The sequence below is a fragment of the Chrysemys picta genome, chromosome 2 (assembly GCF_011386835.1).
Source record: "Chrysemys picta bellii isolate R12L10 chromosome 2, ASM1138683v2, whole genome shotgun sequence".
Classification (NCBI taxonomy): domain Eukaryota; kingdom Metazoa; phylum Chordata; order Testudines; family Emydidae; genus Chrysemys; species Chrysemys picta.
The window spans coordinates 236,318,443-236,462,621 of NC_088792.1; the positions used below are offsets into that span (position 1 = coordinate 236,318,443).

Here is a 144,179-nt window from a genome sequence, read left to right on the forward strand (position 1 = left end):
GCCGCATACTTCTCATTGAACAAAATATAATCAAATCTTACTACTCCAGGGTTTTTCTAGTTATTGTGCAATGCCCTTCGGGGTGTTTAAGAGCCCAGACTGAGGTAAAAATCAGTCCCGTCCAGGTGGCTGATCCGAAACTCCTTGGAGTCAATGGAAAGATTCCCATTGCCTTTACTGAGTATTTCATAAGACTCTAGCGCCAGAAACCTTTCCTCCTCCATTACTGCTGAATGGGATTGAGCTACTAGAAGATGACCTGACACATGAGAAGGAGCGGGCAGTGGGGTTCCTTGGCAGTCTGTTGAAAACAGCATATGAGGAAGAGACCAGCCTCTTGTGCTGTTCCTAAAAATCACCTAGAGTGAGGCATTATGGCTGCTCTCTCCACAGTGACCCCAAAACAAAAATAAGGTGAGGGTATCTGGGGGCGTAGTGGTGGAGATGGAGACTCATAAGAGGAATGTGGTGGTAAATACACTGTTTTTATAATAAAACTGGTGAGGTTTTTGGCATGGTACAAACTGGAAACATCAAGTGCTTGTATCAGAAGCCTGGTATAAGGCCTGAGACCTGGGCTAAAGTAGGGGTCAAAACTTTGCTGATATAAAGCAAAGTAAAGTTGTGAGCAAGAGGCAGGCCCTGCTCACAGAATCTGGCAAGAACATGGCTGATATTGCAATAACACACACTCTTAAGAGGTTGTAGCTTGATCTATAGATTATGAATAAAAATTCCCGGTTATCACTTTGAGGGTTGACAGGTTCTTGTCCCAAGATCAGGCCCAGTATTATTAAAATGATTATATAGTGGAAACCCCGATGTGCACAGGTGCAACACTCACACTATAGGAACTCTTTTATAGTTACAAAGAAATAATTTATTAATACAATTAGCAAAGTCACACACACTCTAACTCAGTAAGGTACATAGAGATACTATGGAAAGTACATCTGAACATCCATACTCACACCATCCCTTGCAGAACCTGAAATGTTAGCCGTCATCTTCCTCAACACCCGTCACCTTCCTCATCTTCACTAGTGACCATCATCCTGGCCTCTCACAAGGGCTACCTCTCTCTCCACCTACTGCCCACAAGCTGGGATACCAATTTTATAATATGTTATGCTGATGTTACCATGTCTAATGCATATTCAATAGGGGTTTCTCCCCTCTTCCTTATTTGTATTTCCTCCCCTTACCAATGTTGAGGTGTCCTTCTTCTATAGATTAGTGTATTTATGATTTCACCCCATTATCATATACGTCAATTTGTTGCCATGGAACTCTTGTGGTCGGATGTTCCATCCAAAACCTTCCAGAAGCTGGTGTCAGTTCATGTTCTGTGGGTGGCTGATGTCATTATGGACAAAATTCCCTCCTACACTCCACTTCCAGTTCCCCAAAACTTATGAGTTACCTAAGTTTATCTATGCCAAAGTTCATAGGACTCAAGCCTCATGCTAACTGCTGAAGCTAATGTCTTCCAGGATACAAACCTGTAGGTTCCTTGCATTACTACTGAATATAATAAAGCAGAATATAATACAAAGCAGAGAATAGAATAGAGGTAAGCAAACCCACTGGGCTACAAGTTGCTAGGCACAAAGCACTCACCCAAACACGTTCCAGATGGGTGGTACCAGAACACCTCAATACCAACACATCCCCCAAAGATAACAGGAACATGCTGGCCCATACTAAAGATAAGGTCAGCATGACAGCATGATCGATAAAGATGTTTTGATCAAACCAACGTGTACAAGGTAATGGGGCACCTAGATATGTCAGAGGGGCAATACGTAACTTGTTTGTATCATTGTATAAAAAGTAGGGCTGTCAATGAATCGCAGTTAACTCACGCGATTAACTCACAAAAATTAATCGTGATTAATTGCAGTTTTATTTGCACTGTTAAACTATAGAATACTAATTGCAATTTATTAAATATTTTAGATTTTTTTTTACAGTTTCAAATATTTTATTTCAATTAACAGCACAGAATACACAGTGTATAGTGTTCACTTTATATTGTTATTTTGTATTACAAATATTTGCACTGTAAAAATGATAAACAAAAGAAATAGTATTTTTCAATTCACCTCATACAATACTGTAATGCAATCTCTATCGTGAAAATGCAACTTACAAATTTAGATTTTTTTGTTACATAACTGCACTACAGTACTTGTATTAGGTGAACTGAAAAATACTATTTCTTTTTTCTTTTTTAAAGAGAAAATATTTGTAATAAAAAATAAATATCAAGTGAGCACTGTACACTTTGTATTCTGTGTTGTAATTGAAATCAATGTATTTGAAAATGTAGAAAACATCCACAAATATTTAAATAAATGGTATTCGATTATTGTTTAACAGCATGATTAATCACATGATTAATTGGGATTAATTTTTTTTAATTGCACACTTAATCACGATTAATTTTTTTAATTGCTTGACAGCCCTAATAAAAAGATATCTCAGAGGAAGTGTCTTTGGCTGGTGTAGGTGATAATGGAAAGTCCAACCATTAACTGAGCTAGTCCATTGCAACAGGTATACATGTGTCGTGTCCCTGTAACTGTTGACAATGATGACAATAAACCTGACCAAGTGCCTTCGCTACGAACCAAGTCTGTGGTTATTGGGAGGGTCGACTGATGTCTGCTATGTCAACTATCTGCACAGAGCTGGAACATCACACAGAGAACACACACATGCAGCCAACATCTAACAACATCTATCAACACTACTAAGAGGTAGAAGCAATGCAAACCAAAACCATTAGGTTTTGCAAAGCTGTAGTCAGGCACCATTGACTAATTGATCAAGAAAGGAAATAAACAAAGAGGATGGAAACAATAACACAAAGAAGTGTAGTGATATTGGGCAATCACATTTCTTGGGTGGCTCAAGTCACTTGACCTTGGCCTCATCTTTCACAGTGGGCCCAAAGTAGATGAATATTTGGTATCACCAGACACCTGGTCATGTGGTTTTACACATGGAAAGAGCAGTCCTTATTCTTTGTTGTGGTGCATCTTGTGCAGACATTTACACAACTGCAAAGTAAGTGTCACACTGATTTAGTAGCATTTTACACTCATTTTGCATCCACTTTGCACTGGTGTAAGTGATCACACAAAGTGGAGGGCAATGGAAAATTGGGCTCAAAGAGATTAGGCAGAAGTAACTATTTTAGCAGCAAGCACTCCAAAACTGTGTACAGACAAGAAAACATTTATTAAAATAATGAGTCACAGTCATAAACTAGGGAAAGCAGAGCAACAGAACATATATACATATAGAGTAAAATGCCTCCTCCCCCCCCCCCCTTCTGGTAACTTTGGTTGTAGTCAGTCTATTTTCCCACTGTGGGTGGGAATGTTCCACAGGTAATATACCCTTAGCTGGACACCTCACTCATCCGCCAACCCCACAGTGAGTAGGAGTAGTCCAAGGGTCAGATTCACAAAGGCATTTAGGTGCCTAACTGTCTCTTTATGCACCTAAATCCATCATTTAGGCATCATTGACATTCTCAAAAACACCATTCAGCTGCCATCTCACCCCAGGCAAAAGCTGCCTAAGTCCTGATGTTACCCCACAAATAATGAGCTACTAGGATCCCTAGAACAAGCCCTGGCAGCCCTGTAACAGGTGGCCTCAAAGAAACAGTTTTGGCAGCTGTGATGTGTATTCCCCTGTTAGTCTTTGCTGTGAGGCCCAATGCCTGGTGGTTAAGCTGCTCATGTAGGAGATCTAGGTTTAAATCTCCATTCTGCCTGAATTAGAGCAGGAATTTACACCCAGTGGTGTATCTTAAACACCTGGGTATTCTGAGGTGGCTCTTGCTTGGCTTATCTTATTGGAGCTGTTCATCTTGTATACATAATTAAGTATTCCTTGGGTGGGAGAGAGATTGGCTGTATAACTCAGTGTTTAGGGCAGTCACCTGGGATACCTGGGTTCAAGTCTCTGTTTCAAATGAGGCAGAACAGAGATTTGAATCTGGGTCTCTCATTTACCACAGAAGCGCTCTAACTGCTGGGCTGTTGGCATGGGTCTCTCCACAAGAGTGGGCTGGCCTGGCTTAGGTTCAAATTTCAAGCTAGGTGCCTCCGTCCCAACAATCACGTGCTTGAGGCCCTGTTCAATGGGAGTTAGGTACCTAAATATTTTGTGAATCTGGGCCTAAGCTCCACCCCTTTTCTCTGCATTTCACTCCTGGCTAGTGTAGGTGCGTCTCTGCTTAGCTAGCTAGCTAGCTAGCTTCTGAGTCCCTTTCTTAGGACCCTAACTCTCCCCATACAATGCATGGGGAGCCGGAGCACCTAACTTTAGGCTGAGTATTTCAATAGGCATCCAGGTTGCAATGCCTAAATACCTTTGTGAATCGAGCCCTTGCCCACTCTGGGCCTCAGTTTCCCCATTTGCAAAGTGAGAACCGTAATATTTACCCATTTTGTAGTGCACATTCAGAGAGCTGGATAGAAAACACTGTTTGAGTGCAAAAGAGTATTAATAATTATAGTTGTTAGAACTAGGTTGTAGACACTGCATGGACTGGCTCCAAAAACATGTTTGGGCACAGAATGAGATTTGTAGAGACAGAATTGGCACAGAGAGGCCAGACAGTCACAGCAGGACCCAACTGTTTATTATTGTTATTCATGTTATTTTTCTGCTTTTATAGCTTTGTTTTTTATTTCAAGCACTAGGCATTGGATGCAAAGGCAATTATTGCCCCTGCATGGAAGTTGTGCTTTTTCATTTCCATCTCTTTTATTCTGGCAATTGAATTCTCATAGCTGACCCATCTTCCTTCTTATCCCTATAGGATATAGGCTTTTTCACTTCTCTCTCTTGCTCCACTCTATTGATCAGGTAATTTGCAACCCTCCTCTTACTGCCATTTCCAAACTTCCCTCTGTCTAGCCTCCCATCTCTGCCAGGCAAACATTTGGTGGATACAGTCTTCTCCCAAAGAGTATGGCATCATTTCTGTATTTAAATACTGTGTTATATTAATAAATAGATGCGTGATATGCAGAATTTGTGAAAAAAATCCCAATAGGTTATGATTTCAGATGTAATATGAAGCTGGTTCTTATTATAAAAGTACATGGATAAAAGCAGGGTTTGAGAAGTAGAAAATACACAAATATGATAAACTGAGGGATGTACATAGGCCAACTCCTAACAATTAAGAAATCAGACCAATAATAAAAGCATCCTGGAAAAAATACCTGCCCTTTTATATAAGAAGACAAGTTAATTGAAATCGCTCTTTCAGAGTCCTAGGAGTCTGATTCTGACCTCACTTGCACCAGCTTCACACTGATGTAACTCAATTGATTTTAGTAGAGTTAGTCTTGATTTGAACCAGTGATCTGAGACCAGAGCCCAACCCCTAAAGCCCTAGAGCATTTCCCCTGTGTTCATTTTTACTTTAGTACTTCCTCCAATCAGGTACAAGCTGCTGTCTACTTAAACCAAGCCATCTGGTTACAGGAAGGAGTCACGCAAGGAAGCTACAGAGAAAGCCAAACCTCCTAAACAAGTGAGTAGATTCAGGTCCTACAAATAAGAAGTCTCATAAATATTCAAAGAGAATTTAAAACTGCAAAAAGAAGAATTAAAATCCTGAGGAGGAATAAAAAGAATGTTTGCTAAAAAGAATGAGTCCAAATTCTGGCAAACTAATGAATCCCTGGTTCCCACTGTAGAAAGCACCAAACTCTTAGTGAAAAGTGGCTGCCTAGCCTTCAGAAAGGAAAGCAAAAAACAGAAGTTGCTCTTAATCAAAAGATTAGAATAAAAGAGGTTAGTGGCTTCACCTATGTCACTGTTAAATTCCAACAAACAAAATATTTACCTGTTTTACATAGGGCTATTGTCTCAGAAAACAAGAGGAGTGTTTGACCTCTGTTTGTTTTGGTATTAGTCCTTCAATTGGTCCCAATCCTACAACTGGATCATACAAATAGACCACAAACTTCAGTAGGGCTCCCTGGAGGCATAGGTCCACCTGCAGAGATACATTTGTAGGATTGGGACATTCAATGAGCTGCTGCAAAGTTAACGGGAGCAAAAGAGCTTGCTGATTATTGCTTTGTTGGCCAAAGCTGCTGTTCTGATCAGAGACTAGCATTGTACCATAAATTCCCATCATGCTACCCAGTCTTGAGTCTAAGGATTTGGCATATGGTGTTGAAATAAAATCTGTCCTTAGGCCTTTAAAAGCAGTCATACAGCACTTTGCACCCTTTTTAAATTTGCACCAGAACCAGATTAGTGAAAATACACTGAGTAGTGCCCTATTTCCATATGATGTGGTAGATCACTGGTAAGGTATTCTCATAAACAAAGAGCTGCAGGCCATGCCATTGTCCCTTTTTTCCTCCCTATCCTCAGCTCAGTTAAGAAGTAACATGTTTTTTCTTCACTCTGTCCTTTTATTTTCTATACGTTTCATGTGCGTAAGCATGCTTCCCCCCCCCCCCCCCCCATCTCCGTGCTATTATATGGGTGCTGAATGTTGATGACACAATACCTAGTCTGGTCCTATAAAGTTATTTTTCTGATAGCTTCAACTATGGGAATACCTGATCCATACATTTAGAAGTACTAGGTAGCTTAGATTACTAGAATACTAGTGGGTATTTTGGTGGTGTTCTATAAAGCAGTACAAAACAAGGAAGTAGTTTAAGTGAAACTATTGAAAGGGTGTATCTTGTTGTGTCCTGCAAATGTACAAAACAATCTGTCTTTTTGCACAGTGTCCTTTTGTGAGCAAAGAAATCACAGCAGTGCGTCAAAAGGAGTGGTGAGAAGGTAAAAGTTCAAAGCTGGTTTTCAGTGCAGGAGTGTTTCATTTGCAAAGAGTGAAGCTGAGTGCAGGTTAAGTTGAATGAGTGGAACTTTATTAAACCCTGTGCACTGCTCTGTCCACATGGCTGCCTTGCTTTCACCTTAAGTGCCTGAGTTCCCTGTTTTCCTGATGTCTTGTCAATAACAGACCCTCTAGGGAAACTGGGCTCTCTGACTACACTGATCATGATACAAGTAGGCCCCAAAATGTATACTTGATTTTACATCTGGAGCTCTGATTCCTAACACAGAGGTAGTGGTGGTGGTGGGGTGTTATTGTCTGTTCTTCTTTCCCTGCAATTGAATACTGCTTTCTCCCTGAGCTCCCATGATATCTATCTCACCCAATCACTTTCTCTCTAATAAACCAAAGAAAAAGAGGTACATGGCTTCCTCTGTTGTGTTCGTTATAAGTTTGCCTGAATAGAATGTGACAAACAGCCCTATTTAAGAATTGCAAAGTATGTGTTAGAAATACACAGAAATCGCCCATCTCTTTGCTTCTCCATAGTGGTTTGTTTAGTGTAGGGCTTTAACGAAAAATGAAAGGCACAGACTATTTCCTCCATGTTGTGACTGTGGGTGATTAGGTTGGTGCGTGAATGAGAGTTTTTAATCATCATGTGTGCAGCAGAGGGGAAAATATTAAAATAAACCCTGTAAAATGAGGGGCAAACAGGGTGCAGCTTGCCAAAAAACCGCTGGGAGAAAATAATGCTTAGATCAAGGAATGGGGAGGAACCCAGCCCTCCCGCAGCAGGAGGTGGGATTTGGTTACCTTGGGTCTTGCACTCCCCTTGTTTGCTCACGTTTTTATTTCTCTGACCTTCTAGCACTACAAGTGAACACTACATTCACACCAACAGGGTTTGTCCATTTTTTGTGCCAGTGTAACCACACTGATGCAGTTGCACAATGCAGACCCCTAATGTGGACACACTGTAATCATGAGAAAAATGCCTTGCACAAGTGAGATTTTCCTGAAGCTGGTATGAGCCACACTGGTGCAAACCATCTACACTAGGAATTTTCACTGTAGATACATTGGTGTTGCTTCACTGGTGCAAACAATCTAATCCAGTGATGGGCAACCTGTGGCCCATCAGGGTAATCCGTTGGCGGGCCGCCAGACTGTTTGTTTACATTTGCATGGCTGCCCACAGCTCTCAGGCGGTGGTTCGCCATTCCCGGCCAATGGGAGCTGCGGGAAGCGGGGAAGACTACTGATCTAAAGTTAGGTACATGCTGTAGGCTCCACTTCAGGAAGGTACTCAACTCCCTGTATACTTCCAACCCAAGCACCTCTGGCCTGTCAGCCCAATACGAAAGCAAAATATTTCTTATAGTTTTTGTTGATTTTGATAGAATTTGGGAAATCTAATCGTTTTGTGGAAAAATAAAAAATCCAAGTTTGGTGAAAGCATTTTAAAAAATATAAAGCAGACAGTTCCCACAATTCTAGAGGGCAAGATCCTGTTGCAAACTTGTATGTCCCCCTAGAACTCATTCAGATAGATGTCTCATTCACTTGAAATCAATGGGACTGCTTTGCTGAAGGATTATTTGTCGGACATAGGGAATTTCAGGATTGGGGCCAATCTTCTCAGGCAAGTTGGCTAATGCAATAGTATAGAGAATCATCTCTATGCCTTAGCAATGGTAGCTTATAGTTTCTTGGTAAATAAGTTTCATGGTCATATTCAATATTTCAACCATCTGTATTCTACAGTAATATGTGACAGGAGACAATAAGCATGTTTCTCAGTAGAAGAATGAAAACATAGTGATCTATTTTACCATTAAAATCCCCACTATTCCTCAGTCACATTCCTAAAGATCTTGATAGGGCAATAAATGTAACAATATTTTAAAAGCAAGTGAAAAGCCTACAAATGTTTTACATCCGTAGACTTAAGCAAACATTTTTTAGTAAGTGGCAAACACATATTTGCATTGTTTTCTAAGGTCTGAGTGTGTGTTTAATTAAATTCTCCTTTTTGGTATCCATGCTTCAGATTTCATTTTATCTGTGAGAAATGTGAAGCTAGGAATTAATAATTCTTTTACCTGGAAAGGTATGAAGTGAATTCCAGTGCCTCTTGTCGGATTAAAATTTTCCCTGCTCGTTTCATTAAAAATGTCTATGTGACGAGAAAATAAAGTTTTGTGGGTTTGGGGGGAGGGAGGGGGCATACTGTATTTTCCTGGAAACAGTGAATCCTGAAGCTTCCTAGCTGTAAAATGTAAATGCTTCATGCAAATGAAAAATGCAGACTCAGGTCAGCTATAGACAAATGTCAGTAGACTGGATGCAAAATGCACTGCAGGCAGCAAAGATGACATTTATCAGTCATCCATACATCAGTAACTAAAACAATTTTAGGGTTGTCTAGACAGGCATCTATTATTTCTTAAATTTAAAAGCTTTAGTAGAAAGACAAGTGAATGCTCTCTTTATATTTAGGTTTTTGTTTTGTTTTTCAGAAGAGACAAGACAGGGAAAGGAAAAATGGTAGTTTTCGAAATGAAAAGTTCAAACTTGCTGATTTTTAGAAATATTTTCAGAGCACTGCATGTGTAAAGGAGATTTTGCTGATATATGCTTAAGGCAGTTTAACTGAATTATCAGAGTGTGCATGCAATATTGGCTGTAATTATTACAGTACAGCCCTGTAACAGTGAGCTTAATTATTGTGTACAGTATTTAGTCTTTGTTTTCTGCTTAATTTACTGTGTATAGTTAACACAAATTTAGTTGCAACCATTATGTCCTTTCATATCTTTTCCTTGTGAAATATGTTTACAAGTCAATAAGAAATAAACTCAAATATATATATGTATAAACAAAATATCACAATTGATCATTCCAACAGGCTTCCCCTTGCCAGTTTTATCCACCACGCCTGGCTCCTGGTAACATTTATGCACAATTTGTAAGCATGTGTGTTGTCTCATTGACGGCAACAGGACTGCTCACATCCTTAAATTTAAGCACATTAGTAAATGTTTGCAGAATTGGGCCTTTATGGTAAATTCCTTGTGGCAGGGCCTTTTGTCACAATATTGAGCTCATTGTTGGTACTTACACTATATACAGAATTTAAATTATTGATGTAAGGTTTAGTGCTATCAGAAATATATATATATCTCACAGCCAGCCTTAAGAAGAAGCAGTGTAAGAAGCAGCCCTGCTCTTTCAGGGGGTCTGTCATCCCATAAAATCTTTACCTGTCTTTCATATCTCCTCCACCAGGAGGTGGAAACAATTCAGTGTCAGACTACTTATCTGGCAGCGGGAAGATAAGTGCTGGAACTAGTGGTGCTGGGGGTGCTGCAGCACCCCCTGGCTTGAAGTGGTTTCCATCATATACGGGGTTTCCAGTTTAGTTCAATGGCTCTCAGCACCTCCACTATAAAAATTATTCCAGCACCCCTGAGCAGGACTGGAGGGTAGGTAATTCAAGGCCTGTTTTTTAGCTCCAGAAGCTTAGAGCCTTTCAAAATGTGAGTTCAGCCAGGCTCTTACATGAATAGCAGACAGTTGGGTACTGGAGAAACACACTGAAAACAGATAGCAAGGGAAATTATGCAGTTTCTTCTACTATGGGTTTTTAAAGATTGTTCTAAATTAAAAAAGGGAAGGAGGAGAGGCCAAGATGGAATATTGTTTTTGAACTAAGCATTTTTGGTTGTGTTTAAAATGCAAAAGCAAATCAAATAAAGTCAAGGTAAAGGCATCAGCTCAGACTGTTCCATTTTGTTTTCTTCCATTTAGCAGTAGCAAAACTACTGTACAATACACAATGCCAAATCTACACGCTAAGGATTCCTTCTGTCAATAGCCCATCTCATCCCCAAAGTTCACCATGCCACCATCAGGAGATCAAGGTTCTGTTCCCATTCTCTCACTGACATCTTGTGTCACCTTGGGAAATTGCTGAGCTCGTTCTGTGCCTCGGTTTCCCCATCTGTAAAATGGGGATGGTACAGAGGCTAAATCAATAAATATTAAGAACTCCTGGGCCCTTATATATGCAATAGATTTGCAAATTACTGTTAATATTATGCTTTAACTTGGTCTGAAGTCATAGAAAAAATTCACAATTTTATTTTAAAAAATAAAACCAAACATACTTTTTTGAGTACAAATGTTTAACAGTTTTTACCTTTCGCAAAGTTGTCTCCCAAGATTTTGGCAAACATTCATGGCTGTTAATTTCTTTCAGCAAATATTGTATGCACAATAAAAAAAATCTATTTCCGTTTCACAGAGCGTTACAAAAGACAAATCTATGATTCATACTGATGAGAAAAGTGCTTGAGGGTTGGAGGGTGGAATTCAGTAGTATGTATAACATTAGGTACTGAATATAAACATGAGGTTGAGGGTTCACCTCTGTCGTCCCTTTGGAGCTGTAAACAAAGTAGAGTTCATTTCCAAGATTTACAAAGTCTGGGCCCCTCTTCACTGATATTTATCAGAAAGGGCTGAGTTCCTGAGACTTTAATTTCATGTTGTAATTCTCCCAATTTTCCACTAGGTGGAGCTGCAACAATATTTTTTCTATGCTTATGATAACATGAAAATAGTTATGAGCCAATCTGAAAGGCAATGTTCATCTTAACAATTCAAATGTATTCCTATTAATTTGTATTTGATAAAGGTTCAGAAGTCTTTTGTTGTATGCCTAGTTAGCCTGCATGTTACATTTAGAACACTTTCAAATTTCCTGTTTGATTGTGTCTTACTGTGAATTTTTATGTGGATATATGTACGTGTTTGTGTTTATATGTGTGCATCTCTCTGAATGTATACATAAAAAACAGAGGATCAGCTATCATCTTTGCATTTGCTGTTCTCCTGAATGGATTGAAATGGTACCATGCAGTGCTATGCCTAGTGCATGTGCAATACCATGCATTATTTAGCAACCGACTGGGTACTTGACTGATTTCCTACGTAAAGCCCGGTGTTCAGTATCCAAAACAGAGACATTGGGGACAGTGCTAACTATTAAGGAAGCTCCTATTCCATGGGTATACCTCCTATATAGCTTACTTTCAGTGGGAACTCCGCAATGCCCATGTGTCACTGTATAGTTCCTAGTTAACATTTCTCATTTATGATCTTTAACGGGGTAAGATGTTCCCGATGGTAGATGTTTCTAACACTGTGAGAAAAAAATAGGGTAGATATACAAGTGTGCTTTCACACTCAGGGTTGAGTGTATTATAAACTCAGAATGGCCATTATCTAAGTGAGAGTGTCTGTGTTTTATTTAAATTCTCAACCTGAAGGTCCTGTAGATCTTTGGCTGCTTCTGGATGGTCAGTAGACAAGAGCATTTCTTCCGGTCTGTGCTTGGCAAGGAGGTTGCAAAACTTTCTGTCAGACTCTGGACCTTGTCACAGTTACCTAAGCCTTTGTCATCTCTGGATTGCATGGCTGCAGAGTGCTCTGCTTGGGCAATGCCTGTAGACCTCTTGGAGTTCAGCCAATGCAGCATGTGGTGTCATGTTTACTTAGTGGTGGGAGCAATTTATACCTGTTCTCCAAAGATTGTGCTGGCCTCAGACTTGCTTCCAGATTAAAGTTAATATGTTGGTTTGATTTATAAAGCGTTTGTTAGTTAGATCCTTTGTAAATTAGATTACCTCTCTCTTGATGCTGAATGGAGGCTCAAACTTGTAGTCCTTATGGTTGAGATTTTCAAAGCTGTCTAGGAAAATCTCAACCTGTATGCATACATCTAAGGCAGGAACCATCTCCATCTGTCTTGTAAAGGTCCCAGCACAATGGATTCTGCCATCCTGCCTGGGACCTTTGTGTGTTACTGTATATAACAATAACAACCTGGGTGCAAAGTGTTCTCGGTGGAGATCCCTCCAGGCTGGAATTCGCTTCTTCCTCAGTCTGATGTAGCCAAGTTTGACTTTCAGGGCAGAGCTCAAAGTGTTTCTGATAAGCTGTTTATCTGAGTGGTTGTGTATGTATGTGTGGAAGGTTGGGTGAAAGGCATGGAGAGAGGAAAGGAGGATTGGCTAATGATGGTTGTCCGTCATGGTGTCTTGTCACTTTTCTTGCAGAGTCTGACGGGTGCATCCTGTATAAATGGAATAAATAATTTGTCTCCCCCAATTACATATCTTCTCACCTACATAGGACCCAAGCCTGCTTTTTTTCGGCCCAAGACAAAGCTCAGTAAGGACTGTGAGATTTTATTATCAGAGATGCCCTGTCTCTGTCTTATATGTGCACCATATCCCCCCAGAATTGCAAGAAGAATGCAACACCATTGACTGTAAGCACAAAACCTTCTTCTGAGATTCACTAATTCTTCCTAGTAAAATGCAAATCTCAAATGTTTCAGAGATTTCATTGACAGATAAGTATCCAACATTGGGCTTGAAATCCTGCAAGATCATGTTTCTCTCCTGGCACTGCCAGAGTGTCCTTGTTTCAGAAATACTGCATCTCAGGGTGTTCAGACGCCTCCACTTCTAGAGATAACCAGAACCAAGAAATGTTCTTTTGTATGTTTACCTACATCTACGAGTGTGGTCAAAGTTTGGGCCTGAGTTTTTGGTGAAGGTTTCAGGTTTCCTTCATAAGAACCAAATGGCAAGCCCCAGTGTACTTACCACACTGCAAATGGGAGTCTGCATTGTACCTTTGTCCCAGTGTATGGCAATTATAGCAAGAACTGGGGCTTAAAATGTCTTTGTGCTGATCCCCTATGAAAATTCCTAGTGATCCATTTAGACCTTTCTCTCCATGTTTATTTTAAACTCGAGGCTCAAGGCAGATAAACTGATGCACATGGGGCTGGTTCCAGGGGTGGGTGAGCAGGACAGTTGCCTGTGCCAGTCACCTCTTTTTGGCTGAACTGTTTAGGGCGGGGGGAGTGGGAAAAGACACCAAAAGAGTTTTCTGCCCTAGGCTGCTTCTGGTTGCATATTCAAAAGTGAAACAGGTTTCTAAGTTGCTGCTGGTATCATGATGACAGAAAATGGGAGGAAAATCTCAAAAATATCAACTGAACCCACAAAAAAATGACAAAGATAAATAGAAATCTGTTTGTGAACCTTAGACTGCAACTAAGTACATTACCAATAAGACTGGTACAGGCCATATGAACAGCTTAAAATATGATTGTCGTGGGTACTGTATACATAATATCCAATGTGTATATAGATTAACTATTAACTTTAGAGATATTCAAGCAGGTGAGCATCTGTACATAAAACATAATAAAAGGGAAAAAGTTAGCAATGAGATAGTGTGAGATGGCACAACACGAATGATGAGAAACACTAATTCTGATTAATAGTAGTGAACATTGTAGGATGTATATAAATGTAACGCTAGCGCGTGGTGGTTTTGTTTGTTTGTTTTTTTAAGGTAGGGCTAGCCCTAGGCAAGGACAACTGCTTCTAGCACCATACATTAGAGGTTTCCTGTGATATCAGGTACTTGCAACTGAACAACCCCGTAGAGTCCCTTGGGGCTTCTGAAGACCTTGCTTTGCATCTGGAGAACTGCTTGATAGATTGGAGATCTGGCCCCATTTTAAGGCCTCAATCCTGCAAGTTACTTTTCTCATGTGCAGGGGTCTGATCCTGTGGAAACTCCTTGCAGAACTGGAGCCTAAATTCTCTGACAGACTGGAGTGGATTGGGAATGGACAGCAGACTGACAGGAGAGAGAGACTGATAGGGCCCCACATATTACTTCACACAGAGTCCTGTAAAATCTATATTCGGGACTATTTGAAAGTTAGCAAGTTTGTATTAATGGCTTTATCCATAACATAGGGAGATGTAAGGAATTTAGATTCACAGAATAATCATTATTATTAATAATAATAAATTATTACTAAATATTATTACTCCAAAATTATTAATTGAGTTTAATAGTTAAAATAGAGATTTTTTTAATTGGAATGACAATTAGATAAGTTAAAATCACCCATTTAAAGTAAGAACTAGTAGTACTGACCATCTTTCAAATGTTTAGTCTCACAGAGAATACTCTGTGTGTATTATCTACTTTGGGTAGAATACTGCAGAGGATAATACAGTATGGTATCTACAAGGCCATCACAATTCATGATAGTTCAGATGTGCAGCTTATACAAAACTGTATTGATGTAATACAATTCTGTGGTACGCCCACAAATGCAGGACAACCCAGCATTAAGACTCTAGTGCATCATATACATAACTTATGCTTATAACTGTTTTGGGTACAGCGCCAAAGAACAATGCATTATCTTGCAGACTGTAAGTGCTGCAATGCATCTTGGGGGCACAAGTGGGAAGGTGAAGGATGGAAGAACAGCTTTGGCTCTTAACATACTTTATTTCTGAAGTCACAAGTAAACAATGCCTCTTAATATATATCCATGCATAATGTCATATTTTCCTTTTAATAAATAATCTAAAGTAATTTGGAAAGGCAATACAGTACACCGTGGGTCTGATTTCCTGCACCCTTTACACAATGTGAATCAGGAGGGACTCCCCGACAGTGAATAAAATTACACCATTGTAGGTAAGAAGAGATTCAGGCCCAATATGCTGGAATGACTTAATAGAGTATGAATATAAAAGGGAGCTGTTGATCCTCCGATCATTGCTATGATATATTGTAATGGTGCCTTTGACACCTTTGTCTTTTATTTCATGTGTGTGTAGTACATGACATTTTTTTGTGCCTGTGAAAGGTACTGAACTGACAGGCCTGGAGACCGACGTCTTCTGTTTAAATACCTAACAGATAACACATAGAAAGACATAGTGAAAGCTTCATCACTTCCCCCACCACTGTCTCTCAAACTCCTTTCCACCAAGCACCTGCAGGGTTCATAGGTTGTTTCAGTCTCCATTGCCATTCGCTACGTGGCCACACAGCTAACATTACCAGAAAGGACACCAGTTTGGTGGAGGTTTTGTTATGTGGACTCCTGCTTACTATGAATTTAGATAACAGTAGCTCATTTAATGTAGGTCACAAAACAGCCATTAGACATTAATGTCTTTAGGTTACCAAGTGACCTGAACCAGACTTGACCTGGTGATCTATAGCGGAGGTAAAAGGCTGCATATCCTATATCCATTCCTGCTAATATATGAATTTGTTCACTGTATGGTTAATGATGCATACAGGAAGAAAATTTTGTTCTCAGAGACACAGCAGGACCTGCGCTCCCTCGTATGTGTGGAACACACAGTTGAAGTTAGGAATAAGTAGAGGGGAGAACACAGTACTAACACAGAGTGGGTGCATGGTAAAAATTATTGTTGCATAGTAGCTCTTGATTCACATACCACAGAATTCCCACTGGGAATATTGGAGTCAAGATCCACCAGGCAGATCAGAGAGCAGAATTTAGCTTGTAGTATGGAGTTTTAATAGGTTTACCACTCTTAATTTGAAAGCAGACAATTTTTTTTCCAAGTAGAATAATGTGACCATTTACAAAGACACGGATTACCAAAACAGACCACTTTCTGGGCATATGGCTTGCAAAATTTCATTTTTAAAAATGTCTAGCTATTCTGAGGTTAGAGCACAAAACTCCCCCTAAAGGTGGTCAGATTCATTTTAACATTCCTGATCGCAAAATAATCCATTCCTGATTGCAAAATAATAGTCAAACCAATTTAAATAAATTTTTGCTATCTAACTTCTAATCCCCATTCCCCGCAAAACCTTGAGGGCTGGCTATTCTGTGTCAAGCTTCAAAGTGAAAAATAATGTTATGGTTAAGTTACTTGGCCCTGAAAAGGGAACCTGCTGAGAAAAATTTTGGGCAGAAACTGTGCCTACATATGTTTTATATGTTACCTAGTAAAATGAGGCCCCAATCTTGACTGGAACCTATGGATGCTATGGTAATATAAATATTAAATAATAATACAGCATCATATGAATTGTGCAGCTGTACTATGCAAATTCTTCACAATTTTTATCTTTGCACCTTTTCAAAGATTTACATTCATCTATGCTAGTCATGGTTGAACTATTTTATTAAAGATAAAGAATGCTATAAACTTAGATTTCCTATGTCTTCCACCAAATGTTACTAACAATTTTATTTTTTCAGATGCGAAGTGTCGAAGTGCCACTCTCACTGTACAGTTTATGTATACAAGCTATATTCTTGTAATTTAAATAATATTTTAAAGCAAAAATATGAATGTTTGTTTAGCAGAGATAAGAGTAATTAGCTTTTGGTAATCTCTAAATCTACAATAAAATATTCTGATGAGATTAATATACTTAGTAGTAGCATCATATTTCCCCTCTACCTCATGGAAGGTATTATAAGAACATAGACTTAGAATAAATTATTTCTGTCATGACTGTGTTCAGCTTAAGAATCTGTTTTGTGATTAAGGCCAAAAACTGCCCCCTATCATTTTTCACACTTGCATTTATTCATACTTTCAGACTTGTCTCAGCTAGATCAACTAAATTTCCCCTGAAAGATTGCAAACGAATCCGGCCACAGTCAGTCACAGTCCAGAAGGAATTCAGTTATTTCAAGAAGTCTCATTACGCGAGATCCTTCTATTGCCTCTTGTTATTTATCTTTCAGTACTATCACCTTTTACTACCCCTTCTTCTTTCTTAATTCAAATTAATAAAGTCCTGCAGTGAATGATTCTCCAGTTCCTTTGAAAATTCTTTTGAAAGAGTGAGAAGTCCTCAAAAATCACAATACTCATAAAATGGTTGAGGGGAAAAAAAACCCTTTATTCTTTCCCATAGACTCAGTGACACTATGAAGTTTCACATAATTTGCAGACTGCATCTCATAAAATACTGGCAAAATTTATTCAATTCAAATTAAATAGATGTAGCACAGAGTAATCTTTCTCTATTAAATATGTCACTTTTTGCAATTGTTTCTTAATATCCCTCACAGCTTCCATCTAAGATTAGCACTTTCTTTGCTGCCACAGTTTCACTAACCTACTGAATTATTCACTGAAGCATAACCTTCAGATATCAGGTTAGAAAGACCTTGATTATGGCAGGAAGTGAACTGTATAAACCATTTTTCTTTAAAAGAAAATTTCTCACTATAGAAAAGTCTGAAATGAGATAAGTATTAAATGTGTGTAAAAATTAAGTTCATAATTGATAGGAATTTAGTCAACTGTGACATTCCTGTTATTTTGTTTATAATAAATTACAATAATATTATAGATACCCTAAAACAGTATAAAAACATGGATTTCATGGTGCTTATTTAAACTTAAGAAAGTACATGCTAGGGTATGCATTTTGGTTTTAGCTTTAACATAGAACTTCATTGTGTATATTGTAGATTGACATGGCTTTAATATATACAGGCCAAAGATTATTTACATCCACCCTCTGATTTTTGCCCCATTTGCTGCAATTTATTTTTATGGGCTTCTCAGCACTGGAAACTATGGTGACAGAGTGGAAGGCTTCCCTACAGCAAACCACTGTTATTGACCATTATTTTGTGACAGCCCAGTGCTGAAAGGTCATTTGAACACCTATCAAGGAGACAACAGTTTCAAGAACACTTCCTTTTCTAGTGTTGAAATCCAGAAACTCACCACTCACAAGTCTATTTCATGACCTGCCCAATGGCACCCAGGAGTTGAAATGTCCTGAAGTTTAGCAGGCTACAGGCTCTAGCCCTTAAAATGGTAGCTAGTAAAATGCCAGGAGAAACAACATTCTATACTTATCCTGCTAGTCATGAGTAGAAATTTTCAGGGCTTTACCTAAAATAAAAATGAAATATTTTTCTTACATAGGTGCTAATTGTACAATTAAGCAACTGATGCTAGTAATAACATTGCCCTTGTGTTCCTTTTGCAGATGTGGGAGACATGTTACACAAGGAAACTGAAGAAAATCAATGGTAAGACTTTGGACTATCAAATATCAGTAAGCTTGATTTAGGATTTTCTACATAGATTTGTTGACCACGGTTTGAAGAAACAGAATATAAAACATGTTCTTCAAGGAATCAACTGCTTAGGTTTAGATGGGGCATGAGCAAATTTTCCTCTTTGCAAGGAAATATTTAGTTCATATGATGTTTAAACCTCTTTCTCTCTTCCCCCAGCCTCTCTTTTTCAAAGTTAATTCTTGTGGTTTGTAGAGCTTTTCATAGTATTTAAAAGTGCCAGACATCGGTAGCTAAAGCTGTTAGTTGCAACAAATAACTAAGTACAATGACAAGATGTGCAGAGGATTCTATACAATAAAGAAAATAACATACAGACAATTAAGCAGATACTTGTGAAGATGCCTTTTCTTTCAGAAATGGATATTTATATATTGTTTTCCAAAGAAATATGAAAGAAAAGAATATTTGTGAACAGCTTGAGATTTTGTTTAGCAGAAAATAGAAGTGAATCCAATCTAAGTTCATTTATTAAATATCAACGTGTAAATGCTTTTTGTCCTCATGCTTTTACATGAAGTATTTGTCTTATTAACGAACATTTTTAGCCACTGAATTCATCCTGTATTCATGTATCTTCACATACAGTTATTTAGTATTTCACCTCTATATTTCTCCTGTGTTTATGATCACTTTACAAATAGCATTAGCAAGTCTGGTGTTGAATTGTGGATAAAATATAAATGTGATGAAATTGAGATTCCTGTGTGAGAGAGGAGGGTAAAATGTGTACTTACAGAAACTGAGCATACTATTTATAGAACTATAGGGCTAAAATCACCATTGGCATGATCTAATGAACATTGTTCACTTCAATTTAGCTGTACCTGCTGAAGCTATTGGTGAATTAGACCCAGAGTGTTAACAACGACTTAATTTTGCATTACTGACACTTGTTGGAAATCTAACAGGGTTTAGAGTAATTTGAAGCAAATTAGAAGATTGTTATTTAAAAAAACAAATTGTCATAAATTAGTGTTGGTTGTTCATCCAATAAATTGAACACAAATATTATTTTACTGTGTGCCTTAGAGTGATGATATAATCCTGAGGCCTGATCAGAAGGAATAGGTCTTTTCCATTTAACTGGAATTTCTTCAGAGATTTATTGTTTTTTGCCATCAAACTTGCAAGATTTTCTTAGGGAGGCCATGTGGTCTGGGGCAAACCATTTTAACTGCTTTTGTTTACCCATCTGTAAAATGGAAGTAATACTTTCCTATCTGAGAGGGATGTTGTAAAACTTAATTGTTCATTAACATTTGGAGAGCCTCAGGCTAATGGAGTGATGGAGTGCCAATATTATATGAAGGAACATATAGACTTACACAGTTGTATCTGGATGATAAATGTATTGGGAGTTTTCAGCTTTGAGTCAAAATATTTACCATTATACAATGGTTTTAGATTTAGAGTTAATGGGGAATCTTCATCTAGTAAGAAATGAAAATGCAGGGGATACATATCATATTTATTATATAAAGGAATTTGGAGTTAATCATTGTAGGACTTTTGGGCAATTGATGGATAAATATGGAATTTAGAGAGTTGTGCTTTTTCAGATTTGTAGGCATTTGGAAGGTTAATAGCAGATATATATTATAGTGGCCACCAATAGCAACTGCTGTAGTTAAAGTAGAATTCAAACATCCATTCTAGCCACAATTCATTAGCTTAGAAGATGCTCAAGCAAATTCTTTTGTGATGAAATTTTACATGCTTGCATAACAATCCTATATGTATTTATCTAGACACTTGTATTGCTCCAATCACCACAGTATCCAAGCTCTTCACAAACATTAATGTACGTAGCCTCAAAACATAGCTGTGAGCTAAGGGAGTGTTATTTTCCCTATTTAACAGATGGGGAGAGATTAAGACTTGTCAAAAGTCACACAGAAGGTATTTTTACACCAAGGAGCTCTTTACACCAATATTCCACACGAGGGTGGACTACAAGCTGTCAGGAACAGTATCCCTGATGTGGCCAAGGCACACCTGGTGGCTGAGCTTTGTGACTTTGTCCTCACCCACAACCATTTCAGATTTGGGGACAACTTATACCTTCAGCGGCACTGCTATGGGTATCCGCATGGCCCCACAGAATGCCAACTTTTTTTATGGCTGACTTAGAACAATGCTTCCTCAGGTTGTCCCCTAGTGCCTCTCCTCTAGTTGCGCTACATTGATGACATCTTCATCATAAGGACCCACGGGAAAGAGGCCCTTGAAGAATTCCACCTGGATTTCAGCAATTTCCATCCCACCATCAACCTCAGCCTGGACCAGTCCACACAAGAGATCCACTTCCTGGACACTACAGTGCAAATAAGTGATGGTCACATAAACACCACCCTATACCGGAAACCTACTGACTGCTATAGGTTAATAGCAGATATATATTATAGTGGCCTGCATGCCTCCAGCTTCTATCACACGATCCATTGTCTACAGCCTAGCCCTAAGATACAACCACATTTGCTCCAATCCCTCAAACAGAGACAAACACCTACAAGATCTTTATCAAGCATTCTTAAAACTACAGTACCCACCTGTGGAAGTGAGGAAACAGATTGACAGAGCGAGACAGGTACCCAGAAGTCACTTACTATAGGACAGGCCCAACAAGGAAAATAACAGAACACCACTGGCCATAACATACAGCCCCCAGCTAAAACCTCTCCAGCACATCATCAACGATCTACAACCTATCCTGGAAAACAATCCCTCACTCACAGACCTTAGGAGGCAGGCCAGTCCTCGCTTACAGACAGCCCCCCAACCTGAAGCAAAAATTCACCAGCAACTACACACCACATCACAAAAACACTAACCCAGGAACCAATCCCTGTAGCAAATCTCATTGCCTACTCTGTCCCCATATCTATTCTAGCGACACCATCATAGGACCCAACCACATCAACCACACCATCAGGGGCTCATTCACCTGCACATCTACTAATGTGATATATGCCATCATGTGCCAGCAAAGCCCCCTGCTATGTACATTGGCCAAACCTGACAGTCTCTATGTAAAAGAATAAATGGACACAAATCAAACATCAGGAATGGTAACATACAAAAGTCAGTAGGAGAACACTTCAATCTCCCTGGATTTTCAGTAACAGATTTAAAAGTCGCCATCCTTCAACAAAAAAACTTGAAAAACAGACTTCAAAGAGAAACCGCAGAGCTACAATTCATTTGCACATTTAACACCATTAATTTGGGCTTGAATAGGGACTGGGAGTGGCTGGCTCACTACAAAAGCAATTTCCCCTCTCTTGGTATTGACACCTCCTCACTAATTATTGGGAGTGGACCACATCCACCCTGACTGAATTGGCCTTGTCAACACTGATTCTCCACTTGTAAGGTAACTCCCTTCTCTTCATGTGCCATATTTATGCCTGTATCTGTAACTTTCATGCCATGCATCTGAAGAAGTGTTTTTTTTTACCCACGAAAGCTTATGCCCAAATAAATCTGTTAGTGTTTAAGGTGCCACCAGACTCCTCATATATATATATTTTTTTGACAGAAGGCATGTGTCAGTGCTGGGTATTGGAGATAGATTGCCTGAATTCCTGTCCAGTGTCTTGCCCGCAAGACCATTGTTTTTATCTTGTAAAGAGATGTGTATACCTTCACTGACAGATCCCTTTGGCTTGATACAACTGTACCCATGCAGTGGGGACAATGGGGTTTCATGGGTGTAAGTGGGAGAAGGATTTGGAATCTTAACCGCTCAGAAGTCAGGTAATATCCAATGGTAACTTCTCTATATTAAATTAATGCTTGTTTTTTTATAGTTGTCACTGCTGTACTATCATTGAGTTCCACTCAAGAAATTAGAGTTGCCAGGTATCAGGTTTTTGACCGGAATGCCCGGTCGAAAAGGGATCCTGGCAGCTCCGGTTAACACCGCTGACAGGGCCATTAAAAGTCTGGTCAGCGCCAGAGCGGGGCTAAGGAAGGCTTCCTGCTTGTCGTGGCTCTGCGTGACTCCCGTAAGCAGCAGCATGTCCCCCATCCTCCAGCTTCTAGGTGTAGGGGCAGCCAGGGGGCTATGCACGCTGTCCCTGCCACAAGCGCTGGCTCGGCAGCTCCCATTGGCAAAGAACTGCGGCCAATGAGAGCTGCAGGGCGGCACCTGTGGACAGGGCAGCATGCAGAGCCACCTGCCTGCGCCTCCATGTACGAGCCGGGGTGGGGGGGATATGCCGCTGTTTCCAGGAGCTGCTTGAGGTAAGCACCGCCCAGAGCCTTCATCCTGACCCCTCCCTGCACCCCAACCTCCTGCCCCAGCCCTGATCCCCCTCCTGCCCTCCAAACCCCTCGATCCCAGTCCGGAGCACCCACCTACACCCTAAACCCCTCATCCCCAGCTTCACCCCAGAGTATGCACCCCCAGCCAGACTCCTCACACCCCCCAACGCTCTGCGCCAGCCAGTATCCCCTTCCCACACTCTGAAGCCCTCATCCCCAACTCGAAGCCGCCTCCTGCACCGCAAATCCCTCATCCCTGGCCCTACACCAGAGCTTGCAGCCCCAGCCAGAGTCCTCCCCCACCCCACCCCCGACCCATCCCGGAGCCCCCTCCTGCATCCCAAACCCCTCATCCCTGACCTCATCCTGGAGCCCGCACCCCCAACCAGAGCCCTCATGCCCCTCCCACATCCCAAGCCCCTGAGCTAGGCCGGTGAAAATGAGCGAGTGAGGATGGGCAGAGTGAGCGACAGGGAGGGGGAATGGAGTGAGCGGGGATGGGGCCTCAGGGCAGGGGTGAGGCTTCATAGGAGGGGCGGGTCAAGGTTCGGTTTTGTGCGAGTAGAAAGTTGGCAACCCTATACAAAATTGTTTTTAATACTATGCATATAGTTTTGTTTTATTATCTGATGATGTGAACACTGCCTTGAAATCCTGAAAGACTATGGCTATATAGCACAAACTGTTCCAATATGTGTATTTGCATACAGTACTATGTTCAGGAAGAAACAATACATAAATTACATCAATCAGAAATACATGGGATGCACGAAGGCTTAGAGAATAAACCACTGAACATGTTTTAAGTCCACTCTTACACAAGTTCAGTGTTTTGGACCTAATGTACGTACACAGGTCTTCCTCTCCCCTTGTGCCTCACCTGCCCTCTCTGAATGTTGAGTGTGTTGATAAATTGTACGGTGGCCAACGAGCAAGGAAATATGAAGGTACATGAGACTGCATTTTGCTAATTTTTTTTAATGTGTTTACACACTAAAGCTTAAGCTTGGTGGAATGTAGTTCTTAGTGAGAACCGACATTTTACTCCCCGCCCCAATTGGACTGAGGCATATGGGTGGTCAATTTGAAATTAATGGAGATATCCCATCTCCTAGAACTGGAAGGGACCTTGAAAGGTCATCGAGTCCAGCCCCCTGCCTTCACTAGCAGAACCAAGTACTGATTTTGCCCCAGATGCCCAAGTGGCCCCCTCAAGGATTAAACTCACAACCCTGCGTTTAGCAGGCCAGTGCTCAAACCACTGAGCTATCCCTCCCCCCCAATGATTTGCCCCATTGCCACTCACATTTCACTCCATTCAATGGAGCAGCAAAAGTCATTTTATACAATCAACATGCTGCATAGTACTCTGCCATGTAGAGGAGAGGCACATGCTCCAGCAAGAGGCAATACACGGTAACTGTTCAAGTTTCTAGAAATGGGTGGTGCACCACTGATTTGTGGCATACCCTTTCAGAGACTCCTAATACAGCCTCTTCCAATGCCCCAGATTTACTGCTATTCACAGCCCATCATGCGCTCTACTTAGCGCAAGATGTCCGAAGTAACAGGGAGGGAGCTTTTCTACCTCCCTGAGACTTAGGGGCAGCCCCAAACTTGATGCGAGCACAGTCAGCTTTCAGTTCCACCACTGATGCAGTACCCTTTTCCCAGTGGAGGATAAGTGTCACAGAGCTCTGTCACAGTCCCTACTCCAGGTGGGATGGGGAGAGAGAAGGAGCTGAAACACAGACTTAGAGCTGGCCCACTTTTGTCCGGCAGATATTTCCCCCACACCAGGAGAATTTCTTTGCTGCGTACTTGTGACTAAGTTAAGATCTATTTACCTCCTATCTGAGCAACATGAAAAGCACCATAAAATCACTAGAGAATCTAGCTCAAGATCCAAAATCACTGAAGGGAATAAAGGGATCTCGAACATTAATTATTAAGTTAACATTTACCATGCAAAGGCCACTAATAAACTGTAGTTCAAGAAACAACATAGTGGAAATAGAACATGCATGTCTCAGGTAAAGAAAAATCTCTTTGTACATCAAAGAACCAAGAAAAGTAGTTCCTACTTTGGAGATGTGATGCTAGCAAAGTCAGAGGGGACCTGCTGATAATTACAGAAAACAAAATTTGCCTGTACATTTGACCCAAACTAACACCTATTTTTTAAATGAAGGGAATGCTTTGTGGCAGGAATAGTTGAGATATTGCTTCTCATTTCTCTACTTTGTTGGCCAGGGTCTCCTGCAACTTCTTTCCCAGTGCCACATATAATTCCTTTTTAGGTGATGCAAAGTTAGTCATTTTTATTGACCTGTTGTAATCTTACATATATAGGAACCAATGTCAAGTGCCATTTGACAGAAAAGGAAAACAAACATATTCCCATGGGATTTGTTTGGTGCCAAAAATACACTTCAAGGCTGTTATAAGTGGGATTGCTTTCTCTGCAATGCAGTTCAGTTATAATTCCATTATAATTTTGGATGCTTCTTCAAACTGGTGTGCAGTATTGCCCCTGGACCACTATTGAAGGAATCAAGCCTGACTTTGTTACCTGACCTTAGACATTATAGGAGGTCGATCTCTCCCTCACCCCATCCATGACTCTGCTGGTCAGAGTCTGAGTAGGGGTTGAGCTCTGTAGTCATTGTGTGGCTGCTCTTGGGCACTGGCTGCTATTCAGCCATCATCTGTACAATGAGAATGGAATTCAGCAGGAGTGGGATGCCCAAGACACAGCAGAGTACTGCTATTAGACAGGCTGCAGTCAGGACCAGTGACCTGCTCTACATGCATTCCACTGAATCCTGTCCAGGGCGGAGAGAGTCAGTGGAGGTCTGTGTCTGCCTGTGGAAACACCACAGGAAGAGATACTTGAGAGAATGGGGAGGGGGAGATAGGAAGGGAGGCGGATGGCCACAAAGGCACATGAGAGGAGAGAGCAGAGGTGACCTTGAAAAAGGAAAGAGGGTCTACTGGTTAGAGTGCTAGCCTATGACTTAGAAGACCTAGGTTCAAGTCCTTGCTCCACCACAAGTTTCCTCTGTGACCTTGGGCATGTCAGCCTCTCTGTGCCTCAATTCCCCCATCTGTAAAATGAGGATAATAATGCTTCCCTACCTCAGAGGAGTGAGGATGTAGATAAATACATTACAGAGTGTGAGGTGCTGGGATACTGCAGTGATGAGAGTCATATAATTATAGCAGATAGATGGCAAGAAGAAGTGTGTGATTGAATAAGAAAGGGAAGCACATTGAGATAGTTTCTGGGGTTATTTTTGGGGTGGGGTGGGGAAACAAGAAAAGGTAATTTGAAGAGAAAACACACCAAAGGGACTGTGAAAACAAAACTGCTAGATAGGAGAGAGGAAAAAAAGTAGATTGGAGGGAAAATAGAAAAGAGTGAACAAAAAATAAGGGAGACAATGGGCTTAGTTAATTGCCCCTCAACACGGTCTCCCTTTCACACTTGGTTCTAGTGGTAATTCCCCATTTGAATTATGCAGAATATCTCTTAGAACAGTAGAATGTTTCAAAACAGATGAAACTTTTTAAGTCTGACCACTCTAAATACAACTGCTATGTTACAGACTCAGTGTATGCATTCATTTTAACGGTATTTTATGAATTATGAACAATACTATGAGGCATGTCCATCTGGCATCTTATTGTATTTGCTTATATTTGTTGTCTCTCTGAAAGGTTAAAATTACAGAACAAGCTTTCTTTGTCTGAGCTTCACAAAAGGGGTTTGGGTCTGTTGCTCTTTTTTCCCATTAATGTAATAAAATTCATTTTGGTTTTACTTGCTGCCATTTTCAATAAATCATGTCCTGTACCTGTTATCTCATCATAGGTGGTTCCCCTCCCTCCATTTTCATGTGTGTTGTGATAATTACCTCTTTGAGGTCTATGGTGAAATCCTGGCCCTATTTAAATCAATGGCAAAAAAACCATTGACTTCAACGGGGCAAAGTTTTTCACCCTTTATACCTAAATACATTAGAATTCCTGGATCTATTTTCCTTTTCTGGGTTTTCCATAGAACCCCCCGCAAAAATGTGTCTGAGAGTGTGTGCCTCTAAATCCTTCGATGACTTACAATATGATCTTTACTCCTTATGTTAGGCTCTAAGTACAGCAGAATCAGTTTCACCTACCGACTTTCAATTGGCATCAGTCATCATTATCTTGCTGTACCATGTTTTCTGGGAGTGGCTCCAACATCTTGTTTGGGGCCTTGTAAGTCTTGGCAGCAGCTCTGCCTACACAGTAAGGAGCTAGTGACAAACTGTAAAAATGACAGAGACAGATCAGTTTAGAGGGTCACAGTTTTATGGGTCACATGGAAAGATGTAGTTTATGTATTGTTTCTTCCTGAACATAGTACTGTATTTCAAGCACAAAACAATATTTCATGCCACAAACTACAAAGTTTTGGGGTCTGATTCAGAAAACCCTTACTGACATGAGGTTTAATTCTGTCACATTTACGCCTCCATTTTGCATCCCCGATCAGACCTTGGCATAGCCTCATTGACTTAAACGAGTCTCCAGCACTGCACAGGCACCGCGGTCCTCCTCCAGGAATTTGATTGCAGAATTGAGCCATGAATCCCACAGAGTAGTACATTACTCATGTGAGTCGCCCACAGGTACGGTATTACTCAGCGTGAGGAAGGGTGGATGAGTGGGGTCCGTTGACTTCAATGGGATTACTCACTTGAGGGAAGGTTTGCAGGATAAGGGTCTTAGATTTTAAAAGAAGTCATTATTTTTTTTCTAAAATTACACAATAAAAGTATACTGGGCTTCTCAAATGCTAAATTACTCACAAACTCACCCCCTCCCCTCAAATCATACACACACACACAGAGGCACATTTAGTGTGTAGGATTTTTTTGTTCAAAATGGCATTAAAAAGAGGGAATGGCAGTGTGAGAATAGGTGGACTTAATGGGTTAAAAACTGTGTAAATGTTACTCTAGTTAAATTACAGCTTGTTGTTCAGATGAATACTCTCCACTTCTCATATAGCTTTAAATTATGGACAAATGCTTGCAATTGTGAACTACCTACATTGTGGCTGCCTGTTCCCAGGCTTCATCAACCCTAGCTGTCCAATGGGATTACTGTAAGCTTTCACGGCAGTCTGCCAGCCACTGATCAGAAATTCATATCCCTGGATGTTAGATTGCTCTCTTTATTCCATCCTTGTGATGGCTGTGATTGCTGTCATGGTGTTAGGTTAGAAATTAGCATTTTGTGGCCCAAATTTTGCCATCCAGAACATAATCAGAAAAGAGAGAGAGAGAGAGAGAGAGAGACAGAGAGAGAGAAATCAAAGAATAGTAATTTCATCTGTCAAAGAAGGGAAATGCAGTGCTACCATGATACAGATGTCTACGAAACTTAGGTCAGGAAATGTTGTGGTATTTATGGTCCTATTTGGCAAATGCTGAGGCAGGTGGTGCTTTTCTGTTACCGCAGACCTCAGTTCATAGATTAATGGTTTTCCTCTGATAAAAAAATAAATAAAAATATCCATCGGTGAAACTATAGGTGGGCTTCAGAAACTCTTAAATTAAAACAAAAAAAAAAACAACACAAGGATCTCTAGCAGATACTTTCAAGGACATGCTGAATTAATCACAAGAGGCTGGTTAGCAGGAGGTCAGAGAGAGACTTCTTAGCATCATTTTGGGTCATATGTCTAGAGGCGATGGCAGTATGTATGTGCTGTATTGTAATATCCCCTTTCTAGTTTACTTGTCTGAGTCAAAAAAGGATGAACGCATATTGCATAGGGCTGTTGAAAGGAAAGACACACTGGTAAATATCAATAGTTTTTTTTGCTGTTCTTTTAAAACTGAGTCATATCTGACAAAGAAATAAAAATATTACATTGTTTTTCACCAATTTTATGCTATACTTACTAGTCCTTTTATTCCTTACATTTTTGTCTCTAAATGTGTTAGATTTGGTGATACAAACGTGCTTATTAAACAGCAGAGTAATATTCACTGATCAAATGTCTTTAGATGAACATATCTTATTGTTCTGAACAAAGATCTTGTCTGTTTACAAAACAATCAGGGCTTAATTACAGAAAATTATTGCAAGTATTTAAAATTTAGGGTAGATATATGGTAGGTCCTTTAAAGATAACTTGTTATTCTTTTTAGGCGATTCACAGACATGCTAATTTTTCCTGTCATTAACACTGAGCAAGCTGGAAGGATTCTGACATGCGAGGTGCACAGATTCTGTTAGTAGCCTTGATTTTTATCCACCCAAGCTTATCCGTCATCTTTAATCATGCAAAAAGCAGGATTACTTAATCATTTCATTTTATTGAAAAGAAAAAGAAAGATTTACATTAAAATGATGACATGCAGGAAAAAAATAAATTGAAAATGATTATGAAGAAAATGTAATGTGGAGACTAAAGCTCCATTGGTTTTGTGATGCTCATTTAAAACAATGATCTAGCAAAGCCAAGATATAAAAGTAATGATGATGTTAGCTGTTGAAATATAACCATCTTATCTTTGCATTTTAACATGCATCCTAACATGGTGTATGTAGCCAATTATAGAGAATAACCAAGAAAAAGACTTCCTATTTTTTTCACCTACAAAGTACTGTTTTAGTGTATTAAATTCTACCTTTGTCTGGTGTATGTGTATTTTAACATGCAAAATGTTCATGAGCATTTAATATACATACATGTATTATTCGTTAATCTTGTAGACTAGGCCAAAGTGCACTGGACTACTGAAAATCTGTTATTCTAAATATATGTGTTTCAGTTTTAGAAATTAGGAAAATTAAGAAATTATTCATGCACTGTATTATATATCTTTGATTTTTCATGTATTGTATCCCAAGTCTATTTTGGATTTTATGCTCTTTAAATTATTGTTTAATAAGTATGCTTCATATTATGCTGTGTTCTCACTACTCATTTGTTTATTTTCAGATTAGTTTGGCATTTGAATGTATGCATTTTCAAAGATCTTAAATGGCTACCATGATTATGTATATTATAATTTAAATAATTTACAGGAGTAGTAAAGAGTGACATCAGACGTTTGTAGCTACAAATCATTTGAGAAGGATTATAGGTTCCTGAAGAAAGTTTGTTTCTTAAACTAGCAAACGATGAGACTTTTCTTTCTGTATCTCTAACAAGTGACTTTTTCATCAAAGAATATTTTATTCCACTGTGGTTCTCCATTTACAAAACCCTAGATTTTTAGGTCCTGGTCTGATATTTACATAAGCTGGTGCATTAAACAAATAATTACATTACAAATCAGTGTTTACCAATTAGGTCATTAATAATGTATCCTACTGTACTAAGCTGAGTGAATTTAAGGTTGAACACACTAATGCCAAATTGTTTTAAATACATTAATGTTTAGTGTACTCTGAAAAATATCCTTCTTTCTTCTAGTATTTAATACTGTATGTTTTTAGGCATCAGGTATTCCATTCATTTAAAAAATATTCAATGTATCGTCAATTTCTCTACCTACACAATATAAACCTATATGTTATAATGCAGAAAAAGGAGAGAGTTAAAAATAGTATATATCTATTGCTTTTCTAACACCAGTAGTTGTGGCGCTTACCACAATACATTGCTGCATTGTATCTGTACAATACTTGGCTTTGATAGGTGACTGCCTTTGATAAGTAACCTTGTAGCAGTGAAACAGTTAAAGCCACAGAATAAATACGTACAAATTAAAGATATTTTTGAGTGATCCCTAAACTTCCAGGGTTATCCTGTAATAACTGAATATTACTTGCAGTAATTTTAATTTTGGAGAAGGGTATACATACTAGATAGGTTATGACATCTCAAAACCTATGGATTTCTTGTGCCTGCCTTACCAAAACTGCTTTATAAACTCAGTTTCCTTGTGCTATTTTAAAGGTTTTAATTACTTTTTGAAAGTAACTTTTATAGCATTGTATGTACTAAAAAAGCTATTTTAAACTGTTTCTTTTAAATAAATCCTATTTGTATTCATCGGGTTGGATGCTTTGATCTGCCTATTGTGCCACCAATCTTTGAAATACAATTAGAATCATAAATTGAAAAATTAAAGAAAAATATGATTTAACATTCCACACTTAGATGACCTTGAACTTTTTTAGGCACACCCACCATTATTTTGTAGACTTTAACATAACAGTAGTAAGAGAACTGCACAGCATACTGTACTATGTCTAGTTACTATCCCTGTAGTGCAGTGGTTCTTAACCTTTACTGCAGCCTGCACCCCTTTGGTTCTCAAAATATGTTCTCGCACCCCTTAAACCTAAAAAATATGTTCTCGCATCCCTTAAGCCTAGATATATTTTTTGTTTGTATATTACAGTAATCGTTAAAAAGTGTATAATGCTAATAATTACATAGGTTTGATGAAACAAAGTAGTTGTACTTACGTGCCTGTGCTTAATTTGTGTTTTCGATGATTTACCTTCTAAAAAAATCTGGCATGTCTCACACCCCCGGAAAGGGCATCTCGCACCCCCAGGGGATGCGTGCACCCCAGATTAAGAACCAATGCTGTAGTGGGTGAGGTAAAGTAAACTTATTTTACATCTAGACTCTTAGAAATATAAAAGTGATCTGTAGATTTCTCTGGACACTATAAAATTTCAGTACATTTTGTTTTTAAGGTATTGCACGCGTTTCTATACAGCTGGCAATGAATTTAGATGGTACTTTGTAGTACATAAATACATATAACACATTTGATACATATTTGATATTAAAGAAATTATGTACTGATACCTCAGCATAATATTTAAGGAAGGTAAGATTATGTAATTTTCTACCTTTTTTAAAATAAATCAATGGAAATATTTCTTACTTTCTCTTTTTATGCCAGCTGAAGTTATGGTGTTGGTGTAATTTTTTGCTTAGATGTAGAACTGGTGATTTGCTGCAGGCTGTCTTGAAAACATTACCATTATTTACTAAAAAGAGTTGGCCCCAGTCCTGCAATGACTGACTTAAATGGCATTATTTGTGCCTGTGAAATAGTTGCAGGGGTGGGTCCCTAGTTTGAACATTTAAGTTAGCACCTGAAAAACTGAAATAAAAAAGTCTCCTAATGTCTGGATAGCATAGGGTGTTTTTAGTTTAGCTATTTGCTATTTTAAAATGTACACTTCTGATTTGATGTGTTATATTCTGATGTATCTTTTATAATTTTTCTGAAAAGATGATGTTTTAAATAAAAAAAAGTAGTACTCATTCAAATAATGTTACTTTTAGACTTCACAGGTCATTGACATCATCAAGTGTTAGGTAAATTATGGCTTGGCTACTTCAAAGTAAATATTTACATCTTTACACATCTTTGAAGATGGAAAACAGAGATGATGATCAGAAATCATACAAGTATAGTCAGAGCAGCAAGGATGAGGGACAAAAATAGCAACAAATGTAGGTACTATAATATTTAAGCAATAGGTGGCAGTGTTACCTTAATGCTCTTTTCTTTGAATTTAAAAAGGATGGGAGTACTTAAGAGGAACATGACATGTGTTTTACTTGTGCATAATTGCAGATATGTATAAACAAATTTAACACAGTACAGGATGTTTTAGAAAACTTTTCCTAACAAAGTTTAATTTAAGTATCCATCCTTTACATTACCTTAATTTTTTTGTTCTACAGTGATTATTAATTAAAATATTATATTGGAGTCCAAAATATTTATCTTATAGCTGGAAAATAAGTGAACAACATTTTCTATAGCATTTTAAAAAGTGACATCATTTTCAACTTCATTAACTATGGTAGTGAAAAACAACAATATTATAAAGTATGTGAAATACATTATTTTTCTGGACATTTCCAATTTAAAAATGTAGGCTCTACTTAATATAAGATCTAGAGTATAGCACTTCCATAGAACTTACTATATACACCTTAAGAGTTTGTTTAGTATGTTCAGAACAGTATCACCGGTATATGCTTAAACGAGTCTACAAATCTTATTTCCCCTCTCCATACAAAAATGCTTCCTATGCACATCTTCCAGAAAGGGATACATAAACCAAAATAGGAGTGGCATCACTTAGAAAAACAGATATATAAGCAGACATTTTCAAATATACCAATATGCTTATTAATTTGAAACATAAAAGATTTCAGAAAAGGTAAAAATGTATAGCACAAATTAAGAATATTTGTAATTAGTTACAATTGTTTTGGTTATTTGAATGTTTATTCATATGCCCATTTCATCATATAATAATTAAAATACCATACTGACCAATGCAGCTGACATATTCCATACCATGTGCTCTACTTCTAGGATACAGCTTTCATATAGTACTGCTCCAAGAAACACGTTCGTCAATGTGTGCTAGCAACACCGTGCTGTACTTTTGCAGTTTTGTTAAAGACGATGGATTTTCTATAGGATTTATATCTGTTTGATAATTAACCATTAACTATTTCTTATTTTGTACCCCTTTTTAATCTAAACAATAGCATGTTACTTGTAAGAAGAAGAAAGGTAAATGATAATCATGCTGGGGAAAGAAGATAGTGATGGATAGAAGCAATGATGAAATGTGTCTGATAGGGTAGTTTTCTTCTGTACCACCATTTCGTTGCTGCTCTGGGACTACTGCAAAATGGTGGATACTTATATTTTATGGAAAATGTAAATTTTATAGTAACCTTTCTATAGAATCTAAATTGCTACCTCCCTACACCCCTTTTATATTTCCTTGTAGAAATGAGTGTGTCAGGTTTTCCTTCTGAAACTAGCAATAATACGAATAAAGGTAAAAGCTCAGTAGCAAAATTATATGAGAATTCCCATGTACATGGACAATAATAAAACAAAAATGAATCACATTGGAAGATGTTTTCTTATTATTGAAAGTAAAGCAGAAGATTTTCATTAAGTGAATAAACTAAATTTCAGAGTTCTTTTCTCATCTTGCACAGCAGAAACCTGTAGTAGCTGGTTGCAAACATTTGTGGTATTTTGCTAAAAACCTAAAGTCTTTATTTTCAAGAAAGTCTAATTAGTGGTAAAACTCAAGAAGAATTTGAGAGAGAGAGTTCCCAAACTTAGCTTTCTCCTTTACTGTTCCTACTGTCCCAGGGTTGACAGGTACATAGAGTGACAACAGCATGGTTCCCTTATCTATCTTCCTGGCTAGAGGGTATGGTGCTGTGGCATTATGAGCATAGTAACCACTCACCTTGTCATGGCTTGTGGTAATACTAATTGTTTTTCATAGAACTACTTTATAAAATGGAAGGGAGCTAGAATGTGTGACTAATAAAACTGATTTAGTAACCACATATATTAAAAAAAGAATACTGGTAAACAAAAAGTAAAGGAGAAAGGAATAAATCAAGAGGTGACATGTTCTGGACACTCTGAAGGGTAATATACAGAATGTTTTATTTTTGTAATTAAAATGAAATAGGTAGCTGGTATTGTCAAATATTGATAAAATATGTTTTAAATTAAGCTTAATTTCATCTATAATTTTGATGTAATTGACATTTAAAAAAAATATATATATACAAATATCTAAAATATTTCTGCACAAATTTTATGTTCATATATATTACCAATTTTATATTAAGTTAGAATAAATGCCATTTTAAATTCTAGACAATGAAAATTAAAATGCAATTTCTAGGAATTCTACTGATACTTTATTGTACAAATGTCAGGAAGATTTCAATGGAAAATATGTAAGCTTTGATATGGTATTTTGATCTAAAGCAGGATAATAGGATAGTATATATATTAATACTACTTAGTCTTAGAAAATGGAAGTTTTCAACTTTAGGTAACAGGTACCTAATGTTTATATATTGTATAGAATTTGGTATTCTGATGACATAAGCAGCAAAATACATAAAATAACTGTTTAATCTCCAGAGGTGGTGATAACAATATTCAGAAAGAGTAAAGATGGATATTGAAATTTCCTTGCATGCATGCACTTGCATGCATGCACTCATGCATGCACAGGATATGTTGGTTAGCAAACTGTGCCAGCTGGAGACCGAAGTGGTACTATGTTTCAAGGATCCCCTTAACTTCCACTTCACCCTAAATACTTTTACACAAGTGAATCAATTGACTTTCCTCTCAGTAAATGTTGACTGATAGCAATATGTAAAAACAACATTGCACTGGCTCATCACAAATGATTGGCTAAATTGAGATTATTTCATTAATTGTGTTTGGTTTATTCTAAAATGTTCAAGCAGCAGTGAGGAAGCATATAATGGATTATTTCTTTGTTGTAGTACCTTAAAGTATTTTACACGTGAGACAACCATAACCTTATATGTACTATAGGAATATATATATATATTCTGGGGTGGGTATTTTTTGTAGTTTTTATATTACAGCTGTGCAACTGGCAGGTGTATTGGTGATGACCCTGTAAGAAAAAAAATCTATTTAATAACGAGCATAACAATGTACTGATGTTAAACTATGCAATCTGTTTTAAATATACATTGGTCTTTTTAATAATTTCAATTCCTTTGGTTATTATATCAGCATATTTATATATCGTGCTCCTGAATACTTCACAATTCCATGTTACACATAATATAGTCATAAGATGTAAAAAGCATTGTAGTTATTTTGTTTTCAATGTAAAAAAGGAAATTAATGCACATCACAATATTGTTTCAGAAAGGAAATCATGGTTTTGTAAAAATCTGTAGCCAGTAAATTAATCCTCTCAGGAAAGGTATCAAAATCTTAAATGTAAGAATTGTATATGTTAAAATTATATTTAGAATAGTCATACTAATGGCCCTGCTTTTCACAACATAATACATGTTGTTGTAGTACCAGAGTCTGATTATACTTCATTTGCTAGGAATTTTACTATCATGTCACTTATAAAGTTGACTATTATGGCATACAAACATACCTTTAGCTTCAGCACATATCACAATATCCTAAACATTTATAATACGCAGCAAGGAAAATTTTGCACAACATCAGCCTATCAAACCTGCAATGTAGTCATGTCAAGCCAAAAGTTACACGGCTTTGGCAAAACAATGTAAACTGAATCATATTAAATCCTATAAATTTACAGTGATGCATGATACTGCTACTATAGACAGGGCCTGTCAGAGTTACCATTGGAAACCCTTTTTTTCGGAGGTTTGTAACTTTGCTGTTTCAGTTCGGATCAGGCTGAAATTTGACACAGAGATCATCAGCATAGGTACAGTTTAGAAACAAAATAAAAATCAAATCAGTTCAGCCTTTTTTTTTTAAACAGATTTGCAAAAAGAATTATTTGTGGAGTTTTGTATACTTGTGCATCTATTGGTGAAAAATAACTTAATTTTTAAAATGGAAAGAGAGAATTAGTATAACTCCAGAATGTAGTATGAACTATTTTTAAAAGCAAACCAATGGCTAAAAGATTTTTAAAACTACTTCTGACAATGTTTTAGCATGTACACACATTGGAAATAATTTTTGCTGTATAATACTATATTTCTTACTTTGGAAATTCACACTGATTTTAACAAGTATGAGAGGGGTAGCTGTGTTAGTCTATATCCACAAAAACAACAAGGAGTCCGGTGGTACCTTAAAGACAACCAGATTTATTTGGGCATAAGCTTTCGTGGGTAAAATACCCACTTCTTCAGATGCATGGAGTGGACCATGCATCTGAAGAAGTGAGTTTTTTACCCACGAAAGCTTATGCCCAAATAAATCGGGTAGTCTTTAAGGTGCCATCAGACTCCTTACTGATTTTAACACAAGTCTGTGTGCTATGCAGAGGACTGATTTTTTGTTTTAACTATGTTTTAGTGAATAAAGTTTCTAGTTGCTGTGGTAGCCAACTTTTTATTCTACGTGTTCAATGAAACCTGCATGACAGACTACCTCCAATAAGCTATCCACTGTATTAAACAGTCATTAAATATTCCTAAGTTTCTTGTATGGTTTTATTTAACCCTTAGTTAAAGGCCCCCCCTAAGGTAGATGACTCTGGTCCCTTTTGATGAGCAAGTTTTGGTATCTCATAGCGGATGCTTTGTGTTTGATATTTGTGAACTAGCTTTAACTTGAACATAGAGTATATAAAACAGATAAAAATCCTACTTACAAAAATGCAAAACTAATAAGTTAAGGATGCTAGCTCTTCCTAAGTTACTTTATTTTGGTACCAATATTTTAGTTCAGTTTCCTATTAACTGGGTAGCCTTATATCAAATTTGACAGGGTGCAAGTCTTGGTTCTGAACATGCGTAGTATTTTTTTTTGTCATGTGCTTAATGTTGTTTACACTTAAGAGCACTTTAATTTCCCTTTTCTTTATTTTATCAAGTTGTACGTCTGATATTGCATTTGAAAAGCTTTAATAGGGCTCATTGTTCAATATTTTTAAACTTTGTTTAGATGCTGCAACTTTTTTGTCATATTATTAACTTTGCTGAGTTTTCTGAGAGTGAACAGATTATTATTAAACACTTTTAAATATAATTAATCATCCAGAGCAACAAAATAATTGTAAGTGGAAAAAAGGAATACTTTCTTGATGATACTGGCAAAGAGAAAAGCAGCACAATCTCCTCAGAGCAGCCATCATTCTGAATTTCACCACATTTGTCGATCAAGAAGCTCAATCTACTTGTTCACTTCCATAAAATCTAGAGGTGGAAAAGACTGAAAGGTCATCTAGTCCCCACTCTCTGCTAATGCAGAATTGTTTCCCCACTGTATATTTGCTAATGTTTTGTTCCAGCTTTTAAATGTGCCTAGCAATGTGCCATTCTCTTATTCCCAAGGGAGCTTATTCTACTGCCTAATAGATCTCACTGTCACGGATTTGTTTCCCCCACTGATATTTAGCCCAAATATTCCCTTTATTAATTTTGTCCCATTACTCCTAGTTATACCCTTTTTTATTATGCTAAATAATTCCTTTTTTCTATTTATGAATTATCAAAATGTAACGTTGCTGTTTTGCTTTTTATGGAAATGGTCTCAAACTGGCAAGACCTAAAATATGCTGAGTTAAATCTGCTATAAAAGACTTTAAAGACAATCACTATAACTTAAACATAGCACTGTACTAGTAAGCTAAAATAAAACTGAAGTTTGAATAATTTTTGTTAGTTGAACTAAGGCATCCCTTAAAAGTAACATTGCCTTTCTGAGCTAGACCCACAGTGATGTTATAGGGCCAGACTGTCCAACATGGAAGCCTAAACTGAGCTTCTGAAACTGTGCACCTTGAACTGAGCATAACCAGTGCATTTGTTGTAGGTACACTTTAGGGCCAACCTTTGGAAATCCGGTAATCAGATACTACAGTAGTGAGCCCCATAGAAAAACTTGCAAAATCTATAAAAAGTATAACTTGCCAATATCCTCTGAACCAAATCAGCAGAGGTGAAAGTAAGCTAGTACCGGCTGGTACGATGTACCGGCAGCCACTTTCTTACTGGTACGGGCTGGGACACAGTTGATGGTAAAGCGCTGCCTGGGCTCCTCCACATTATAGGCTGCTGTGGAGACTGAAACAATATCTGGCCTAGTTAGAGCAGCCCCAAGGGTTGCTTTAACTAACAGCAGCCTCCCCAGGGCTGCCTATGGGTTTCACTGTATCACAGAATCTCTGTAGTGCTGAATGCTATGGACAGCCCCTCCCCAGCCTGCTTCCTCCTCTGACACCTGCAATGGCATTGGGCTGTTTACATCAGCCTTGTGCTTGTCCTGCACAGGAGCAATGCTCCCCTGGTACCTTTTGACCTTATAGACACCCTGAGCACCATATAGGTGTTGGAATGGTGGTCAGAATCAGCCCCTCCCTGTGAACACGTCTTGTGTTCATAAAAAATATTTTTTTCAGGGTTTCAACTATCCCATCTGCAGGGGTCAGGAAAGGATTCCCCTCCTCTTCTCCCCTCCCTCCCCCTGACAGTGTATTCTATTTTTGTTGTTGTTGTTGTTTTTAATCTCCTTTCTCTGAAGTACCGGGGATGGTCAGGCCTGCAGATGGGAAGGGGCAGAGCTCTGAGGTGGCACCCAGCATTCTCTCTCAGGTGCTTGGCTGACTGGTTCTTGCTCCCGTGCTCATGGTCTACCTATTTGCCATATGTGGGGTCTGGAAGGAATTTTCCCCAAAGTCAGATCAGTAGGGATCATGGGGTTTTTTCACCTTCTTCTGCAGCATGTGAGTGTGTCTCATTTTTCCAGGATTATCTGGGTATATCTGATTTAATCATCTCCATGCCATGGCAGGGGCCTCAGACACTGGTGCACCGTGGTCTCTCTATTCATTGCCTGTGGCACATAATTTTCAAGTCTTCTTTGGGCTGTAATGCTTTGGTCTAATTTTGGTTGTTAAGCATAGTGTGAGGGCCCTGGGTGGTGCTGGTGGTCTGTGATGTACAGGAAGTCAGAGAAGATGATCTGGTGGTTCCTTCTGGCCTTAAACTCTATGACTCTAACATTCTGAGATCAGAGCTCTCATAAAGTTTGGGTGGGACATCAAGGAGAGAGCTCATTATCACAGGGTATATTATTTCCTAAGAAGTCCACACTGAGATTGGCAGGTTTTGAATCTGAAGGTGATGCTATTAGAGCAGCAGCAACTTCAAATCCATATCAGGTATGGCACAGCCATGGACAGGGGCGCCAATTACAGCACAGCTCCTGAAACAGTTATGCTGCCTGGAGACTGGTCAGTTATGAATTTGAATAGGTGTACAGAAGCTCTTAGATCTATGGGAAAGGAACCAGATTTCTCTCTGAATCTCAGAGCATCTGCAAGAGACCAAATCCCTCCCACCAAATGGTAAATCAGATGAACTGTGTACAATTTTCAAAGTTGTTTTTTTTCTACTCTGATTTTTCCAGAGTTCTCTATATTTTTATTGAAACAACTGCTGTGAGCGTCATCAGCTTGAGGTTGAAAACTGCTACTGATAGTGTTACATTGCTGCACGTTACCTTCACTGTTACCTTCTGAATATTAGCTATTGTTTAAAACATGATGTTCACAACATTGGTAATTACTATTTGCATCAGGTCTGATTCTGCAAGGTATTGAGTAACCTAAACTCCCAGTGAAGTTAATAGAAACGGTGACTGCTCAGAATCCTTAAAAATCATGCCATATCTTGTTTTAAAATTTACCAGTAAATGTGTCTATAGAGATTTAGGCATATCACATTAGTCACTCATGTTTGAAGAATTGTAATTGTACTACCATTTTATTTAAACTATATAAACTGATGGGAAAGCCATACAAAGCTTTTGCTATATAGTTTTTTATACTAAGTTATATGTACTGTCTAAGTCATACAAGTATGAAAAAAATTAAGGCTAAGGGGAATTGTTATTTTACAGAATTAAAAATTACTTTTCTGGCTTATATATTATTTTATTTTATTTATTATGTCCCTTTGGGGATATGTGCTTAAAAAGAACAGATAATGTAAACAAAATCTTAGAGGCAGTGCTACCTGCTTTACTTCACAATATTGTGTTTGTAGAACCCTTTCAGGGAATATTCTTTTTTACAAAATATACTTAAAACTCTTCTGTGAGCCCTTCAAACACATAAAAGGTGCTGCTTGTAAACAGGTCCCACTGCCCTTGTTCTTTAGACTGGAGTGAGGCTGCTGAAAGGTTTCTGAGTGATGGTGCAATGTTTTAAATTAAATATAGATTTGGGGTTCTGAGCCTGCTGAGATGAGTGCTGTAAACATTGTAGGACCAATCAAAACAAACACGAGTGACACAAGTGATCTTCACTGAATCATTTGGCGTTGCTCTTGACTCTTTTATGGATGAACACCTTTTGTTTCCTGTCACAGAACATTGTTTATAAATTAAAAAGCTGACTAAATACAAAGAGAGTTTATCACAGGATAAATAGCAGACTTTTAGCTCAAGCAGCTTTTGTACAAGTTAAAAGGTAAGCTGTACATAGCATGTAAGCAAGGAAGCCTTAGTATTTGGTACCATTGGGTTTTCCTTGTGTGATTAACCATTTGCCATACTTACTCAACCATATATTCTTTCTATTTACAGTACACCATTTCCATCACATGCAGTCAAGTGTAACTTCCAAAATAAGTTTGCTGCAGTTGAAAAGTAGTACTAAGTATCTCAGTTGTGTGTGTGTGTGTGTGTGTGTGTGTTCATTAGCATTTGTAGTGGCAGGTGTTAGAGCTCTTTTTGCGTGGTGTGAATACATTTTGCATTGGTAGATAGCATTGGTAAATCTTACACTGTAATCTTTTGGAAACAGTAACTTAACATTATTCATGTTACTTAGCAAGAGAAGTTTAAAAGGATCACGCAGGCCAAAGCACCTTTCCCTTCCTAACAGTTGCAAAATGTTGCTCAGATAGGTTATGGAACCATTAGCTAAAATGATTTGCAGCATTCTTTGACCAGAAAACATTTGCTTTGCTGGAGGAGGGGGACAGGATGGGAAGAATCCTTTCCTTACTTCCTCAGCTCATCTTACCTGTCAGGTCTGGGGTGGAAGAGAACTTTTCCATATGACTCCAGATGGGAGATAAGACTGGCCATGCACTACTGATTCCCAGGCAACTCGAAGGGTATGATCATCTCGCTGGTGTGGTTTCAAAAGGGGTTGTGGCAAGATTGGATTCAGCATAAGGGAGTCACAGTGCAGACAGGGCAAAGAGCTCCTGTAAAAGACTTCCGTAACTTCATGCCATATAGTGATTTTTTTTTCTTATTGCTGTTGCATAACGGCTGGACTTCTCTCCTGGATGCGTTAGTCTGGTCATACTCTTCCTAGTCCTCTTTGACTTTATTTCATCCTGAGTCATTTTCCTTATTTAAAAATATATTTATGTACAGAGAATTGTCTCCTTTGGTGGAAAAGATTGTGTTCCTTTGTAATAAGGGATACTGTTGTAGGCAAAACAAATCTTAGGCCTGCTTATGTGTGCATAGTATAAACCCAAAGTGCATGATAGAAACACATAGTGATAATGAGCAATCCATATAGATGTGACTTTAATCCAAAGAAACAGAGGGAAGAGATCTTAAAAACCAAACAAAATAAATAATACTTTGTTTTCTATTAATCAAAACTCACATCAATATGTATCTTCCCCTTTAAGGGGCAACATAGCACATCCAGAATGTCTTATTCTGGATAAGAGAAAACAGAATAGTTAGTTAGTGGCCAAGAACACCCTGATGTTCTGTATTACAAATTGAAAGTGAAGGTTACTTTCTTGTAGACTTTATCTTAAAGCAGTAAAACAGGTAGCTGCAGCTACAACTGAAAGTATTGATTTTGTAATTTCAGCAAATTAAGAACAAGACAGGAAACCTATTAAACCTTTCCACTGATTGCCAGGGCAGTTTTTGGAGATGCTAGTGTTGACATTAAAATTGCATACGCCTGTCTCTTTAAAGCTAAACATATACATTTTACGGAAGATAGTGCCAGTTAACATGCTGAAACAGAATCTTTATAAATCTGTGTAATTTCACATTTCAGATGTGAAACTTTTGAAGCCCAGTGACATGAATGTCAAGCAGCACATCTAAAATTTTCATAAATTATGGTTCATGTTAGATGTGCTTTTATTACATTTTGATAAATTAAAATTTTTACAAAGCCAGAAGATTTTTGTAATAATAGCAAAGATAGTAACACTAGTAATAGCATTATCTGTCAGAACATTATGAGTAATGATTATGTAAAAATCTATATAACAAAGGCTAACAGAAGAAATGATCAAATTATATTCTTCTATAGCCATGTATAAAACAAGTTATTTTATTACTATAGAGAAACCCAAACTTCTCTTAAAGCAAATTTAAAATTAGTTTTAAAAAATCAGTGTAATTACATTCGCATGAATCACAATATTTAGGATCACCTATTTCATAAAGATTAATTTTAATGCTTTTTTTTTCATTATTGAATATAAATTAAAATGTAGCCCTTTTTGCACATAGGATATTTCTCATAACATAAAAATGGCCATACTGGGTCAGAGCAATGGTACATTTAGCCCACTACTCTCTCTTCTGACAGTAGCTGATGCCAGATGCTTCAAAGGGAATGAACAGAGCAGGGCAATCATCAAGTAATCCATCCAGTCTCAGGTTTAGGAACACCCAGAGCGTGGGATTGCATCCCTGACCATCTTGGCTAATAGCCATTGATGAACCTATCCTCCATTAATTTATCTAAACTCTTTTTTTAAATCCAGTTATAGTTTTGGCCTTCGCAACAAACCCGGCAACAAATTCCACAGGTTAACTGTGCATTGTGTGAAGAAGTTCCTTTTGCTTGTTTTAAACGTGCTGCCTATTTTTTTCATTGTGTGACCCCTGGTTCTTGTGTTATGTGGAGGGGAAAATAACACTTCTTCCTTATTCACTTTTTCCACACCACTCATGATTTTATAGACCTCTATCATATCTCCCTTTAGCTGTCCTTTTCCCAAGCTGAATAGTCAGTCTTTTTAATCTCGCCTTACGTGGAAGTTGTTCCATATTCTTAATCATTTGTAACAGATGTATTGGAGCATAAGCTTTCGTGGGTGAATACCCACTTCGTTGTCTTGCGTCTGACGAAGTGGGAATTCACCCACGAAAGCTTATGCTACAATACATCTGTTAGTCTTAAAGGTGCCACAGGACTCTGTTGCTTTTTACAGATCCAGACTAACACGGCTACCCCTCTGATACTTAATCATTTTTGTTGCCCTTCTCTGTACCTGTTCCATTTCTAATATATATATTTTTGAGGTAGTCCTTAATAAGAAAATTTGCTCCCCCCCAAAAAAAAGACCTGTGGAATTATATCTGGATTCCATAGTGAACACATCCTATGTTGGTGAGGATGTGAATTCTACAGTTTGTCTAATTTATAAACATTTAGTTTCATTGGAGCGGGCATTTGGCATCATTCCAGAGTGTAAATAAGCATGGGTTTTACACACCCAAATCTAATTTACAGGCAAGTCATCATGTACATTTACTGCAGTAGCCAACGATTTGCCAGGTGCCCAAAATAGAAACAAACAGCAATAGAGAAGGCATCAGCGCATATGCAAACTTTAAAAGAGAGTTTGGATTTGAAGCACCAAAGGCAATCGCACAGAGCAGAAAGAGGAAAACTTCAGAGAGAATATGTGAGTGAACACCGTTTTCCTGCGTGAACTTCAGGAATTTGGAGCAGGTTCACATTCATTCTTAAACATGTGTATGAGAATGTGATGATAGTGTTAAGTAGCAGAGCCATGCTTGGAAATGGGTTGGGACAATTCTAAAGATAAGGGCCTAGTGGACAGATGAACTGTGAAGGCCCACCATGAGTTTGATGGTAAGGGAGATCTGGAACAACCAGAGAGTCAGATTGGAACCAGCTGCAGTTCTGTGGATTAAGAAATCCCTTTTCTCTCTCAGTTGGGGGTTCCTTCAGTTGATATGACCATACTACCCAATTAGCTCAGGGCTATATTGCCTATTTACAAGTAGTTTGGTCAGCCAATATTCAAGCATAAGTCTCCCCAGCTTACCAGAAGTGTGTGTGTATTACAGGATTGCAGCCTTGAGCACTATAGCTCTTTGTTTACCCAGTGGAAGCCTGGGCTAGTTATCTCCCACCCTGGCTGCTCATTATATGATTGTTGTTGTTATAGCTATGTATTATTTCTATTGAGGTAATACCTATGGACCCCCAAAGAAGGATTAGGGCCTTCTTGTGCTAAGCACTGTACATACAAAACCCACAAACGTGTCCCACCCCAGAGAGCTCACAATCTAGGATTTTAGACAATGCACATTAGGTGTGGAGAGGAGGAGTTAACAAGAGTCAGGTGCATGTGCATAATGGTCATAATGGTCTAAGTGGTAAGATATGGCGGCTAGTCTAACCAATGCCAGATGGTAGTCATTTGTAGGACTAGAGGCAAAATGTAGGTTTTAAGAAGAAATTTAAGGAGATAAAGATCAGCCCTGTTTGTGAGTGCATACTTTATTTGGCTGATATGGCTTCAGTCATTTGAGCAAAAGAACTTTAACTTACCCTGCTGGAGTTTTTTGGGTCATTTGACAATGCTGAGATTTCATTAAATCTAGTATGAACTTGAGGTTTTTAGATTTCCTTATCCTTTTCTTCCTATTAAATCTTTATTTCATTCCTTTCCTTCCTCCTTACACACACTCATTTGCCAGTCTCTTCCATATCTGTAATCTTGCCAGGATAAACTTGGGAACTGTATAGCAGTCTCCACCCCTTGGGAGAATGAAGCATCACTTTTGTGATACCCACACCCACCCTGAAAGGTATTAATCGTAATTGGAGTGTGACCTTTGCCTTGAAGCAGGTTCTCAAGTGCACCATGGTTATCCACCTGGTTGACCAAAGAGGCTTTTAAACATTAATGCCAAGCTGAATCAACAAGTGGAAAAAAGGTTTGCAGTAAGGCAGTAACATGCTGATTTGCAGAAGTGCAATTTTGGACATGAGTGGTTCTGCATTTGCTGGACTGTAAATGGCCTCAAATAAATCTGCACCAAAGTTATTTGAATAATCTAGATAAGAAGTGATGTACTACTATGAAAATTATGAATTAGATAGAAGATTTGAGCCTACTGGTGTTCTTGAGATATTAACATTAAGTTCTCAAGAGGCACTTTAGGTGATTATCAGTAGGCATATAGTGAAAATAACTCCTAGGTATCTGATGGGAGAAGAAAGTTAACAAGAGTCCTTGATAAAAGGATTGTGGCAAATGAAACATTGCCAAGTACTGTAGGTGCTTGTACTAAGTAGCACCATTTTAGATTTATTTGAGTCACAAGCAAGTGTAAGCCTGAACCTCACAAGTATATTATGGAGGGAAAAAAATAGCTGAATGCCAATGAGTGTAAACTTAGAAAGGAGTAACAAATTTAAGCATCATCATAGCTAAATGGTTAAAGGAGTAAAGCATTGGTTTCAGAAGGTATCATCAAGCCGATCCAGATAAATACAGAGCAGTACAAGGCCTAATGTCATTACCTAACAAGTTCTTTACCAGAGGGGACAGTAATATTTTGAGGCAATGAAATAGAATTTTATTGCAAATGGTGATGAAGGTGGGAAATAATAATAATAACTGATAAAGTTTCTTATAGTCAAACAAGGCGAGTCAATCAATGCTTATTCTAATCAGTGTGTGTGCAATAGATAAATGTGCAATAGATAAATCTTTCTGAGAGAATCTTCTTATGGAAGTAAACTGAGCTGGTAGGAAGCAAGCATTCCTTTAAGATGAATTGACATTTTGAGACAAAAGTGGGCCACCTGAGAAATTACTAAAGATTGTGTTTTTTTGTTCTTATGTTTGTTTGGTGCTTTTTGTTTTGTTTTTTTGATGGCGTGACTTAAGAAAAGTGGTTCTGGGGGCAAAGGGAGAGAAATCTTATGGTGCTAAAAGGATATCCTCCCCTACACCCCAACATAATTCTGCAAGTATTTGCTGTATTTGAAGTTCAGTGGTTTCAAATTCATAAGAGGAATGTTTGTTTATCTTATATCCATTTGCTTTTCTATGCACCTACCAAGTGTATGCTTATAGTACGTATTCAAAGTTTCCAATGGGACAAATTCATGAAAATAATGATTTGTCTTGTGATGACTGATTACTAAAGCTGTGTTTAAAGGCAGAAACAGTAAGGTGTTGCCTTGAATCAAAATGGGAAATACTAAAAAAAAAAAAAAAAAAAAAAAAAGAAAGAAAAAGATTAGTTTTGCATGTCAATCCTTTATTATTTTCCCTTCTCTGCACCATACTGTAAGTAATAGGAAATAGGTCTGAACTTTGAATTTGGATCTATTTCCTATCTCAGAATGTTTGGATGCTTTTCTGAACTCACTGTGTTCTTTCCATCTCTAGCATCTTCTAACTTTTTCATGTTGCTTCCTCCCAGACAGATACATGCCTAGTAAGAGATGGTCCTTGCCACAAGGCACTTAGTCTAAGAAGTTAGACTGAAGGGATGGGAGCGAAACTGAATGATGTACAATTTTATATCCACATACACATTTTCTTAGTTTGTTATAATAGATGAAGCAACTGTTATTCCACCTGGCTTTCATTAAGGAGTCAGTTTATTTAAGGCATGACCACAGAGGTGGGTCTTGATGAGTGATTTGAAGAAAGAGAGAGTAATAAACTTAAAAATCATGTGCAGAAAGGCATTCGGTGTGTAAGTAATAGTCATGGAAAATGAAAGCATGAGCCAAGACAGCATGGAGAGGACTATGCAACCACACAAAACATTGGGTTGGGACCCGGAAGTTGCAAGGGATAAAGGGCTGGCTCCACCGATGACCACAGTTCCCCTCCTCCCCCAAACCTTCCACTAACACCATTTATATGTAAAATTGTAAATGTGCATGGATGACTGTGCCTGTGTATACTGCTCTGTGTTCCTTCAGTATTGTGTCCCACAGCTCTGTCTCCCCTCCCAAACCAACACTGTGTTCCTCTGTGATTTTCCACTGCCACTGCCCCTACATACTGTATCCTTTTCCCCCCGTCACCTGGGGTCCAGCCTCCCTATTTGGGGGTTTCTGGCTTCCTCCCAGCAATACTCTTTTTCTCCATTGGAAGGGAAGGCTGCACATGAGAGATCTAGGCTGTAGAATTTTCTCCAAAGGGAAGTGTTAGAAACTCCATAGCCTGGAACACTTAAAATTAGACTCTTTGAAGCCTTAGGAAACTTATTCTAAGGAACTATCCTCACAAGCTGGGGGGATGGACTAAATGATATAGAAAGTCACTTCTATGAGTCATTGAAGTTCTGTTTATTCTCGAGATGGGAGTAAATTCATCTCCCTTCCAAAGCAAGGAGGGTGCAATAAGGGAGAGATTGTCACAGAAAGTATGGGGACCTGCCCCTATTTCTTGACAAAAGAAAGATGCCTTTGGTGCATTTTTCAGTGATCCCAGCCTGAAGCATTCAAAACTCATGAGTCGGGCTACAAAAATTACAAGATTTGCTTTAAAATAATGAGATTTTAAAAAAATAAAATAAATAAATGCGGGGGTTCTTTTTATTTGCCCTCTGGTTTTGAGTCTTTAAGGTACAATAACTTCACCTTTTCTAGCCTTTTGTTGCAACTATGAGGACTAAAAACTTACATTTTAAAAAAGTAAACTTCTGCACCTTTTGATTCCAGTAGCTTGGACTCTAAGGAAAACATCAAGTATTGCAAGACTCATAATAAAATCGCAAGAGTTGGCAGACCAGGTTTGACCAAGTTGTCTGACTGAAAAAGGGCACAGCTAGCCACCGTGGTTTGTGAAAGGCAGTATTCTGAGGTCATTAAGTCTTTGAAAGATGGCCATTATTCATCATTAAGGGTTTTCTTTTCCTCTCTCAGAAGGTGGAGAATGAAAATGTTTTACCAACCCCTATTGTGTCCGTTTCTTCAGAAAGCTCTTTGGGGAAACTGGCTGAGGGGATTTGATGTGCATGTCTTAGGGGAGGACAAGGGAGGAGCTGGTATGTGGACAGCAAGGGGGGCTGCCAGTCTACCAGAGGGGGGATAGAGGGGATAACTTTCAAGAGAGACAAGCTGTTCATCTTTCCCTTTTTCCCGTTTCTCTGTATTTAAGCTGAGAATGCCTTACCTAGTTTTGTTTCAGAAATGCAGATCTCGATAAGTTGAGCAAAACATTTCTTTTGATTTAGTTCCACTTTCTCTGTATTTTTAATGCATCTTATTTTTATTAAGATTATTGTTGAATGGGTAATTTTATGCAGACATCCCCAAAGAGAAAAGAACACTTTCACTTCTAGGGAGAGATGCTGGAAGGTAAAAACTTCCTGGAAACTACACACCTCCCGTCCCCCTGCCAATCTCAGTCAAGGGACACAGTCAGAGGTGTCCGCTCTAAGCAAGTTGTATTATCATCTGGCTGCAGTGAGCAAACAGAGTTTGGAAAAGTCAAAAGACCAAGTAAATGAGATATGGAAGAGCATGCAGGTCACAGAGTCCCAGTACAGCTCTGCTGAATGGGGGTGGTGGGTGGGTGGATGTGCTTTTATGGGGGACTTTGTGGAGGGCGAAGAGGGAGTGGGTACGTCTGAATCCTGCAGAGCAGTGTTCTGTGAGGGCTTTATCATGCACCAAAAAAGGGATGAAGCAACGCTGATGGATCTGAAGCTAGACAGGTACACCCGCAAAAAATCCCCTTTTACTCCTCATGAGGTGCATATGCATCAGCTGCAGAAGATTACTGCAGCCTTGAGTTCTCTGTGTCCCACAGTAAACTTCCACCAATCTCTGTTGTTTATGGTCCAGGATTTAGTTTTAGACCGTAGAGCTCCACTCACTGGGGGCTGAGACAACTGAGGCTGCAGGTTTCTGCGGGCAGTTATACCCTTGGAATGGGATTGCTGCTGGCCAGAAGGGAGCAGACACAGGTGCCCTCAAATGTGCTGATTCAGCACATCTACAAGTATGGCTTACTTGAGGATTGTAGCCCCCTGCAGAGCTCCTCTGATGGAGCCCCAGGCATAAAATGAAGGTCCCCTCTCCCAGCAGAATGAGACAGGAGGGTTCCCGTACTGTCATCTGCCTTCCCCCGAGCCTCAGTGGATATAGAGGGGCATAAGTTGCAGCCTCATAAGGTTAGAACTGGCTCGGTATAAGGAATACTACAGTTTTCTTTTCAATACATCCAATTTGGTGAGACTTCATGGACTCATGGACTTTAAGGCCAGAAGGGGCCATCATGATCATCTAGTCTGACCTCCTGCCCATTGCAGGCCAAAGAACCTCGCCCACCCACTCCTGTAACAGACCCATAACCTCTGGCTGAGTTACTGAAGTCCTTAAATCATGTTTTAAAGACGTTTGATGTGACTTTAACAGCAGTGAGTCTTACTGCCTGCACTGGAGGGAAGGCTTTTTACTCTGTCTTCTAGCAGCTCAGCAGCAGAAGCAGGGAGGTTCAGTTACTGAGGAAAAAGGTCAGACTGTCCACTAACAGATACAGCACAGGTGAAGAAAGCTGGAATTTCCCTTGCTGAGGCTGCAAGTTTCCCTCTTAGTATGTGAGTTTCCATTCTCATTGAATCCTTGGCCTCTCTGCTGAGACGGCCAACAAAGTGACAATTCCCATAGTGGTTTTTGTGAGGTCCAATAAGAGCTGAAATATGGCAACCACCATTTCACACAGGTTAGAGAGCAATCACTGGACACGACTTGTGGTCATTATTGACCCTGGTCAAATGTGAACCAATCATCTGAAGGCAAAAAACTTTCTAAAGCATGCTGCCTCCCTCTGCAATACTTAGGAGATATACGGTGCATTATTTCTCCACTCTCTTTTCACTGACTGCCCTGTTTCAGGAGCCATAATTTAGTACTACATTTCTCATGTGCTTCCCACACCACCTAACATACAGTACTGGAGGTGTAGGAGTCACATAATATGCCTGCGTTAAGTATTTAATGGGTATTTTTTCCTGTAACTAAAGAACCAAAACTAAACAGCGTAGTGTTTGATTCACAATTTTTTTTCACTGCATAAACAACAGTGATGCTGCTAGAATTTTGATTAAGTCTAACAAGGGAAGGTCTAATGTATTCATTCATTCTGCCCTGGCTTCTTGAACAGATTAGCTTCAAAATTTCCCCTTCTTCATGCTTGCAAAACATAAACATAGCTAAAAGAAATTCATAACGATACTTGATGTAAAACCAGTGCCTAATTCTCTTTATTTGTTAAAGAATAAAATTTAATAAATCAATAACAGATTAAGCATACTGAAGCTCAGTCCATTGACATTAATGGTTAAGCAACCACAGAGTAAAACTTACACATAGCAAGAGCTACTTTGTATCTGGACAGTAGGAGGTGATAACATTCTATTCAATCAAGCCACATTTGCGTCTATCATAGGATTATGTGACCAAGTGTCAGGTGGTTCTCAAAGAAACTAGCAGACGGAAACCCTAGCTTGGATAAGATTTGAGTTAATAACTTAATAAAGAAAAGGAGAAAAAGAAACCTGGAAAAAATTCTTGAAGAACATTCAAGTTTAGGATTACACATCATTCACCTATATGATGTGTGTTTGTAAATACACACATTTACTTGCATAAACATAGAGATAGGCTGTAGATAGCTATTATCACTTGTTAGGATAACTTAATTAAACTTGCTTATTAAAACCCTTTAATATGATAGTGATAAAATCTTGATTAGTACGTTTTCCTGCTAGGTGACCTTCTAATTTAATAGAAAATGAATTTTTAAATGGAGAAAAATGCCTGTGGCAGAGATTTTGTGCAAGTGAATAGAGTTTGTAATACACATAGGGATATAATCGAGCCTAATTAGTGAGGGTGCAAATGAATTTTTATTTCATACACCAGAAGTGTCATTGATGAACCATGGTGCAGAGTTTGAAATGCATTCAGATTGGCAGTGTGGGACTGAAGTCTGTGGGAAAATCACAAGCTAATTCATTGATTGCCCCTTGGAAATTACTGCTGTTAATTGTTAGGTAATTAACATGGAGCTACAATTATATTGGCCTTAGGGGGTGATTAATGTTTCAACATGTCACATTAGCAGCGGCTAGATTTTAAAAGCTTTTCTTTTCACATAGAGACAGATGGTATATTGTCAGTGGAAATAGTTTTTTTTTTTTTTTTTTTTTTGGTAACTAAAGTTTATACTGAGCCTACGTGTTTGTGTGTATCTATCTATCTCTCTATAATTTGCTCCACCTTATTTTATATGGCTGAATTTTAAGCATCTTGGTCTGATGCCTTTTTAAGAAAAAAATGTTTTATTTGCTAAAAATAATCTCCATTGTATCTACCATGAGTGCATAAAATATGTATTTTTAAAAGGAAATATTTATAGTTCTTATTTTGCATGTACAATTAAAATTGTCTTGGATTTTAAGAGCTGGCCTTTTCTTTATGTCAGCCCTTACATTATTTAGTGATAATATGAAGAAAGGGATTGCACAATTACACACTTCTGCATTACACTTTATCCCGAGTCAAGAACCATGTTTTTGCCATTGTTCAAAGATTCAAGTTAATGTCAATCATATAAGCATGGACTTGTTGGAATTGTATCGTGAGCCTCACTACAACACTAGTTAATCAACAGGATGTAATTGGTAATATTCTTAAAATGTTGTCTCAGAAAGGCAGCTGCTATTGTTTATGAAGATTATGTTAAGATGATGCTGTGATAACTAAGTTTTTGTTTCTTTGCAATGCTGTATGGTTAGGTTTCAAACTAGTGGATTCTTAATTGTCACTGGGGTTGCGTAAAGATATCCTTAATGCCACTTTACAGATGTATCCCACCTGTTCCTATTTGCAAACCATTTGCTGCAGAAGTCAAAAGTTTTGGACGTGTTCTAATTCTTTTTATCACAATTCAATATGGTATTAAATCCTATGAAAATATACATTTAAATGTTAAACCTGAAATTATTTTGAAAAAAATCTTAAGGGTTGTAAGATTTCCCCCTCCTGTATCCAATTAAGGCATATTCCAAGAGGTGTAATGGACTCCTAGCAGTTCAAAGGATCAGTTTCTATTATAGAACATTTTTTTGTGATAATTCAAGATATCATCTTCTTGATAGCCCCATACTGTGGTCTTTGTTATGGCTCTAGTCACTTGCTTTTATATTGATTGTTCCACTTCAACAAATGACTGAAATCTTTATTATCTGCAGTCATGCCAGGTATTAACTTTTAATTTCCATTAAAACAGCTAAATTTGGGAGGGAGGTTAGTGCCTTAAATTTAGCTTTTTAGAATAAAAAGCAAAGGCATTTAGCTGTATGGCTTGAAATCTGAATCTATAATATTTCTTCACTTATGCTTTTGTACTTTTTTCTGTATAAAACAGTGTGGACAGCACTATGAATTAAAGCTTCCTCGTGAACCCAAAGTTACACTCTTAACTGAATTTCCTTGCTTTTTGTGGTTTTACATTAGACATTTAACATTACCTAAATACTGTATAGTTTTTTTGAGGGGGTAGGGAGAAGTCCATTTCCATATAAAATTTAATGAAGTTTGGTGATGAAATAATGAGGATACTTGGCATAAGAGAGATTATTTGATCATACACCATCCTCCAGGATTCCCTATTGTTCTTTTTTGAATGATTAGGGCCTGAGATGATCTACATTTGGAAGGTTTAATCAACTATTTTGACCACCTCCTTTAAAAAATAGCAGTAATGAGTTGATGTAAGCCCTGATCCAGCAGATCCCTTAAGCACATGCTTACCCTTAATATTGACAACAAAATTAAGCGTATGCTTAAGTGTGTTCTTAGATTGGGATCTTAGCGCTGAAAGCATCTACAGAGAAGAACATGCCAAAGTGTCTAATTGACCATTTTGTGTCACAAATGTTGTGTTGAGATGTAGCTCGGAGCATATTTTTCTGTTAAAAAATAAAATGTTCCTTACCAAAAAAAACCCCTAACATAACACATTGATAAATCTAAGATCTGATTCTCATTTATGCTAAGGTCACTTTACACTTCTCTAGTGATCTAAAAGGGCTTAAATATTATTTACTCCCACTTTAGGGCCTCTTTACATTTTCCGAGCTGTGTAAGTGGCCTTAATGTGAATGAGAATCAGGCCCTATGGGTTTGACTTATCTCTAGCAAGGACTTGCCTCAGTAACAGTGTTCAAGGAGTATTTTTGTGCATTTACGTTTGTTGATTTCTTGGATACCTTGTTTTGATTTTTTTTTATTTCCATTTAAGGAGGCTGTACCAGTTCCTGTATTTTATTAAACTGTACCTGCTGTATGGCCATTGGCTCTTAGGTGAGTGCTCAGGGAATAGGAGAAGGACAGAAGGAGCCTGCCTCCCTATGTAAGGGGATTAAATATTTTTTCCCTCAAGAGACAGGGTTTTAGCTGTGGCTATGCTATAAGAAGCTCCGTGTGGGGTAGTCTCTGCACCACATCCAGCTCTCAGTGAATTTGTGATTTGCTGCCTGCCCCACATGCCAGCCTCCTGAGGCTGAGCAACCAATCAGAGCTGCTACAGGAAGAGCACATGCTTTCTCTCTCCCTCCTCCCTCTCCCCGCAGCAACTCCGAGCCATTCTCACAGAAGGGAAGTAGGAAGAAGGGTGCTGAAGAGTCTAACAGCTCAGGACGGCTTCACTCCCCCCCCCACCTCTCCTGTGAGCAACAGAAAGAGAGTCTCTGATCCTTCCCCTATACCCTCTGCATCCACCAGGCCGGGATGAGGGATGGAGAGCCTCTAGAAGTACCCATCCAGCCTGGAAAGGGGAGAGGGGACCACTCAGCAGCAGCCTGGAAGAAGGGGCGAAGAATCACTGGCAGAGCAGACGTGAGGCTGAGGAGCTGAACTGAAGAGAGGTGGGGCACTGAATAGAGGAGCAGGGGCTGAACTGATGGTGAACTAGGAGCAGGATTTATTTGGAGGTTGGGGAAACAATTAATTGCTGGGCAGGGGATGGGTAAATGTGGAGGAGAAAGCTTCTGCAGCAGGGTCAAAATAACCTTACTCACTACATTTGGAAGAGTGGGAAATGCTAATCATCACCCACACACACTAGGGATGGACAGGGGAAGTTCAAAAATCAACAAACTAAAAAAATCACAATATAATCTGGCCCCAAAAATCATAAGATTCATGATTTTGGGGGTCTGCCTCATGATTTGAGATCTCTTGAGGAGGACCAACTTGTTGCTTTTGAATTCTTGAGCCTGGCAATATTTTGTCCGGATGTGTCTTTTTTTGCTGTCCCCATGTAAATCCTCTCAAATCTGATACAGTTACAAGTGTCTGAAAAATCTGAGTTTGCACACGTTCAGTAGAGTTTGGCAGATAAATTCTGAGGATTCCATGTGCACTGAGCATGTTCAGTCTGGCTCTGCAGGGGCTGTACAGGATTTTCCCTGTGATTGCTCCTCCTAGCAGGGAGGGGCCACTGTGGATACTCTCTCCTGCTCCTCCCATGCAGTGAGGAGGAGGAGGAAGGCAGCTTGACTTGAATGCGGAGGGGTAAGGGCTGGAAGTGTGATGGGTGAAGAGACAGGGAAAGGTGCATGGGATGAAGACTGGGACAAGGAGTAGGAGTGGTTGAAGGGGATGATGGAAAGCTTGCATCCCTAGGGAGCAGAGCAGAGGCATCTGCGTGTGTAGCATCCTGAACTGCCTCAGGGTGAAGTTCTTTGTGTCTTAATTTCCAAGGATTTTGTGGTGCTTAGCTGGGGGTGGGCACTGGATGAAGAGAAATGGAAATTGACTTGTGTGTGTAGAAGTTCAGGGGGGAAAATATTTCCTCGCTCAGCAGCTGAGAGTAAACATGTCTCTGTTTTAACAGAAGATCATGATTCATGACAAAGAAGGTTTTAGGTGTGCCCAATCCCCTGAATCAAGTTTGTAGCCAGCCCCCACCTTTCTTCCTATCAATCAAGCTTCTGTGTTCTCTGTCCCCCTTCCCCCTCTCCCTCACCCCCCAATCAGCCAGTCAAGCTTCTAAGCAGCCATTTACTTTCTCTCCATCAACCAAATCAGGCTTTCTCTCCTCCCTCACTGAATTGTTCAGATTTGTGTGCACAGCACATACACTTCTAGTTAAAGCATGAAAAATGCCTAAAAATGACCCTAAATCTACCATCAAAAACAAAACAACACTCCCCATTCTACCAGTTCTTCTCAGGGTTCACCTTTACACTAAGTTTTATGTAGACAGACAATCTTTTTAAAGAGATATCAGTTAACAGCGATAAGTAGGACTGCCAAAGACAAATGTCAGCAAGAGCCCAAATTCAAAGACTTCCTATTAAAAATGTACGAAGGAAAACCAAGCCAAAACTATATGGAATATTCAGAGGACATAAAAACTGCTGCTGTGTGAAACTGCAAACCCAATGGGCAACTTAGTTGGACAGAAAGGCAGGCATTTATACCCTGTTTTTTAAGCCCATCTTAGAATGCAGTCCCAATGATGGAGTCCCTACTAGGTACCTGCATAATGATGTGTGTGCTTGAGGATCGTTTTCTCAATCCAATCACTTTTGGGAAAAAAATTCAAGGGATCATCAAACTAAAAACTTTGAAATGAAAAACTATTAAGGTAGGTAAAGTTTTAGGAATACCAACTTTGAGAGAGTCCTTTTAAATCCCTCATTTTGGCCTCTCTTTGTATTAACTCCCCTCTGATTTATTAGCAATCATCTCTCCTAAATAAGTCTTTCTTTGCTAGACAGCCTTCCAAAAATGAACTATTCCTTTTTTAGCTCTAACATTTTAACCATTTCTTTCAACCTTGTACTTAATTTTCCTGCTCCTCTAATTGACAATATACCTGTACCTCTTACTATTGAGCCTCAGTGTCTATTCTAGAAATCTCCTCTTCAAAGTAAATCCTCTGACCTTCTCTTTCTAATGTCTAATGACCACAACAGGCTCCTCGCCAGCTCTCCCTAGTAATCTTATATTTTCTGTCATCAACTGTATAAATCTACTTCTGCCACAGGCAAACTGACTTCAGTCTTGTTCTTTGAATACTTGCTACAGAACTCTCTGGCTTTGTATCTGTCAATAGAATTTCCAGTACAATATAGCCCAGCTTCTTCACTCTGCTCTTCAAACAACATGCTTTACACTATATTGGACTTTTCCACAGGTTGAAGCTGTTCATGTCTTTACTTAGTCAGTGATAGACTAATCTTGGAATTTTGCTTACTCATTGTCATCAATATAACTCTGCATATTTCTGGCTGTGCCTTTCTTCTGCTCATTAAAATGAGGAGTTAACATATATTCATAATTTCATTCTGTATACTGAGTTTTTTTATTTGTTCATTTCTAATTTAAGATTGGTCATTTTTCTTGCCCTAGTTTACTAATTTGTATATACTATGAGAGATTAGCCAAAGTTTTGGTTCTTGGTTCGACCCACAACCTCCAGGGGCCAGTTGTCTTGCTTTGTAGCTGAAAAGCAGCTCCTCCTCCGACTCTTCGTATGTGTCTTTGCTTTCAGATACTTGTGTGCTTGGGTAGAAAACTCCTCAACCCAAAGTCATTGTTCTAAATGCTGAGCACAGGCTAGTTCAGGTGAGCCAGAGCATTAAACACCACTTGAGTTCTTTCCACTAAATTCTAGAGCCTTATGAAAGCAGAACTCTGAGGAATTGGGGAAAGTGGGTGAGTCCCAGGGAAATAAGATGTATGAAAACTTTTTTATTCACTGAAGCAAGACAATATTACATATACTGCATATACTCAGAAAATGTTTACTATGTATAAACTAACTCTACTGCAGTCTTCAGAGATTTAATTTAATTTCAGTCCTTCCAGTTAATGGCATCAGAGCACATTTTACTTTTAAATTTGCATTTTTGTGTTAAGTATAACAGCTGGCATTTCCCAGAATCTTTGTCACAATTCCATGTACATTTAAAATGTTGTTTTTCTAATCATTTTAGTTTTTAAAAAGGATTTTAATGTGGTCCTGTTCTACAAAAAAATTAAGAATAAATCAAAATATGTAGTAGGGATTAATACAAATGTGTATTAGAAGAGCAAAGAAATCACTGAGACAAGACTAATCATCATTTAGATTATCAGTAGAAGATGATTAAAAAACAAAGGATTGTATGACAAGTTATGTTGATGCCATGTTTGTGTGGCCAAATGTTTTAGCTTTATAAATGAAAAAGCCTAAGCAGCTTACAGTGAGACAAAGTAATCATTCAAATTACAAATTTAAGAATTCCAAATTACATACTTCATCAAGTTGAGTCTATTTTAACTTAAAATACACAAGTGAATGATTTGGTTCAGTTGAAAAGCAGTGTCTAATGTTTCTGCAAAAAGGAAACCACTGTTTAGTTTTCAAAGTTGCAAAAATGTTAAAATATATAAACATAAGTATCTTTCTCTGAGTATTGAATATACAGCACTGTTTATAATCAAATAGCTAGTAAAATATTTTTTCATACATACATGAAAATTATTTTGTTTTTTAAAAACATCATAGCCATACTTGATCTTTTTGGCAGTTTGTTTTTATGTTAAAATGAGCACATGTTTTGAATTAAGGGCACAGTGGTGCTAATTACGAGCGACCATAGTTCTTGCTACCGTTAGTGCATCCATTGGCGTCAATGGGAATACTTATGATAGTAAGTACCATGCTCAATTGGAAGCATTGGTGGGTCTGCCCTCAACAGTGGAGTTTGTTTTCTGGAGAGGTACATATTCAGCCAATGCTATGATTGTGTTGTTGAAGAGCAGAACTTGGCTAATAATTCATAATTAATTGTTTGACAATTGTTACCTTACCTCATTTTCTCTTTGAAAATTTTCCATGAAGAGATTGTAGTTGTCTTTGTGTGTACTTTGTGTGCACTTGCTCACAAGCAGCTCTGCGTAAGTGCTGAGATGTTCAACTGCTAAGCTTTTATTTTGTGTTCCTATCCTCTATTTACTCTGCATCATTTCAATTGAATTCTATCAGATATTGACTAAAATGGCTGTCTTCCTAATAACTCTCAGTTCCTCACTGGAAAATCAGCAAAACCCAAAAATGATTCTGTAATGCTGCCTTCCCAAACTCCTAACTTTTGTTCTCAAATTTGACACACACAGTTCTGCATTTTGGTATCTGGGGACCACATCTCTGTAATCTGTTTCTCTATTTGTTTCATCCAGCATTAATCACAGTTGCCTCCACTACTACTGAACTGTGCATACATCACTATTGACACTGGTGTGATACCCTGAATGCCTTGACAATTGTTTCCAATCTGCTCCAGCAGTTTTCACTCAGTTCTTACAAGCACTTTCTTTGGCAAATAGTGCAACTCTGCCCTGCAGGGATGGTTTGAACTGAAGATTGCCACATGTGTTGAGATCATGCCTCTTGTTCTTGGGCCATAAACATTTTCTAAGCTAAGCATATTCATCTTTAAGGCTATTCAATTCTACAAATGACTAAGGTTTTCTAACAGTGCTTCAGTTTGCTTGTTTCAGATAGGTTTTCTTTGTGTTTTGCTTGTCTAAGGGTATGTCTACACTATGAAATTAGGTCGAATTTATAGAAGCTGTTTTTTTAGAAATCATTTTTATGCAGTCGATTGTGTGTGTCCCCACATAAAGTGCTCTAAGTGCATTAAGTCGGTGGACCGCGTCCACAGTACCGAGGCTAGCATCAACTTCCGGAGCGTTGCACTGTGGCTAGCTATCCCACAGTTCTTGCAGTCTCCGCCGCCCATTGGAATTCTGGGTTGAGATCTCAATGCCTGATGAGGCAAAAACAGTGTCATGGGGGATTCTGGGTACATGTCGTCAGCCCCCCCCCCCCATGAGAGCAACTGCAGACAATCGTTTCACGCCTTTTTTCCTGGGTTACCTGTGCAGACGACATACCACGGCAAGCATGGAGCCCGCTCAGCTCAGCTCACCGTCACCATATGTCATCTGGGTGCCGGCAGACGTGGTACTGCATTGCTACACAGCAGCAGCTAATTGCCTTTTGGCAGTAGATGGTGCAGTATGACTGGTAGCCGTCATCGACTATCTGGGTGCTGGCAGACGTGGGACTGCATTGCTATACAGGAGCAGCTCCTTGCCTTTTGGCAGTAGATGGTGTATTACGATTGGTATCCATCGTCGTCGTACTTCTCAGTGAGTTCAGTCAGAGGCGCCTGGGCAGACATGTTTTGTCTCCTGGAGACTCAGTCCTGCAGGCAGTCCTATTGCACTGTCTTGATGATGATGGCTAGCAATCGTAATGCAGCATCTTCTGCCAAGCACCCAGAAGATGCCGATGGCTATCAGTCATGCTGCACCGTCTGCTGCTAGCCTAAAATGTAAAAGATAGATGGACCAGATTTGTTCTGTATTTATTTGCTTCCCCCTCCCTCTGTGAAATCAATGGCCTGCTAAACCCAGGGTTTTGAGTTCAATCTTTGAGGGGGGGCATTCTGTGTGACAGCTGTTTGTGTTTCTCCCTGATGCACAGCCACCTTTGTTGATTTTAATTCCCTGTAAGCCATGTCGTCACTCGCCCCTCCCTCCCTCCGTCAGACAATAGTTTCGCGCCTTTTTTCAGCCCAGATGCCATAGCACTGGGATCATGGAGCCCGCTCAGATCACCGTGGCAATTATGAGCACTATGAACACCACACGCATTGTCCTGGAGTATATGCAGAGCTAGAACATGCCAAAGCAAAACCAGGCGAGGAGGCGATTTCAGCGCGGCAATGAGATTGATGAAGAAATTGACATGGACATAGACCTCTCACAAAGTACGGGCCCCAGCAATGGTGTTAATGGGGCAGGTTCATGCCATGGAACGCTGATTCTGGGCCTGGGAAATGAGCACAGACTGGTGGGACCGCATAGTGTTGCAGGTGTGGGACGATTCCCAGTGGCTGCGAAACTTTTGCATATGTAAGGGCACTTTCATGGAACTTTGTGAGTTGCTTTCCCCTGCCCTGAAGCGCCAGAATACCAAGATGAGAGCAGCCCTCACAGTTGAGAAGCGAGTGGCAATAGCCCTGTGGAAGCTTGCAATGCCAGACAGCTACCGGTCAGTCGGGAATCAATTTGGAGTGGGCAAATCTACTGTGGGGGCTGCTGTGATCCAAGTAGCTAATGCAATCAAAGACCTGCTGGTATCAAGGGTAGTGACTCTGGGAAATGTGCAGGTCATAGTGGATGGCTTTGCTGCAATGGGATTCCCTAACTGTGGTGGGGCGATAGACGGAACCCATATCCCTATCTTGTCACCAGAGCACCAAGCCAGCACCAAAGCACCAAGGGTACTTTTCAATGCTGCTGCAAGCCCTGGTGGATCACAAGGAACATTTCACTAACATCAACGTGGGATGGCCGGGAAAGGTACATGATGCTCGCGTCTTCAGGAACTCTGGTCTGTTTCAAAAGCTGGAGGAAGGGACTTTCTTCCCGGCCCAGAAAATAACCGTTGGGGATGTTGAAATGCCTATAGTTATCCTTGGGGACCCAGCCTACCCCTTAATGCCAGGGCTCATGAAGCCGTACACAGGCAGCCTGGACAGTAGTCAGGACCTGTTCAACTATAGGCTGAGCAAGTGCAGAATGGTGGTAGAATGTGCATTTCGATGTTTAAAAGCGCGCTGGCGCAGTTTACTGACTTGGATAGACCTCAGCAAAACCAATATCCCCATTGTTACTGCTGCTTGCTGTGTGCTCCACAATATCTGTGAGAGTAAGGGGGAGACATTTATGGTGGGGTGGGAGGTTGAGGCAAATCGCCTGGCCACTGATTACGCGCAGCCAGATACCAGGTCGGTTAGAAGAGTACAGCAGGGCACGGTGCGCATCAGAGAAGCTTTGAAAACCAGTTTTGTGACTGGCCAGGCTACGGTGTGAAACTTTTTTGTTTCTCCTTGATGACCCCCCCCCCCCCGGTTCACTCTACTTCCCTGTAAGCTAACCACCATCCCCTCCCCCCTTCGAGCACCGCTTGCAGAGGCAATAAAGTCATTGTTACTTCACAGAACTTGGGGAGGAGGGCTGTTGGTTACACAGGGGCTGTAGCGGCGGTCTCTTCTCCTGCTGCCTTTCCTGCAGCTCAACCATACTCTGGAGCATATCAGTTTGATGCTCCAGCAGCCGGAGCATTGACTCTTGCCTTCTGTCAGCAAGCTGACGCCACCTATCCTCTTAAGTCTGCCACTTGCTCTCTTCAGCCCGCGATTCAGCCCACCACCTCTCCTCTCATTCATATTGTGCTTTTCTGCACTCTGACATTGTCTGCCTCCATGCATTCTGCTGTGCTCTGTCAGCGTGGGAGGACATCTGGAGCTCCGAGAACATATCCCGAGTCCGCCGTTTTCTCCTTCTAATCTTCACTAGCCTCTGCGAAGGAGAAACATTTGCAGCTGGTGGCGGAAAAGGGAGAGGTGGTTAAAAAGACACATTTTAGAGAACAACGGGTACACTCTTCCATGTTAAATTTTGCTGTTCACATTACACAGCACGTGCTTTTGTTACAAGGTCGCATTTTTCCTCTTATATTGAGGGCCTGCTGGTTTGGTGTGAGAGATCACTCACGCAGTGCCAGGCAACAGAATTTGGCTTGCAGGCAGCCATGGTAAGCCACAGTCTTTTGGCTTTTTAGCCTTCATAACATGTGGGAATGGTTTCAAACAGCAGTGCCCTCATTTCCCATACCAAGCACCCACTGGGTTGGCCATTTAAAATGGGTTTGCAGTGTAAAAGGAGGGGATGCACAAACCCAACTAACCCCCCCTTACCCCTACACCCAATTCTCTGGGATGATCACTTCACCCCTCCCCCCCACCGCGTGGCTAACAGTGGGGAATATTTCTGTTCAGCCGAGCAGGAACGGGCACCTCTGAATGTCCCCTTAATAAAATCACTCTATTTCAACCAAGTGACCGTGAATGATATCACTCTCCTGAGGATAACAAAGAGAGATAAGGAATGGATGTTGTCTGCATGCCAGCAAACACTGGGACCATACGCTGCCATGCTTTGTTATGCAATGATTCCAGACTATGTGCTACTGGCCTGGCGTGGTAAAGTGTCCTACCATGGCGGATGGGATAAGGCAGCCCTCCCCAGAAACCTTTTGCAAAGGCTTTGGGAGTACATGAAGGAGAGCTTTCTGGAGATGTCCCTGGAGGATTTCCACTCCATCCCCATACACGTTAACAGACTTTTCCAGTAGCTGTACTGGCTGCGATTGCCAGGGCAAATTAATCATTAAACAGGCTTGCTTTTAAACCATTTACAAAGGTACACTCACCAAAGGTCCCTTGTGTGCCCTCAGGGTCTGGGAGCACGCCTTGGGTGAGTTGGGGGTTACTGGTTCCAGGTCCAGGGTGATAAATGTATCCTGGCTGTTGGGGAAACCGGTTTCTCTGCTTCCTTGCTGTGAGCTATCTTCATTGACTTAATCATCATCATCTTGCTTGTCCCCCAAACACGCTCCATGTTGCGTGATTCTCCATTGATGGAGTCAAAGCACAGGGTTGGGGTAGTGGTGGCTGCACCCCCTAGCATGGCATGCAGCTCCGCGTAGAAGCGGCATGTTTGCGGCTCTGCCCTGGACCTTCCATTTGCCTCTCTGGATTTGTGGTAGGCTTGCTTTAGCTCCTTAATTTTCAAGCGGCACTGCTGTGCGTCCCTGTTATGGCCTCTGTCCTTCATGCCCTTTGAGACTTTTTCTAATGTTTTGGCATTTCGTTTACTGCTACGGAGTTCAGCTAGCACTGATTCATCTCCCCATATGGTGAGCCGATCCCGTACCTCCCGTTCGGTCCATGCTGGAGCTCTTTTGCAGTCCTGGGAATCCATCATGGTTACCTGTGCTGATGAGCTCTGCATGGTCACCTGTGCTCTCCACGCTGGGCAAACAGGAAATGAAATTCAAAAGTTCACGGGGCTTTTCCTGTCTACCTGGTCAGTGCATCTGAGTTGAGAGTGCTGTCCAGAGTGGTCACAATGAAGCACTCTGGGATAGCTCCCGGAAGCCAATACTGTCTGTCATAACTATAAAGGGAAGGGTAATAGCTGTCCTGTGTACAGTACTATAAAATCCCTTCTGACCAGAGACTCCAAAATCCTTTTCCCTGTAAAGGGTTAAGAAGCTCAGGTAACCTGGCTGGCATCTGACCTAAAGGACCAATAAGGGGACAAGATACTTTCAAATCTTGGGGGGGGGGAAGGCTTTTGTTTGTGTTCTTTGTTTTGGGAGTGTGTTCGTTCTCGGGACTGAGAGGGACCAGACATCAATCCAGGTTCTCCACATCTTTCTAAACAAGTCTCTCCTATTTCAAACTTGTAAGTAAATAGCCAAGCAAGGCGTGTTAGTTTTCCTTTGTTTTCTCAACTTGTAAATGTACCTTTTACCAGAGTGTTTATCTTTGTTTGCTGTACTTTGAACCTGAGACTAGAGGGGAGTCCTCTGAGCTCTTTAAGTTTGATTACCCTGTAAGGTTAATTTCCATACTGATTTTACAGAGATGATTTTTACCTTTTTCTTTAATTAAAAACCTTCTTTTTAAGAACCTGATTGATTTTTCCTTGTTTTAAGATCCAAGGGGTTTGGATCTTGATTCACCAGGAGTTGGTGGGAGGAAGGAGGGGGGGTGGTTAATTTCTCCCTGTTGTAGATCCCAGGGGGGTTGGAACTGAATTCACCAGGAGTTGGTGGGAGGAAGGAGGGGAATGGTTAATTTCCCCTTGTTTTAAGATCCAAGGGGTTTGGATCTGTTTTCACCAGGGATTTGGTGAAGGTTTTTCAAGGTTTCCCAGGAATGGAATCCATTGAAATGGTGGCAGCAGAACCAGAGCTAAGCTGGTAGTTAAGCTTAGAAGTTTTCATGCAGGCCCCTACATTTGTACCCTAAAGTTCAAAGTGGGGATCCAGCCTTGACACTGTCGAATTCCATCCACACTACCCCAAATCCAACCCAGAAAGGCCGATTTCAGCGCTAATCCCCTCGTCGGAAGTGGAGTAAAGAAATCTGTTTAAAGGGCCCTTTAAGTCGAAAAAAGGGCTTCGTCGTGTGGACGTGTCCAGGCTTAATTCGATTTAACGCTGCTAAATTCGACCTAAACTCGTCGTGTAGACCAGGCCTAAGATATGTAGACATAAAATACATACCATTGGGTGTAACTGGTCATTACAGCCTGCCTTCTGTAATGAGTGACATGCTGCCAGTCATCGTTTACTTATAACAGCATGAACCTTATCATTTATGTAATGTTAATGAGACCTAAGCTTGTGGCCTGCTACTGACTCATAAACATTGCGGTATAGCCTCAATGTCTATTTTTTTTTTTTAGAAGCAGCACACCAACACTGGGTCAGAAACTCTGATTCCATTAACACTTTTTCCATTACATATTTATTAAATTACAGATTGCCTATAACAGTTTAACTGTTAAAAACATACAAATATTAAAAATAGCCCTAATAAAATACTGACCCAATAATATCTAGCAAAGTCATTCCCTCTCCACTAATATCTGTGTGCTGAAACAATAACTACATTAAAAATTCAATCAAAAGCCTGTCCCACTCAAAAAGCTCAGAGTCTCACCTGAAGCTCTCAGTTGCACTTGGAATCAAATATATTGCCGGTGTATATTGCAGAGCCACAGGTGTTATGTGCTTTTAATGACACTTCACCCGGAAGATGGGCCACTGCTTTCTGTACCAGCTGAAGTTTCTCTGTGCTCCTTTGAAGCAGCCCCAGTGTATTGCAGTCATAAATTCAGGTATGATAAAGGGGAGCCCTCGCGAGCAGCCCACCTTGCTTTCTAATATCTCTCAGCTGCCTTGTATATACATTGAGTGGCAGCGGGTAATGATATCAAACCCTGTGGCATCCAAGGGCGCTCTCAGAATTCAGGCATGCCCCTTCGTGAGCAATACCACTAGTCAAGACTCAAGTATGCTGTGATGGCGTTCTGTAATCTTTTGGCTTCCGTCACAGATATGGCATTGGAACATAAGACTTTTCTCTGCTGTATCTGATCTGAGTGCTGGGCCTGATTCTCTCATCTACCTGACTCCCTCCTCACTGGAGAGGTAGCTTCCAATTTATAACAAAATTTAAAAATATAATCCTGAGGGAGTTTTAAAACAGTCTCAGCATAACAATGCTATTGCCATAAAACTGAAGAAAGAGCAATGAGACATGAGCATCAGAGGATTCATACATTATTAAAGAATTGTTTACTTGCATTTATGTCAATTAATTTAATTCTTTTTAATTTAAGATGCTGTCATTTTGTGCAATGTAAGTGTGTGCAGTAATTTGGTAGCTAATTACTCCATTAAGGAAAAGTGTGCCTTCTGATTAGTTCAGAGATGGGATTTTTTTCTGTTCTTTAGCAAATCAGAAACCATGATGGTAAACAGCACTGTTTTTCTGACAGTTGGGTGGTGGGGTGCTTTCTGTATTTTTTTTTTAATAAGCTATTTTATGATTGGTTAATTCTGCTTTTTCTGCCAGCTTTACTAGGGGATATTTATCAGCTATCCAGGAAGCTGATTGCCTAATAGAACCTCCTTAAACACAAAATTATTAATATCATCGCTATTCTATTTGGGCTATCTTTGCAATTACACTCGTGAGCATTATGAAGCTGAAAGTGGTGATGGGTTTGTACCTGCTTTTACTCTTCCTTTTCCGAAATACTATTTAAGAAAATAAAATATTAGTAAAAGGGAGTCATGTATCTCTAGCTTTTTTTTTTCAAAGCTTCCCAGAAAGATATCTCATATGTTTGATTTTTTTCCTTCCTGGCAGCCATTACAAAACTACACATAAACATAATATTAGACTCATTTCAAGTCAAGCTAGCCAATACTTTTAAATAATAATTTCATTATATTCTACAAATGAAAATTAAACAAAAAAGTCTGACATAATACAAATAATATATACATATGTTGTAGTATATAAACATACATGCCTCATTGGGATCTTAAGAAACAATGTTTTTAGTAGGAAGTTGAGGAAACCAAAGCAACTGAGCAAGAGGGAAGGTGTGCAATAAGTAATCCTAGAGGTATTAAACTTACCAAGCCAATAAGTTAGCATGTGTCTGCATCTTATTAAATAGTGATATCTGGATATTGTCTTGAAAAACACAATAAAGGCATTTCATAGCTTAGTCAACTGGCCAGACATCTAAATAGTTTCAGTGTGAATACTTGTATCATGGTAGTATTCCAAACTTCCATCTTGAGACTATCTGTAAACTTTGCAGCAACTCAAACTCAGGCAATTCAGCATTTCAGAGAGACGTTGCTGATATTTCTGTACAAATTCATCTATTGGATTGTTTAATTTTAGGGGTTTTGAGACTTCGTATTCTGATGATATCAAAATAATGAATCTTTTTTCACTCATTGAAAGCCTCAAGTTGTTCTTGATCAGTTCAGTTCCAAAATCTATGTTCTACAAAGGCACAGTAATAGGGACAGTCAAGAAAATATACTTACAACACACTAATCTTCGCAACAAAATTAAGGTTTTCTAGTTCTGATGAAGGTGTAGTTTGTACAATTGCTGCAAGATTTTGTGATCCCTCCATCTAGTTCTATTTAGCAAATTCATAATGATTGTTTTGTTTGTTAGTATAATGCTTTGAAGGTTGCACACCAAAACCTGCAGAACTTGACCAAAGTCACAAAGGGAACTTGTGTCAGAGTGATGCGTCACTTTCATAGTCCATTAGACCATGCCGCCCCTCCAGGTGGCCAATGTACACACTGGTTGCTTAGTAGAGGAACTGGCTCAGTCATAGGCAGCCAGCTGGTAGGAATCTTGCAATTAATAGTGGCCTGATTGGAAGCTTAGCACTCCCTTCAGCTGTGAACTGATTTGGAGTCTTCCCACAAGTGAAGGCTGCTATGCCTATGGGCATGGCTACACTTGCAGATGTAGAGCGCTTTGAGTTAAACCAGACTTTGGAGAGCACAGTAGGGAAAGCGCTGCAGTCTGTCCACACTTACAGCTGCAAGCGCACTGGTGTGGCCACATTTGCGGCATTTGCAGCAGCATTGGCAGCGGTGCATTATGGGCAGCTATCCCACAGAGCACCTCTTCCCATTCTGGTGCTGTGGCTTGTGGGAAGGGGGCGGAGGGAGCGGGGCATTCTGGGTCTTGTCCCAATGCCCCGTGATGCATTGGTTCGCATCCCAGCAATCCCTGTGTTTCCGTTCACATTTGGCACCATCTTTCAGCATTTTTTGTACTGTGCGCTCTGTCTTCCCTTTCAGTCTGCGGGAATGGAGCCCAAACTGCTGAGGAATATGTTGACGAGTCTCGCCAGCACATCTTGGCAGTCGAGTTACTCCTTAAGATCCAAACTGACAGTGAGAACTCCGACGATGATATCGACTGGAGTAATGCATACGACACGAGATTGCTTGTGGCATTCACGGACATGCTCATCACCGTGGAACGCTGCTTTTGGGCTCAGGAAACAAGCACTGAGTGGTGAGATTACATCGTCATGCAAGTCTGGGATGACGAGCAGTGGCTGCAGAACTTTTGGATGAGAAAAGCCACTTTCATGGGACTGTGTGATGAGCTCGCCCCCACCCTGCGGCGTAAGGACACGAGATTGAGAGCTGCCCTGATGGTGGAGAAGTGGGTGGCTATTGCAATCTGGAAGCTGGCAACTCCAGACAGCTACCTATCGGTTGCTAACCAGTTTGGAGTGGGGAAGTTGACCATTGGAATTGTGTTGATGCAAGTTTGCAGGGCCATTAATCACATCCTGCTCAGAAGAACCATGACTCTGGGTAACATGCATGACATTGTGGCTGGCTTTGCACAAATGGGTTTCCCTAACTGCTGAGGGGCAATAGATGGGACGCATATTCCAATTCTGGCACCAGCCCACCTAGCCTCCGAGTACGTTAATCAGAAGGGGTATTTCTTTATGGTTCTCCAGGTGCTTGTGGATCACCATGGCCATTTCATTGACATTAATGCAGGCTGGACCGGAAAGGTGCATGACATACGCATCTTTCGGAACACTGGCCTGTTCAGGAAGCTGCAAGCTGGGACTTTTTCCCCAGACCATGAGATCACAGCAGGGGAAGTCGAAATGCCCATTGTGATCCTTGGAGACCCCACTTACCCTTCAATACTGTGGCTCATGAAACCCTACACAGGGAGCCTTGGCAGCAGCAAGGAACGGTTCAACAACAGGCTGAGCTGGTGCAGAATGACTGTGGAGTGTGCTTTTGGGCATTTAAAGGGCCGCTGGCACTCTCTGTATGGGAAGCTGGACCTGGCTGATGACAGCATCCCTGCTGTTATATCCGCATGCTGTACCCTCCATAACATTTGTGAAGGGAAGGGTGAAAGATTCACTCAGGCATGGACCTCCAAGGTTCAACACCTGGAGGCTGAATTTTAACAGCCAGAGAGCAGGGCTATTAAAGGGGCCCAGGACGGGACTGCAAGGATTAGGGATGCCTTGAGGGAGAAATTTGAGGCTGAAAGCCACCAGTAATGTTTGGTGCCCTGCATGGGAGTGAAGTGCAGTGGTTCCAATGTTAGTAGGAATCTGTGTTTACTACGCTGACTTGCAGTTCCTGTTGCTTTCCTGGGATACGGTATCTTTTACTTTATGCAATAATAAAGAATGTTTTCAAAGCCAAAAAATCAATTTATTGAAAAGAAAATTCATGTATTGAAAAGAAACACAACTGCTTGAGAAACAGAAAGGGCAAGGAGATGGGGGAGGGGGAAATGGTACAATCACAGATTTGCGTATGTCCTGTTATCATACTCAGCCTTCCTGTCTGGAGTGCTGTTGCAATGAGTGCTGCACTTCAGGATGACTATACTGCATGGTGATGGAGGTTGAGTGCAGTGGGTAAGGGTCGTAGTTTTCAGGGCTGGATGGTGAAGCTACAGATGTTGGAGGCAGCTGGTGACTATAAGAACCTGGATGATGGGGAAAGTGGGTTGGAGGTGACATGGGGGCACAAGAGAGAGAGTTTTGGACAAGGGCTGTGGGGGGGGGGGGCACGGTAATGCCCCGCCTGCATGGCTACGAGCACCTGGATCAAGTCCGCTTGGCACTCCATGATGCTTATCAGCCAATCTGTGCTTTGCTGCCAGAGCGCCACACTTTTGTGCCGGCGCTCCTCATTCTGCTGGCGGATCCTCCTTTCACTCTCCCTCCACTCCTGCGCTCTTAGATTCTCATTAAGTGACTGCTACATTACTTCATGCAGCATGTCTTCTTTTCTCCTATGTGGCCTCTTCCTAATTCTTTGCAGTCTTTCAGCCGGTGATAACACGGACGGCTGAGATCTCAAGGTTGCATTTGTAAAGGCAAAATGCAACACTTAACAGAGGCAGCATTGTTCACACCAGACAGAACAATGATTCCCCAGTATTTAAGGGCAAGCATAGTCTACACAATAGCATAATTTGCCCGTCCCAACGCAAGCACACATAACCCATGGGAGCCCCAAAATGGTGAGTAAGCACAGGGTCAAGGGGGACTGATTGTTTCATGGCTGTACTGTCCTCTGGGTTTCTGTGCCTTGGGGAGAGCCAACAGCTTCAGCTTTCTGTGCCTTGGGGAGAGCCAACTGATCACTGTCCCCACATTTTCCATAGGAGTTCGTCCTGGAAGATATCTCGCTGCTGAGGGTGACCTGGGAAGCAAGGGAGGGTCTTCTACTACAATGCGGCTTCCGCCCTGGCCCATATGCAGCTTGCTTGTGTGCAGCAATGGCCCCCCTGCCCCTCATGGCATAGTGGCGCGGACATGTTAGTCTGACTAGGACAAGGACCACAGTGGATCTCCCAAGAAACCTGCGCAAGCGCATTGCCCAAGTTCTGGATGAGATCTTTGAAGAGATCACTGAGGTCAATTACCGCGATGTGAGAGAGCACATCAACGCCCTATTCCGCATGTAGGCATGCATGCAGCCCTAACCCTCCTCACCCCAAGAGCCCACACTGAATAACTTCCTTCCCAAAATAAAAGCCGCTTACCGGGCACATCCTCTGGTGTTTGTCCTTCCCCAAGCACCGGCCACCATGACTGGCTACCTTCCTCCTGGCTTGAAAACAGCTCCTGGCTGCATGCACCTAGGGATGCCGGGGTGTCTTCCTCCTCCTCAGCACCCTCTCTCCCACTTTCCTCCTCCTCCTCCTCCTCCTGCCTTGTTGAACTGGGCTCTGAAGTGTCCATGGTGGTACTTGGAGTGAAGGCGGGGTCGCCACCAAGTATTGTGTCCAGCTCTTTGTAGAAATGGCAGATCACGGGGGCAGCACCGGAGCGGTGGTTTGCCTTGCGGGCTTTGCGGTAGGCATTCCGCAGCTCCTTCACTTTAACCCTGCACTGCAGTGCATCCAGGTCACTCCTTTCCATCATGTCTCTTGATATCTGCCCAAAGGTATCGTGTGGCTGGACAGCCTCCTCCCCCCAAACACTGATAAGGTCCAGCACCTCGCCATTGCTGGGGATCGCCTGGCGCTTGGAGGCATGATCACCTGGAAAGATTTGTTGAGAGCACTCCATGCCTGGCTGAGCAAACAGGAAGGGAATTTTCAAAATTCCCAGAGAATTTAAAGGGGATCTGATGGGTTGGTCACCTGGGGGCAGGGCAGTAGAGTTCAAAGTGATGACCAGAGTGGCTAGAACAGGCATTGTGGGACACTTTTGGAGGCCAATCAGAACGCATTAACAGATCAGGGCCTCCACACTGGCGCCGCGGCGCTCCAGTGGGGGGTGCATCAAACATCATTCCACTCGCCAAGGTGGATTATCAGGAGCGCTCTAGCCGCGGAGTCGGAGCGCTCTATGTGCCTTGCCAGTGTGGACGTGTTGTGAGTTAGAGCACACTGGGTTGCTTTAATGCACTCTAACTCGCAAGCGTAGCCATGCCCTATGTGTTTGGTTACTTCAGTGTTGTGTGGCAGTGGTGGGGCTGTGAATAACCTGTGACTTTAGTAAAAGTGTCAAACTTTCAACCTAAGTGATTGGTTTGCACCAGTTTACATTTTCAAAGCTATCTTCACAAAGAGGAGGACTAGAAGCTTAAAAAATGATTATCTTTTACAGTCTGTCCTCCGTATTGGTTTTTTGGTGCCAACAAAGACAGGATTGTATCTTGTAACATCTATAGTATTAACTACTAAATAATTCTTGATTAGGATCCTACCCAATTCTACAGATGCCATGAGGAAAACCAAACTCTAGTGAGACAATATCACATATAGTGTCTTCAAAAATGCTCGTAGGCTATAACATTGCAGTTCAACATCTTTTGCATTACTTGGGCTATCTTGCAGTGTAAATCTCGTCTTAAGCTTTATTGGTTTTCAAAGGAGTTAGGCCACACTATTTGTTACTTCTTGTTCTCTGGATACATGAAATCATTGTTGTCTGATCCATGCCGGCTACTTCAGGAAAGCATATGGGGAAGGAACGTTGCATTTCTCATTGTGAATGAGGCAGCTGATCAGTGTTCATTCTTAATCACTGTTCAGTGAGTGGACTCCTGCCTCATTCACTACACATCATCCACCCTGTATACTGAAAGAGGGTGGGGGTGGAGGGGAGAGTTCTACTTATTTGATATTCAGTCTGACTTTTCCATTGGTTTTGAAAGTAATAGAAAATAATAGAAGAAATAGAAAAGAAAAGGAAATCTTCCACAAATTTTGGAAAAACTTCAGCAGCTACAATATCTATACACTTTGATAGAAAATCCTACATATTTGTGTCAAGCTGTCCGCATTAGTATTTTTAGTCTCATTTCTGCTGATGCATAACTTGGTACATTAAATTCCCACAGTTCCTGGATCATCCAAGATCCTTTCTTAAATATACTGTAAGTTATGTAAAATAACTTTCTTGTTTCCAAAGAGGTTAAAAATATTGTGCCTAAAGAGGTTTTAAATAATTGCAAAAGTTTCCTTTGTTTGTTTTGGCACTTTCTCCACAATCTCATCTGGCCCCCGAGTTTGATTTAATCTTCCAACTTGATGACTTATTTATTGTAGACCATTATTGTGCTCAGTGCTGTACAAACATGGATTCTGCTCCAAGGACCTTTCATTCTAAATCAGACACAGACAATATAATTTAACACAATAGTGTACAATTGCCTAATCATCTGGCTTTGTGTGATCAAGATTTCTTTCATTATTTTTTCTTTCTCCCTCAGGAAATGCAAAATGTGTGTCTGTTTTCTAGTACTCATTCCGTATCCTATTTTCGGAACACTGATATGAAGATTTGTTTAAACTGATAGCAATAACTACCTCTTCTGTGAATAAATTACACTTCCCATTTCTTAGAGGTCCTACTCTATTCCTTCTTGCTGACCTCCTCTTCTCCGTGTACTTGAAAAAAATTACGATTTATCTCAAACTCTTGTGCAATCTGCTTTTCATTTTCTACCCTTAATTTTCTTATCATTTTTTGCACTCTTTCTTAACGTCATTCTGTAATCTTCTGAATACTGCTCTGTAGCTGATGTTTCATGCCATGTATTTCCTTCCTTACCTTTGATTACATTTTGGACTTTCCTGCTCATCCCCATTGACTCTTCTACTCCTCATATATGTATTGCTAGATTGCACACACAACCTATGGCTGTACATTAATTTACACTTTGCTTTTTCTCTTTTCTCAATTTTGTCCCTTTTTTTTACTCTTTTCGTCACATTAATTTTCATCTAACATGTTTCATTTCTCTTAAAAAAATAATTTCTTTAATTTGTCACCAGCTTGATTTTTTTCTGTAACCTTAGTCACAAGTAAACTTTTTCTTCAGTGGATCCATCTACCTTCACACACATTATTTGCTTCTCAAAACCTGTTAAAATTATTCCTTTATTTGTTCTCTTATATATGTTGTGAAAGGATTGTAAGCTTCTCTTGGGGCAGGGACAATCTTCATTTTGTGTCTTGTATGGCACCAAACACATTGCTGGTGCTTAACCAGTTGATCTTTAATGGCAACAATGATTTAGCAACTATGCTGGTTCCATGCCAGCCAGGGATTCTCTTATGCTAGAGGAATCCTCAAATACTTGTTGTAGCAGCTCTATGTCCCCTATCTACTGTGTCTCTTTCAGAACTTATGGATATGCTTTGTGCCTAGCAGGCAGGCTGTCAGTGGGTTCGTGAGAGGATGAGGTTGACAACCATGGGGATAAGGATATTGGAGGAGATATATGGTAGTAAGAATGTTAAATTGATAGATACCCATGAGTCAGGATATATTAGGAGGTATCCACAGTAAGAGCACTGGAAGAGCAGGAACAAATGACTTAATACTCTACACAGGTAATGGGCATCCTTCAAGAGTGCCCATTTTCCTTTTTAGAAGGGGTTGGTGATATATGTTTGGTCTTGGACAGAGAGAATTCCATTGGCTTAGGTGGACTCATGAGGCTTTATCAACTAAATATGCAATGATTAACCACTGGGTAGGCAGGTACCACCATTAATCAGTCTGAATTCATGGGTGTTTTTTAAACTGGTTTAAAATGAAATTGTGGCCAGAGGCCTTTGGCTTTTACCATACATCAGTGTCAGTATATTTATCTCAGGGCAGTGAGAGAGGAGTGGAGGTGGCAGTTGGCAATGAATATCTGTACTGATTGCAACAGAATACAATGCCAGGCCAATAATTTATCGGGCAGGCTTCTGTCAGATGGAAGACAACCCAAATTTGCTCTCTTGTGTGAGATGCACATTCTGAATAGATTTTAGTCCTAATGAGGGAGGCAACCTAGTAACAGAGGATGTGGAAAAAGCTAATGTACTCAATGATTTTTTTGCCTCTGTCTTCACGAACAAGGTCAGCTCCCAGACTGCTGCACTGGGCAGCACAGTATGGGGAGAAGGTGACCAGCCCTCTGTGGAGAAAGAAGTGGTTCAGGACTATTTAGAAAAACTGGACGAGCACAAGTCCATGGGGCCGGATGCGCTGCATCCAAGGGTGCTAAAGGAGTTAGCGGATGTGATTGCAGAGCCATTGGCCATTATCTTTGAAAACTCGTGGTGATCGGGGGAGGTCCTGGACAACTGGAAAAAGGCTAATGTAGTGCCCATCTTTAAAAAAGGGAGAAGGAGGATCCGAGGAACTACAGGCCAGTCAGCCTCATCTCAGTCCCTGGAAAAATCATGGAGCAGGTCCTCAAGGAATCAATTCTGAAGCACTTAGAGGAGAGGAAAGTGATCAGGAACAGTCAGCATGGATTCACCAAGGGCAAGTCATGCCTGACTAACCTAATTGCCTTCTATGAGGAGATAACTGATTCTGTGGATGAGGGGAAAGCAGTGGATGTGTTATTCCTTGACTTTAGCAAAGCTTTTGATACAGTCTCCCACAGTATTCTTGCCAGCAAGTTAAAGAAGAATGGGCTGGATGAATGGACTATAAGGTGGATAGAAAGCTGGCTAGATCGTCGGGCTCAATGGGTAGTGATCAATGGCTCCATGTCTAGTTGGCAGCCGGTTTCAAGTGCAGTGCCCCAGGGGTCGGTCCTGGGGCCTGTTTTGTTCAATAGCTTCATTAATGATCTGGAGGATGGCGTGGACTGCACTCTCAGCAAGTTTGCAGATGACACTAAACTGGGAGGAGTGGTAGATACGCTGGAGGGCAGGGATAGGATACAGAGGGACCTAGACAAATTAGAGGATTCGGCCAAAACAAACCTGATGAGGTTCAACAAGGACAAGTGCAGAGTCCTGCACTTAGAACGGAAGAATCCCATGCACTGTTACAGACTAGGGACCGAATGGCTAGGAAGCAGTTCTGCAGAAAAGGACCTAGGGGTTACAGTGGACAAGAAGCTGGATATGAGTCAACAGCGTGCTCTTGCTGCCAAGAAGGCTAATGGCATTTTGGGCTGTATAAGTAGGGGCATTGCCAGCAGATCGAGGGACGTGATCATTCCCCTCTATTTGACATTGGTGAGGCCTCATCTGGAGTACTGTGTCCAGTTTTGGGCCCCACACTACAAGAAGGATGTGGAATTTTGGAAAGAGTCCAGTGGAGGGCAACACAAATGATTAGGGGGCTGGAGCACACGATTTATGAGGAGAGGCTGAGGGAACTGGGATTGTTTAGTCCGCAGAAGAGAAGAATGAGGGGGGATTTGATAGCTGCTTTCAACTACCTGAAAGAGGGTTCCAAAGAGGATGGATCTAGGCTGTTCTCAGTGGTACCTGATGACAGAACAAGGAGTAATGGTCTCAAATTGCAGTTGGGGAGGTTTAGGTTGGATATTAGGAAAAACTTTTTCACTAGGAGGGTGGTCAAGCACTGGAATGGGTTACCTAGGGAGGTGGTGGAATCTCCTTCCTTAGAGGTTTTTAAGGTCAGGCTTGACAAAGCCCTGGCTAGGATGATTTAGTTGGGAATTAGTCCTGCTTTGAGCAGGAGGTTTGGACTAGATGACCTCCTGAGGTCCCTTCCAACCCTGATATTCTATGATTCTAAGTACTAACCAGATTTTCAGCACATTGATTTGAGTGATTTTGAACTGTACAAATAAATGAGGGTTATGAGTTTTGGATCATATTTGTACTTGTATTATAGCTTCAAATGGCTTCAGTATGCAAAACTGTAATTTTACAGGTGGTTAATTTATAACAAGGTGTGATGGTCCTCATTCAGGGGTTGGCTGGTAGGGTAGCATTGCTAGTAGTGGTAAGGACTGAGGCTTGTGACCTGCAGGAGGGTGATGGGGAGCCCAGGCCCTCCCACTCCATTGAGCTCTGACCCAGGGCCCTTTGTGTGCTATCAGCGATCTGACAGCCGAGGATGCTTAAGGCTGCCCTCCCTGGGCCATTTCCTATCCCTCCCCCAACCCGTAAGTGTCCCAGTGTCTCTGTCTGGGTTAAGGTGGTGTGAATGGTGTTTGCTCACCACTAGGCACCTTCTGGAGGCTGCACGTAGACAGGTCACTCTCTTTCTCAGGCGACAGTTGCCTCCTCCTGAGGTATGGCACACCCTCTTGGGTGTTTTCCCCTGCCAGGTGAGTCCAAACAAAATAAATGGGATTCAGAAAGTCAGGAGCTCATATGAGAGGGAGAGGGGACTGCTTCCCTCTCAGGCTGTCTCTGTAGTAGGTCCTCCCTTCCCTCAGGGAAGGACCTTTAAGCAGTTGTCATAGGGAAAGATTCTGCCTTTCCCCTCAGCTCTCTTCTGCTGGAGCTTGCAGGTCTGCTCTCCTCTCTTTCCTATAAGGGTGGAGGAGCAGGGTGGGTGGGGCTGGCTGAGCCCAGAGCAGTTCTATAAAACCTCGTTCCCAAGTGTGGGGGTTGTATACATACAGATGGACTAAGATTTTATTGCATGAAAATTAAAACCTAAGGATATCAAATACTGAAGTTGATGTCACATATTAATTATAGCTAGTTATAAATAAAGATTACATGTTGATCTCATCTATTTCTGTTTTAAAATCGCTTAGGATTTTATTTTATACTATATTTTACACTTCCTCCCCCTCAAAATGTACAAGTTAGGTAACATCATCGGTATGACTTTCCACCTGAAAGAAATACTGAGCAATCAACAATATTACCCAAACTAAGACAATGGCAAGAAAACTACTTCTGAAATGTAGCATTCCAAAAAAATGGAATACAAAATTGTCGAGCTAGAAACACACCAAAATGAGGAAAGGAACAAAATGGACCCCATAGTGCCAAACAGCACAAATTGGAGACTTAGGATGAATAAGAAGAAACCAAAAGCTATTAATCGAAGCTCAACACCTCCAGGGACAAATTATTCTTACGCTTGAAATAGATTTAACTCTCCCCAAACAGTAATCTCACTCTTGCACAGGAAATGAAAATAAAAGCAAGCTACCTACCAGGCAGGAACAGTTCCCACTTTCTGAGTACTGCAGTTACTCAAGAGCTGGAAAATGTGTAACTCTGTACGTCCCATGCAACTATAAAAACATCCAAATGTGAATGGTTGCATAATAATTTTTAAATCTATAATGATTTAAAAGAGAGTCTTTCTGAATTCTATTTTTTTCTTGTATTTTTGTCATTGATGCTTCACTGGAAATTACCATTTAAATGTGACATAGTTTTCTGTGGTGGGTTGTGCTTAGAATAATTTTTAATATGTACATGCTACCACTTAAAAATTGCCATCCCAAAGACCAGTGAGAGGCATCATTTCAGTTTTGAAATTACAATCTGCAACCATATTATTTTAAAAGTTTCAGATCTTTTAGAAAATATCTCTAAGAATCAGATTGAAGAAACCTGTGATATGGCTCCCTGGTTTTGGAATTTAGTAAAACAGAATAAATCCTACATTTAAAAGAAATAATATTCCTCTTTTTTGAGGTTTTTAGAAGCAATCGCATTGGCCTAAATCTGTTTCCCTTGAAGTCAATGGGAAAACTTACATTGGTTTCAATGAGAGAAGTTAGGTCAATGCTGAGAGCTTCAAAAAGGCCCACCCGAACCACCATCCTTCCTTAAGACCTTAGATGGGGTTTCTCCTAATATTAGGTTTCTCTTCTCCAGACTTGACTTTTGGCAGCCCCCATCAACAGCTTTCCCTCAAATAGTTAATCTACCATCCATACTCCCAGATAGCTTTGCATTTTTCTGGCAAAACTCCTATTGACTTCACTGCGGGCAGGATTTCACTCATTATTTCATGCTCCTAAAGTCAGGATGTATCTTCTTTGGCTGAAGCTACTGTACTCAAGGACCAGCCTGGTTTTCCTCTTTCTTTTCTTCCATTTACTCAATTGAATATGTAAAAACATTTAATGACGTCTACCACTCTGTATAATAGTGATAGGCTCAGACTAGCACACCAGTTCTGAATACCTGAGAACTTTGGGAGGGTTGTGTTGAGTCTCCATTTCTAGTTGTTTTAATGAATATGCCATAGACTAGGACTGCATGGAAATTGAGCAAGCCATCTAATTAAAGGGAAAATTCTCCATGGGGGAAGCCAAGTGCCTGGTGAACAGCAGAGTCTAGTACTTCTAAGACATGCTCTTGCTTGTTGAAGAACTTCCTCAGATAGTGGTCCACAAGAATCAGGAATGCCATTTCCACATCTTTGGAATGTTTTGGAATAGCAGGCTTCATGGAAGGTCTTAAAGTCTGTGCTTTCCTGATTGATTCCCCTGCTTCTATTTTGGCTCCCGTTCCTATGTTAAAAGACTCTTTTGTTCTGTTATTGCAGACTATTGCAGTAGAATTTATCTCTTGTTTTGAAGGTGCCTTCTTGGAGCTGTCTTTTGAGCCCTTCAAAACAGTTGAAAAGTTTCTTCTTTTCTCCCCTCTGAAGGATGCTGTCTTGTACTCTTCTGTCTTTCTCAGTTCCCTCTTTCCTGATCATTCTTGAAAGACTCTTAGTGGAGGTGAAGGTATGTGTTTAGGAGTATACAATATATAAAGGCTGGAGCTCACAATTTGTTCATCTCCTTGCTGCTCGATAGGTGGCACCATTATGCTGATGTTCTTTTACTGTGTCCCTGTTAGGGTGGAGGAACAAAAGACTTCAATAAACAGAATACTGGTGAGTTCTATTCCCTTTTCACTCAAGAATTAACATGAGTATGTGTCTCATCCATAATCAGCTAAATTACTTTCAATGCTGATGGTACGTGTCAACTTCAGTTTTCTTCCTTTGGTTATTTGAAGATAGCTTTCTCAGTGGGACAAAGAAGGGTTAGTCTCTTCTTCAGTTTTTTTCTCAACTTTAGCTATTGTTTGACCTAATGTTTTCTATGCTCACACATTGTTTGCATGTTCTGTAACATTAAGGGGAAGAGCATTAATGTCTTAATTTGTGCTGGTTTCTTGGCCTTTCTTTTGTTCTGCTCACCTTTAGACCTTTTGTACAGATATTGTCAAACATCCTCTCATGCACAGAGTTTTAGTTCGTATGTCTATATTCAGAAAAGGTGCGTTTAGTATTTACACATATGTGCTGCTATTCTTTCTGTGTGTGTGCTATTGTCACTGTTTTTTTTACTGTCATTATTACATCAAAGGGGTTCTAATTCTCTGTTTAATACATTACTAGGCCCTGAGCCTATGAATAAACACCTGCTTAACTTTAGTGTTGGGCATAGCCCCATTTATTTCAGTGGAACTGCTCATAGTAGTTAAGTTAAGCACATGTATATGTGTTTGCAGGATTGGGGCCCTAGTGTTTATGATGTCAAGAATCATAATAACCAAAGCTAGTAAAACCTAAAGTCTGAGTCAGAGAGATGGATGAGGATGCAGAATCAGTTGGGACAACTTGGAGAAGATGGAACTGGGGAGATTGATCGATACTGAAGAGAAGGAAAGAGGGGCCAGCAGAGAGAAGAGTGGGGGTAAGAAGAGAAGGGTTGGAAAGGGATAAAAGAACACTTAGAATGCTTTGGATTGCATAGTTTCAGGTATGCATCCAAACTCCTTCAGGTCTTGTGTGAACTCAAGCAAACCTTATAATCCACCATAAAAGTCGCCCTCTTATATTGAGTCCCAGGTGCACTCACCTGCCACCTGTCAAAAAGGCACTAATACTACAGATAGGAGACCCATACATTCTCATATTTTGAAAAGTGACATGTCACAAGGTGGTCTTACTTAAGAGGAGAAATTTTATATCCTCTGCTATACAATAATACCAGAGCAGCACTCCTATGATACTATATGATTGTTGAATAATAATCTTGGCAATAGGTGGTATGAAAGTGTAGTTCGGCACTATGATGTCCTTTGAAGCAAAACCGCATGCAACCTTTGGCATCTTGTGAGGTTTGAAAGCATGTAAAGATTCACAAATCTTACATAATCCTTGCAGCAGTTTTAAGGGAATTAAAATATACATTTAATTTAATTCAACTACAATGCATAAAACCTGTTAGATTATGGTAGTAGTTTAAAAGTCCAGAAAAAAGTAATGTAAATCTATGTAAAACATATTGCTGCTTAATCCATGATGTGGTATCGGAATTCAGACATTTTCTGCTTTGAATAAATGTGATGTTCTTGTTGCATTAAGCTGCAAGCACATGTGAATTTTAATTTAAACATAAAACCATTTGCATGACACTGATGGCAAAGACAGAAAGTCTTAGCTGTCAGAAAATGAAATAGCAAAGGCTACTAGAGAATGTGCAGCAAACTCTTCAAGTTTGTATTAGGAGGTCAGAATTTTTCTGGACAGTCTGGTGTAAGAGTAGTGTGCTTACAATAATTAGTATCCTGAACAACTCAGAGATGATTGTAGACACAGCTGTTGTTGTTTAAGGTAGCAGACACATCAATGGCAAGGCAGTAGGTATTGATTTGTGCAGTGACATCCTTCTAGCTATGTCATCTGAGTGAAAGAAACCCCCAAATTAACCAATAATAAAGTGTTAGAAGTTGTAGTAGCTGCCTCTTGGGACTTGTTCCAGTTGAGGATAGATACCCCTCCTCTTCCCACAGCATCAATCTTCCTTGGAGGACTGTGTGTGGCTCTAAATTGGCCAAAAACACATTATCTGGCTATTCTGAAAAAGGACAGGAGACACTTGATATGGATTTTAATTAGGTTGCAACTTTATTATATAGATGTCTGGGACTACCCAGCAGATAAAGTGTATGGTGCAGGCAAATCCATGTTTATTCAAATAATTACCCGGGGCCTCCCCAAGCCCCCCTTCATTTTCCATCCAGGTCCTCCTGCCAACCCATGGCTTGGACCTTACCCTGCACCCGCCTCGTAGGAAGGTGGAGGTGGGCTATAAGAACAGGGAGGGGTTGGCTCCCTACTGTACAAATTAGAGGAATCCCCACCTCCCCTTTCCTGTTCTGTTCCTTTATCCAGCACCTCCTTTTAAGTCCTTTACCAGGCCATTTATCTGGTCACTGGATGCCTTCCCTATGGAGTACCTGCACTGGACATCCGCCACAAGGAGGTGCCAGAAATTAGCTTGGGTACCTCCCTCACCACCACCTGCCCATCTCCTGCCTCCCAAACTTGAGCCCATACTGGATCCCTCACCCAGATGCCTGAATTTGTTGCAACAACTGCAAATTAGCTTGCAGCAGCTATGTAACACCATTAGTGTCCACACTAGGAGACGGGTCTGCTGTGGATTCTGAGACTCCCACTCCTAGGCCTGGTCTATTTCTTACCCCGCCAGGCCCACTCCCGTCCCCACCAAGTAAACTCAGATGGACGATTTGAGCCTAGACCCCGCACCTCGCTGAGGCCCCTGCAAGTGGTCCACTTGCCACACAGCACTGCTGACTCTCCCACTAGCAAACATAGCCTGCCCACCTGCTTCTCCATGAGCATCCCCATCCCTCAGCCCATGAGGTGCCTTGGATTATCCGACACACCCTGGGCTCCACCAAACCCCATCCTGGTAACAACCCATTGTCCCTGCTGCAATGATTCTACCGTTGGGTCCCCCTCTAGCCCTTGAACTCCATTTGGACTGCCCCATGTGCAGCATTTGCTTCTGTCCCTCCCAGTGAAGGTACATTCCCCCCAGCCCTAACCTGCTCATAGCAGGAAAAAAGTGAAACCCGATCCCCATACCTCTACTCACAGCATGGCTGCCACCTGAGAGAGTTGCTCTCTTGCTTCCCCCTTCCCCCTCAATGCTTGGCGACTCTATCAGATGCTGAGCAATTTCACTTGCTGACTCATCCTCCCTGCTTGCTGCTTGTACTTTGACTCTGCCTGTTCTTACATGTACCTGGGGTAGAGGGATGTTAGCCCCTTTCTCCCCGCTCTTACCCTCCTGCGTGCACCTAGAGCCATGCTGCCTAACCAGCCTGGATCCTCTGCCCTCTTGCAGCTGCTGCTGCCTTGCCTGCTTTGTGGGAAAAGGGCTTCCAAAGCTCAGGCCTTGCAACTTTATAGCCTTCTGATATCACATTCCCGGGGAATGAGTCAGCGCCGCAAAGCTGACGCTCACCTTTTGCAGCCGTTTCTGACCTCCTTTCCTCTCCTGCCTCCCACCCCCGGCCATAAAGCACCGCTGCGTACCTTCAGCAAGCCCAGACAACGTTTTCCCTGCTTCAGGTGTGGTGTGGTCAATGTAAAGTCCAAGAGGACGTAAAGTAGCACTCTCAAATTTTATTATTTATTACATAGAATTCCTCTACAAAATATAGAATAAACTATAACTATAAATATTAAAAATACAAGCTATAAATGGTGAAATAATTTCTTTCTGTATTTTTAAAACAGAATTTTTAAGAGTATATTCACCTCTCCATCAAAATCAGATATGTCAGAAATTGTTAGCTGTATCCAGTTGATTTTCTTACTGTTCTGATTGTATAGTCCATTTTTGTCATGGACCACTGGCTATATAGTGCATCAGTTGACTGTATGTAATAAAGAGTAATGAGACTGGATGATGATGATGTTACAACACTAAAAAACAGTAACCATAAATACTTAATCCACAGTAAACATCAATGAGCATGTGTGCATGTATTTTAAGTAATAATCATATAACATGTAAAATGTTAATCAAAGGACTTTCGCTCTAATTTAGACTTAAACCTTCCAGCATTGTGGTGGGATTTTTTGTTTTGTTTGTTTGGCAATATAAAACCTGCTTGTAATCAAAAATTTTACAATTCTTGGATTACCTTTTTATGTTGATTGTATATTTACAGAACACAACATGACTGAATTTGTTCTCTCATTCTGCTTTCAAGCAGATGCTCTGAAAATATGTTATTGATACATAAATTAAATTTTACACAAGCAAGCAGTTGAATTAAATTTGAAAAGGCAGATTTATATTGCTGGAACATTTGAGCTGCACATATCATTGTGGAATGAACTTTAATTAAAAAAATCGAAGGTCCTTTTCATATTTCACTGCAGCATTTTTTGTTTGTAAGCAAATATGTTTCAGTATGATATAGATTACAGACTTGTTTCCAAAAACATATAACTTTACAAATATGGTTCATATAAAACAGGTGTCAGACAAATATCTTTCTTCTTGCTCATACAATTCTGATGAGTTAATATTTGCATTTGCTTTTCTTTACAGCACATCTAGATTGACACTACAAAAGAAATGAGTTTATTTTTTCCCACTAATATTTTAAAGCAAAGGTATAAATAATAGAGAATATCAGAATTTATTAACTAGAATTTTCAACTAAACTTTCTGTTTGCTACTACATGGTGGTGTTAGACTCTGAGAGCCAATGAAGGTAAAATGTGGACAAGTATAGAGGAAGTGGAGCTCTATTAAGATGAGGTTCCCTTTTCACCTGACATGTAGCTTAAGGAGCCTTCAGCAAGTGTGATCTTGCTTTGCAATTGGTTCACCTATTTCCTGCATCCAGTAGGCATCCTTGTTTGACCATGCAATAGCACGACCATTGGGAACACAGGGAGCAAAGCTATTACAAATCATAGTATTCTTGAGTTCCTCTGAGTGGATGAAAGAGCAGAGATCACTGCCTGATACAAGTTTGTAGTAGGTTATCTCTCTCTTGGACTAGAGAATATTTAGCATCCATCCTATTGCATGCTTTCAATTCCAGAAAATCCAGATGAGTAGAAGGAGTTAGAAAAAAGTATTTTATATTCATTAAAAAACCCCAGTGTTTTTACTAGATGTATTGAGGCTGAGATATGCAGTTTTAGGATCTCTTTGTGGTAATCAAGTATACTAAATAAGTATTTTCATGTCAAGAGACCTTAGTGGATGAAACTGGTCCTTGTTAACATAGTAAAAAAAATTAATGGAGATATCCCATCTCCTAGAACTGGAAGGGACCTTGAAAGGTCATCAAGTCCAGCCCCCTGCCTTCACTAGCAGGACCAAGTACTGATTTTTCCCCAGATCCCTAAATGGCCCCTCAAGGATTGAACTCACAACCCTGGGTTTAGCAGGCTAATGCTCAAACCACTGAGCTATCCCTAAACAATTGTGAGGCAATACACAGGCCAAATATCATTATTTATTACAGATACAGTGCTCATTTCAAGGATGCATGAGAATGCTGAGAGAGGCTTTGTTTGGTCTCATTTTGCATGGAAATCTCCTTTGTAAACAGTTACATTTAAGTCTTTGAGATTGTCCGTGTAAAACTGCTAAGCCGTCATGAAGAGATATAGGGATTTCAGATTTAAGACCTAGTGGTAACTCCCAGTGGGGTTGGAGACTCTGAATATGGAGCTTTTTTTATCCCCTTTGAATATGTCCATTCATTACCACTCCTAAATAAGACCTGATTTTTCCTCTTCTAGAGCTAGGGCCTGTATTAGTCTCTGACTGTGGAACGCCTTGTATTGGGTGAGACCTTAAATACATGTTTTAGCCTTTGAGACCCAATTTAGAAAAGGCAGCTGAGATTTTAGGCTATCCAAGATCTGAACCTTTTTGGAAAAGTATTATGGACTGTCATAGACCATTATAATTTTTGTCTTGAGTTTTTAGACCATCCTGTACAATTTAATAGAAAATGATGTCTCTGTTATAGAATTCTCTTGGATGACTGAAAACACCTATGGAAAATTTAACATTCTTAAATTCAGTTCTATAGGTTTTGCAAAGTAATATTTTTAGAACCATCTTAATTTTTTAATAAAATTCTGCTAACACTTTTTAAATTCAATATGACCTTTCCAAGAGGGAACATAGAACAGTAGCTAGTTTGTTGCTGCTATGGATTTGTTTGGTGGGTGCAGATTCACTACCATTGATAGGAAGTATAGAGTTAATTAGTTAGCCCTATGGTAAATCTGTTGTTTTTACAGTTGCAGCACCTGATATTTAACTTTATTATTAAAGGCAACATTATGTAAACTGTGGATATCAGGAATATAGTGAGAAAGCTGTCTACAAACCAGCAAAAACCAAAACAGAGTGCAAGTTACGTGAGAAAAAGTTATGTTCTTACACAGCATGTCATATCCTATCCTTTGGTGAATCTTAGTAAGCTGTTTGCCTTGAAAACGTTCTTGTGGCAACGAGGTGCACACATTTGATTTTATGTTGCATAAAAATGTCCTCTTATCTGTTTTAAATTTGTTGCTCTGATTTCTTTGTGTGCTCTGTTGCATGCAGAAAGTGAAATCCACATGCCTACAGTGGTAGCAGCTAATACTGGATGCGTCTTTCACTGCTAGCTGTTACAAAAATCAATACGAAAAACTTATGAGCATTCTCAGTACCCAATTCAATAGAAAATATGTCCCATTTCTACAGCTTTTGCAACATTGTTTGAGCTTCCAGGGCATGGAAGTCTGGACATACTTTTTATTGAATCAGGTCTGCAGTAATGTCTTCATATATTTTTAAAAGAAAACTCAGAAGCTACACATTGAGATAAACAGTGAAACACACAATGTCAATGGTTGGGCTGGAAAGCTTGCATCAGGCTGTGAGGACTGAAATCTGTTTGGCTAGAAGTAGGCTTTTCTGCAAAAGATCTTTATTTTTAATCTGAGACCTGCTATATTGTCTTGCTGCATCTGCTTCAAAGCCCTTGTACACAATGCACTTGGCCCCACTTAAAATTAACAAGAACAAAATAAAACAGAAACAATCCTCTGTTAAACCATCAAGCATTAAGACATCTTTCTAAAAGGATATTTATTTTATGGATGTAAGTCTGAATAGAAATCAACAGTGTATAGTCCAAAATTTTATACTTCTAATGTGCTTTTCTTGAATATTTTCCTCTTTCTCTTTTGCTACATTTTTATATAATAAAAATATGGCTTTCCATGTGTGACGAACTGGGAGTTCTATCTGTACCACTTCCGAATTGTGAATGACTTTATGAAATAGTATCATGAAATTATTGTGTCATAGAAAGTCTATATGTATGTGCATCCCCCAGGGTTGTGTCATGTCTCTGCCAGGCCAGGGACAATGGTGAGTGATCAGCACTTGAGGGTGGTTTATTCAAAGTAAAACATCTTGGGGTAATGGGTATGCTGAAGCTGGGAGAAGACGCTTCCTCCTCTTGTCTGAAGGGATGGGGGTTTGGGAGTAGTGGACAGTTACCAAAATGCATAACAAAAGAAACAGGTGATCCCAGCCCGAGTCTATAAACGGATTCACAGAGGGGGAGTTGGGGGAAGAGTCATTTTGCACCAGATTAAGGTGAGGAAGGCTGCTTCAGGGGCAGGGTAGGCAAGAGGGCAGGGGACTCTGCCTGATGGAACACACATGATCTCCCCAAGGACTCCCAAGCCTGAAACACCCTGGGAATCCAGAGCAGCAGAGTCTTGGATTCCCCTCACAGTGGTCCTAATGGGTAGCCAGGACAGGGTGCTCCCTAGGATCTGTGACAACATCTTCTTAGTTTTAAAAAATAATTTGTCACTTGAAAATTTCACAGCCATCAAGTTGTGCGGGTGCTTGGCAGATATAACCAGATGGCTCTCACTGAATGTGAGAAGGGTGGAAGTGATGCTCCTATGCAGAGAGAATGTTCTGGAATGATGACCTCTGCATCGATTGGAGGCACCAGAACTTTAAGGTAGTATGAAACCTGTGGGTCCTTGCTGAGCCTGGACACACAGTTCATATACTTGGTGAGTAGTACTTTGTGGGAAAGTGTCTTCTCCTGTCTCCTTAACTGTGGGGACCGGGTGGTAAAAATGCAACATCACCAGTGGATGGGCACGAAGAGCATAGGATTTAAGATGCCTCAACCAGGCAAAGTAGGTTATGAAGCCAGTTGGTGTAATGTATGTGACCAGTCAATTTCGTGGCTGATTCTAGAGGCCTATAACTGTAGTTGGCTGACATGAGATTTGGTAGAGTCTCTACTAAAATTGTGTTTGGCCTCGGTAATAGTGGCAGACAAGCAAAAGAAGCCTTATCTTCATCTGTCTGCCTCTTACGTACATACCCCAGTCAACACACCTGCCACTCAGGACCAGTTTAGAGGAATTTGTTAATCTTGGCCTGTACCTGTCCAGGATTTGTCCTGGATCCCCATTTTCTGGTTGCCAGGAACAGCAAGTAGCTCATCCTAGTGACCCCAACCAAACTCACTCCAGCTTTAAGAGCTAGAATGAATTTTTAACCATACTGTGAAGTACTTAGTAAGTGTTACTTCATTTGTTGACATCTCTGGGCTTGATTGTAATTGTATTAACAATAATGTCAATAATAATGTGTATTGAAGGCATCTTTTAAATTGGCTGTTAACTTCTCAGGGAAGATCTAAGTGACCACTATTGAAAATTTTCCATAAAATTAACACATTGTAGACTTAAAGGATTTCTTTAACAGAGGATTCTGTATAGTGAAATATCAAGAACTTTAATGAAGTACTAAATATTATATCTTTCCATGTTATGGTGTTTCAGTGTATTCAACAAATCTCAGAACCTGACGGTTTTCTGTTCACAAGTAGTTTCTTATTTTTGGTTATGCCATTTCCCCCCCCCCGTCTTGTTGAGTTATTGAATCACTTATACAAGGAAGACATTTTCATGTAGAGTCTGAAAAGAAATATCAATACAAAACAAACAGCATACATTCCAATATATTGCAATCAGAATACAAAGAATATACCTTGAATGTTTCCATGATTTCCTAGTACTTGGATCTCCACATTATATATTGCTGAATAAAATAATGATTCAAAGATATTGTAGTGTAACTTAAAATTACAGAAGTAGTAACTTAATTTATGTCTAAAATCTATTTAATAATTTTGGGGAAAAGGTTATGATTTAAAGATTATGCATGACAGATTGTTTCCTCTGCAGTATATTTTCCGAAAGTGAATTTATTTTATTTTAATAATTATAAACACAAATTAGCTATAATTTTATTACCAATGGCCAAAAATTAAAAAAAAAAACAACAACTTGAACAGGCTATTTTTAGAATCTCAGCTTCCATTACTGATAATTTAAAGACTTAAATATTAAATTAAGCTTTTGTGTAAGCCCCACTGAGTTAGGGTTTTGCGGAATCAAGGCCTTTGTCATCTCTTCATGATTTTCTGTGTGTATGTATGTGTATGCCTATGTAATACATCCTAAAATGTGTTCATGCACAGAATAGGCAATATTTAGTTTTAGCCAGTGACAGGTTTTAGATTCAATATACAGAGTGTAGAGGTAGGTGAGTTATTCACAGTGAAGAGTGTGTGTGTCAAATTTACCTCTTTTATTTTTGTTAGTGATTTGTCAGTGATATTTGTTTGAAATTATTCAACTAATGTTTTCTACGAATATATTCCAGCCTCTAGATTGTTTGTGAACTGATTGCTATAATTATCACGTGAAATATGAGAAATTTGAGTTGTTTTGATTGAATACCTAGGTCATTTTGTGTGTTTCTGTGAACTGACTGGATGAGTAAAACTTTTAGATTGCTGTTTCTGTTCAAAATATTTATGGTAATGAATTCAAAAGTATCTAGCTGCACTCGGCTCCACTGCAAATCAGGCCACTTATTTAGGTGGCTAAACCTGGTTTTAGGAGCCTAACTATAGGCATTCATTTTTTGAAAATCTTATCCTTTCTTAATCACAAACATATTGTAAAATATAACAACATAGCTGCACAAATAATTATGCATTTAAGTAAACCTATTAGATTTGACACAGAAAATCCATTGTGTGTCATTGCATGATATTAAATGTCTGCAGTTTTCAAAAACAAGGAAGAAAACAAACACTACATAACCATAGCCTCCCTCTCTTTGCAGTCAGAACCCTACTAAACATATTGATGTGTGACTGGGAGCAGAAAGTTTTGCTCCAACATGCCCAGAATTTTTTTAAAAATGTTTAGTTTGGCAGATCAGAAGCCTAGCTGGGAGATGTCTCTTTTTTTCCCCACCAGGGGCCGTGTGTGTGTGTTGTTCTGACTGATGTAACTTGTAGGGTGCATGCAACAGTGCATGTAACAGTAATGCAGACAGAGACTTGAAAAATCAAAATTAGTGGAGTGCAAGAGACAAACTGCATGAACAAACTGCCTACTTTTCCTCCTAGTCAGATTAGCAATTTATTCCTGAGGGTTGATTTTGTTCAGGGGTAAATTTTGTGCCTTGCCTTTTGTGCAAGCTACCCTTTCTGTTGAACAGGCCGGTCTGCCACGTTGCTGTTGATGACAGCCTTTCAGTTTTTCGCATCTTGGAAGACTGAAGATATCATTGGATAGAGCATCTATTTTTGTTTAGGTCCAACAGTGTTAGCTCATTGATAAAACAGCATAACAAAGAATAGCATTTACTGCACAAATCTCTAACTTATTAAAGCTAAACACCAAAAAGGAGAGACAACTGCGATGTGATCTATTGTATTTGAACATCAGAAAGCATATTGCCTTTGTTTGGTTAAGCTGAAAGAACCATCTTTAAGAACAGACTGTATAGTCAGGTTGCCTAACTGATTTGAGAATTTTTCATTTCAATAATGACCTTGAAGTCAGCGATGCCTGGAAATGCCCCCTAGACCATGTCATGGGTGCTCTAGTAAAGATCTATCGTCAGATCAATTACTAAAAGCAATGGAACATCTGATCCTACCCTTGAAATTAACCAGGAAAAGTAGGTCAACACACCTTCAGCTGACAAATGAAGTATTATGCTCTCAATGACCCAGGAAGGAAAGCACTAATGATTGATGGGAAGAGATATTTAAATGAGAAAGTTGAAGCACAGTAAAATTAAGCATGTAGGGATGATCAAGCAACCCTAGACAGCCAAGTGACTTTAAAGAACAGTGATATCAGCCAAAGCTTATGTGAATTTATACTCGCAAACAAGGGTTATATTTATCACCAATTGAAAAAGGTTTCACGTTTCAAAGATCCAACAGTTGTTTGACTGGCAGCCATCTCTTCCCTTATTGTTGTTGTTTGTTTTTTATTAATACTGTTTCACTTTGGTTCGCTATTGTGGTCTTGCGGTACGCTGAACAAAGGACTGGGGCATCTCTTCTGAGCAGTTAAAACTTTTTTTTTTTTAAAAGCGTGAGAATAAATTCTAAAGGTCATCAAAGTCACAAGGTTTAAGAAAACTGCCTCTTAACTATGCTGGTAGAGGCATTACTCTTTTTCTGAATAAAAAACAGATGCGGAAAATTAGCATAAAATGTTTGTGGTAATACAGGAATATCAGAACAATATGCAAGTATTTGTAAATTGTTCTATGGACAAGAGCTCAGCTATATTTCGAAAGCACTTAGAACAGCTGGTTTGGTTATATGTCGGCAGCAGCATAACCAAAGAATTTTTTTAAAGATTGAATCACAAAAATTTTACACTTTGTTTTTTCTTTCATTTCAATCAGTTGTAAATTAAAATGGACCACACTTGTTAGACATAGAATTCCTAGGAAAATACTACAGTTCAAATTATTGTTTAAAGACTGTAAAAATGGCTTGTTTGTGGTGGCAGGAAGATTTCATGGTTGCTTTTTAGATGACTAGTGAGATAAAAGGTGTGTTGTTATTTTTCTGAAGTGTGAGATAGATTATGCAATGCCTATCTTGATCTTTCTAGGACAGCAACACAATCAAAGAAAGGGTGAAAGATCTTGGCAGACTCTGACCATGTTGATGACAGTACTCTGTTTGCCAAATCTGAAACGAGATTAAATTCATCTTCTACAACAATTGTCAAAAGTAATTCAAAGACTCAGCTGTCAAAGCTCCAAGAAATACTACTTTGAATCTGAATGACCAAGGTTTTAAAGTAGTTAATGTGTTTACAAATTTGGGCTCAATTGTTTTCAACTCGAGTGACCTAGATTCTGAACTCGGCAATTAAAGACACATCTGCCGTGGGACATCTATAATTTACAGCATGAAGTTCACTACATCAACTATTTCTTGGCCTACTAGAAAGAGAATTTACAATGTGCTGTTTTTCTAAATAATTCTGTAGTGAGGAAAACATAGCCTACTTCAGTGAACATTTAAAAGGTGTACATGTAGGAAATATGAAGCACCTGCACAAGATAATACACTCTCACATATATAAATTCAGCTGATTGTTGTAAGAGCTGACTGTCCAATTTCCCTCAAAATGCATAAAGTTGATGGTAGTCTTCTTGAGCAGGTTGTGGAATTATACTTGTTCAAATTTATGTTTTAACAACAAGAAGAGTGGGCTCTTCAAAGTGGCACTGAGCACGGTTAACAACACCATTTTTTTTATTTTGTTGAAAGTAAGCAAATTTGGTTGAGTGCAGTTTATTAGCCTTTAGTGTCTTAGTACTGGTCTTGTCTATGCCTTGAGTAGCATCCAAGGGCAAATCTCTAGTATGGGAAGTGGCTGGAGCAGCTGATTAACTAGACCCTGTCAAACCCTATAAACTGCAAGATCAAGAATAAATTGCTTTTATAGACTAAGATCAGGCTCTGCCAGGTAAACTTCCTAAGATTCTATACCACTTTGGTCCCATTAAATTTGGCACTGATGCCCAGCTCTCTGACCCTTACACAACCAAAGAATCTCAGGAATGTTATTTCTTGTATCAGTAAATGTACCAGGACTGTGGACAACACATTCCATTTAGGACTGCAGGGCAACTCAAAAGTCAGTGGTGACAATTCTTTATGACAATGAACTTTCATATCTTGATTATTATGATTTCACATTCTAAACATAGTTAGACTACTACCATGCTTTTCCTCACTTCCTGATCAAAACATGCAAAGCTCTTACTATCTGAATCCAACCTCCCTGTTTACAGAGGATATGAGGGTAAGATTATTTTTTTCTGAGTTGGTCACCTACCTCTTATTTTTGTATCACTAGTCTTAAATAAGAATGAAGAGGTGTTATATGGGGTTATACTAGTCTGTCATGTTTAGATAAATGTATTTAATGAGCTGGCATACATAATCCAAAGCAGTATAAGATGCTGTGTAAGAACAGCTCTATATAAATCAGATATATTATACTGTATTCTTGACATGTTTGGTCTCAACCTATTTCCTAGTCCAGGGCTCTCATCCTTTTTCTTGCTGATGCTCCCGCAACATGCTATAAAAACTCCACAGCCCAACTGTGCCACAAGAACTGTTTTTCTGCATATCCAGTAGATTAAAAGCCAGGGCTGGCATTAGGAGATAGCAAACAGACCCCATGCCACAGACGTCCCGCAAAGTTAAGTTGCTCAGGCATGGACTTTGGCCATGTGCGGCAGCCCAGCTGTCTGGTTTAATTGGGCGGACCCCCTGAAACCTACTTGCCCCCTCCCTCCCCCCAGGAGGCTGCAGACCTCTGTTTGAGAACTGCTGCCCTAGTCAACACTGAGCCATATAATTAAATATTAACCACTTAATTTTGTAAAAATGAGTTTCTGCTCAGAGGAGACCTAGGCCTGGAATACTTGGGGCTCCATAGGTCAGAACTGAGAAGTCTTTTTAGAGCATTTTAAGTAAGTTGGCATTACTCTAGCTAGTGCTGTCAATCCCTTGTTTTTGTGACAACTAAATTCATCCAAAAATATCCACAAGTAGTACAGGAAGTAACTTTCTATGTAATTTTTATTTTTAAGACACCCATAGCCAAGAGATTTTGACCATCTAACCAAAATATAACTGTGACAGTACACCCCATGTTCTTCATGGTGATACTGATATATAATTATGATGTATTTTATGCAAGATAAGGCATGTGAGGTGTCATTGGAAAGGTTATGGTTTGCTGAATCTGATTATCCTATTTGTATGCATGTATATTTTTTTATCCAAAGTTATGAATATTGACTATGTGTCTATTTCACATGTAGCTATTTCTGGGTAATGCCCACTAGGCAAAATGCTCTGTCTAGATGGCTGGCTGGGAAAGGACCATTCAGGGTAATGAGCCATTAGGAAGAAACAATAGGCCCTAAGAGAGGCTTATCTCCCACCTGGTGAGCCTTCCTGTAAATACTCCAAAAAGCCCATGGAGGATGGCTGCTGTGACTCTACAGGGACATGTGACCAGGTCACCTGGTGCTGGACTCCATCTTGGGATGTCAGTATTTTTCCACTGACTGGCGTGGGAGCCAAGCTTTAAAACAAAGTGTTCCCACCATATACAAAAGCAATATCAGGCAGGGGAGTGACATCATCTTGGTTTTTCATTGACTCCCCACCCAAGAAGACTCCTGGAAACACCTGAGGAACAAAGGCTGAACTGGGGAAGTGCTGGATCCAGGCTAAAATGATTTTTAGCCTGTGAATGGAACACCTGGGGATTCCAAGCTGTAAGCAAGTGCAGCTTGTCCCTTAAGAATCTGCAATCTGCTTGTATCATCACTTTGGATATGAGTAGCAGATTCTCACCCTATCTATATAGTATATTAAGCTTAGTTTGCATTTTTTGTGTATTTGCTAGGTCATCGGCTTTGATCTGTTAGCTATCCCTTATCACTTAAAATCTGTCTTTTGTAGTTAATCAACTTATTTTTGCTTTATCTAAACCAGTGTGGGAGAATCATAACTCAGGGCAAAAGACTGTTGCATATTCCTCTCCACATTGAGGGAGGAGGTGAATTTTAGGTGCTTACACTGTACGGTTCCCTGTGCAGCGCAAGATGGTATAATTTTGGGTTTACACTCCAGGGGGTGCATGCCTAAGGAGCTGGGAGGTGTCATAGCTGAAGCCTTCTCAGGCAGGGGCTGGTCAAAGAGCCTACCTACATGTAACTGCAGCTGGGTGTGTCCCTACCTATATGTATACTGGTGAAAGTGCAGGCTAGAGAGGGCTTTGTAGCTTGTTACAGCAATACAGTGTAAAAGGGAGCCCAGGCTGGTGGATTAGGGAGGCTCAGTGATACCCCAGTTCCAGGTGGCACCCCGGGGGGAAGTCGTCACAATACCAGAAAAATGAACTTCAAAAAGGACAATGTATTCCATTAATAAACACATTCACTGGCATGAAAAATTGTGTTAAGCTAAGTGTGATATATAATATTACTGATCAAGAGGGAGAAATGTAGTTCAAAAATATCCAGGGGTAGTGACTTCAGGACTTATTCTTAATTATCATGACTCTTGAATGCAACTCAAAAATATGCTACAGAAAGCTACGCTTTTCTGCTTGAAGAAATTTTGTGTTAGAGTTAGAGAAGAGCAAGTTCACTGAATTTTCATTTAAAAAAGACTGCAAGAAATACACCTGTGCTGGAACGTGTACATTCCAGTTATTGGGATTTGGTGCACTGTATTATACTTTCATTATGTAGAATGTTTGGTAGAACTAGAACTAATCTCTTGGCTGTGTTTTTGATTATTGCAGCTTTATCATATTTGTTTCTAAGAACAAAAAAGTAAACAAATATTGTAATCACATTGTAATTAGGAATGGCGTGTTTGGAGTACTGATTAATTTCAGGTAATGATTTTTCAGTGTGCTAGAGACATAGCACAGTTTTTAGTATAATTAGACTTTGAATGCCAAGGTCATGATCAATATGAGTTGAAATACCATTTGTAAAAGCTATATTTTAGAAATTATACAATCAGATTTTTTTTCTTTAAATATGTCAAAGCCTAGTGTTTAAAAAAATAATCGGTTGGAATTCTTTGCTAATACCACCATAAATTGTACTTTTGTTAATCATTTTATTGGACAAGGAGAAATTACTTTAATTTTCAATGTAAAACAAAGATTGTTTGGATTTAGTTTGGCAAGTGTCAGTTTTATTAATAATCAACCAAATGACATTCTAGATTTGCTTCAGATAGCAGTTCAATGCCTTACATTGATTTTGTATTATTGGACTAGATGTTGTCATCATTATTACTGTGTGGCATGCTTCAGGGAGATTTTGTATTAACTAGTAGCATGCAAGTGTAGGATTTTTTGTTTTGTTTTGCCTTTTAGCATGGACATTGTGTTATGGTTCAACTATGAGCTAAAATATTGTGCATCCTTTGTAAAAGATGTATGGAATGTCAAAATGTGTTCAAACTAAAATGTCTCCAAATATTTTATCTGGTTTATGTACCACACTTTTTTTCTTAAAGCATTGCAGGGGGTGAGCCTCATGAGAGTCTGATACTAATATAGTTTAAACTAGTATATTAACAATATGGTTGGAGTAGATTGTTATTTTCTTTTTCTGTACAGAATAAATGATGTACTGTTCTAGACTACCTCTGAACCTGCAGGGGCAAATCCTGCCCCACTGAGTTCCATGGCACAGTGCTGGCAGGAAATCAGTCGCAACACAGCATGTGTAGAGGACTGAGGGGAAACTTTCTCCTCAGCACCAAGAGCTTCCATGTAGCTGCTACACAGCAGCTAGTCCTTAAAGATCATAAAGTCCTTAAAGTCCATAAAGATCCACTTCCCTCACCAGGTTTGAGACCCCAGACTCCAGCCCAAGTGGGAATGTCCACACTGCTAATTCTAGTCCCGTACTGTGAGCCCCATAAGACCAAATCAGTTGACCCAGGTTCTGAGACTTGCTGCCAGGGTGTGTGTGTGTGTGTGTTCTGTTTTTTTTTTTTAATATACTGTAGATGTATCCACTGGAACTGTCAAATCTCTTGGCATGGCAAGAGCCTCTCTAATACAGAGGTTCTCAAACTGGGGGGTATGGAATGTATTGTGTGTGTGTGTGTGTGTGTGAAGCTTTGGGGAAAAAAACGTACTACGCACATTTTACCCACAGCAAAGAATAGGGATCTATTTAAATCGCGGCGAAATTGTACATTTTTCACAGGTTGGTCAGGCCACAAAGAGCAAATTTCGTGGATGTGTTCATACAGTTGTATATTCTATGCCACCTTTACTTCTGCGCTTCTGCTGGAGGTGGTACTGCTTCAGAATTGGGTGCCCGGCTGGAGCTGCCACTCTCTGCTCTGCCTTCAGAGTTCTGGCTGTCAATTGCCGGGGAGTATCCAGTGTTATCTGAAGTTGCAATTAGTATCTTAATTCCTTTTCCATCTACCTACTTATGTGAAACAGCCTTTTCTGCCCTAATTTACATCAAAAACAAACAGCGATCTCTAATTCAGGTAGAAGGCCGATAGCTGTCTCAAGTATCCAACCCAGGATGGAATTGCTCTGCTCCAAAACACAGGCGCACTCATCACACTAGTAACAACAATGTGATGGCAGTAAGCAGTATCTCACTTAAAATTTACATTACTGTATACTTAAATTGCTTTGTTTGCATCAATGATTTGCTGGTTTTAATCTTTAGTGAGAGTTACATGTTGATTTTTTTTATTGGTACATGTACTTGTGTGGCAGAGGGGGTAAACTACTACAGACACAAAGAAGGGAGGGCACGATCAAGTAAGTTTGAGAACCACTGCTCTAATAGAGCCACGCTCAGGACTACTATAGAGACCTACAGCAGGACCAGGATCCAATGCCATAATAGTGGGAGTGGGTTGGATTAGGATAAGAAATAGTTCAGTGCAAGGCTCTACTCTCTAACTTCAAGAAGATGGACTCCAGTTATTGTGAGTGTTTCACAGAGGTCACGGATTCCATGACTTTCCGGGACCTCCGATTATTTGGAGGTCCTTAGAGAGGCCGTGCAGTTCCAAACAGCAGGCCTGGCTGAAGATCCCCTACCATAAAAGCATCAGCTGATGTTGGTGAGGAATGACATAGCCTTCCCCAGACTTCCTACCCACAGGAAAATGTTTATTTCCTCAATCCTAGTGCCCTTATTCACATTGACAATTTTGCAAGAGTTCCTGCAGCCTCAGAGCTGCAGTAGCCTCTAATTGCGGGCAGAGGGGGGCAGAAATATCCAAAGACAATCCTCAGAAGGAGCTCTTGTGCTCCCATTTTACACCCTTAAAGATAAAGCCATTGTGGAGCTCCTGTAAGCCACAGTAAGGAACTTGAACACACACACATTTTCAGTGGGGTTAGAATTAGGCCTAGTGTACTTAGACTCAGATCTGCAGAGGGTCTATAAGCAATGAGATACAGAGTTGAAGCCACATCCTATTCATAGGAAGTGTGAGTCCCTCACCATTCTATTGAACTCATTTGAGAGAGTGGGGGAGAACCTTAGCTAAATTTCATTCTGATTACAAGAAAAAGGAAGGAGTTGTTACTGTGGCACAGCTCTTGTGATCTGCGTGGACTCAGCAGCAGGAGTAAGAGAAAGATTATAGGTAAGGCTGTGATTTAGTCATGGGTATTTTTAGTAAAAACCATAGACAAGTCACAGGCAATAAACAAAAAGTCATGGCCCATGACTTGTACTATATAAATACCCCTGACTAAAACTTAGGTGCTCTGGGGGGTCAGGGGACTCCATTGGATGCTGATGCTGCTCTGAGCGGGGGGCCCTTGGGCATGCCACCATTGTTGCTATGGAGGGGGCCGCCTGAGGCTGCCTGAGAGCAACCGGTGTGTCTGACCCGGGGCCACCCTATGGCCTTGTGGTCAGCTGCACTGGCTGCTGCAGAAGTCATGGAGGTCCTGGAAAGTCATGGAATCCGTGACCTCCATGGAAGACTCGCAGCCTTAATTATGGGAAATTGCATAGAATGGAAAGTGGGGAGACATTTGCATGAACTCTCCTTTCCAACTCATCTTGTTGCAAAGAATAAGTTTATTTATGTTGGTAGAGTGCTCTGTGCAGCTTGGTCAGACTGCCATGCAAATTTCTAGGTTTGGAAGTCGGTGGATTATTTCAGCTGTGTAGGTAATCTATCCTAAACACAAGATATAGCCCTTCTTTGCAGCTATGTTACACAGCAAAAATAAATAAATAAGCACCTGTTTTAAAAAATAAATGAAGTAAAATTATCATTTAAAAATGCATTATCGCTTTTAAGGACTTTTTTTTTTTTTACAAACTTTGTTTCTTTTGAATTTCCCAGATTTGACACCTCATTTTGATAATACTTGTGGTTGTGTCAACATGTCACATTATGCAACATTAATGAAACATGATGTACTGATGTATCTGAGTAAGATGAGTCATTTGATGGCATGTCAAATGTGGCATATTCCAACTCACCAGGTTTACTGTGATTGTTTAAGACTTTTCAAAAAGAGCTTTTTCCCTACTTATTATTTGTTACCTGTGCATTTGCCTGAAATAGCGCAGTTCTTTCCATTAGGTAAAATTGCGTGTTTCACTATCTGCATTTCTCCACTCACTCACTTAAAGTCAACACACAAGACAAATCAGGGAGGTACAAACCCATCTGGATAAAACAGGAAACAAAAAAGTCTTGCTTCATCTGATGTACCCAGTACTGAAAATGAAATTATCTTTAGATTTACAGTGAGTGTTTCTCTTATTATTATTATTCATGTTTATGAGATCCTGCACTGCTAGGTTTCAGCCAGGAAGACAGGTAGTTGCAGAAATTTCACACAGGAGCATGTTGTAGTGAAACTTGGAGAATAATGATGTTGGGATAAGCATCTAGATGTTTACTTAGGCAAAATGTCCATTATTGTGCAGTGTAAGAGATATGGAGCCTATCCTGTAGTATAGTCCCATTTATTTTAGCAACTCAGCTCCAGTGAATAAGAGCAGAAGGATCAGATCAAGTATTCCTGTTGTTCTGCTGTAATTAAGAACAATAAATGGCTTAATGTTACATTTATAATGAAGACTAATTCTTCCAACAGTTTGTTAAAATAGGCCCCAAAATTGTGTGTATATAAAATATTTCTTCTCTTTTTCTCCCAGTTTTGCTATGTTATATCTTGAGGCTGTCATCAGTGTGCTTTATGTCAAACTGAATATTTAAAACATAATATTGTAGCATCGAAGAAAAAAAATCTATTATTAATTAATGTTAATATTAGATAGGGAACATGTGTAAAGATGTATTTTTCTTTCGCATGCCACTGTTGTTACTAAGTAACAACTGGGATGCATATTTCCCTACCCTTGGGAATTCTGTTGGAACCCTGATCTGCCATTTTCATCCAAGTTAAATCTAGGGTCATGGCTGTCATTCTTCTCTCCAAGGTTAGCAGGGACTCCATTTGGAAGCTGCCCCTGCTACTGTTTCATTGGCCAGAAGAGTCATGTCTCAGTTGCAGAATAAAGTTAGGTTTAAAATAAAGTTGCTAGAATGGTATCATAAACCAGTAGTTCTTCACTAGCAGTTCAGCTGTCTGTTCTACTCTTGAAGCATGTGCATACCTCCTGTTACTATGAATGGGTGTTAAGCACACAGATTAGGAGAACCGTGTGTCACTGAATGAAAGAACATTAAGTTACAGAGCTGCAGATAGGTTGGTTAAATAAAAGGTTATTTAGGATAGCTACAAATGAGAACATACACAAGTTTATTTAGAAAGTGGTCCAAGGCCACAGCTTTATTGTATCAAACTTAAAATAACTCTTTCGGGGGGCAATAATAAGTCCTGGTGCTGACTGGAAGAGGCAGAGATGAGGACAACTCCTCTCCTGTGATTGATTTTCCCCCTCCTTTCAGTTGTCCGGCTATACTAGAAGAAGGCCAAGAGACACTGGATGTGGTTTAATTAGGCTGCAACTTTATTATTAACTGTCTGGGGTTACCCAGCAGATAACAGTGTACAGTGCAGGTAACTCCATGATCATTTCAATATCTATCTGGGGATGGGAGGGCTTTCATTAGCTCCCTCCCTTTTCCATCCTGGTCCCCAGCCAACCTGCAGACCCTGTGCTCACCACTCTCCTGTAGGAATATGGATTCACTCTGGTCTCCTTGATCTAACTTTGACTTCTGCAAGTTTAATGTAACTGCTTGCCCCTCCCAGGATATATCTGGCAGTTTCAAAGCCCTTCCAGAAAAATTGCTGTAGGACTGCAGTACTAACTCAGTGATCTAAAAGCCCTGCTTGAAACCTTCAAACTAAGAAACTGGTGCAAGGGATGTGGGTAACCATTCATCCTACTGACAAACGTAAGGGCCAATAGATGATTGGAGATAGCGGAGGACACCAGTCATTGTGTTACTAATGACACCATGTACTGCAACACACATTCCTCTGTAACAGGCCATATCAGTGACTGGGCTTCCAGATCCTGAAATTGCACCAAATCATTACAAATTCTTACATCGCTCCACAATGTTTATGGAGTCACCGACCTCTGCGATACACTGGCAACCATCATATGCCAAGTTTCCATAGTGTTAGCAGCATCCGCTCAGGTTCCTTGCTGACTCCTGGCACCAGCTTTCAAAATCTGTCTGTACTGCCCCCTATCCACCTTCTTTAGTGCCAGTCTTCTTATGTGTTTTGATTTACAGGCCTGGGTTCTTCTGGACCCCACCTCCTGCTCAGCTGAGTGTAATTTCTTTATTTTCTTCCCATATTAATTTATTTAGTGGTGCCTCCACTCCTCTTGCTGCTTCCTGGTAGGGTTATCAAGGCACCTTGGGAGGAAAATTCTAACCACAGGGTAACCCCCACTTACTTGCCAGATAGTTGGAGACTCCCAAGAAATAACACAAACACATACAATATATTCAACACAGTAATTATATTAAACAGGAGATAAATATAACATATTAGGTTAAAACACCATTCTGTGGGTCACTCGTGGCCATGCTGATGATAACTGTGAATTCACTCAGTCACATGATCTGCTATAGTGAACATAAAAAATTAAGTATCAGAGGGGTAGCCGTGTTAGTCTGAATCTGTAAAAAGCAACAGAGGGTCCTGTGGCACCTTTAAGACTAACAGAAGTATTGGGAGCATAAGCTTTCGTGGGTAAGAACCTCACTTCTTCAGATGCACTTGCAAGTGCATCTAAAGAAGTGAGGTTCTTACCCACGAAAGCTTATGCTCCCAATACTTCTGTTAGTCTTAAAGGTGCCACAGGACCCTCTGTTGCTTTTTACATAAAAAATTAGTGTCCCATTGGTACTTGCACTTTGTAGGGGCCATTAATGAGCTGTGACCATAATATCTTCTGTGCACTAGTTAGCAACTTGGCTAATTGGATTCAGAAGACTCCCAAGAATATAGTAAGTCCCTTCACTGGTTTAATAGACTGCAGGTAATAATGTTCCCAAACCCTTACTCCCAGCTGAGGGTAGAGGGTCTCCCAAACAATCCCCCTGACTATCTAACTAAAGGATCATGCACTCACAACTCCACAATGGATGTTCAGGCTCAGAGAAGATTCTGGACTCCTCAGTAGCTGCAGAGGAGCTGACCTCCTTGTGCAGGAGTCAGGCTGCTTCTGGTACCGGGACTTCCCCTCCCCATAAGGGGGTGCTGGGCTTAAGGTGCAAGTTACAAAACTATACTAAAAATCATAACTTTAGTCTTCTACACCACATCAGGCAGAAGCCCTGAATTTGCAGCCAGAACAGAGCTTGCCATGCGGTGACTGATTTCACCTAGGAAGCTGAAGGGCTAACTCTGCCTGGCTGGGGAAAGAGGGGGAGGGAGAGTTTTCCTAACAAAGCTCTCTAAACTGGGAGTCATAGCGCCGACACCGTGGGTGCTCCAGGGCTGGAGCAACCATGGAAAAAAATAGTGGGTGCTCATCACCCACTGGCAGCCCCCGATCAGCTTCTCCCCCTCCCTATCAGTGCCTCTTGCCTGCCGTGGACCAGCTGTTCCGTGGCTTGCCGGAGGCGCTGGGGGGGGGGGGAAGGGGAAGGAGCAAGGGCAGGGTATGCTTGGGGGAGGGGGTGGAATGGGGTGGGAAGAGGTGGGCTGGAGTGGGGGTAGGAAAAGGCAGGGTGGGGGTTTGGGGAAGGGGTGGGGATGGGGTCTGGGGCAGAATTGGGGTCAAGCACTCCCTAGCAACTGAGTCACCTTCTAGAGGGAAAGGGCCAAGCTGAAGGATGTTACTTCCAGGGCCCCAGAGGCTAGTTCTCTGGGAGATACCTGCATACAGGCCTGGGGCTCCTCATCTCCCCACAGCCAGTCTAGCCCTTTCCCTGGTTGGCTCCAGACTCTCCAAAGTGTTTTCTTCCCCCCTCCAAGGCTGCCAGGGGAGGGCATTTCACTCCCTATTAGTTAGGCTAGCCCTTCTTCCCGGGCTTTCATTTGTCAATCATTTGACTCTGCCCCCTCCTCCAAGTAGGTCACCTGCTACCATCCCACAAGCCAGGGCCCTGTCTCGCTAAATAGTACCTCTCCTCTATCCCTCTGGGCTGGCTAGCCAACTCTGAGTCTGCTCTTGGCTCCCTTTTCCTAGCAGGGACAGCATGCCTCTCCCTGAGTTACACACACACAAAGCCCCAGGAACCTATATGAGCTGCTTGCGGGTTACATGTCCATCTGAAAATGAGACAATGCGTGTATTATGCCGTTATCAACCTGGGCACAGGTTTGGAAGAGAAACAAATGGTAAGGCCTAAACATTGTTGCATAGATGCCCTTACCAACTTCATGATTCCGTGTGACCTGGAGGACTGGTGATGGACAACATGTATCACCGCAATGTTGTCACATCAGAAACACACCCTTTTATTAGCAAACTCCCGAAATGAGCACTGCAACCAAAATGGGAAAAAATTCCAGAAATATCATGTCCCACATTAATCTTTTTTGCATCCAGATGGAGGGCCGTTGCTGGGTGCACTACCTGCCTTGGTAACATTCCCCAAACCCGAAACTCCTGGTGCATTCAAGTGGATTTTTAAATCAGCCTCCAGTAACCATTCCTTTCTCTAATGACACACCATTAAAATGGCTCACATGTGGTTCCCACACCTCCAAATTCTCCTTTATCTCTCTAGTAAAATGGTGAGGTCTTGCTATACCTTTGTTGGCTGCTTCCAGCTGGATGCAGACTGCCTGCCCTGGGGCTACCACCTGGCAGGTGAAGTTAAGGTGCCCAACAGTAGATTGCAACTCATGGATTGTTACTTTCTTGGTTCCTGTTCCTCTCCTAAGCAAGCCCTGTAGCTCCTGAAGCTTAACCAGAGGGAGTTGCTATATTGTCAGCCCTTGTCTAACTCAATTCCCAGGTAATTCAGTATAGTGGAAGGTCCCTCTGTTTCCTCCACTGGAGTACCCCCAGTTTTTTAGCAAGGGCCTGAAAGGTGTCCAACAGGCTAACACATTTGTCCAGCTTTGTCCTGCCCGTGAACAAAATATTGTCTAAATAATGCACTACTTGCCATAGTCCAGCTTCCTGCATCACTGCTCAGTGTATCATTGTACTAAATTTTTCAGATGCTGAACAGGATATAACACATCTCATGGGCATAGTTTTATCAAAATAAAACTGTCCCTGGAAAGAGAAACCCAAAAGATTGAAGTCTGCCAGATTCTCAGGCAGCAGTAGAAAAGCAGACTTGAAATCACATTTAGCCACCATTGCCCCTCGGCCACAAGATCTAACCATGCACGCGGCCTAGTCAATGGAGGAACAGCACACAGAACACAAAGCTGGGTCTATTCCATCATTAACTGAGCTACACCATGGGCATGACAGGTGATGAATTAATCAGTATTCATCTGGAGCCTTCTTAGGAACCAAGCTGAGGGGGGAACGTAAGTTCTATATAGGTAATTGATTGAATGGCCCTTCTACCATGTGGTCAGTTTAATTCCTGTGTAATATTTTTCTTTACAATATGGCTCATCCCTACCAAGGAATTCAAATGTATAGACATCACATGACTCCTTTTCCCCATAAAGGGGATCCCCCAAATCCCACAGTAAACCCATCCCACAAATATGCCCCATCTACCTTGTTAGTGTTAAGAGGACTCCTTTGGAATTACTCTATCTTAACTGGACATGGTGCCCTTGTCCAACCCACTGCTTTCAGCTTGCCTCCCCATCCCTTCCTGTGTTTTGTATCCTGTATCCTGCTCCTGCCCCCATGGGCCTGTGGGCAGCACTTGACCAACCCCCTATTGTGTTCCCCCACTGCAAGAACGGGCTATATGGGCCCCAAAGCACATTTCGCAAAGATGCCTGGATTTGCAGATGCTAGGAAACCAACCACTTTTATTGAATAGCCCGCAAATGTCATTGTTAGCCTCAGGCTTCTGCCAGGCTTGCTGTGGAATGAGAAGGCCACTGTCCTTCTTGAGGCCGGGCCCCTGTGATGTCATCCACACCAACCACAACATATGATGTGGTATGTCCCACTGGATCCCAGTTTGTGTTGCCACTCTCAATCTAAACTGTTTGGCATAGTTAGATCAAGCCATGCCTCCAAACACATCATATGCCTTCCTGACTATATCCATATATTTGAACAATATGGGTAAGCCTCTGCAATAACTCCTTCACAGATCAGGAAGGCAGCCTCCCAATTTTCCCATGTTCTCGCCACCCTTGTCCACTTGGGCATTTCATTGCCCTGCTTGCTCTGACCTGTCAGCACTTCCCTATGAAACAGTGATAACATGTCTATATATTCACCTCTCAAAATTGTATTCCTAGTAATACTCAGAAGGTGAACTCTCATCAGGTCAGTCACCCCTGCATAATCATATTTAAGACTGACCGTTGGGGCATCCTCAGTGCCCTGTCGCCCCCTAGCTACCTCTGGGCCAGCAACTCTATCCCACGAATGTACAGTCCCTGTCAATGGATGACTTGAAAGGTGCCCAGAAATCTACTCCTGATTTTTATACATATAAAAATACAAATACATGTAAGACTTCATTTATATGTATATATTTTTCCAAAGCTTGGCTCTTCCCAAACTGACAGACCCCAAACAGCACTGCCAAGGAAGAGAGTGGTGAAAGATTGTCCCTCTGAATGGGATTTGGCAGTAAGAAATGAGCCCTTCCCCCAGTTCAAAAGGTGAATCCCCAAAATCAAAGAAAAAGAGGGGACCCCCTTAACACTCCCAGATGACTGCTCCCCACTTGCAGTCATCTGGGGCAAGCCTGCCTTTTTCCCATGTCACCCCTTCGCAGTGATCAGAAACCGAAGAGCTTCAACTTCCACTAAAGATTTGTTTGAGAGAGCTGAACAAGAAAAAAAAAAAAAACCTCTCCTCCTCTTAACTTAATCCCACTGTGTGTGAGCATGGGGTAGGAAAAGGAAGGTGGAGAGAAGGATGTAAAGTGGGGAGCTCATTTAAACACAAGCTCATCTCCCCCAGGCAACTCTGAAATACCTGCTGTGGATATTTTTTTCTAGAGGCTGGTGGTAGTGGTGTGAGGCTGCACAACAGGCCCACTTTACCCTGTATAGGTGAATCTGCATTGCAGCTATTGTTTGTGCCCCAGAAGCCTATGGAATAGAAATATCAACAGAATATATAGGACCTGGTTGGGGATTATTGGAAAGGATGATGACCTGCACTGTACAATTGGTTTCTGGCTACTCCCAGATATCTGAAGTGAATAAAGTTGTAGTTTAATTAAACCACATCCATTGTCTTCTGCCTTTCTTCCGACATGGCCGGACAATGTGCTCACCACAACCTTCATGCAAGGAGGTCTTTTTGTCTGTATGGAAGCCCACATTAGAATAGCAAACTATTCACGTACCTAGAAGAAAAATGAGCACAGATTTTCAACAAACCAATACATTGGATGACAGAACTAGCCAGATGCAATGGAACACATTTTTCATTTGCAACTATAATTTAGGGAATGACTGCCAAGTTTAAAAATCAAAAGAAAGAAAAACAAACAAAACCCTACACAGATTAAAGTGACACATGTGCTGGCGGCTCCCCACAGATTGACAAATGACTGAATAATATATATATATATAATAGTAGAAGCACAAGAAATATTTTCAAAGACCTATTACTCAGGTAGATACCACTGATAAGTTGCCTGGAAACAATGCATAAGTTGATTTGCTATGCTTACTGTATCTCCTTCAGCTATGTTAGTCCTTCCTGTATCTATAGTAATTTACTGTAACTTTGGGGAGAGTGCTTTCTTCTTTGATTAATCTGAAGATTCTGCAGTTTATTGCATGTGTTTTGTTTTTTGTAGGAGTATGAATATGTTTTCTGATTTAATTTTTTTAATATCCTGGTTTTACATGGCTAGGTTCACCAGCAAATACCTATATTGTGGATTGTCTCTGGACTTCCTTCGAAATAGAAACGCTTTATAAAACAAGTGAAATTACAATACACAATCATTTAGAAATATTGGGCTACTACAAATTTTTATAAGCTCTTAAATTTGGAGATTATCAGGATTCTGAGCTTGCATTGCACAGAATAATTTAAAATTATTGGAACACTTCACATATTTTTAAAACCATTCAGTTGGGAAATGACTGGTTTCTGGAAATATGCCACATATAGAGGGTGTAAAATTATCAGAGCTTAAGTGCTTCATTGTGAAAATGATCGAGGTTCTTTGCTTGCACGTTGTAGAACAATTGAAAATTACTGGAGTGCTTCAAGTGGTTCATGTTTTTTAGAAGAGTTTGTCTTTTCTACTCCAATACTCTTTTTAAAATTTTGAAGTCTCCAGTGTTTTATAATGTTGAGTATGTGCCCATAATTCTGCTTTCATTATTTTGTTTTTTTTATTCTAAATATTTAACTTTTAGACCTATGAAAGGCAAATGAGGAAAGTGAGAACTCCTTTGATTGCAGACACCAAGAATCTTTGTTAAATAGGACAATTAAATTTATCTGAAGAAAATAAGTGATGAATAGTTCTAAAAAATCATTAGTACTGAAAGCTGACATCTAACTGCATGCATATATGTATATATGGGTAGTCCATCTCATTTAAAATCTTAGGTTTGGATGCTATTTATTTTGAAGTTACGTATATTTCAAATTATTGAAGGTTAAGTTTAATATCTGGTGTGGGTTTTTTTTTTTAACTTTAGTAGAAGTGCTTCTGGCTTTTCCTTATTTTTGTTTGCACTTGCTATTTCTCTCTCCCCTCCCCACTCTCTTTAATACACACACTGAACACCACAGGTACATCATAATTCATATTCTCACAGCTCATCCTCAGTACTATGTTTTGGCAGAACTCAGTGGGTAGATTTTTAAAGCTGGATTTATCATCCATACAAGAGAATCATAATAGTTCTTTATTTTAAAAAGGAAAAAACCTAGAAAGTGCATCACTTTGCAATGCATTGTTTCTGTATGATAAATTTATTACGCTTGGAAGGAAACCACTTGTATTATACAGGTATTCTATGGGGTGCATTTAAGAATTAATTCATCCCCTACAGTGCTGTTTGTTTTAGTAAACTGCATTTATGAACTTTGCTTATTTCACATCTATATTTCCCTTCCTCATCTCCATTCTAAAATGTTTCTCTTCAACCATTTGCCTCTTCCTAGATTGTAAAGAGAAAGTCTGTGTTTTTATTTTCATTTGGTCAAAATAATACTTGGTGTATTTAATTGGTTACAAGTCATAATAATGTGTGTGTGTGCACATTAATCCAAGTCTTGAAGAGATCAATTATATTATCAGTTAAGATTAGTGACTGAGAAGAAAGTTCTAGTTCCTATCTTCATGTTTATTTTTTAACATTTGTGCAGAGGGATTCAATTTTATGTAACTGCAAAATATCATGATAACTTTATAAAAAACAAATAAATACTGATTGTGTTTTCTCAGTTTATAAATATCAAAACAGACATATTACCTTGTCCTCAAGCTAAATATTCCATTCATTTTCATGTCATTACTATATCAGATATGAATCCTAGAACAGCATCATTCACAGATAACTGATAATACATGTTGCTTAAGATCTGCTCTTTGAAAATTCACATATGGCACTTCTTATATTTGTGTTCCTCTATTAGAACGTTAAAATATGAACTAGCTGAAAATACTGTCAATATCTTCTAGCATTAAAAGTGTGTCATTTTAGGTTTACTTAAAATTGTTTTCTCTTACATAAATGTCATGCTAATGTTCTATAGGTAATATCCTTTTTGAAGCCTGGGAAATTAAAATAAATTATATAGATTTCAGAAATTCACATTCAAAGAGGGGTACAAATATATGTATAATAATTTATACTATTTTTAAAAAGATGTCATGTTTATGTCATTTTAGAATGTGAGGTGGCTATTTAATACACAGTTGCTGGGATGAATGAAAGGATATCTATGTGGATTGGCGCTATATAGGTCTGGATACATTATAAAGAAATTGGTTACAATGTTAGCATTTATCAGAGGCAGAACTTTCTTGTTTTGTTGTAATAATAAATCAAATCTCTTTCTACAAGTTCCCAGCTTCTACTTTTCAACTTTGAAAGACAAATATGAAATATAAACACATAGGAAAAATGTGTTTGCACCTGTAATTCATCTGAATCAAGTTCTTTTAAATAACAATGGCAACATTCTCCCAATTTGGAAAAAAGTGCTTTCCCTTACTTTTGGATAAAAACGAAGATTCACACATTAAAGAGCTCTCAGCAGGAGTGCTATTGGTATTATCCCCTTCATTATTGTACTACATTCTTCTTATTCAGCAGAAATATTAGTAATGGAAGCAATCATATGAGGAAAACAAAGAACTGTATGAACATTCTGTGCATACATTGTATGCAGGCTACAGAATAAATAAATTTTTCAGGGACAGTAAATGTAGTGGTTCATAGTCAATATCAAAGGATAGAACTCACTAATGAAATGTCAATACAGTTTGGTGTTCAAAACAAGCTGCCTTTTTCATTATGTGATTATAATATTTCTTGAATTTCCATATACTTTAAACTAAATGTAAGAAAGCTGGGCAATGTACCAAGGTAAATGCACGCAGTGTAACCTGCAGTAATTACTTGCTTTATTTTCTAAGTTGCATCAAGGACACTGATAGCCATCTCGAAGTGGCTATGTACCTCACATTTCTAAACCACGGTATTTATTTGACAATAAATATTAAAAAATGAAGTGTTTGAAAATGGGGAGATGTGACATTACATTGTGAAGTAATTAATAAAAGCAGTTACTTAACAATACTGTAGTAACCTGTGCATCCATTTAGTATGTCTAAAACAGTCATTCCTGGGGAAACACACAAATTAAAATCTGCCATTCATACAGTCCATACGGCCTGACTTTTAGAAGCGTGCATATGAAATTGCTAACCTAATTTTCAAGTGTAAAGTTGCAGTGAGTGGGAATGCACATTGGGTGTATGTGCTTGCAAGTGTTCAGGAACTAGCATACCTATTTTGGTAAGAATCCAAGGCACTTAGTCACAACATTATCAAGAATTGGTACGTAATCTTGCCACTGTAAGAATCCTGTCTGTCTTTTATCCTCTACTGAAGTCTTATTCAAACATGAGTCCATTTAGCTAAGCATTACCATGGAAGAGTAAGGAAAGGGTAAAGTATTCTTGCCAGCAAGTTAAAGAAGTATGGGTTGGTTGGATGACTAGACTATAAGGTGGATAGAAAGCTGGCTAGTTCATTGGGCTCAACGGGTAGTGATCAATAGCTCCATGTCTAGTTGGCAGCCGGTATCAAGCGGAGTGCCCCAAGGGTCAGTCCTGGGGCCGGTTTTGTTCAATATCTTCATTAATGATCTGGAGGATGGCGTGGACTGCACACTCAGGAAGTTTGTAAATGACACTAAACTGGGAAGAGTGGTAGATACGTTGGAGGGTAGGGATAGCATACAGAGGGACCTAGACAAATTAGAGGATTGGGCCAAAAGAAATCTGATGAGGTTCAACAAGGACAAGTGCAGAGTCCTGCACTTAGGATGGAAGAATCCCATGCACTGCTACAGACTAGGGACCAAATGGCTAGGCAGCAGTTCTGCAGAAAAGGACCTAGGGGTTACTGTGGACAAGAAGCTGGATATGAGTCGACAGTGTGCCCTTGTTGCCAAGAAGGCTAACGGCATTTGGGGCTGTATAAGTAGGGGCATTGCCAGCAGATCGAGGACGAGATCATTCCCCTCTATTCGACATTGGTGAGGCCTCATCTGGAGTACTGTGTCCAGTTTTTGGGCCCCACACTACAAGAAGGATGTGGAAAAATTGGAAAGAGTCCAGTGGAGGGCAGCAAAAATGATTAGGGGGCTGGAGCACATGACTTATGAGTGGAGGCTGAGGGAACTGGGATTGTTTAGTCTGCAGAAGAGAAGAATGAGGGGAGATTTGATATCTGCTTTCAACTACCTGAAAAGGGGTTCCAAAGAGGATGGATCTAGACTGTTCTCAGTGGTACCAGATGACAGAACAAGGAGTAATGTAAGTTGATAAGCTACTCCCAAACTTGTCTATTCCAACTAAAAGAGTATATCACCTCTAATTAACATGGAAGAAAATATTTTCTCCTATTACTTTAGGTTAATCTTATATACTGAATCATTCTTCATGCTCTTTTGAATCTTGATGTGCCAGGTTTACCTGTCTAAAGTAAACACTTTCATAAACTTTCTGAGGCTATTTTTTGTAGCAGTTGTAAAAAGTTATTCCTATGAAGACTAGCTTTTAATGGTCCTTCCAAATTGGTTTCTAGTTATTCCATTGTGCGCGTGCTTGCTCTCTCTTTAAATCAACCAATCAATCCTTATACAGCAGCTTGAAAGAATTAATCTAGAAAGAGAGAAAGTTGCCAGTTGGCCTTTCAGATCTGGATGGCTAAGAGCCAACTGGCAGTTTCTTGATTATTCACACTGGGATAGGAAACAAGCTTCTTGCTGATAATGCTTCTGCTAATTGCTGTCTGGCATAATCTGTAAATCCTGGGAGGGTGTGTGTGTAGGGGGGAAGTATGTGGACAAATTGCTAGTTGGCCTTTTGGATTGAGTGACTGGAGACCATCTGGCTGCAGGTTGGTTATTCACACTGGAATTTTCAATCACCTGGTATTCAGTGGCTTCCATTCATTCTGGTAACTTGCTATTGCTCTGTCTCATATACAAGCTCCCATTCATAAGAACATAAGAACAGCCGTACCGCGTCAGACCAAAGGTCCATCTAGCCCAGTATCCTGTCTACCGACAGTGGCCAATGCCAGGTGACCCAGAGGGAGTGGACCAACAGGCAATGATCAAGTGATCTCTCTCCTGCCGTCCATCTCCATCCTCTGACAAACAGAGGCTAGGAACATCATTCCTTACCCGTCCTGGCTAATAGCCATTAATGGACTTAACCACCATGAATTTATCCAGTTCTCTTTTAAACGGTGTTATAGTCCTAGCCTTCACAACCTCCTCAGGTAAGGAGTTCCACAAGTTGAATGTGCGCTGCATGAAGAAGAACTTCCTTGTATTTGTTTTAAACCTGCTGCCTATTAATTTCATTTGGTGACCCCTAGTTCTTGTATTATGGGAATAAGTAAATAACTTTTCCTTATCCACTTTCTCCACATCACTAATGATTTTATATACCTCTATCATATCCCCTCTTAGTCTCCTCTTTTCCAAGCTGAAGAGTCCTAGCCTCTTTAATCTCTCCTCATATGGGACCCGTTCCAAACCCCTAATCATTTTAGTTGCCCTTTTCTGAACCTTTTCTAGTGCTAGTATATCTTTCTAGTGCCATTCGTGGGAGCTTGTACTGGTAGGGACAGATACTACAATGCCATACTTCTGATGTCACTTTCCCCATAAGAGTTTTGCTAGCTCACATCATTAAATTATTTTCTTTCTCCAGTAGGTGCTGATTCTAGGCAGCTGTTAAATTTTAATCTTAATGTAAATTAAATTGTTTCTTTTTAAAGCTTTTTCCTTTTAATTTGTAGATTATTGGGGCCCAATTCTCTTTCTGCTGTCTCCTTTCTTCTTTGCATGATATGAGTCATGGTCATGAGCAGTTACTTGTATCCTGCAAGGTGAGGAACAGGCCTCTGACTGCCTCTTAACAAGAATTTTGAGGAGAGGTTGATCTAGCTAGCATGTTTCCTAGATAGCAATTCTTGTTTCTTTTCTTTATTTGAAATACTCTGAAGTCCTTTTGCTGGACATCAGTTCCTGCTGGTGCTTCCTCTGGGTGGCCCAGAATAGGGTTGCCAACTGTCTAATCACACAAATCCAAACACCCTTGCACCACCCCCTGCCCTTCCCCCACCCCACCCCTTCTCCAAGGCCCCGCCCTGCTCACTCCATCCCCCCACTCTCCATTGCTCGCTCTCCCCCACACTCACTTTCACCGGGCTGGGACAGGGGGAAGGGGTGCAGGCTCTGGGCTGAGGGGTTCGGTGTGTGGGAGGGGGCTCCAGGCTGAGTCTCAGGGAGGGGGTTGGGGTGCAGGAGGGATGATGGGTGCAAACTCTGGGAGGGAGTCTGGGTATGGGAGGGGACTCTGGACTGGGGCAAGGCGCTCAGGGCTGGGGCAGAGCATTGGGGTGCAGGAGGGGGTTTGGGATGTGGGCTCTGGGAGGGGGTAGGGATGCAGGAGAGGGTGCGGGGTGCAGGCTCTGGCTGGGTGCTTACCTCGGGTGGCTCTCAGTTGGTAATGCAGCAAAGCTAAGGCAGGCTCCCTGCCTGGCCTGGCCCCGCGCTGCTCCCAGAAGCAGCTGGCATGTCCCTGCAGCCCTGGGGAGGAGGGGCAGGGGGCTCCATGTACTGCCCCCACCCCGAGTGCTGCCCCTGCAGCTCCCATTGGCTGCAGGTCCCGGCCGATGGGAGCTGCAGAGTTGGTGCTAGCAGCGGTGGCAGTGTGCAGCGCTACCTGGCCACCGCCAGGGGCTGTGGGGACATGCCAGCCGCTTCCGGGAACGGTGCGGAGCCAGGCCAGGCAGGGAGCCTGCCTCAGCCCACTGTGCCACTGGACATTTAGCACCTAAAATCTCATGGTTTGGCTTCAGGGAGATCAAGCCCAATTCCGGAAGACTCACAGCGAAACCAGAAGGATTGGCAAACCGAGCCCATCATGAGATTGGACCCGTTACAAATTTTCCCCTTGCACCATGCATTTGTTAGTCTCACTCTCAGGTGTCCAATTCATCTAGTAGGTGGATCCTGCTCCTCAGATGAGGGATTATGAGCATTCAGTAGTCAAGTGATCTTTGATAACATAATCAGCGTATAAAGGCCTGCACTCTCAAATATCCTTTTTGAAGAACCCATAGCCTTATGCTCCATGGAATCTTTGGAGTCTCTGTCCCTTATGCAGGGATATGGTGATTAGCTAATCACTGTGGGGGTTTTCAGTGCTTTGAAACTGAAATGATTTTAAGTGGGACAGGTACTTTGTTTATCAGCTGAGTATATCAGAGTTTTATCAAGTAAGTATGAAACAGCTGCAAGATATTTATTAGGATGTGTCCATTAAGAACTGTTTGATTTATTTTTTTTAACCTAAAATGGCAGAGGTGTTATGGACAAGGGAAGTCCAGTCCAGATGCTCTAGGGACAGTGTGGATACCCACCAGAATAAAGTGGCAGGACTTTTATGTTCAAATTGTTGAAATCACTAACTGCCCTCCCTAATTCAGAAAGTTGCATTTTAGATCCCCTTAATAGCTTCCCAGTGAATATAAGTGGGTCATAAATGTCTGCAGAGTCTTATAAACAGGCGTAGTTGTGAGATAGAGGAAAAGATATTCTTCACATCATAAAGTAGCTAAGGGGTATAGAACACACAGATGAGAGTGAGGAGGGCCAGACATAGATGGCAAGACATGCTGTCATCTATATGGGTTACTTTGCTTTGAGTCCTGTAAAACTGAGAGCCATTGCTACTGAGAGGATCCTAAACTGCTGGGCTGAATGCCTTTCTCTTATCAATGACATTCTAAAGAAGTTAACTCCAGAACAGGTAACCATGATATTGTTAGTTCCAGATTGATTCAAGAGACTCTAGTGTCTGCATTTATTCCATTTCACTTACCTCAGAGGAAACTTCAAAACCTTGGAGCCATAGGTGTCAGATATTGTCTCTTGCTGCTGGATCGGGTTAGACAAAGGCTATAGTTGTCAGATTCCTGATGCTTCAGGCTCCTGTCCAGATCAGTGTGAAGTATAGTCTAGGTCAGTGGTCAGGCAGGCAATTGCCTGTTTCCTCTGGGCAGTTGTCAAGATTAACCTCAAGGTGCACTCTCCTGTGTCCCTTGAGAGCTGAATATTTTTTAATAGTTTTTTGGAAACTCCATTCTACCATTGCAGTTCTGAAATGCATCTCTCCTTAAAACCAGTTTTCCCACTAAGAAGGGTTGGAGGACTTTCTTTTTCCATCAGAATACAGTGGTTATTTTGTTACCTTACTAATTACCAGAGGGTGACTTCTCATTTTTATTTGAATCAAGAATCAACTTTGCTCATTTTTTGTTGTAACCCTGCTAAAAGGAAAGAGAAAAAGCTGCCTAATCTGGACATTATCAGAGTTGTTAGAATGGATCCCAAGTGAATTCTGGATAGCACAAAGTCAGATCACCTTTTTGTTTTGTTTGAGGGGGTTACCAAAAGGGAATGACAGCCTTCAAGGGAACTATTTCCCACTGGCTGAAAGAGTTCATTAAGCAAGCATGTTTAGTGAAGGATAAAGAGCTACCAGTGGGAGTGAAGGCACATTCCACCACAGCAATCTCAATGTCGTAAGCAGAGAAGGCAGACGTCTGTTGTTTAGAATTCTGTAAGGGGGCCACGTGGTCCTTTCTGAGCACATTCGCTCAGTGTTAGAGATGGGATGTTCCGCATGCTCTGATGCATTTGGTAGAAAAATGCTGCACGCTGCCATCTCTAGGTAGTCCTATCTATCAAGTGAAAGAGTACTGCTCCTGAATCCTGTGTGTCTGGGCTTGTGTAGGAGGTGTTTGAGAAGGGCAACCTGACATCATTCAGTTTCCCTAGTCTGCGTAGTGTGGAAAGTTTTTGGAAAGTTTTAAAAGGTATTACTTTTTCCTTAAACTTCAGAGGATTGCTTCTGTTGCTGTTGACTGAAAATATAAATATGACTACAAAGAATACTTTGCAGTGGCTTTATATTTGTCACCATGGCAGGAATAGATTTTATTGAAGATTACATCATTCAGGTTTTTTTTTCCTTTCTGTTATTTGTCACATCCTTATAAATGCATAGCTTTATTAGGGTCAGTTCTCCTCTCACTGAGTGTGTGTAACCTTTTAATTCTAATGGGTATTCAACACACATCCAGAAGAGGAGCTAATACTCCAATAAAGGATACAAAACAATAATATTGTTTTGAGTTTTCAGGTATATTCACAAATTTACTGCAAGACTAACTTGTGTCACTCCCACCTTCAAACACAGCTTTTGAAGGGGGGGGGGGAAGAAAGAAAGGGAAGTACACAATAAGAGAATGTGCAAAATTTAATGAAACTTATGAATTTATCCCAGGGCAAAATGTAATAAATGTATTCTGACATGGTGAATTCTTGTCTGAGAGTCCATTTCTGCTAGGCTGAGAAATATTGCATGCGACCAGGCTGGGGAGGCTTTGTTGATCTCACAGGCTGTTGCTAAGAAAAAACAAAAACAAAAGAAAACCACTTCCTATGGGACTTAATACTCCACTGGGGACATGCTTCCACTGAACCTTATGCCCTACCTTGTTCATCTGGAGTCTCCACAATCCCTGATGGGGTTTGAGATAGTGATTTGCCTGGAATGAAGTTGTACTACAACTCCCAGGAGTCACTGGAGTCTGAATGTACGTTATTTTTAAACTAAAGGTGGAAAAACTACCTTTGCTACCTGAAATTCAAAAGGGAACCATGAATTCCTGTTTCTTCCTCACTTTCATTAACAGTTTTTTACAGTTGTATTTGAGTGTATGTCATGTATTTACTACTTAAATGTAATTCGAACCTCTCAGATTATTAAGGAGAAAGACAGCAGGCCCATTCCTCTCCCTCCCATGCTTTGCAGCATGTTCAGTGGGCACATTATCCACTTTATCCCTGAGAGATTGTTGACCCTGTCAGGAATCTCTTTCTCTCCTCATTACAATCCAGAGCTATAGGCTGTGTGGGGAAATGGTTGGTTTGGGGGAGATGGGCTGCCTGTTGGTATTGTGCGGAATGTTCGCGAGGTGGATGTTAGGAAATTTTCAGGGAAATGTTTTTTCATTAATAAAACAACGTTTTTGTGGAAACAAATAGGTTTAATCAAAACTTTGGGGAAGATCTCTCACCTCAAAGATGGAATTTTGAGAGACACACCCAGAATTGCCAGTAGTCCAGGGCAGGGACATGACCTGACTCTTCCACATCCCAGGGGAGTGCTCTTCCTGCTGGGCTAGAGAGAGAGAGAGAGAGTGTTTCTTTTCCTCCCATCCCCCTGAATATATATAATTATAACAATGGGGAGGTACCTCTTACAGGAAATGATATTTTCAACTCTTTGAAAATCTAAACTCGGTTAATACTACTTCAATATACAATACTATGTTATTTTAAAATAGCGTTAAAATCCATTAGCAACTGTTTGACCCTTAAACTGTCCCCATTTCTTCCATCCACATGAATATTTTAAAGCAATAATGTGGCAGTTTAAATAGTTAATTTTTTTTTCCGAAGCAGCCAACAATCCCTGATTCAACCATAAGCCCACATCTACAACAAAGAGAATATCATGGAGGGGAACTACTTTAAGATAGGATTTTTAATAATGTTGGGACATTTCTTAACAGCATTATTTAAAAGCTTTTTTTAAAAACTGCTCTCCCGCACCTTTGTTCTTTCTGTGCCAGGAAATATTGTTTCATATTTAATACTAGACTTTAAATGTTTCATATGTTTATGACATGAAATACATGTACAATATAGTCAAGGCCCTTTGAATTCTGCTGCACTCAAGAGGAAGCTGCACCCATTTAGCTCCACACAGCAGTCTGAAAGTTTGCATGGTGAGAAAAACTTCTGCCCATGTGCTGTATACATTGAAGAATACATTTGAAACTAAACTTTTCAGTTTGAATTTGCATTTCTTTTAGCTTTCAAATGGAGCTAGGTACAGCAGGAGAAATGCTATTTTCCCCATATTGTCCCTTAATAAGGAGGCCACTGCCAGGGTGAATAGTAATTCATGGATGGTAAGGATTTCTTGCCTTTGCTGAGACTGTGTAAAAATAGCAATAGTGTGATACCAGTTCGCTAGGAACTGGACTGACACCACCTAGTCTTTTCATGAGGATCTATGATGATGGGCTTTTTTAGCCTAGTACCATGAATTGCCTTAATTTTCAGCAAAGATAGCTAGCTGTCAATATCAAGCTCAGACATACATATTTTAATTACAGTCAATTGTAAATATATTGTGTCATGTGCCACATTCACATCCTGAGAAATACATCTTCTAATATGAACATTTGGAATACTTGACTGACGGACTTGGGTGCAGAATTCCTGAACAATCTCTGTGGCAAGAATAAGATAATTCTGTGGCCAATCTGAGTAAATTCTGCAGCAGTAATATTGTGTCATTGCCTCCTATCCTTTATCCACAGAATCTATTACTGACTGAAAAATTCCAGGAACCCAAGCTTTTCATAATCCCCTGGTCACAGACTCATTCTGGGATTCAGCTCCTAAAGGTAATATGGTAATACCTTTGTCCATTTTAGGGTTTATTGTTATATGCTTGATAGCAAAGCAATGTTGCTTTTATACTTGTCTGTTCCAGGTGATAGAGCGGGGAGGGAATTCTTCAGCTGATATATATATTTTTTTTATTTCAGAGATTTAAAATTGAAAAATGTAAATCATGTTAGTCTGTCTTTTATAAAATATTCACATGTGGAACTGCAACTTGCTTTTCTGATGAGTATTGTTGCATTTTCGGTTTGGGTTTTCAGGTGAGACAAAATTGCCTTTCCTCACTTTTCTTTTTTTAACCTTGCCATAACTTTTCATATGATATTCTAATATTAAAATAGTGATCATCCACTTCACATATATAGGTTGGTAAGTGTCAGAGATGCCCCAGAATGCATTGCCCACTTCTGATCCAAGTCAACCCCAGAATATCACAAGATTTCATGACTGCATTTGGGCATGCAGAAACTGCTTGATCTTTTTGTACGCTGGAGTGGATTTCAGTGAAGGCATAAGATTTGTTGGGAGTCAAGGAATAGAAAATGGGGCAAATAGATTTCTTTGATTTTTAAAATAAATTGGTTTACACTGATCCTTATTTAGTCTGAACCTCTTTGTCTGTTCCTGTTCATAAGATGCTGCTGCAATGTTTAGCTCTATCATTATTTATACTTCGAATTCAAGGTCCTCACCCTTGCTGCAGTATAGCGTCTTTTAAGTGTCTGTAAAGCATTGTTATGCACATGCAGTCCAAATAACTCTAACTGCCCTCCCAAGTTCCAAGGCACTGTATGGTATAACATGAGAAATATTCTGATTTGAGGTGCATCATGTTTTCCACACATTGTTTTATTTTTATGTTTACTCTAGTTTTATAATATAAACATTTTTGTGCACACTCTAGTTAATTTTGTTGCTCAAACACATACCCATATAATTACCCCTGTGTTTAATTCAAATTTAATGTTACATGTTATTTTAATCACACTCCAAGTTGCCTTTAATGGTTAGGAGAAAAATTAACTATATTTCTGAGACATAAAGTACTCAGACTACAAAGACATATTGTGTCCCCAGCAATAGTAGAGATGATTTAATTTATTACCAAATTAAAGTTGTCTAAATGGTTTTGGAGTGGGTCCCAGCATTAATTAACAGAAAGAGAAGTCAGGAGGTTAAAAATGAAACATGAATTTTATTGTGATTTTTATATCTCTTGTCAAGTCATACATTGGGTGAGGTCCCAGAAGACTGAAGAAGGTCAAACAGAGTACCTATCTTTAAAAAAGGGGAACAAAGAGGACCTAGGGAATTATAGACCAGACCAGTCAGCCTAACTTTGATATCTGGAAAGATACTGGGACTCGGGGGACGGATAGCTCAGTGGTTTGTGCATTGGCCTGCTAAACCCAATGAAGGGGCCATTTAGGGATCTGGGGCAAAATCAGTACTTGGTCCTGCTAGTGAAGGCAGGAGGCTAGACTCAATGCCTTTTTGGGATCCCTTCCAGTTCTATGAGATAGGTATATCTCCATATATTTATTTTAACAAATTATTAAACAATCAGCTTGTAAACACCTGGAGGATAATAGGGAGCCAGCATGGATTTGTAAGAACAAATCATGCCAAACCAACCTTATTTCCTTCTTTGACAGGGTTACTGGCCTAATTGACCAGGGGTGGGGTGGAGAAGGGAGCAGTACATGTGCTATTTCTTGATTTTAATAATGGTTTTGACACAGTCCCACATGTCATTCTCATAAGCAGAGTAGGGAAACGGTCTCTAGTTTAAATTACTATAAGATAGGTGCAACACTGGTTTAAAGACAATATTCAGAGTAGTTATCAATGGTTTTATATGAAACTGGGAGAGTGTATCAGGTGGAGTCCTTCAGGGATCACTCTTGTGTCCGATACTATTCAGTATTTTTATTAATGACTTGGATAATGAAGTGGAGAGTTGCATCTGAAGAAGTGAGGTTCTTACCCACAAAAGCTTATGCTCCCAATACTTCTGTTAATCTTAAAGGTGCCACAGGACCCTCTGAAGTGGAGAGTGTACTTATACAATTTGCAGATGATACCAAGATGGGAGGGGTGCAGGCACTTTGGAGGACAGGATTAGAATTCAAAATGACCTTAACAAGTTGGAGAGTTGATCTGAATTCAACAAGATGAAATTCAATAAATTCAAGTGAAAAGTACTACACTTAGGAAGGACAAATCAAATGCACAGCTACAAAATGGGAAATAACTGGCTGGGTAGTAGTACTGCTGAAAAGGACCTGGGGGTTATAGTGGAATCACAAATTGGATATGTCTTGTCAAGGTGGTGCAGCTGCGAAAAAGGCTAATATAATTCTGGAGTGTATTAGCAGACATGGGAGGTAATTGCCCCTCTCTACTCAGCACTGGAATACTGTGTCCAGTTCTGGGCACCAGACTTTAGGAAAGACGTGAACAAATTGGAGAGTCCAGAGGAGAGCAACAAAAAAATTATCAGAGGTTTAGAAAACCTGATCTATGAGGGAAGATTAAAAGGCTTGGGCATGTTTAGTCTTGAGAAAAGAAGATGGAAGGGGGTGGAGGGACCTGATAACAGTCTTCAAATATGTTAAGGCCTGTTATAAATAGGACTGTGATCAATTGTTCTCCATGTCCACTGAAGGCAGGACAAGAAATAGTGGGCTTAATCTGCAGCAAGGGAGATTTAGGTTAGGTATTAGGAAACACTTTCTAACTGTAAGGGTCTTTAAGCTCTGGGATAGGCTTACAAGAAGGTTGTGGAATCCCCATCGTTGGAGGTTTTTAAAAACAGGTTGTGTAACTCACACACCTGCGGGGAATGGGGGTGGGGAGAGAGAGCGAGAAGGAGGAGGAGAGAGATTGAGATTAATGACTCTGCTCTACAGCCTTAGCTAACATGCATATGGCTTTTAGCTCATGCAGTAGAGGCTCATGCACTAAGCTCCCTGAGACCCTAGGTTCAATCCTGCCCACCGACAACCAGGGTCTGTCGGTGTTACAGTTGGACAAAGACCTGTCAGGGATGGTCTAAGTTAACTTGGTCCTGCAGCACAGGGGGCTGGACTTGATGACTTCTCAAGGGCCCTTCCAGCCCTACGTATCTATGATCTTAAATTATATGTATGCATTTTGTAGACTTAATTTAAGATGTCTTAAATTACACTTATTATATTCTACATATGAATTTCTCAAAACAACCAACTTTGCTGAAAATATTTCACAAATATTAACTGAATCAGATCTTAGAAAGGTGCCAGTATGGCAGCCCTAGAAATGTGAAGTACTACAAAGACAGTGATAGTATAAGATTCCCATATTGTGTATTAAATTAGAATTTGATAGGTCCACTCTACAGATGAAAAAAATAGTTCAATCTTTACATCCCTACAATTTTTGACATTATTGTGGTGGTTTCTGCTATGTCAACTCTTGAACCAAATTTTTTAAACCTTGTGTGTTGAAAGCTATGCACCAAACCACATTTTGGCTTCCAAATAAGTGATCTGGGATTCAGAAGTTTTGGGGACACAAAGCTCCAGCTAAAGTCAGTGGCAGTTGTACATGCTGAGTGCCTCTAAAGTTTTGATTAAAAGGCCAAATTTTCAACAGTACTCTGATTTATGCATGTGCAAAATTCACACTGCATACAAAAGGGGATTTGCACATGCAAAAGTGCAAAATATGGTGCTCTCTCTTACAGAGATTGGAGGCTTCCTTGAAATTTGGATCTAAATAGATATCTCATTTATAGGACAAAATTGGACAATCAACTATCTGTACTACTTGTAAGTATTTTATGGCATGTGACAAACAGCCAGGAAGGAACATGGGGATTTATTTTTGTCACTAAAATCAGTCTGTGTGTATTAAATCATTTTTATTCACCCATCAACTTGAAGAACACAAAAGTGGTAGAAATGCGCTACTAGTAAACGGAAGCATTTCTTTAGAGAAATTATTTTGGAAAAAAATACAATCTTGCTAGTGGAACATGTAAAACTAATTCTGCTTATTTTTTTAATGTTTTCAGTTTCCTGCATGTGATTGCATTGTTATGTCACTTCTGTCACTATGCTTCTGTGCAATGTGGTTCACTGATGTTATCTCTCTGTATTTCATTGTTTGTTGTATGGAATTTATTTCACTGTTCATGCTGCTGTCTGTTTTCTAGCAGTGTATGTTTTCTTTCAAGTGATTCCTTTCCTTGTATTATATGGATTTGCAAGTCTTCCCGCTTTAAGCTATGTAGGCTACACCTTGGCTTCATGTTGACATCGTTTTTTTCCTGTGTCAACTTTCTCTTCATTTTGCCTGAAAAATATGTGAGAGCAGGGCTGGCGCTTCCATTTAGGCGACCTAGGTGGTTGTCTAGGGCACCAGGATTTGGGGGAGTGGCATTTTGCTGCCCTTGGCGTCAATTCAGTGTCGGGGGGGTCCTTCCACGCTCCGGGTCTTTGGCGGCAATTCTGTGGCGGGTCCTTCACTCTCTCCGGGACCCGACCCTGAAGTGCCCCGAAGACCGGGAGCGCGGAAGGACCCCTGCCTAGGGTGCCAAAAACCCTGGCGCCACTCCTGTGTGAGAGCACAATTCATATTTGAATGTGTAAATGAATGAATTCCATAAATGGACTGCTTTCTAAATTCTTAGGAAATATGTATACTGTACAGTAGTTCTTCCATAAGATTTTTTATATTCTCTAATAGCACACATTAGGACTTTTGTGAAATGTGCACCCATTGAATTGCTTTATGGGACCTAACCAAAGGGGGAAAAAAGGGTACCTGGTAGGCAGCTCACAGATGTTCAAAGGGCCTCTTTGGATTTTTAATATGGTGAACTCGCCTGCATGCTTCTTTATCCACAGCTAAAGTCCTAGTTTGTAAAGGCTACATTAAACCTTCCTTGTTAACATATCTGCTGCCATTACTACAGAGTTCCTTTTCCTAGACTGTTTGCCAAAGCAGAAGACAGGGAATGACATCAGGCCCCTCCGTGGTGCCTCTGAATATTGGGCACCTCTGTAGTATTATATTTGTAGGCAGTCTCATCCAGATTGTCACTATTTTCACCCTTCAGAAAAGGTTGTAAAGTAAACCAAATAAATACAATGGACCTGTTTCTCCTCTCACTGAACAGCGGGGTAAATCAGAAATAGCTGAGCACAATGGAGCTGCTTTAGTAAAATTAATGTAAGAGAGGGGAGAAACCTTTAGTTAAAATCTCACTAAGGTTGATAGGTATGAATTTGCCCCAGAACATAACTGTAAGAATAATCCCCCACCGGAGACACAAGATGTATGTTAATCATTCCAGGAGCTTTTGCTGAATATTGTTTTGGGAAGGTGTGTGTGTGTGTGTGTGTAGGCATAACAGACAAAAATCTAGGAAAGTCAGAAGGAGAGAGAGAAATCCTGAAAAAACAGCTAAATGTCTGGTGGCTAACATTGGGAGAAGTCTGGGGAAAGGTTTTTATACCAGGAGTTCAAGCAGAAAAGAGGGTTCCTGGCACGGTGTGCAAAAGAAGCTGTTTCCTGCTGTTCAATTCTTTCTGCGTTCAGAGATGCAGGTCTTTGTACATCCTTTGTAAATAAACAAAACTGCATCAGTGAAATAACAAACTATCACTAATTTCTCCTCCTAACTGCAGCAACATGCAAAGACTCTGAATTTTTGCCTAGGCACTTGGGTTAGAAGAGGCAACACTATTCTAAAAAGTTTAAATTTGTTAATCAATGATATTTTACTATGCATTTTAGTTTTATGCTACAATTACCTGTTGTGTTTTAATTTGTCCGCACAATGAGGGCTTGATATTTAAGGGCCAGACTCTCAGCTGGTGGTAACAGTGATAGCTTCATAGAAGTCAATGACATTATACCAATTTATAGCATCTATCTAGCACAAAACACTAGCTATATAGCTCTGTATACTTTTTGTGCATGAAAAATGAAAATTTAGCTTACACAACTAATAGCTGTATGAGATAAATATTCAATAATAATACTGCTTTTTTTTCTCCCAGAGATAGCATAAAATTTTGACAAATTACAGATTTACAGTAAAGTACACTTGCATTGCCGCTGGGAAATAGGGTCATCCGTAGTGCATTTTTTCCAAATCATATTATAGTAGTGAAGGAAAGTGTTATTCTTTAGAACATTTTTCCTATGTTTTTTTTTTTTTTTTTAAAAGCTTACCACTCTTTTTAACATTGAAAATATAGCAAAATTTGAATAGTAGAAAACACAAATATGTTACCATATTTGTACACATTTATTTCAGAAGCAAGAGTGGCTTTTTGCATTTGTTCATTCTGAGATATTTGGCCATGCAGAATCATTGCTTACCAGTGTCATAGAAAACATTAGACATGATTAGCTGCAGGTATCCATGCCAGATGATATCCAAGTAAAGTCCTTTTTGTATTTCATCTTATAATTGTATTTGCAAGTTAATGTTTGAAGTGTCAGTCTTTGTAAAATTAGCTCATCTTGTTATGATTTAGAGCTTTGATGTGAGTGAAAGGCTTCAATTGCAATGCATAGTCACATCTGAGAGTAAACTGCATAGACAAAGAGACTTACAAGACTAGTAAATCAAATACTCCGAACTGTCTATGTGGATTATGAGGTACTATTTGCATAACTTTGAAGTATTTATACTGATGAAATTACAATAATTAAAATCATTGCTGTGTCAATTGCTAGATGCCACAAGGCATAGCAATTACTAGCATGCAAATCAGACTTTGTGTAAGCATTTTAAAGAATAATTACCTTATTTGATTCAGATGTGCCTGAAAGGCTTTAAGAATCATTTGAGCTATTTTGCCTTCAACAGTTTTTAGGTCTGAAGATAATATTGTTGCTATTATTGTTATTGATGACAATACTTTTGTGTGAGTATACTTTTGCCTGGTTTGGTTGTCTAAACTGAAGACTATTGGTAAAAGTTAAATAAAGTTAGGAAGGATTTACCTTATATTAGTTTATTCTGAATCTCTTCCCCCAACCTAATATGTCATGTAAGATCCAGCAAAAGCACTCTTCCCCTTATCTTTGTGTTACAACTTGTCAAATGTATTTAGGGGAGTGGCGTATAAATTACTTCACACTCACTTATTTACTTTTCTTTTATAAAAGCCTTTGTCTGTGTTCATCCCATTTTCCTGTGCTATTTTACATAGGTTGATACCACGTTCATCACCAGAGTATCTACTTACAGTGAAAAGAAGAACAGGAGGACTTGTGGCACCTTAGAGACTAACAAATTTATTAGAGCATAAGCTTTCGTGGACTACAGCCCACTTCTTCGGATGCATAAGCTTATGCTCTAATAAATTTGTTAGTCTCTAAGGTGCCACAAGTCCTCCTGTTCTTCTTTTTGCGGATACAGACTAACACGGCTGCTACTCTGAATACTTACAGTGAGAGAGCTCTAGCCTGAGCATCACCACAGTTGCTGCAAAACCAGACAATAGGGAAGCAGTTGCTTAGGTAACCCTTTAGGGTTCTGTAGGAGGTTAATACCAGTACCTTGAATTCCAGTTGGAAAGTGTATTGGCAGCCAGTGAACATCACAGAGCACTGGTATAATGTGCTGCTAACATGAATCTCTTCTTAATATTAGAGTCATAGAATGTCAGGGTTGGAAGGGACCTCAAAAGATCATCTATTCCAACCCCCTGCTCAAAGCAGGACCAACTCCCAGACAGATTTTTGCCCCAGATCCCTAAATGGCCCCCTCAAGGATTAAACTTATAACCCTGCGTTTAGCAGGCCAATGCTCAAACCACTGAGCTATCCCTCCCCCAAGGCATATGGAGGCCCCACTGCATTCTTCTACACTAACTTCACTTTCCAAGTGATTTCAAAGTGTGGAGCACGTTACAGAACCAGCAATATAAACATTTATAATATGCTATTAAACAACATTTGTTTAGGTAAATAATTGCCAAAGATTGGAAATATGCTCAAACCTACATGTGTGGGACATACCTATATGATGAGTGAAGGTGGGATATTATTAATTTACCACTTTTATCCTGAATCTTTTGAGAGGAATGGGCAGAACAATAATTCATAGGAGTGAAATCTCTTCTGCATAAAAAACCTCTGTACGCCTACAGAATTACTATAAATCATCTTTAAAATGGCTATCCTTTTCTTCTGGCAATAAAAGTAAAATTAATTAAAAAGTACAAACCACACTTAAAAAGTACAAACCAATTAACAATTGCCCTCTCAGCCAGAGTGTATAATATTATTATATCTAAGAATCAAACAATATAGTACTTCCTAAAGAATCTCCCTCAGCCTGCCTCTCTTTTCTTTTCTGTGTGATAGTCTTGTTTGCCTGACCGCTCCCACCCCCTGTGATGTTTCAATCATATCCCTCAACAATTAGTTGTTTGTAGAGTAACAGCACTGTGGTGAGGTGAAAAGGAGAAGGGGAAAGAAAAGGAGAAGTGAGAGCTTCCTCTGACATTACAATGCCAACACCTTGTGAATTTTTCACAGGTGCCAACTTCAGAGATCATATTCAATTAAAAAGTAGTACCAACTCCTATCAAATTCTGACATTCCTGATCATCACTGTAAAGGATTTAAATCACAGGTCCGGGTTTGCTAGCAGATACAGCCTTTGCTCTGGGAATCAGGTAAGCTAGGATTCCATGAGGCATGCCCAGGAGCTATGTTGCTTTTCACACTTAACTGTATGTTTCAAAAGGAGCAATGTGAGACCATGGCTTGGCTGGCTGCCAACTAGATCATACGAACTAAAGGACTGGTCATACCTCTACCTGGAAGGTTCATTCTCCTTTTGGGTTGTGGCAATTCCAGTTGGTACGTCAGCCAGCCAGCCTTATCTCCTAGTGCTCACAGGGAAGGGGCACCATATTATCTTTTTCTCTACCAACACACACACAAAAAAATAGGATCTAGCCTGTAATGTGGAGAATATTGTAAACAAATATTATACCCAGGACATTACACAATGTAATTATATACATTAACCCCTGACAGACTTCAGGAAGAAAATAAAAATGCATCATGTTGTTAATTTGTAATCAGTCTTAAAGGGACACTGTTCAATTCTGTATCATATGATCTAAATTCCTTAACTAACTTTGTTACAGTAACAGCTTAAAATCTTAAAGCTGAAATTTGGTTTCAAATCAAATTCATCTTTGTCTTCTCTGCTGTTTGCAGCTTGTTCTGAATGCAGCAGCACGTTTGCTCGCTAGCTGGCTCTGCTGTGATCATATTACAGCCGCCCTGCATTCTTTACATTGGCTGACTATAAAGTGGTGGATTCATTTGAAGAAGTCACTGTTGATTTTTAAAGCACTTAGCAGTGCAGGCTCTGTCTGGATTTGAGACCTATTCCTTGGGCTTCTGCCTGATGGGTATCTGTGTTCAAACACTGCCCACTGTTTAATGATCCTGAAATCAAGTCTTAAGCTGGTAGTCATTTGGGCCTTTACTGTGGTGGGACCAAGGCTCTAGAGCTCAGTCTCTTCTGAAATCTGTTTCATTTAATCTTTCTTACTTTAAAAAAAATCTGCAGGGTTTTTTTTTATTCTGAAGCTGTCATATTTTATTATTTTATTCTTCCTACACCACTTTTACCCCTTTTAAAATCTTTCATTGACTGGTTTTAGTTTGCAGAGTTTTAGCGGTATTGGTCCCAGGATACTAGAGAGAGAAGGTGGGTGAGGTAATATCTTTTACTGGACCAACTTCTGTTGGTCAGAGAGACAAGTACCTTTTCCAGACCTGAAGAAGAGCTGTATGTGGTTTGAAAGCTTCTCTCTCTCCCCAACAGAAGTCGGTCCAGTAAAATATATTACCTCACCCATTTTGCCTCTGGTTTTAGTTTAAAATGTTAGAAGGCATTCTTTTTTATTTTAATTATTTTTAAATTTACATTAAAGCGCTTTATTAGAAGTCTGTACATAAATATATTACTCAATTTTATGTATAGCGGCAGTTTCTTTTCTTTCTGGTTCCACTTCCCCTATGAGCATAGGGCTATCATCATTCATCAGGCTCACGTAATGTATTTCCTTGCTCTCCTTAAATCAATTGCTGCTATGATTCCCAAGGTGTAATTGTTAATGATAGAATGTATTGTAACCCTCTAATATTAAGTGTGTTTTTGACTGCTAACAGGGATATGAATGATCTTCAGTTGGAAATATATACACTATATTCAGAAGAGCCAATGACCTGCTCCAAAACCATTCCCATTCTAACCTCTACATGCTAGTATGACACATTCCTTCCACCAGAAGTCCCCTAAATAGTAGTTCTTCAGACCAATCACTAACATAGCTTGAAGTGGCCACTGTTGAAAGTCAGTATTTGTCAAAGGTTATCACAGTGAGGTGTTACAATTTCCCCCTATGATTGGAACAGGAATAACAGTTATAACTCTGTGGCATCCCTAATGACCAGAAAATTAAAAAGAATCCTACAAAAAGTGGAAACACAAAAGTATAGCACAAGTATGTAGGGACAAAATCAGAAGGACTACAGCACAAAATGAATTATTCCAAGCAAGTAAAATAAAAAGCAACAAGAAGAGGCAATAAATACATTAGGAGCCAGAAAAAGATGAAGGAAAGTGGAGCCCCACTGTTTAGCAGGGAAGGAGAGCTAATAATGGATGACATCAAGAGGACTGAGGTGGTGAATGCCCATTTTGCTTTAGTCTTCACTAAAACAGTTGTGACCAGATGCTTAACACAATTGATATTAATAACAAGAGGGAAGGAACATAGACCAGACCAGGGGAAGAATAGGTTAAAAAATATTTAGCTAAGTTAGCTGCATTCAAGTCAGCAGAGCCAGAAGCCAGAAGCAATTCACCCCAAGGAACTAGTTGAAGAAATCTCAGCACCATTAGCGATTATCTTTGAGAATTCCTGGAGGATGGACTCATGGAGGATGGGTGAGGTGCCAGAAGATTGGAAAAGGGTGAACATAGTACCTCTATTTAAAAATGAGAACAAAAAGGACCTTGGGAATTATACACCAGTCAGCCTAACTTCAATACGTGGAGAGATGTAGGAACAAATTATTAAACAATCAACTTGTAAGCACTTAGAGGACAATAGAGTGATAAGTAGTAGCCAGCACGGATTTGTCAAGAACAAATCATACCAAACCAACCTAATTTCCTTCTTTTATAGCCCTATGGACAGTGGGGAAGCAGTAGTCATGTTTATCTTTATTTTAGCAAGGCTGTTGACATTGTCTTATATGACATTCTCATAAACTAGGGACATGTGGTAGATGAAATTACTATAAAGTGGGTGCATAGCTGATTGAAAAAACATACCCAAAGAATAGTTATTGATGGTTCGCTGTCAAACTGGGAAGATGTATCTAGTTGGGTCAACAAGAGTCTGTCCTGTGTTTGGTACTATTAAATATTTTCATTAATAACTTCGCTAAAGAAGTAGAGAGTATACTTATAAAATTTATGGATGACACAAAGTGTAAACACTTCCTAGGACAAGATTAGAATTCAAAACACCCTTAACAAATTGGAGAATGGTCTGAAATCAACAAGATGAAATTTAATAAAGACAAGTGCAAAGTACTACATGTAGGAAGGAAAAATCAAATGCACAACTACAAATGGGAAATAACTGGCTAGGCAGTATTACTGCTGAAAAGGATCTGGGGGTTATAGCGGATCACAAATTGAATATGTGTCAACAATATGATGCAATTGCTGATATCGTTCTGGGGTGTATTAATAGGTGTGTCATATGTACAATAATGGAGATAATTGTCCTGCTCTACTCAGCACTGATGAGGCCTCAGTTGGTATACTCTGTCCAGTTCTGGTACTATACTTTAAGAAGGATGTGGACAAATTGAAGAAAGTCCATAGGATAGGACCACAAATGATATGCAAACAGGGGTAATGAGGCCGAGGCTGGGGCCGCAGCTGGGGCTGGGAACAGAGCTGCAGCCAGGGGATGAGGCAGGGTTCAAGTCTGGGAATGGAGCTGCAGCCAGGCCGCAGTGGGGGCCAGCAGCCAGGTCCACGGCCAGGTCTGGAGCCGTGTTGAGACTGGGGATGGGGCCAGGAGCGGGGCCGAGAGCCCTGGCTGGGGGTGGGGCCAGAACAGGGCTGGGGCTGGATGGTGCTCCCTTTCCAACCCATGGGGGCTGGCTCGGGCCTCGCTACACCCCCCGAACATTACGCCCGCCCCCCTGGGGGGCACACCCCAGAGTTTGGTAACCTCTGTGTTAAAGGCTTTTATAAAGTGGATTGTGATCAATTTTTCTCTGTGTCAGTGGTTTTCAACCTGTGTTTGCAGATGCCTGGGGGTCCACAGACTATGTCTAAGATTTCCAAAGGGGTCCACACCTCCCTTCGAAATTTTGTAGGGGTCCACAAATGAAAAAAGTTTGAAAACCACTGCTCTGGGTCCACTGACGGTAGGACAAGAAGTAATGGGCTTAATCTTCAGCAAGGGAGATTTAGGTTATATATGAGAAAATCTTAGTAACTATATTTAAGTACTGGACTAGGCTACCAATAGAGATTGTGAATCCCCATCATTGGAGGTTTTTTAAAAACAGGTTTGACAAACACCTGTCAGGGAGGGACTAGGAATACTTGATCCTGTCTCAGCAGCAGGAGGTGCACTAGATGACCTCTCAAGGTCCCTTCCAGCACTGCGTTTCTATGGTTCTATGATCTGTTGTAATTTTGGCTATTTAATAGTGTTCATTGTATATCCCAGCCACTTAACAAGTCCCCAAACTCTACTTGTCTCTTTAATCCACAATAAATTCCTATTCCTCCCTCCCCATCATGTCTCTTGGAGTCTCTGAGAGTTTAAATCCCAGTCTGTACCTCCTCCACTCACATTTCCCATAAACACAGAAATTATATGCTCCCAGCCATGATAGTTTTGTTTATGTCCTGGCTCCATGGTCAATGAGAGCTGTTGTGTGGGGTCCTGACTAGTTTAGAAAATCTGGTCACTTCATTTAGGTGCCAAAGTAGAGGACCCCAGCTATTTTGAAAATCCGGCCATTTATTTGTTGCCTAAATAGCAGCTGTTGATTGCTGAGCTCTTTTGAAAATCTGGCTCTTGATGATGAACTCCCAAACAATGCTAAACTAGAGGAAAAAAATAGGAAAATATCAAATTGTTTAAATTTTTTTATCACTGTAACTAGAATAAAGAGCTCCAACATTCTTTGTTCCCTATGTTGTTCCTAATAATTTTTTTATAGATTCATAGATTTTAACGCCAGAAGGAACCATTAAAATAATTTAGTTTGACCTCCTGCATAACACAGGTCAAGGTATTGATGTTGAACTAATGTCTATTTCAACATTAGTGTCTTAGTTTAATTATTTCTGATGTGCTTATATGTGCTCCTAAAATTACTGAGAAATTTTATCTTCCTAAACCAAACCAAAAATACTGTGAAAGCCACTATGGCTACAATCCTCACACTTATTAAAGTTGTAAAGCCAGATATCTGGGCGGGAGGGGCATACAAATAATGTGTCCTAATTTTCATACATGATGAATATGCCTCATTTGACTCCCTCCCTTCTCTCTTCCTCTCCTTTGGGCATTTTGGAGGTTAAGGGAAAGATCTGCTCCCCTTAACCTGAGGTAGGTCAGAAGCATTAGGGGGAAAAGGGGAGAGAGAAGTAGTTACTGCTCTTAAGTGAGCAGTTCTCAGCAGAGGCAAGAATGTAAGGTGGGGAAAGAGGTAGCCACCATCCTAAGCCTTGTGCTGAAGGAGTGAGAGAGGCAGGAAAGGAGCCTCCTTTTACAGCCCTCGTATGCAGTGGTGTGGAAGCTGAGGCAGTGTCTGTGCTAACGTCTGTTGCAAAGAGGAAAAGGAGAGAAGGTGTTCATTTTCTTATGTCTAATTAGGCATGAGTTCCTTCCTCAGCTCCTCCAACTCTGGCTCCTGGTTTTTATGGTGTCGCTGTGGCAAATATCACACTTTTCCCCTAAAATTAAAACTGAGGGAGTAGCAACTTTGCTATGGAGAAAGTGTTGGAAAGGGAACCCACTGGAAATTGGTCACTGTCATTTCCAAAAGATTATAGGTTATTCATGGTCCCCACTACAGTCAGCCATGTTGGTATTTTGAACCTATGAAATAGTTCTTTGACTCTTGGAAGGACCCCACACCAATTCACTATTTTCGCCATCAGTATATTCCCTCTGAGATCCTAATCTTCCCTGACTCATCTTAATCTTCCCTGAATTTGGCCTAGTTTTGGTGGGGGGAAAAGTGCCTTTTAAGTAGCTGGGCATAGCAGCATTTTCAGACTATTAGGCCAAGGTAGGGCACATAATGTCAGCCTAAATTAGATTCTTCAAGGGACTGTGACGACATAGCAGCAGTGCCTTCTGTTTTGATGTAGTTCTTTTCCATCGCCCTTGTCAGAAGATTTTACTTATTGTTTTCTCACTGATTTAAACTATGATAATTATAAGAATACGCTGTGGTGAGCCATTCCTAGATATTTGGGTTTTGCCAAAGAGTCAGTGGTCCTTTCAATTTGAAGATAAAGATATGTTGCCATCATTCCACAGGAATCTAAAGAATATCAGAGGATAAAGGGAGAATACTTCTAAAAATGTTGTAACCAGTAATATTTTTCTAAAAAGAAGATGGTAATACCTGTTCTTAACAGGGACCACCTACTCAACCTTAGACCTTTTTAAATAAAGAAAAGATATACAGGAAAGTTCTACAAGATCACGGTGCAAATTGTAATAGTCACACTAGTTCTCCTTACATTTAAATGGAAAAGCAGCACAAACCCAGCTGTTTCACCACTGGATTTCTGAAGGTTCCTGTAGTTCACACAGTCGATTATTGTAGTTGGCCTCTCCACAAATACATTTAGTTTTATAAGTGGCTAAAACTGGCTCTACTCCCTTATGTAGTGTACACAGTAGTTGGAGGGAGTGCTCTTCTTGGAAAATTGTGAGTGTTGGCTGACCCCTTTAAAAAATATGTGGAACAGAAGGATTTACACCTCTTCATGAGAACTTTACTCCTGCAGGCTAAAAAGCTTGCATTCCTTCTGGGTGTGCTAGATTTTGAGCTTGATATCCAGGAAGCACATGAAAATTAACAGACAGCAGGAAAGGAGGCGATGAACACAAATTGAGATAAATACAAGATTTTATACTGTGACTATAAATACTCCTACAAGCCACGTATCATATGGAAAAACTGAAAACTGGCAGGTATCATATAGTGTGGTATCAAGGCTGTTTGCTCATTTACTCAACCTACAGCATACAGTATTGGTCTGAGGTGACCACTTATCCTGCAAACCCAAGAACCAGATCTGAATTAACAATGTTGCTACAGCTCATAAAATTAAGAAAATATTTCCCTGAATAGGAATATTACCAGTTCATGAGTGGAATGAATGTTGTGATTGTTCATCTTTCCCATACTGTGGGGAAAAAATCCCTTGTACTATGTGTACAATTCCATTTTAAGTACTGTAGCAATGCAATTTCCCATGTTAGTTGAGCAATATCTGACCAGAAATTAAAAGGATTCTTTTTAAAGAATAAAAATAAAAATAAATTTAAAATACATTTTAAAATAAAAATCCCGATGTTGCTTCTGTCTGACAACAGTAAAATAGCTCAGAATAATAATTTGTTCTGAAATAGGGATGTCCAGAGTGGTTTCCCTGAGGATACCGATTGCCACTCCCCACTCACATTTATTATTTTTAATTTAATATTTAAATTATACACTTTAAATTAAATGTTTAATATATTGTTTTATATGCTGTCTAAACATGCTGTTCCTGCCCTGAAGAGTTTGCAATCTAAGAAGTTACATAACATATGAAGGGTCGGGGGAGATGAATATAATCAAATATATAAAATTTATAAATACACATGTTAATTTGCAGTTGATCTGGTCAGCACTCTCAACCAGTTGCCAGCAGGACCACTCCAGTGATTGGCTAAGCCTTCAGCATGCCAGGAATTCTAGTGGGCTTTTCTAAAGAAAAGGGTGGGTGAGGCAGCTGAAAAGAACTTTGTACTTGTAAATACTGGCAGTCCCAGGCCCAGAAAACCCTATAAATACCTCTAGGAGGAGTAAAGGAGAGCCATTTTGCCGGAGGATGAACCCACCAATAACATCAGAGGAGCATGGCACATTTGTCACCCTAATATATACACAGGGCATACCCTTTACTAACCAGGAGGAAAATGAGAGAACTAAGGTAAGGTAGTTCTGTTTCCCCAACAGAAAATATGATCTTAGAAATGTTATAGAGAAAAAATGGCAAAAGAGGGACACAGCTTTGAGGTGTAGGGAAAGGAGGCCAAAATTGAAGATAATTCACTGTATGGACCTGAGTAATTGGTAGGTTGTTGTTGGTTAACTGTGACAGTGATTGGAGGAAGTGAAGAGGTTTTAGGAGGAAAGATCAGAAGCTAACTTTTGGTTACATTAATTTTGTTGATGGTGAGACATCCAGAAAAAGGTTTAAGAGAGGACAGGCATAGCCGTGGGATATGATTGAGGGAGAGAGGTCAGGAGAGGAGTGATATATTTCTTAGAACCTGACATAAAGATCTTAAAGCTATATGAGTGGATGAGATCATCCAGAGAAAGAGAGAGAGAGTATAAAGAAAAAACAGGTCGGCGGCCAAAAGTCTTAGCCCTGTGGAACCTCCATATTAGTGAGTTTAGTTGTGAAGGGAAGAAGTGAGATGCAGTTGGGCTTAAGGGTCGCTTTTTCAAGTATAGAGGAGACCATGACATGCTTGTATTCTGAGGGTAAGAAACATACAGGAGGCTTGTTGGTGCATGTTGTTTTCAGATTCTGTCGTTCTATGCCGTGAGGAAAAAGTCTAGAAGTGGATCTTGATAAATGGAGAGATGTGTTGGAGAGACATGGGCTCAAAATAAGCAGAGGGAAAACAGAGTATATTGTATGCAAATTTAATAGTGTGATCACTGAAGAATTATGCTTGAAACTAGATGGGCAGGCCATGCTGAAAATGCAAACTTCCAGAATCCAGGAAAATTGGAAAGTGAAGGATGTAATTAGAGCTAGGCTAACAAATACCTTGCTCAAATGGAGAGAGAGAGAGTTGGTGTAGTCTGTGATAGGAAGATATCAGTAAGATTAAAAGAGAAAGTCTATAAAAAGATGGTCCATCCAATTTCAGTGTATGGCGCTGAGTACTGGGCAACAGAGAGGATTCATAAGCCCTGTTCCGCAGAAATGTTGGGATGGATGAGTGGTGTAAGCAAGAACAATCATCTGAGGAATGTTAGAGGAATGCCCAAAGTAACATCCATAAAAGAAAAAATGAGGGAGTGCAGGCTCAGATGGTTTGGTCATGTAAAGTACATTCCTGATAACTATGTGGGTGAAGAGTCCAACTGATCAAGGAAGGAAAGGAAAAGAGAGGTGAATCCAAGAAGTGGTGGAATGTCATAAAGGAAAACATGTTAGCATGTGACGTGATAGAGGATATGGTTTTGAACAGAGCACTTTGGAGGGAGAGGACTCAGAGAATGGACCCCATTTGATGGGATTCACAGAAGAAAAAGAATTCTCTCAGAAGACAGTGAAAAGTCGAGGAAGAAAAAGAGAGGAAGGACACGAGCAGAGGAAGATAAGTTAGCTGTCTTTGCCTTTTCAGAGTGCAAAATTTTTAGAAAAGGGACTGTTCTTTCTATATGTTTTTACTGTGCCTCCTTCATTTGGTGTGCTATTGAAATATAAATAATTATCACTATTGCCTTTTCACTATGACTATTATTTAGAAATACAAATATAAAAAGTATAGTTATACATTTTGGATTTTTTAATTGTTGTGAAAAGGAGAAAGAACATTCTGAACTGTAGTTCAAGAGATAGTAGTATTTTAAAAGGGCAAATTTTTCCATTAGGTACATTTGTAAGGTTCATATTGATTTTAGTGGGAGCTTAACATGAGTGCATCAGAGAGCACAATTTAGCCTGAAGCATGTGTGATTAGTCATCTAATTTCCTATTTAGACAGCTAAATAACAAATCTTGATTTTTTCCAAGGTTCTGAGCACCCACAGCTTCCACTTGATTTCCCTGGGAATTATATAGTCTCAACACTTTTGAAAATCCAGGCCACTTTTAGATCCTTAAATGTGGAATTGAGGGCTAACTTTAGGTATGCAGTTTTGGGGGTTACACCTGCTTATTCCAAAATAAAGAAGGCTCTTTTCCCCTGTACTCCTTAGGGCAGTGGTTTTCAACTTGTGGTCTGCGGATGCCTGGGAGTCCACAGACCATGTCTAAGTGGTCTGCGAAAGGTTGCCATTCCCATAGAACAGTACTTTTCCATGGACCCCTGGGGTCCGCAGACTATGTCTAAGATTTCCAAAGGGGTCTGCACTTCCGTTCAAAATTTTTAGGGGTCCGCAAAAGAAAAAAGGTTGAAAAACACTTCCTTAGAGTTCACTCTCCCTCTGCTGGATGGCTAAAGCACTCTATTCTGTCATCAGATGATAACAGCTTGGAAGAATACTTTAATAACAGTGCAGGTGATAGCATTATTAGAATTTTAAGTTACAACATCTAGCAAAAATATTATCAAGAGCATTTTGATATGTACTGTAGGGAGAGTTTTTCCAGACCAGTGGATGCCTTCCACTTGTAGACGTTTAAATTACAGGTGAGGAAACTAATTTTCTTTCTCATACATGGGCATTCACTAGTCTGGACATTACTCGTGGGAAGGAGAAAAAAGGAAAAGCTAATTCCTTAGAAGAGAAGAAACGAAATACAGGTAATCCCTGTATGAATCCCTCCAGGAGAAATGAAAATTGAATTTAGTTTATTCACTTCCTTTTTGTAATTTTAATTTTATTTGCTTGCTTTGTTTAGATTGAGGGCAGCCCGACAGACCATAGGCTGCATCAGCAAAGGAGAGAGTTTCATTCTTGATGCTCTTAGTGAAAGAATTTTAAATCTGATTGAACAAAGGATTATTATTCTTGGCCCAGAATTTTGATGAACTGCTTGCAGAATGTACTTTGGTGTTCCTTGTGCACCTGTCTTATTGACTGTCTTGCTTGGTTGGCATGTTGGATTGTATTTGTTGATAGGCAAGCTTTTTTTTAAAAAAAAAAACACCTCATAAAGGAAGAATAGGAGCATCTGATTTTCTCCACTGGTCTGATATAGATGGTCAACATTTCACATCCAAGGAGTTTTTGTTATGAGAGAGCTCTGTCTTTGTACATCAATAGTTAATAGTTAACATGCCAATAGATGGTACTCAGGTATTTGTAATGTAGTTCCTGGGTTCCGAAGGACCAATACAACTTGTTGTTATGCACTTCAAATGGCTTCCTTTATGCATTGCTTGACATTTTGCTAATGAATGTTTGGACTTTGGACAAAATTATCTAATTTCCAAGGGAAGACAAAGGCTAAATCTAAAATTGAGGAGGGAAACAAGAATGCTCGCATAGGCCCAGAGGTTCATGTAGTCTATGTTTTCCTCCACTTTGAATTTATGGCTAGGCCTCATTGGACTTTTCAAAGATGGAAGATGTGTTGTGAGGCATTGAAAGAGTTAATTGAAGGTCTCACTACACCCAGAAGTAGCACCTACTGAGTGTGTCACTTCCCAGTTATTAATAAACTATTTAGTCTTGTTGAAGCCACATAAGCCTCTCTGTGGCCCTCGTTCTGGTTTGCACCACAACACCACAGCTAGCAGACCAGCTAATGAGGCTTGTTAAGCTAAACTGCTAGTCCGTACACATGGAGGAGAAAAATTCAGGTTTACTTTTTCTGCAAGGTAACAACTGTTTAGATGATCTGTTGGTACAGGAAGTGTAGTTATAAGGCCTACACTGCTTTGCTGCATTGCTGAGGGAAATTGCTGGAAGGTTTAACAGGTTGGTCTAGGCCATCTTGACACACAGCCTGAGGGAGCCAGCAGGAATGAGGATCCTGAGGTTGCCCTAAAAGGAAAGTCCAGCAGGTTCCATTTCCTGAAATCCAATTATTTTGAAGTTCCTAGCAGTTTGTGAGAGGAAATGTTTACAGGCCAAAGCTCAACACTTGGAATAGTAGCAAGCTTAAATCTGCTTTATTGAAAGGCAGAGCAAGCAGGGCTGCTGCAGCACTCTAGCAGAGGGAGTTCAGACTCTAAGGAAGAAATGGGGGGATCTAAAATGCCTTTTTTACTGTGAAATGAGAAAGTCTAACTCCCATGAACAATATCTAGACTTGTGTTCCTCCATGTAGGAGAACGAATCCTTAGTGGTGCAGTCCAGAGTAGCAATGATCTATTCTGCCATTATATTGTGTTTCTGGTAGGGTCCACATAACCCATACCCGCTCAGTGTTGCAATATGTCTTCCCTCTATGGGGGCTGAGCCATGCATCGAGGTTGTTGCCAGACATTCATCCAAACACAGTTCTTGCTCCAAAGAGTTTATGCTCTTAAAAATAAAGTAAAAAATCTTACTGCCATGAAGGAAATAGAGTTCTGTGTCCCATTACTGCTTTCTATCTTCCTGGAATGTCAAATATTGCAGAAGTATGGTCAGACCCTAGGTGTGGGAGAACATGTCTGTGTCTTACAACAGAGATCCCTATTGTTGATTAAGAAGGGACCATTATGTCCAAAGGGAGCCCTGTCTGATCCACATTAAAGGATTCTCAGGTCTCCATCAAAGATATGGAGGCTCCCCGTCATAAAGGGTAATCTCTATTGTTGTTGGGATATGAGAGAGGTTCCATTAACATGTCTCATAATGCAATAGGAACCCATTTCTTTGTGGTTGCTCTACTCGCTGTTGATGAAATGCCTGAAAAGCCAAGACCCAGGGACTTAAAAGGCTAATCTTCCTAAGTAAAAATGGTGTTTGCATTATTTAATTTTTTTTATTTTTAATGCTTTGTGAAGCAGAGGATTTTAAAGCCATTTGCAGATTTGGAACAATTTTCGATTACAGTGGGGTTTAATTTTTTTTGTAAAGCTGATTAAGCAGTATACCTTTAAAGCTGTACCTAAATGATTGTATAGATTTGTGAAGCATCTAATGTTAGCAAAGAGATATCCAATATCAGACAATGCATTCTAGAAAATACTTTTAATATACTAATTTCTACATTTATTTTTCCAGGGTAAATTCTTGCTAAATTTTCCCTCTATCAAGGGACTTTATTAAAAAATAATGATTATGTACATGTGAACATGTAATGATGCTTGCTAACCATATACATGTTCATTTTCATACACAAATAACTTATAGCAGTATTCAGACTATTTTCAATATAATATGTGGATTGAACTGCCTTCAGTAAGAGAAGAGACATAGTTCAGATAAATACTGAATCTTTTTCTGTTGCAGTGAGTAGAAAGTCTTAGCAAACTGCTAAGACCTCATGTAAAATCAGTTTTAAGAATTCTTTCTGCATGAAAGAAAATAAGCTTGTTGAAAGGTATTAGTAGCTGTTGTGCTGAAGGAAGGGTTTCTATTATTAAATTGATAGAACAAGAAGCATTAATACATTATGAGCATATGTTCTTTCTTTGCGCCTTGGATTCATGGGTGTTACATATTATGTTATTGTAGAAAGCTATTTGTCCTGGACACAGTCTGCAGAGGAAACATCTTACCAAGAGTAAAACTTGGTATGGTTTCAGAGGCCAGAAATACTTTGAAGCAGTCCGCCTTTACACAGGCCAGCATCCAGGATATTGTGGAAGCAATATTTTGTCCTATACTTAACCTTCTTTGTCAAAATACTGTTTAACAAAATGACATAAAATAATATCTCATAACTATGACCAAATTTGCTTGCCTTTTATTAAAGTACATATACATTTTAATATATTGTAACTAGTTGTAAGCTCATGGAAAAATAATTTATACCCATGTACAGCTATTAATTGTATTATATCATGATTATGTAGATGTTTTATTTCCAGGATCCTTCTTTTCCCCATGAGAATTGATAATGCCAATGTTAAAGCATCTAGCTATTAAGAATAAACTCTTAAATAATTAAACCTCTATTTCTTCAATCTTTGTCTGTTTAGTATTTAGTATTTTTTATATTCTGTGATGAATTTATAATGTTTGATTTTATTGGTGACTTAATATTCTTATGGAATGTCTTTTAAATGTTGCCTTTCCATGCAAACTAGGTGCATGTAGTATTTTATTGTCAAAATAATGTTTCAAGTAGTAAAATGGCAAGGGAATACTGACTGAGCTATTAATAAAACACACCAGCTTTTAGCTGGCAAAGCAGCCTTCTTTCCATCAAATATGTCTCAGCCTTTAATAAAGAAACTCAAGTGGTGTAGGTGAAAAATTACTTTTCTCACCCGGTCATCTGTCTGTCATGTATTATTCAGGTCACCAATGTTTGTCCTGAACTGTATCATTCTGTAGTTGTGTCAGGTATGAAATATGTTCAGTGTAATTCCATCAGACTCCGCGAAGTTGATTAGAACAGATCACCTTTCGGCATGGGCACAAGTTATCTCAGCAGATTGAGTGAAAAAGACTTATTTATCTTTGCCTTATAATAAAGAAAGAGATGAGCAAACTTATCCATTAACTCAAAAAGAATAACATATTTTGTGTGAAAACAAACTGCAGTCAGTAATTCTATTGAAAATACTATAGTACATGGATGTTTCTTTGAAAATACATACTTGCCTTTGGAAACATAAAATATTAAACTAAGGCCACATATATTATATTATGGTCTTTTAAATTATAAATATTTTTTCTTAAATAAAAATGATGGGAAATAATTAAATTTGCTCTGCTATATATTTGGTTTGTTCTACTGACATTTTTCTGCATTAAAAATTACAAATATTGGTGGGGGCTTAAACACAATGGAGGGAGATACATTATTTTATATAAGAGGAGATGGGACACTAGATGAGGAATGGCTCTGAGTAACAGAGAATTCTTTCCCAGAAGTCTGGCTTGTGGGTCTCACCCACATGTTCATGGTGTAACTGATTGCTATATTTGGGGTGGGGAAGGAATTTCCCCCCAGGTTAGAGTGGCAGAGATGATGGGTTTATTTTTTCTCTTCCTCTGCAGTGTGGGGCATAGGTCACTTGCTGGTTTGAACTAAAGTAAATGGTGGATTCTCTGTAACTTTAAGTCTTTAAATCAAGATTTGAGGATATCAGTAACTCAGTGGAGGTTATGGGTATACTACAGGAGTGCATGGGTGAGGTTCTGTGTCCTGCAATGTGCCATAGGTCAGACTAGAATCTAGTCACTAGATAATCGTGATGGTCCCTTCTGGTCTTAAAGTGTGAGTCTATGAACAGGGTTATAAACAAGGTATAAGATGAATCGAGAAAGGGGAACAATTAGGAAAATCGACAGTGGAATCATTTCTCAAGGAAAGTGACTGGAGACGCATTCTATATGCAATATTTATATCTAAACTTTCCAAATTATAGAAATTGCATCACAGGGAACAATCTTGCATTGTCATCAAAGTGAACGAGATAGCCAAATCATGATTTTTTCATGTCTAATGCCTATGAGCCCAGTGGAGTGAGATGATGGGCACCTCTACTCTGATAGATTAATGGAAACAACCTCAACTGACCCACTCCTTCTTTATCTTTTGGGCCAATGTTAAGTACCATTGTTAAGTTTTCATACTAATAAAGGCCATCTCTTCTTCAAGTAATACATTACAATGTACATGGAAGTTGGTTTGGCAGATCAGAACTGTTCTTCCTGCATGGAGATTTTTAAGCCACTTAATGCCAATTCCAGTCCGGCAAACATTTAAGCATATATGTAATTTTACATGTATTACTAATTCCAGCAATATTAAATAAATGGCTTATCATTTCCATGCAGGAGAGACCGCACCAGGCTGCCATATACACTGCTGTGAGATTGTAGCACTATGTGGCAAGCTACTCGGTTTCCACCTTCCTTCTGTGAGTGACCTCATGCCAAAGTGACAGTAACTGAGGACCAAAATACCATCTACCTTCTTTAAATTAAAGCAAGTGAATAATGAATATTTCCAGCACTTTGTAAAACCCATTCTGTGTTTCTAATCTATGTATAACTCAAAATATTTCAGTATTTGAAACACAAATGAAGTGCTCAGAATGTAATTATTCTCCGTTTATTTATCTTTTAGATTATTATAGTGTGTTATGTAAACCATACCTCTTGTGTTCCAATGAAACCTGTACCCAAAGTCACACTTATTAGGCAATCTCCTCTCTTAAATAATCACCTAAACTGTCCCTGAGTGTCCTGGGTAAAACTCAACTCCACCTCTGTTAGAAGCTCATCTCTGCTAAATAACCAATTTTTGTCAGGCTCTTCAGTGAAAATTTAAGGCACGTTTTACTGTATATGAAACAGTTAAACTTGTTGTTGGATTTTAATTTTTGAATAGTTACCATGAGATTGTTTAATAAATACAGAACAAACAGAATCAGACTTCAATTCATCAAGACAATGCATTATCTTTTGTTTAAAAAAAGGAAATTAAACCCCTGCTTTTATCCCATTTTCTTGTATTAAAATGTAAGACATGTAAGGATTACATTTTAAAGTGTTGACAATTTATATTATTGGCATACTTTAAATCAGTAATAGTTGAATACTTTTCTTTACATTGTATTTCAGGCTTCTGATGTGTCCCCTATTTGCTCATCAGAAATAATTTTTTTTCTGTCTTTCTCCATCCACTTATCTGTCTGTCTGTCTCTCTTTTTTTTTAACTAGATAAAGAGGTATACAGTCTGAGCTTACTTAATGGATACAGTGGGTCACATTTTGCCCCCAGATACAAGGGCAATGGGCTCAACTCCCATTGAATCTACAAAGATTGCAATCAATGGAAATTCTTCATGTGTATTTGAGGGTGGAATTTGGCCTAGTGCATTTAAAGAGATCATATAATTAGTTAATGTATGTATAGTTTCTGCTTTAGAAAACAACAGTAAAGGACTTTATAAATGCTAAGTACGGTGTGCTTGCTGATGCCACTCTGGATGGTGCAGAAAGAAAACACAATTCACTAACAATTGGTTTAAAGACCAAGGTTGCAATTTTTACTGAAACATAATAACTCAAACAGCAATGTTATTCAACAGCTGTTAATCCCTGCAGTAGTAAGTAACCATAAAGCCTGAGGGCACCAGGCACGTGCCTCAGATTCTCTGCAGATATGATCTCTGAGCTGCAAACCGTACCAATATTGGGAAGAAACATGCTTTATTATGGGGAGCTGTTTACCTTTATGGCCAACTCTCAGGGAATATGATATTTTGTGGTTTTCATAAAGGTGCTGGAATCAAGAGATTGCATGAGATTCTCAGCTCTCATGAAAGACAAAAAAAAGTAATTTTCCTAGTCCACCTGGATGCAGAGAAAAGCTTAAAAACAGAAAGTGAGTGCTCCATAAAGGCTCAGAAGCCAGACGGCAAATGAAAATAACACCAAATGTATTTTTTAAACCTTATTTTTAAGCCCATCTCATGCTTTTTTGCATCCTGACTTGTGATTTTTGAACTCTTGGGGATGGCAATACTGATGATATTACACCCTTTCTCAGACTCTGAGCCTGATCCAAAGGCCATTGAAGTCACTGAAAGATTCCCATTCAGGGCACTAGTTCAGACTTCATGTGCTCCACTGCCATCTTTAGTACTCCTGTTCCCAAACCTGTGCAAAAGTTATGGGAAAGCAGGACACGACAGCAACCTTTACTACGTGGAACTTCTGCCACCAGAAATATCAACAAATTACAAAATATACCTTGTAATCCAAGACTATTTAACTAAGTACAAGTGTGCTTAAAAAAATCAGTCCAGCTGTGAAATTAATGAGCACCGTACTCTCTAAATAACTGTAGGTGGTTGTAAACAACCTGGTGGTGACTCAGTATCTTACTAGTCTTTGTGAGTGAGCAACAACTTTGCTACCTCCATATTAACTGCTCTTGGGGATACCTACCTTAGAATCATAGAAGGGAACACAAAGGTCATCTAGCCTAGTCCGCTGCCATGATATTGCCTTGCCAGATTTGCCTGCACTTCTTGACACTTGTTGTGGG

General features: G+C 39.9%; 1 long non-coding RNA gene across 1 annotated transcript; it reads left to right on the forward strand.

The window, feature by feature from the left end:
* Window positions 1-5,480: 5,480 nt before the first annotated feature.
* Window positions 5,481-118,015, forward strand: LOC135981743 (uncharacterized). Its single transcript, XR_010598912.1, has 3 exons — window positions 5,481-5,566; window positions 18,746-18,788; window positions 117,928-118,015. It is a non-coding gene; the product is annotated as an uncharacterized LOC135981743 (long non-coding RNA).
* The last annotated feature ends 26,164 nt before the right edge of the window (window positions 118,016-144,179 follow it).